Genomic DNA, 130,287 nt, shown 5'->3' on the forward strand with positions numbered 1-130,287 from the left:
ATATGAGAAAAGAAAAAACGTTTTCACTTTACAAGAATAAAGTCATAAATTTAGAGAATAAAAACATATTGTGTGTGTGTCATGCTAGAGGGGAAATATCAGAAGATCAGCCTGACATCTACGTTAAAATGTTATACTTAGTAGATGTTTCACAAATAACAAAATACTTCATCTTTTGGCTTATCAGTACCACATTATTAGGTATCAGGACTTTTCTGTCTACTCTGAAGACAGAAACAAACTCTTTATGGCGGACGTTTGGCAGTGGACAACTGTAAGGTAATCATTGGTTACATCTGAGTGATATTCTAAGGGGTTTTGTAATTTCTCTTTTAACAATGAGACTTTGACTTTGACTTTGAGACTGGATCAAGGTTTTGGATCCAAAAGGAGTGGGAGTCCGACGTGAACAGGTTCTCCTTGCTGCTTCTTTCCAGGAGAATTATAATTTTAATATATTGTGAATTTTCTCCTCATTAAATTAGGATTTCATTCTCGTTATATTGCGACTTTGTTCTCAGAATTGTACAACTTTTCTCGTCTTTATTCTTAAAATCTCAGATATATTTTCCCTTGAAGTGGCCCTAATACTAGTGAAATTGCTAATTGTATCCTCCTGCCATTAACACTATACTAACAGTAGTGCCAATATTAATCCAGTTTTACAATCATACTACGTTAAGTACTACGCTGGTGCCTCGAAATTTTCTCATGTAATGCTGAAGCTCTGGTCAAATATTATTTTTTATTTTTGAATTGTTTGAGTCCACAAAAAGCTTCTGGATTTTCAGGGGTAAACAACATTGCAGCCAAATCCAATACAATTGAAGTAACTGGTGACCCTTTCTTCAAACTGAAAATAATCATTAAACATACTGCTCCTGTTGTTTCATCCAAGTGTCCCTAAGCCCTGACATTCAAATTAGACTGGAGATGGCTTCATTTACACATGAAGCCATGTAATTAGCCCCCATCTGCATAGTGGTGAGTAGATAATGAGTGATTTTTCAATTTTGGGTGAACTATCCTCTAAAATAAGCAAATAATTAAGAGTATGAATGTTATTATATTGAACTTAGAGACACAGCACACACAACTCTGCACAATTCCTTTAAAATGAGTGAAGATAGTGATGAAATACTTTATATTAAAGGAGGCTTGACTGATTTAACACATTACATTCTGTGCTGTGGCCTACTACACAGAAATCCTAAAAACCTCTTCAATACCTGCAGCTCTCATGGATCAGAAACAAACGTATGTGATTCAGTTTGAATACGTTTTATGATTTCACATTTTCACGGAGAATAGAAGAGAGCGTTCCCTTCAGGTGCACGTGTCCGACACGCAGGTGTGACACGACGCAGGTGTGACACCCAGTGAACCCGGTGGCCCGCCGATGTGCGGGGACAGAGCGGGGAACAATAAAAGCCGGAGTGATAAACACTCCCCGACTCTTCTTCCTCTCACTGTGCACGAGGGACCTGAGCCGAGCGGCCGCACTTGTTGAGTTCACAATAGTTCACCGCGTCGCTCTATTTAAAGACATGGCACACGGGCTGGTCAGACGGGAGTCGGTGGACGCGGAGATGCAGAGGTCCGGCGGGAAAACCGTCGTGTACACCCGGAAGAGGGGCTGCGACGTGACCCGGAGCCCCCTGCTCAACAAGGTGAGTGTGGACACCCCGGCACACGCGGTGCGTTCGAGTTCCCACGTTGGTTCTGTCCGAGACGGACAGGTTGGCTGCGGCCTTCAGGGACTGTGGGAAATCACACCACCTGCTTTAAATGTCACTGTGATGATGTGTGTGTGTGTGTGGGGGGGGGAAGGTGGGGGTGCTCAGTGATACCACAGCTCAATACGTGTACTAACTTTTACGTGGTGCTAAGCTAACAGCTACTGTGATGCAGGTCCGGTAGCAACCGTTGGCAACGCTTTGCTAACAAGGTGCTCAAGTGCTACTGTTAAAGATGCTCACTGATCTTAATGAGGTGTTGCATTGAGCATCATACTCGCTTTGCACCTCCTCATCTCACTGTGAAAGAAGCAACAACACGAGTATTTGAGATGTGAAGTATGATTGACACCAAACAACTTTTTATTTGGTTTTCTGGAGCCCCAGGGCGCCTATGAACGCAGCACCAGCCAGCAGGGTTTAGGTCTCAGCTTTACACTGGGTTATATTTAGATTTAAAGAGGCCATTACTGCCCTGTCACGTATCACATGACATTTCCAGCCCATCTTCCTCCTCACCAACAGTGCAACAAGGGATTCGTCTCATTGTTAAAACCTGCCCTGAGACCAGTGTGACAGTGGACATCGATCGCAGTCAGTGCAAGTCACCACTGCCTCTTCGAACTCACACAGACATTTCAGATTGAGGCTTGTTTTCACTTCCTCTCTTGAAGAGGAACAATGGAAGTTGCTTAATCATGCAACTCGTGAGAGAACAGCTGAGTTATAAATAATGATACACAGACCTTTATCAAAATCACAATGTGGCCGAGTGCAAAATCCAAATCACAGATGCAACTGTTTGATAAAGCTGAGTTGTGTCACAATAAACTAATAAAAATGACCAAACACAGATGCCTATAAATCATAGGCTGTTCTCCAGATGTAGGGGACCATGACTAGTACAGACTCCAGCAAAAATGACCCAATCATTATTTTAATTTTTTTTCCCCATGAAAATCAAATGAATCATCGTGACTCATATTGCAATGGTAATGTCTGTCAACCCTCTAATTATAAGTACAAGCTTTTTAAGATAATCCTTTGCTTGTCCCACAACTGGGAAATTTAGTGAGAGGAGAGTTAAAGATAGACATAAGTGAAAGTGATAAATAAGTAAACATGCACTATTAACACGAGCAAATGGACAAAAGAATCAAAACGACCATAGTTTGAAGGAGAAAAAGCTCAAGTGAGCAAGAGCTACAACAGGCTGCCACTAGTTGATGCACCTCTTTTCATTTTAGTGCTGAGTTTTCTCACATGATTATATTGACCACCATTCGCTGTTGTTTATTCCTTTTTTTCCCCATGCTGTAAACGTATCTTTAACAAAAGGGCCCCTGGCAGCCTTTGAGTCCTTCCAGTGTGTTCCTGGTCTGTGTGGTGGGAGTGGGCCCCACAGGTCAGGCCATGGGGACAGGGTCTCTGTCCATGGTGCTGACTGGCCATCAGAACAACTGGCTTGATCAGGGTCACTCTTAACGTCAGGCGTGCCCTGTGAACACTGAGCGTGGTCTGACTGCTCTTTGTCAATGTCAGGCTAATTTTAGAACACTTGTGCAGTCTAATTTTCCCCCCTCGGAGCTGACTTCTGCACACTCCCTGGACAAATCCTCATGCTTCCCTGTTGGCAGCGACAGGAAAACATTGAAATTGCTCTGGTTAATTTCCCTTTGCTTTCATAGATACAAAATCCAAAATATGATGTTGCAAACCACAGAGAGTCTGCTCGTTTTTAGTATGACAGCAGTTCCTGTGTGATAACAGCCCCAGGCAGTTTAATCACCGCTGAAGGAGCTTACAGCCGGAGCGGTGTTGACACCGAGCTGATAAGTGAGACAGTGGAGTTCAAACAGGCCAGTGTGTTTAGGGTGAGGGGTGGTGTTGTGGTGGCTGCACAGAGACCCGTTTGTCGGTCAACTTAATGACTCCACTCCAGACACCGCAGCATACTGCGCATCAACCCTGTGTGTGTTTGTGTTAGTGCGAGAGTGTGCATGGTGTGCAGGGGTGAGTGAGGTGAGGTGTGTGCACAGAGATACATTATGACTAATAGGAACAAATTAGGCCATAGTTTGCAAACATGGTGTTTTACACTAACATGCAAATGCAAGGTTTAAAGGGTAGACCATGTTTGTTTAATCAGGGGAATATGTTTAATAAAATATACACATCCAGATGTCGTTTAGAATTAGGACACCACAATTTAACGATTAAGCTGGAAGTTAGCTGGATTATAATATAGTAGAAAATAGACAGAGATCCGGTTCTTCAACAAAATAGAATAGACACTACAAAAATCTCCCCTGTGTAAAATAAATGATCAGATTCAAGGGAAGCTTAGTGCTAATCTAGACAGAGATGACTCCAATATTTCAAATTTCAAATCGTGTTTTTTATCTCTTCAAATTCTGTGTGACTACATTGATTGTGTGTGTCTAAACACAGATGACCTACACTCAACATGTGCCTGAAAGCATGTAAAGACAGGCCGGCAGGAAGTTGATGCTGCTCTGCAATGAAACCTAAATAGATACAAAGTTTTGTGTGTGTTTGTGTGTACTTCGTACTTCGCTCTGTTTGACATTTTGAACTGCATATTCAATGGATCTCCCCTTCATCATGCATTATATATATTTGTACATCTGTGATAACCTTTTTCTTTTATTGATTTTTTTATTTACTTTACGCTCTTTTAGCTCCCTTCATTTTCTTCGCACTTAGTTCTTGGCTGCACTTAGTTCTTTGCTGTTTGTGTCTACAATTGCTTTTCTCTATGTAACTGGAAAATTTAAGTAACTGCTAGGTTTGGTATTGGTAAGTTATATGCCATTTCTCTCACTGCTGTTGTTTGTGCTCTGTCTATATATTAACTTCATTTGCAGTGGATCATGTGTTGCTAACCACTTGTTGACGATCACTAAATGTTGCTGTGTAATCACAGTCTAGGTACCAAAGCACAGGTCTGGTGGTCAGTCTGTTGTTCATCGACATGTTGTGAAGCTTCAGTGTTCACTGCTGACATGAGCAATCTTTTTGTCTCAACAACCCCTTTTGATATTCTCCTAATAAAACTTGAATTTGTTCAGAGAACATTTTCCTACTGATCGGATTTGAAAACTTTCTTTTTAGTCCATGAGGATGCTTGTTTAGTGTGAGAGGTCAATCTGTAGGCCTTGAGCTTCAGTGTGTAGAAGCTGGCCCAGTAAACGGTTTGTTTACATCCCAATTTACACCTTGGGGCCCTGAATGGACCCAGTGTACAGTGGGGCTCTTAAAGAGGGCTGGAAGGGTTGACCTAAATCCATGTGGATGCATGACTGATCTACAACGTGGGATGTTTCGTCTGTTTTTATTAAAGTTCTTTTGTGATCTGGGGATTTATGACAGACTCACATAAATCATCTGACCTATTATCTGTACTACTTATTCTTTGGGGGGTTGCTGGGGAGCTGGAGCCAATCTCTGCTGATATTGGGCGAGAGGTGGGGTACACCCTGAACAGTTCACCAGTGTATCGCGGGGTCATACAGAAACGAACGACCATTCCCTCTCTCATTCACACAAAACGTATGTACAATTTTTAATGGGGGGAACATGCAAACTCCAAACATACGTATTGAACAGAGAACCGTCTTGCTGTGAGGTGACAGTGCTTATCGCTTCACCAACGTGTGGGGACATTGTAGTTTAAATTTTTCATGATTTTTTTCCAGCTTATGCACAATATCACAGAATTGTCTTATTTTTTTTATTGGTTTAAGAAGGTACCCAAACTGTCATTGCATACAGAATGATTGTTAACCTTGATCCTCTCTTGATTTGGCTTTAATGACTCAAAACACAGGCTCCACCAAACACACACGTTACAGTAATAGCACAAAAAAGGGTTCCTTAAGCAGCCAGGTGAACCATTCCCTGTCAGTCCCGTACATGAACTGGGGTGAGGAAATTGGAGGAGAAGGTAGGAAATGACTGCTAAAGCGCGTTAGCAGGCAGGCACAGACGAGCTTCTGTGGCTCAGGCAGTGGCACATTGTTGCCTTCCCTCTGATTTCAGAGAGCCCTGGGGATGAGGTGTGTTTACCTCCCTCAGCTGGTCCACTTCACCTCTAACAGGAGCCAGTCACAGCACAACCTGCTAATTGATGCTGAGGGTCGCGGCGCTGAAAGCAGCCTGTACTCACCCCGGGCAGGATTCGATTTCCTTTTAATCTCTCTACACATATATGCATGCAGAGCAGATGTATGGGCACACACACATGCTCGCACTCACACAGCTTCACCTTCCTCTTTGGTTAACACTCCTTACTCCCTCCTCCCTCTGCCAGAGGTGGAACCGGATATTATAGGTGTGTGTTCACCATGCAATAAAGAGATGAAGTGGTTTGCATGTTGCAGAAAGGGTTCTCTGTGACGAGGAAGAGAGCGCCGGCCACGCTCCACAGACGTCCTCTGTCTCTCTTGATCACACATTAATGAGGCATCTGTGTGAATCCCGGCCCTCAGTACGTCTCTCTGACGCTGGTTCCGACTGCCGCGGCTTTGAAAAACAACAACAAACTTCTCAAAAACGCTCTTAGCACCCAATCAGGGATGCTGTTTCACCTCAAACACTGAACTGAGCTGTGTGTCGGCAACCAACAGATGCCCATTCACTGGCTCTGTACTGTGGTTGAAGTCAGTAACAAGCATAGACAGTTATAAAGGTTGAGGAGAATAAGACGTGCAGCTTGTCTTTGTTTGTTGATCATTCTTTACAGTTTTACAGCAGCTGTCTTTTACTTGTTCCAACAATTAACTATACTCACAAGACCTGCATTCAAATACATTTGGTCCCTGAGTGAGAAATGGTGCTGTCATTCATGCCGTTTAGCACTAAATCCTATGAGAACACAAATTGATCCCCTTGATTGAAACCGCAACGTTTTGTTTATTGAGGTTTTCTGAATCACAAACATCATGCATCATTTAAGCCTCTGAATGCTGAGTTTCTGTCTGGCTCTCTTCTTTTGGTATATCGTGCTTTGGTTGTTACTGTACAGTGACTAATTTGCTGAGCTTTCCATGGGAGACATAATGTACTCCAGCTGGTCTGTGTCTCTGGTGAGGCTTGATAACGTTTTCATAACAGTCCATGCACTCTGATAGAATTATGTCTCAATTGGTTAAAGGTGCCTGTGAGAAAGCAGCCTGATGATCTGGCACAGACTTAAGCCCGTGGCGTCTGGAACTCTTATTCCCACTGAATCACCATGTCAGCATGACACGAGGGCAAAGTTTGTTTTCTGCACAGTCAACACGCTGACATTGTTGTGTGTTGACGAAGTATTACAGCAATGATTTGTTTGTGCTGCTAGCCAAGGTTCCCATGGACCGTGGTAATCTTTCTAAAATTATTGGTCTCTAGTCTTGGGCCCCTATTCTCCAATTATCTACGTTTCAGGGGAAATTCTGTGATGGATGTCTGTGAAGATAGAACAGTGGTTTTAAGCAAATTATATTTTTTGCCAAAATTAGGAAAAAACAATGCTAATTAGGACACATGTTGAAAAGATTAGATGATAAGGTTGATACCAAAATCAATTGAGCAAGATAAACAGTAAGAAGCTAGAGGCCATCTGTGACTATTTTACAGTAGCTCAGCATAAAGACTGCAAGTAGTGATAGCTAAGTTCCAGGCCTGGTTCAGTCAGCTCACATCTAGGGAGTCCAGGAAGTCATTGTGCGAAGCCAAAATATAGCTCCAGCACGTAGCAACTTGTATTTCTAACATGTAGGATGCTTTTTTGGTTCTTGTACAGGTGAGCTTTTGAGGTGCTAGCCATTCATGGTCCCCAAAAGGTGAAGTCTACCCCTGTGATGATGTGGTTGACATTTTTGGCTTGAGTGAAAAGGATGGCCTGTATGAAATGTGGAGGTTCCTGTTCCCCATGATGAATATAATAGCTGTGCCCGAAATCACTCACTTACATAGTGGACTACATAGTGAGTTCTCCGTTTTGTTGTGGGGTCCAAATGTTTTGTTTTTTATACTCTATATAATGCACTCATTGTTTCCCACAATGCATCATGAAAAGTAGTTTCAACTGATAGTCACGAACCAAGCAATATATACCATCATGCACTGCACTCACGGCCGACCTGTCGTACAAATGTAAATACAGCAGCTCATCACAGCACAAACTGTGGGAAATAAGTTTATTTCTACATTTAAAGATGTTTATTCAACATGTTTTTTACCTGAAAGTTTTAATACTAGTGTAAAATAAATGTTTAAAGTTTACTGTTGGATTTTCCACTGGCCGATTGTTGGTTGTTGTTGTACGTCATAATCCTGCGACAGTGACGTCATTACCAGTGCAGAGAAAATGCACCAAGTAGTGTCCAAAAGCGTTTTTGTCTTCTCCAGATGAGCTCACTCTGTAGTGCCTATAGGAGTCACTACAGAGTGAAGTAGGGAATAGTGAGTGGGTGATTTTCCTCTGGTGCCATGAAAATGACAACAACTTAAATTTGTTCTTTGTTACACTTAATGGTTAATGGTTGAGTACACACTAAACAAATAGCATTCCTATAAGCCTCAGCTTTTGAGTTTACTGTTAGCATGCTAACCAGCTAAATGCCTCCTTAATACGTCTTGAGATATGATGACTTAAACCACATTTAGAGGTGGTCTGGGACAAATGTGGCACAATTATTTTTGCTGTATGAACACAAAGGAGTCCAGGACCTCATATTAAGGACGACCTACTCAATGCCACAATATCAATACTTGTGATCAATGGATACAATCTTATTCCTTTGCACAGCCCATTATTCATTCAGCATCTGACTCCTTACACACTCTCGCTCTCTCTGTCTCGCTCCAACACACACACATACACACTGTCATCGGATGGACACCTCTGTAAACTCAGACTTTGTAAAAATAATGATTATTGGCATATAGAGCTAGACAGATTCAGGATGCATTCTATTGTCATGTGTGAACAGGTATTGTCTGGTACGTTTTTGTGCTATTTGTATTCTTGCTTGTTGTATTTCCGCAAATCTTGGGCTGTACCGTTTGATTTCACAAAACTGCAAGCAACTTTCAAACCCTCAATCAAGACCCTTTAAATACCTTTAATTACAGAAAACTTTCATATCCTGAATGTGTGTTGCTAAATTGCCTAATCTCAACCATATTGCTGTATGGCTACTGCACATGGGTTACTGACATCAATCTGCATCAGTCATCAGTCTGATTCTGAGCAGAAATGATGTTGAAATAACAGTGTGTGTATATATGTTACAGGATGTTTTGAAATGAATGACAGTGGTTATGTGAGGTTGAACACGATGATGCTGGTCATCAGATTACAAGGCTACGTTTAACCGAGCGATGAAAATGGGACAAACCGTTCTCTGTTCAGGCTTCAAACAGAGCAGCTGCACTTGTCAATCCCCCTCCCTAGATGGACCGCAGAGCTCTGTGAATGTGTGCGCGCACTGTTTGAGTGTGTGTGTGTGCGTTAGGGGTGGACGGGTTGTCCCAGGTGTGGCCAGGTGTTTCAGAGCGACCGCACGCATTGCTAGTGACCAGACATTCCTCTGATGGACCGGAGTGGATCGGCCAGACAGAGAAAGTGCATGCTTATTCTCCTCCAGTAACCTGCAAACTCAAGCTTTTTACACACACACACACACACACACACACACACACACACACACACACACACACACACACACATATCTGATGCTGTGTTTATTCAGCAGCAGGTCCCTCTAAATACCCCTATCTCCTCAGATCACCTTTGTGTTTTTTGAAAGATGGTCCTCATTCATGTGAGCTCAATGGAGAAGTCATTAGCTTGTCCCAGACAGAGACGGGGAGACAGTCTGAGCCTCGTCACCTTCCTATGAAGCTCATCTCAAGCATCCCTCCTGTCTTTTTTTCCTCCTCTCCTCCTCAATGCGTCTTTTGTCTGTTATATTGGAATGGTGGAAGAGTGGAGGAGGGCTTGACTGTTGTAACAGTCAAGAATTTAAAGGTAGTATTTTGTTTCAGCATTCTACTACATGGTGGACGCATGACCATTATGTTCAAATGGGTTTCTCAAGGTCTGAGAGAAGACTGACAGTATGACTGATTGTGTTTTGATGTGTTGATTGCCTTTGTGTACTTGCAGCCGCATACAAACAATGAGGAGGTTAGCAATAATGGTATTAAGATAAAGCCCTAAAGTCCCAGTCACACCAACATTTGAAATGGATTATTTCCAATTGAAATGCTTCCATCATGCAGTTATTATTGTTTTTGGTGTCAAGCGTTTGTGAACTTTGACCCACCAATTTCTGCCTTTGACCGAAAGTAATTTGATTGACTGTGCTGACCTTCGAGAGAACTGGAGAAGCCAAAATGCAGGCCGCTATCATGGCTTATTATTGGAGTTGAACCATGTTTTAAACCCCTCTGTTTTATTTTAAGTGTTGTGCAGAGGACTAACTTCCAGACAGTTATGAAACAGGAGTCAATGGTAAAAATGTGCCTGAGCACAGCAGAAAACATCACTTTATAAAGTTCAAGGAGGAAACAAAACTAAATAGAAAAAAGAAACAAGGATCTAACTAATTAGACCAGTTGATCAGCACTTAGATTGCCAGTAGTTTCATCCTTCAGTTGTTTGATTATTCATCTTTTACAGTTTATAAAAGTACAACCCAGCCTATCCTTACTCCAGATACTTTTGTTCATCACCAGCTGATCCAACACAAACAAGGCCCAAACAAACCCCTGGTAAAGCTTTTTCTTGCTCAACTGAAGAGCTGTGCCTGTGACCAAGAGCTCCTGCATTACTAGTGACAGTGTTTTACAGCCTTTTGCTGTGTTTTAAGAGTAGCAATGCTGTTGCTTTGTGAGAGACAAGCTCTGTTTTTTCCATGTTTTTACTGTCTGGGTGCATTTAGAGAACCAGCTGCTATCTATGTGGTTGTTTCTGCCATTAGAGAAAGATGCTTTAATAACAGGGAAATGCATTTAACTGGGGCCCGTACATTAGCTTGACATGTCCCATGTGAATATTGATGTTGTCCTTACTGCTGTCACAGAGGTGAGTGGGAGACTGCTATGACAGAAAAAATGCCTATGCAAAAACAGCTTTATTTCCCCTCTGTGGTGGTGTTGAGATATCCTGGTTCCTTCTTAGTATTGCCTTCAGTAGTAGAGAGTTATTTTGAGACAGCCAGTGAAATAGGATTGGCCCTCTCTGAGACTACAAAGAGATTAATCAAGGATTTCCTGTGCTACTAAGATAGTTCAGCCAGTGGACATTTCACTGTCTTATTACTGGAGCTTAAACATTACTCTACAAATTACATTACATCACACAACATTAGCATTATGAATGAGAGAAATAAACATAAGTCAGTCAGCCAGCCAGCCAGAAAGGGCTAGAAAAGCCCCATACTATCACCTGAACATGACCACTGAAACCGATGCACTATGAGCCAAAAGTGAATATTTGGACCCAAGGACTCACAGAGTTGCAGAATTCTATCTAGGCTAGGACCCTTTCCCAGCAACACTCAGGCTCCTAAGGGACCTGGACTGTTCAGCATGAAAAGGCTGCCTCAAGGGGATTGGCTGCCTTTGAAGAGCGCTACATGTCCGCTACCTCCACCCACTCAAGGCTGCCCTCCCTAAGTCAACAGTGGCTCGGTTTTCAAGGCTGTTTGGCCAACAAGCGTGTCTGTACATTCACAAGTTGACACCTTATGATTTAAGGAGCCCTGCGCTTGCATATTTGCTCTGGATGAGGAATTTAGGACACTTCTTTTGGGCAGTCTCAAAGCTCAGTGTTGCTAGGTGGGGATCATGACTCAGGAAAGTGAGAAGTAATATAGAAGCACATGTACCCTCACAAGAGATGTGTAGTTGTTGTCCATGAAAGCTTTGATAATAATCATATGACAGGCAGGGAAATTATACACATGTTGAAGACTGTGTATTTGTCAATATGCCAAGATCACTTTTCTACCTCTTTTCCCTGGTACTTTTTGCAGTGTTTTTTGAATATAATTAAAAAAACATAAATATAGTCTAAATATATACAAAATCCTACTAAAAATGTGCTCAAGATATGAAAAGAGCAAAGTAAAAGAAATAGCATAATCAACACAAAAAAGTGGCATGTCTACAAAAGGAAAGAAACAGACAATACAAAATGCAGCTTACCAAAATGGTTATAAATCAAATCAAAATGCATCAGTACAAACCACATGAGAGCCTTCACTCTGCTTATTGGTCAGATGTGTCTTGGGCAGGAGCAAATAAATACATGAAGAAGGTCCACAGGAAATATTGCATATTTTGATGCTGTGCAATTTAACCTGGATCCACGTCTACCTCTACATAAAATACTTAAGTCTACATGCTCTGCTGGATCCCAGAAATCACTCCGGTCCAAACTTGATCAAAATTGTGTAGCACACCTTGGAGTAGTGTTGGATTGAGGTCGGATCACATTGCCATCACAAATGAACTGCTCCGGAGTTTGTTCAGGACTGGACTGAAACCACCTACTTCAAACGGTGTTTTACCATCACCTAAGGGTGATTGCTTGGTTCATACATTCCATAACTGACAGGCATATATCAAGAAAGCTAACCAGAGTCACATTTAGCCAGGTTAAGAGGTCCCTGAATGTAACCAATAATTGCTGCTAGATCTCATCACATGGTGTAGAATCCCATGTTAACCAAAGCGTGAGCCTCGTTTACACCCTGGAAACAGCACTTAGCTGACAGTATTTGTTAACCCAGGACTCTTAAGGCTGTCATTACATTTTTTTACACTCCAGTGTGTGATGAAAACCTGTAATTTGGATCAAATAAATAGAAAGATGGGAGATCAAACCACACATATAAATGTATTTCAGCACACAGAGCTCAGCTTCACCTTGATTACTCCTCTTTTTGCTCTCAGCATGCTTCTTACTGCTCTTATCTGACTAACATGTTGATAGAGAAAACAATAGTGATCTTTGTCTAAGTGCACAAAGTTCAAGTGCTTGGCCTGCTAATGACCAAAGTTGTTTAGGAAAGAGAGGGCACATGCAGGTCCTCCACGGCACATTTATTGGGAGGCATTCACTGGGAAAAGCCTAGTCATGCCATAGGATCTGGAGAAGAGATGGATGGGAGTTCATTTGTGTTCTTCCTCCTGAAAGGAAGGGATGAATTTTAAATGGTATTATTTGTAGGGCAATCCTCTTGAACCCTGTGGGGACTGCCATTTTAGCAGCTGCCAGATGGGGCCATTTGGCCTTTGCTAAGATCTTTTGCCACCAAAGAGCAACATGTTAATGTGTGGTTACACACTGAATACAAACATTTTAATAAGTGAGAGCTTACATGGACAAAAGACACTGGCTATATATTTAGTTCCTAGGTTTAATGATAAGTAACATTCCATTTCGTGTTATCGTATTTTTTCTTTTGCTCTATTTAATTTGCCTTCATTGAAGCATTCAGCCTTATGTGACTTTTACTGAACTGTATCTTTTGTTTAGAGGAAGATTGAGATCTAAACTAATACTAATATTTGTAGAACTCATTGACCCATTTTTGAGGCTTTGTACAATCTGTACACATTGAGGCACTGCTTCCGTTCTGCTCTAGAAATTATTAACAGTCTCTTTGTGTGTTTTATGTGACATTCATGCCTGGCACATTCCATGGAGACAACACATAGACATGTACTATAAAATCCAACCTTCTTGACACAATACCAGTCAAAAGACATCTGATATGCCCAAGAAAAATGAACAAATGAATCAATTTGACTTATACTTTACGTTCAGTGATCATCCTCAGACTTCTCTGGCGACGAACATCAGCCTCTGCTCTCATATTGCATTGAATGAACCATTTGTTTGGTACTTCATACAGGTGGTCTGGTGTTTCTCCCTCTGGCAGGTTTATTGGGCTCAGGGTGCAGTCCTGTCCATCACTGAGCACTGATGGTCTACTAACACGAGGAGGAGAAAGACAGGGGATGATGAGCTGTCTCTGATTGCTTGTAAGCCATTGCAGGATACACGCTAATACAGTGCATCATTGTGGAAAAAAGAGGTGAAGTTCAACAAAAGGCAGGTCGCAGAAGGAGAAAGTGCTATGGAAAAATCCAATAATACATGTTATGTATTATCATAGCATTAATGCATCTCTCTTTGAAAATTAATTGAAGAAATGTGTTATAGATGACATTATGGTAAACAGGAATGTTCCATGGGTATTTATTTAATTATCATGGCCTCAAGAGACACTGAAAATATGTTGCCAGAGTTTTGAGACGGTATGGTTTCCCATTTAGTAAATACTCAATTCGAACCAAATCACTTAAATTTGCTACTTTGGGTTCATCTGGGACCCCTATTAATTAATATAAGCAATTTTACCCATGTCCGCAGGAAAAGCCACTGACTGTCAATGACAGAACATCTTTGTTGTGGAAGACAAGTAATGAAATGGGTAAAAACTGGGAATCTGCAGTCAGACTATAGGATAAAAATAGATTAATTTTTTTTTTTAAACGGACTAAATTCCATTTATTTTCTTGGTATTGATTTGATTTTGTGGTCAAGGTCATTGAGACATCATATCCCTTTAAGTTCCTTCCTCCAAATGCACATTTGTACATATGTGCATCTCTCATGTTCATCTCCTGAACTTTTGGACAGAATTTTATTGCATCTGGCTTTAAGTCAAGGATGAGCTGATTTGAATTTGGTGGTCAGAGGTCAAAAGTCAAGCTCACTGTGACCTTTAAAAAAAATGTGTCGGCCATAACTCATGGATTTATACTCTAATTATGATAAAATGGATGTAAACTACAACCTCACTGTTTGGCGGAGTCATTTAACCACAAGGCAGTAATTCAAGTTTGGGAACAGTTTAGGGCTCATTATTGCATTATTTATTGTATACTATATCCCCGAGCTAGATTTCTCATAGGAGCCTGTGGTTGAAATGTGATATTCAACGAAAACAAGCACATGTTGGGTTTGTTCATAGATACTTATACAGGTTGAAGATTTGAAGCAATGGCAGAAACAAAAATGACATCTCTCTCCTTTTCATTTGGTGGCTTTTATTGGCACCAAAGCAAACATGTGTGTCACCATGAATTTGTGACAGGAGATTCATTGTGGCCATTTGTAATGGGATTTCCACATGAGAGGGAACTTCCCGTTTAAGACAGTGCAGACCAGCTCTGGAGTGTTTCAAGGTTTCCCCAGTACAGTGGACACAAACACACCCACCCTCAAACCTTCTTTTACACACGCAGAAATTCATGCATTGAAGAATGCATATAAACCAGGCTGTGTGAGGTTTTCAATTATTTGATACTTCACCCGGACACTCATTTAAATGCTACATTTTCTGCAAAGTGTTGCATTTTTATTGTGTAGGTTGCAGCTCAAAGGTTGTAGTCGTTTCTTGTACCAATGTGGGGGGGGGGTTAGAAAAAGATCACAGGCCTGTCATGGAAAATGAGGAGAATGTCTTCTGAAAAAGTCACCCAGTGTCAGGCTTATACCCACACTCTACATCTGGTGAGTCCAAATAACTTCCATATGGTTCTCTGGCATGTGCACTGTTTTGAAGTGATGTCAGTGGAGATGGTCATTTGCCTTTAGGATGCGTGTCAGTACTTCACCTCCATGGGAAATGAGTGCAGACATGTTTGACCTTCATGCTCACATTACTGTGTTAGACTTTCACCTCTTGTCCTCAGGATGTTGACACTGACACTTTGTGTATTTAGATTCGCTTTTGAATGAGGTAAATTAGAGCAAAGTCTAAGCCAATGGATTTTGCAGACACATTGTGTACATTCTTAGAAATTAGTAGGCGTTTTGTAGCAATATGCTTACATTTGTTTGTGACTTGTTCTGACAGACTTCCAGTGAACATATGTTAACCGGGTGTCACCCTAACTCTTCTGCTTGCTCCATCAAATAATCTGATTTCACTCCTGGCTCGACCTTCAGAGGAATCCCTGATTAAGCTATTTCCAAAGCTAAGCCACACAAATTATTGTACTTCTCACGCTTGTCCCCAACTGAACGTTAGCTAAGACAAACCAGAACTGTAAGCTGAAGATATGTTTTTGTGGTGGAGAGAATTCCGAGAATTTAATGGGGAGGCGATAAGCAGAGACAGCAACCAAAGTTACCACAGGAAATTATTTCACCTCTACCCATCCCAGGGGAGTGCAACCTAACAGCGAAGGGGGGTTTCTCCTTTGGGAAATCAAAGATCCAGTCTGTTAGATGTTAGACTTAAAGGTCCAGTGTGTAAGATTTAGGTGAAAGGGAACTATTGGCAGAAATTTAATGTAGAAAAATTCCCATGATGTTTTCACTAGTTCGTTTCATTTAAATTGTATGAATTGTACTTTTCATTACCCCAGAAAAGGCTCTTTTTATTAAAATATTTGGACAAATACTGGACAAACTAAACACCTTTTGAGTTTTTGTAACAACTGAAGCTGCCACAGTTTCTTTTTCATGTTTGGAAGGAGAGGGTGAGGTGAGGGGTGTTCAGCTGCAACATGCAACTTCACCACTAGATGTCACTAAATTCTACACACTGTACCTTTAGGTACACTGTACCTTTAAGTAATCACAGTTTCATGTATTTACAGCTAATACTACTTCATTTTCTCTGTAAGCGGCCATCAACATAAAATAAAATACAAAGCTTGAAATGTTTGTACCAGCATTAAATTATGCAGTCGACTTCCAATTTTAACTTAAAATATTTGAGAACAAGAAGAAAGCAAAACATTTCCCTTTAAAATATCTAATTTTAATTTTTTATTATATGCTCATTAACTGTCGAGTTGGTTTCTTCCGTACCCTGGAGTTAACACCTACCACCATATTTGGGTGAGCTCACCAACACAAATTCCAATCAACTTTGTTGATTTAGCAATAAATTATTCAGGCTTAATCTTAAAAATATACTTTTTTTTTCTACAGAGATGTGAGATTCTCCTCAACTTCTATTGGGCATTTTATTGTGGGATAATTGTGTCCAACAACACCTACAAAAATCATGCTATTAAAAAAGTAACACTCATAGTTACAGTTTTTCATTTTGTTATTGCCTGTGACAACCATGAAAAGACAGACTATCAACTGAGCATTGCTCCTGTCTGTTCAGGAAAGTGGCCTTCTTATGTTCCTACTGTTTCCACTTGATTGCTGAAGCCTATAGGATTTATATAGAGTAGGATGACTGCGATGGTCATCAGGAACAATGAGTGCAGTGAAGCCATCAGGTTTGCTTCCTTCTAATCAGGAAATGCATTCCTGTGAAGCGTGAGCCAAATATGTTGTTTTTTTTAAAAGACATGGTTTAAGTTTACCATGAAACTCGAAGAATTTGCCTTTGTGAAATCCGAGAACATCTGCGGGCCAGCTCCATATGGCTGTACATTGCACATGACTGACACAGCATGCATGAGAGATATCCCACCATTAACCTGGATGACTGACAGCAGTGATACTCTCAAGCTCTAAGGTCTTTCTAAGTGCAAGGAGAGAGGGGATAGATGGAGGGCTGGAGATAATTAATGAGTGGGGAGGAGAGTGTTAAAGGGGACAAGTCAATAGTTTGAGTGTGAGTGTTTGTATTTGTGTTGGACATAAACCAGTCCAGTCACTTCCATTCAGATTCATGTCCTCTTTAGCTTTACAGATCAAACATAGAGAGTGGGCACAAACACACATACTGGCATGAATAAATGGATTCGCTCTCCCTTTCTCTCTTCCCTTTTAACACTCCTCCAACACACACTTATCCCCTAACCAAATGCAAATATATAAGAGAGCACACAAGAACACGTCATATCTCTAAACTAGATTTGGTTAGCTGCCTCAGTGGAAACTACTAAAGACTGCACTATGGTAACACCTGCATTCTTATTCTTTCCATGTCCTCATGACCACAGACACATTCTGAATATACTAATTGCATATTCAGCTTCTATAAACTTTAACATTTTCCCTAAAATATTTCCCAAAAGAGTCATTGATTTATTCAACGTAACAAAGGAGTCAAACCAGGAAGGTTACATACACGGTACATATGATATAGGACCGCTGAGGTGCAGATGACAGTTTTGTGGAGTAGAAGGAGAAAAATATTTATATCCACACATAATAATAATAATGATAATAATGATAATAATAATAATGGCCTGCATTTATATAGCGCCTTTCACAGGACCCAAGGACGATTTACATATATGTCTGTGAGGACAAGACAGAAGAGAAAAGAAAGAAGTAATAATACAGAATAGAATTTAGCAGCAGGGTGGAGCATTAACTGAGGCCATAGGCCTTAGTGAAGAGGTGGTGCTTGAGGCGTTTTTTGTAGATTTCGAGAGATTCAGCGTTGCGCATTTCGGCAGGGAGAGAGTTCCAGAGGGTGGGGGCCGCGACACAGAAGGCCCTGTCTCCAAAAGTTCGCAGTTTGGTGTTAGGGATGGAGAGCAAACGCGAGTTTGAGGACTACTTGAGCCTACTGAGCAGAGTGTAGGTTTGGAGGAGGTAGATAAAATATAGTGGGGCGAGGGCGTGGAGGGATTTGTAAGTGAGAAGGAGGAGTTTGTAGTTAATCCGGGCCTTTATCGGGAGCCAGTGGAGGTGAATGAGGGTCAGGTTGTTGTGCTGGAAGGGCTTAGTGCGGGTGAGAACCCTGGCAGTGGAGTTATATTGGAGTCGTTTCAGGATGTTGTCAGGTATACCGAACAGGATGCCATTTCAGTAATCCAGGTGGGAGGTGATGAAGGCATGGGGGAGGGTTTCTGCCATGGAATCAGGGAGTGAGGGCCAGAGTCTGGAAATATTTTTACCATATGTTGCATATGGATGAATATGGATAAATGAATGAGTTGTTCAAACAGCACAAATAGTAAGTAAAAAGTACTCGATAAAAAATGAAGGAAAAACTAACTTAACTAAAAGTTCCATCCATCCATTCATCTATCTATCCATGCCTCTTATCCTTCGAGGGTCGCAGGGTAGCTTAAGTGATTGGGCGGGAGGTGGGGTACACCCTGGACAGGTTTAGTTGAAATGAAAGTGATGGATAAATATCTAAGAACGTTAAAAGATATTGGATAAAACACAGTAATGTACTGCAAACAAAAACACTGAGCTTTCTGGAGTGGAATTTATACATGATGTACTGCCTCCTGCGTGCCCCCCCAATGCTCTCAACACCCATCACCTGAATGCTCCAGACAGCTTGGTTTGGTTATAATGATATGGCCAAAGGTAAACGTGTTAAAGACAGATTTCAAGGTAAAGTCACATTTTGTTGCCTGGTCGTCAGATGAAAAGTAAACTTCTGTTGCGGTTTTTAATTATTGTAGCCAGTTAGCTTGCTATATGCATGGATATTATATCTTTGTTAATCCCACCACCTAACCTCTGATCGATTGAAATCACTGACTGAGATTTGGTGGCCAGGAACAAGGCATGGTTCTCCGTTCCAATTTTTTTTTTTCTTTAATTGTTTAAGATATCCACATCTGATTGGAATAATGTGACACTTCACTGAGGTTCATAGCTTGACTGTGTTTTAAATCAGATGTCAGATAAAATACAGTCCAGAAATCAAGCTGCTGAATACATTCAAGATGCAAAATGAGCATCGTTGTCCTAAGCACCAAATTTGTACAGAGAATTTGGGAAATGCTCACCATCATGCTGGTAAATCAGATTCATGATACTGCCACATATCCTGAATGATATATTCTGGCTGTGCAGAGGTGATAGTGTACTCACAAAACCAAAATTAGTTGAGAAACTTGTGCACTTATGTGTTATCGAGGTGCACATTTTCATATGCTTCAGCTCCAATAATTATCACAATGAATGTCACATTATTATTCCTGTTAAAGCTCCACTGTGTAAGATTTAGGTGAAAGGGATCTATGGGGATCTACTGAAATATATTGAACTTTGTTATATCGCTATTCAAGGAAATTATATTGCCAGGATTATTGATACTGTTTTTTGTGCATCCCTAATCACAAGTGTTTTATGAAAACACTGTAAATCTGTGGGAGGTGCTACGTTCACCATCTCTGATGAGTTTACCTTTCAGTGGACAAAGTGCTGTTATTGCTTCAGAGCTTCCTGTGTTCTGGGGAGATTCCCTGCTGGTGACCTCACTTGAAGGCAGATATGTAATTGGATATTTGCTCTCCTCTGTGTAAACCCCACTTTTGGACTTTCACAGCTAAAGCCAGTGTAAGTTTACCAAACAATCTTTTGCTATAGTGCAGCTTTAAATGATTCCTCTGCTTCCAGCTCAGGCCACATTTGAGCATGAAACAGCTTCTGCTGCATGGTAGATCTCTCTTTCTCTACGTGGCAGCACCAGCGAGAGGGTGAGCTGTTTGGTGGTGCGTGGTCTGGACGGTTTGCTGTTATATAACGTGGTCGGCTGATCAGAGCCTAAAAGAGACGTGGATACTGGGCCAGTCCAACCCGTCCATTACGTCCAGTGAACCAGTTACACCACCAGCCAGATGCGTGCAGCCTGATCAGTTTGCTTTCGACCTTCATAAAAGAGTTAACCCACCCCTCCCACTTTCTTTCTTTCTTTTTCCCGCTCCTTTTTTGTTCTTGTCACCCTTCAACCCACCATTTCTCTCATCTGTGTCCTCTAATCCTAACTATGACAACTATGGGATAAATCTGTCATTCCGCTGGCCGATCCACTCTCCTACTCCCACCAGCTGTTTTTACAGAGTCTAGACACACATGCCGCTATTGATAAAACAAAAGGACACCATGGTTTTGCTGCTGGACAATGTGGATGTCATGAGTGTGGGTGCTCTCCTGCAGCACAATTAAATAGACTCTCCATTCTTATTTTATTCACAGCCAGGGTTAAGTTTAGTGTGTGGTGTATTTATAAAGCATCGCAGTCTATGTATCTGTACCTGAATGTAAGACTGGGTCTGTTTAGTAAGATATCACTTCTGCATCAAGGTCACAATTTCTGCGTGTGTGCATGCATGTATACGTGTGTGTTTATAAACACTAGAGCAGAAATAGAGAATGACGGAGGCTTGTGACTCAGTCTTTCCTCCAGCTGTTGGCCAAACCCCCCCCCAACTATGGGTCAAAGCCAACCAAACCAGTGAACTCATCCGGAGGCTTCCTGTGATAGCAAGTTTCTAATTTTCTTTTTTAGGTCTCTGCTGACTCTGAATATTTACTTGTCTCCTTTATGAGCTTCGGTTTCCAAATAGGATTACTGTGCATGTCTGGGGCACATATTGTATTCAGCTCTGAGACCTCAAAGCAGGAAACCTCTTTAATTCCAAGTCTAAATCCCTGTTTTATTGTTTCTCTCTTTTCCTTGGATGACCACTATTCTTTTTCGCTGATTGCAAAAATTCATATGATCAACTGAGATGCTGCAGTATGCTGCACCTCTACTGCAATGCACCATCTTTTCTGTGGGACCAGGGTGCACTGTGGGAGAACATGTGGCATGAATAGTGGGGCAGAATAGATGGCGCTGGTTGTGGTGTTTATGAGAACAACCTCTGCTCTCTGTTTGGTCAGCTGCAGAGAGGTTGCTGGTCTGAGGAGCTCTGACATCACCCCCAGAAGTGAATCCAGATCCACTGGTGTGTGGTGTAAGAACAGCGTGGGCGAAGTCAACCACTGTAGAGGACATTCTCACAGTCACGTTCAATGTTAAGCAAATTTCCGTCCCCCTGCAGTTTCATTTCAGGTTCATTCAAAGTCAACTTTTGTATTGGCAGCAGTTGAAGAAATGCTTCTTTGTGCTGCTAGCACAAAAGTTTTCCGCTCTCTGCCTTCCAAGTGGCAATAATATCACTCACTATAGCTGCTTTCAGACATGCGCTGTATTTTCTCCGGTGGAGGTGGATGGGTGAATGCAAATGTCCGAGTGAGATGCTCCACAGTTTCTGCAGACTTTCTTCGCCTGGCGTCCTGTAAGCAGGGGATCCCCTGCTACATTCACCGTCAGCAAGTGCGGGGGTTGATGACGCCTCTAACGTGCGACAGCCGGAAAATGAAAAAAGAAAACCGATATCTCAAGGTGGAAAAGCGGTGAAACGCACAGAGGTTACCGACAAAGATGTCAGAGGAGTTTGTGATGATAAGAGCTGCGGAGGTTTTGTTGCTGTTGTCAATGCATCTGTCTAGAGAACCTGTGTTGTATATGTGTGAAAGGCAAGCTCTGGGTAAACTCCATAGCCAATTCTCCGGATTTTACCCGCAGGTCATATCTGAAAATGGCTTATGTAAGCAGGCATGAAGCAGGGACACCAACTTCCATGGGGTAAATCCACCCATGAGATTCAGGCTGACAGATTTTAATGAACACGTCAAAGTAAATGTCACAGTGCAATACCAAAAGTAAGTGCCAGAAGAACACAAATGCCCTCCTTATAGTAGTGTGCGTCATTGAATTTGGTAGAGTTAATGATTTTTATTTCGACATAAGACATTTGTAGTCCGTTATAGCTCATTCTGGTGACAGTAGGAATGTTCTAGGTTTGAGTCCCAGTTCAACAGGGGTCTTTCTCTTTGCATGTTCACTATAGCCCCTTTTCCACTGGTTAAAAAAAAAAACTAATAACACCCATTAATATATTTTTTTTTTCTTTAATGGGAATAGATTCAGTCGACATTCACTATTGACACCAGTGACAACGCGATAGCTGGCAAGACAGCGAGGTGAGAGGTGGTGTGTTGGTGACGTGAATGAAAAACAGGAAGGGAAACTCCTCTGCACAGTGGGAAACGAGTCAATTACTTTTTTGTAATGGATTCTAATAAACCTACTTATACCTACAAGTTTTGGTTTAAAAGATGTGTATATGTCTGCGTGAGTTTTCTCAGGGTTAGATTGGGGTTAAATTAAATTACATTTAGGTGACCTGTCCAGGGTCTACCCCACCTCTTGCCCATGTCAGCTGGGATTATGTCCAGACCCCCTGCATCCCTCAAAGGGTAAACGTTATGGAGAATAGATCTATAGATAACGAATTGTAAGACAAAAAAAGACTTGTTGGTCTTGTATTAAGATTTGGGACAAAGCAAAGATGTAAAACTTAATTTTGAATTGCGAAGTGATAACTCTCGACTGTAGATCAGCCTCCTTGAGTATTAGAGTAAAGTTTTAGCCACCAGATTTGGTTTCCTGTCTTTAATGTGAGGTATAAAGATCTACATTAACACATTTTAAACCTCTTTATTGCTTTTACAGCTTTTCAGTGTGACTGATGTGGTTTACCTGTGTTTAATGTCATGTGTTAGCCATTTTAGTCTTTCTTTGATCTACTTACACCAATGAAACACTCTGGAGCACTTTTTTATTTTATACTGATGACTTGAATTCAAAAAAAGCTGCCGTGGCACTAATTCAACATGAATGAAATGAATGGGTAGAAGGCAAGGTTAAGATGGCTATCACCAGACATCACTTTCAGCAAGTGGTTTTACTGATAAACAAGTAACACAAGAAGGCCATCTCTTGTCAAGCCTCGCCTCTCCCTCATGAAAAGAAAGCCCTCCCTCTCCCACACAGGGTTGAATAGAGAAGTGCTCTGTGGCCACACACATCTCTGCCAGACCCATATCGCAGTGCCAAACATTTGAGCCCTCTCCCTGTTAAAGGCCTGTGGGCTTTTGTCTCCGTGTCGGATCCGCAACTGTGGTTGAGAGAGACTCAATGGGGGGAAAGGCCTCCCTTGTCGTGTTAGGCTCAGGTCTCTGTCCACAGGGGCTGTGTCTCCCAGACCAGAGGGCACTTCCATTGAAGCAGCAGCTCAGCAAACACACAGGCAAAGAGGTGGGGCGGAGCGAGGCTACATCCAACAATTTAATGGATTTTTATGTGAAAGTGGGGATTTTTGTGTTGTTGGTCTGTGAGCCAGAAGGTCCGTCTTGTCTTGTCTCTAAATCCTGAGTTAATCATGTCTGTATGTACAATAACACCATTTTCAAGTTTTCCCAGTGAGTGGGAAGGTTTTTGGGGGTTTTTGGTTTCAGTTTTTCTGAGTCAGCACATTGACAAAAATGTCCATCTAAACCAGTTATTTAGTCTAATAGTGAGTCATAAACCCTTATTTTCTTTAAAAATGGAGGGGAAAGTAACTGCTGAAGGAAGAAATGATTGCATGACTTTCATTGAGAGAAGTTTCTCTGCTACAGAGTATAATATGATTTATCTTTCTAATCATAGCAACATTCTAGCAATTGCATTAGAAATAGTGTAGGATATTATGGAGATACAGTACATACACCTTGACATGGTTAGATTTTTCATTAATACACCTTTTTCCCTGCATACCTCTGTTTGCAGTTAACCTGTACTATGTGAGTCTCTTTGGAAACTTGTGCAAGTTAGGCCTGACTTAGACAGGAGTTTAAAACAGCAGCAGATGAAACTGTACAAAATCAGAAAATGGAGAACACAATTGTTAATGATGAAAATAAAACAAAGAGAACAGAGAAAATTGATAAAGGAATAATGTGTTGTTGAAATATCTGTTTCATCATGTTGCTCTTCAGTAGCAAAAAGGTTACACCTCACTTCAAACTATTCTTTATCTATCATTAATTAAAGTAGGCAGCAAATAGAAAAATAAACATTTTTGCCAAATTAAAGTATAATAAGCATGATATAGCATCACCAGACTCATGTTTATTTTCCTATACAAACCAAATGTATTCAGTTTATCTTCACTCCATATGTCCCATGGTTATCCACACCCCGACCCTGCAGGGACTCTATGCCCCCTCAGGGGGGCCTTGCCCTCTAGTTTGAGAACCACTGCATTGAGTATTGCTCATGTTTTTGTTACTCAGCCAATGTTTGTGGGTCTGGTGGACCCACTGCATTATTGAGTTTTTAAATGAATCACAAGAACTATAGATAGCATACGGTTGATATCTGCATCTTTCCACTGTTAGATGACATTTATGAATAAAAGTATTATTTGTCTTTTAGTGATAAAATAGAAAAATGACTTATCAAGATATAAATAAAACAAGGACCTGAACACCACATTTGTAGGGGTGTGTCATTAAAAGTGTGATAAAGTTAAATATAATACAAAAAAGTGTGATATTTTATATGTTCTTCTCTATATGAGTCTGATGTTGAATTAAAAAAGAATTTCTGATCTTGACACACAGTTATCAAACATATCAGGGAATAGCAGAGTGTGAGAAAAGTTTATGAACCATGTCAATATTCTGAGCCAATGGCATAACAGAAGGTAACTCAGTCCAGATCAGGTGAAGCTTTCACTGTAACGGGCCCTGCTGTCGCCTGCAGTTAGACGCAGCCCTGTGTGGTTATGGGGGAGAAAAATTAAAAGGTTGAAGTTGCAGCGTGTTTAACTTTCTCAGTCTTATAACTGAAAAGTTGCAACAAACCCACCCTTTGAAGTCCTCGGGAAGCACAGAAAGGCATTTTATCGCTTTCACTCGAGCCTGTTTATCTCACTTGTTCTGCCCTCTGGTGAACTAATTAGCTGTTTCCTCTCCGCTGACTGCTTTGGGGTGGGCATGGCAGCAGTCCGAGGTTAAGGGGTGGCACTGCCCAGTGGGTAGATTACAGGTTTGGTTTGTTACCACGGCTTCTGGAACATGGCGTTGCGGGCATCACATGTGTTGGCACAGGGTGCGGGCACTTCAGATGTGGTCAGGGACATGTGGAAGCTTTCTAGGGTTTACCCTGCCCAGCCCAGTTTAGTTTAGAGCCACAGCAGAGAGAGAGGGAGAGAGTCAGCATTACAGCAGTCAAACATTTGAAAACCTGTATTCAGGCAAACAAACATAGGGATGGCTTGTGTGTATACAAGAGTCAATGTGTGTCTATGTGCACTTTTTTGTGAGCTTTTCACTTTTGACCTGTGAGTATACTGTATGCTTGTCGCTGTAGTTTAGTTTTGAAGAACATTAACCAAAAAATACAGTTAAAGAAAATGTACATCTGTGTGCATATTTGGCTCATTCACGTTCATACATATTTACAAGCTAACGAGGTGATATATTCAACAAGGCAGAAGTATGGCAGGCTAAAGATATTTGCCTCTAGGGAAGCGGACATGATGGATTACTTTTCAGGGGAATTTTTGTTTGCCATTGTCACGGAGAAAACATGCCACACTTTAAACGCAGTGCTTTAAATATTCTTGGAGTGAAGCCTTCATCACCCCCGCACCATTTTTGTCACTCCTGCAGTATATTTACCCTGGCCGATGTTGAAACAGTGGATGGATTGGATGTCCAAGAAGGTTGACTGATGGACGTGTTGATTGAGTCCAGCAGTCAACCTTGGAATTGAAGATTGGCAGCTCTATTTACATGCTGAGGACAAGGGGGCGTTGAAAGGCCAATATTCATGTCAAAAAACAATGAGATGTAAGAACTGGCATCGCTGGTTCCCACGCTTTGCCAGCCAAAATCTACGAACCGTGCACTGCTAATCTTTAGTGCGCAGCCCTGACACCATCCAGCCGTATCTTCGATCATAAAGTCACTCTATTGGCCACAGTCCCTCCCTCATGTATGGCCACCTCCTTTGTGGGGAATGTTAATTGGTAATTTTGGTCCCAACTGCATGATGGTTTCTATTTCACATGGCAGCCTTTTAGGGCCTGTAGAGCTGTGTGGCTAATTGTTCTTAATGAGGCATGGTGCACATTCATGGGTTCTCTCATTCAAAACTGATTGGCTGCAGATTTGCTGTAATAATCTATTTTTAATCAAAAGGTTTTCTTCCTCTGTCTTTTTCTTCTTCGGACCACTCAACCAACATGAGGTCAATTAGTTGATTGTTTGATCAGTTGTTTCATTCAAACCCAAAGGCACAAAAGGAATAACATGACAGCATGCATGGTGTGAGACACAAATCTCCTCTGGACATTTTGTTGTTACCCTTAATTCAGTCAGGAACACTTTTTCATGATTTACCCTTTTGTTGCACAATGGGGATACAGTTATGATTGGCGCTGAAGGCTCTGTTCTTTGGACGTTCCCTGGATTAGCCGTGCAGCGTGCTAAGATAAAACAGGGAACATGTGCACAGCCCCCCGGTGGGCGTAGCAGGCAAGGTACGTTTATTTAAGATGAATATCATTTACCACTGCCGTGTTTGGACTCGGTGCTAAAAGGTGGAGGCTGGGGTGGTGGAGGCAAGTTGCCGGCAGCAGGCGTGGGTGGCAGTGTAGCTGAGCAGGGATCAGTGAGGATGAGGTCGTATTGAAAGGGACCGCTTTGGTGAGAGAATGGGCTGTGATTGGTGGGTGACTGACGGGCACCCATAAACTGGTAGCTGACAGCTGAGCACATGACTCCGTGTCCTGCATGAACTAACGTAATGCTTCATTTTTCGTTGCACCTTATTTCTGTCAGTGTGGCTCAGATTCACTCTAGGAGTCAGAAATGAGCAGAAGAGTGACTGCCTCTCTCTAAACTGAATCTTTGGACTATATGTTACCTTATGTGACTGTTATATTATTCCTCGATTTGTCTACTTTTATGATTTTCGGTTCTGTCATATGTTTCACTTGTGTCCATCGCTGCCTCTCTTTTGTATTTAGTCTGTGATCTTCCTGTGATCGTGATCAGTTTTCTGTTTGTCTGTTCAGTCTTCCCTTGTGCTTTTGTTCAGCTCTGTGGTGTTCCCTCATATGTTTTGTTCTTTCTCTAATTTTTTTTGTGTTTTATTCTGTTGTATTATTTCATGTACTAGAGTCTGTTTGTCAGACTAGGCAGAGTATTCCTGCAAAGTTTATCCCTGCACCTTCCTTGGTGTGCATGTGCATTTTAAGCCCTTAATTCTGAAAAACCTCAACAGCTGTATGTACAACTCTGTTCAGAGTTTGTCTTCTAACATCTCTATGTAAACATGCCTTATTCATGCAGACATAAACACAAAAACCAAAACTGATCACTACTCACCACTATGCTGATGGAGGGGTCGGTGAAGTGTTTGAGTCCACAAAACATCTCTGGAGTTTCAGGGGTAAACAGCGTTGCAGCCAAATCCAATACAACTGAAGTTAATGGTGACTACTTCTTCAAACTTGAAAAAACAACAGAAAAAAAACATACAAATGCCTCCATACTGCTCCTGTTGTGTCATCCAAGTGTCTGTAAGCCCTGACATTCAAATGTGACTCCAAATAGAGTCATTTTTTAAGACTAAATGTCCTCTATGATTCATTTGCGAACGTGGCTCCAGAGGAGGATATCAGACACAGACACTTGGATGACACCACAGGAGCGGCATGGAGGCAGTTATGCTTTAGCAGGTTTAATTTACCCACCCCAAGAAGCCTGCTGAAGCAAAACATTAGCCAGACTACCAGGCTAATGTTTTGTGACATCAGCAGGCTTGCTTATTGCTGACCAGTCTACATGAATGCAGATATTTTGCAAAACAAGCTCTTCCCTCTGTGTTTGAGCCTCTCGTCCACAAATAAATGATGTTTTAAGTCTCTAAAACTGATATTTTTACAAAATTCTTTCTAAAGTGCAGACCTTCAAAAACTCATGTGGGAAGCGTTTTCATGTGGGTAGTGAAACAATGATGTCACAGCTTACTTCACGCTGGTCAACTGTGCTTAGTGTACTGAGCATGAGCCAGAGCCAACAGCAACCATTTAGTTCACGCTGCAAGTTTTAACTATTAAAATAGTTTCTTTTCAGAAATTATATTCCATGTTTATACAGTGAAAAATATAGTTTAATGATCTTGGTGCTACCTTGTCTTTGTCGTATTTTAGCATAGTTTTCATTAAATTCTTGTTTTTAATCTTTCAGGATTTCAGCTTTCAAGAGTGAGTTGTGAAACGGCCGTCACACAAGTCCAAGAGAATGTTCTGCATGTGCTACAAAGTGCCGCTCTGAGTGTATCTCAGCTAATGAAAGAGCAGTGTGACTCTGTGCTGGAGCTCATTTTACAGCCTCATATTAAGCTCAGTTTGCCTCATGTATTTTAAGACTTTTCCCCATTTACTCCTCATGGTCAGCTGTGGCAGACAGCAGAACACTGGTGCGTCCAGCACACATGGAGCCTGGAGTGAACAGCTGGCTCTCTGAAAAATAGAAAATCTTTTTTGATAATTGGGGAAGGTTATAATTCTGAGCTGCTTCTGCCTATTTGAGGTCCCTTAAATACAGACTGTGTCGGGCCTCTGCGAACGGCAGCCGGATCGGGACTCGTGCTCCAGTGTCTGAAATAACCAATGACCTTTTTGCAGTCATGCTTAGATAATTTAGTACTCTGAACTAAAACTTGTTTGTAAGGATTCATCTTCACACGTTATTTCGTGTTAACCTATGTAAAAGCATACTTTATAAATTCCTGACAGATTGTAAACACAAAACCCATTTCTTTCAGATGGTCTGCCAAAATGGAAATAGTCTGTTTTTTAGTTAGGAGTCATTGTGATTAAATCTAAAGTCAGTCCTTTGTGATCTGCCTGCTTTTTTATTCATTATAATTTAAGTCATATAAGAATTTGGAAGTGTGTCTGTGGTTTGCACTGATGGCTCGTCTGACGTCAAAACCACCAAAGTTTCTTCCCAATGCCTCATTCTGTGTCGTGTGCTTTTCTTCTTCCTTCTAATAGTGCGTCTCGTGTGATCAAGCACATTTTTTAAGACCTCAGGACCGTTTTAACACAGCCAGATACACTGAAAGTGCCAGTGGCTTGGAAAGGCTGTAGGCTATGGCTACGGGGGCCAAGCATCCGTGGATGTGATCCAAAACAGAGACCGTCACAGTGCAGCTCCGCTTCTGTCTCAGCAGTCAGCAACAGTAGCTGGTGTGTTGAGGCTGAGGCTTCACCGGGTCGCTAGTCTTTTATGGATGGAGAAAGGATTAAAGATGCCCTCCAGATCATGCCTGACTTGCAGCGAATAGAAGAGAATGTTGTCCTCATTTAAAATATGGAGTCATTGCGAGGACAGGGTGCTTTGGGGGGAAACCTCATTCATTTTTTATATGCAGATGAGCCTTAGCAGAAGTACATCAATCTCATACTACTTCTTTTAGATGTGACATTAACACAACACCTTGCTTTAGTGACATCGTTGTTTACTCTGTGGAATAACCTCACAGGTTAGATGTCAGACTCCTCATTGTTAAAACTTTGATGCAAAAACTAGTTTGTTTTTAATATTTCCATCCAGAGGTCAAGGGTGAGAAAGCCAAAGTAAAGGTCAAAGCGAAGCAATTTATTTGTCTGGGCCTCATTGTGTGCGTGTGTGTGTGTATCTGTGTGTGTGTGTGTGTTTGTGTGTGTGTGTTTGAGGGTGTGTGGTGAAAGCAGACATCCATCAGTGTATGATGGGTCCTCTCTGAGCACACTGAGCCCCTCTGAGAGCAAACACTGACGGATCAGACACGTTTGACCACCTCCCTCATCTCTCAGGAATGTTTGAACAGGAAAGATTGTTGAATATTTTCCCAAATATCAATTTGTTCAAAGTTCAAACAGAGTTTTCAGAGCATAGCTAAACTAGGGAGATTTGTAAATACCAAGCGAGCAGAAATAATCGTGATTAGGGTTGCTTGACACACAGGAAATAAATGTATCTTATTACCAAGACAATGATACACAGTTTTATACTTTATATTACAGTTTTATTTTATTGTGGTTTACTGAACTTCTTCAAAGTATCAGAAAACCGTGGACGGGTTAGCATTTCTTACATTTTAATGCCTTTAGAACGCATTGCTTAGTGCTTTTCAAATATATATAGATGTGGAGATCCTAACGCATCAGCACAAGCATCAGCCCTATACAGGGTCTAAGATGGCTGATAGTTTGATAGTAATACTCTTTATAAATTTGCTAATAAAGGTGGTTCAAACCAGGATTAATGTATTTCATAAAAGAGCAGTTATATAATTGAGTTTGCACCTCAAAAAATGCATTTAAGTCTGTAGCATCTCTTTTATATATATATATATTTGGTTGAGGTTGGTCGCGTTGGGCCGGTTTTATGAACTTTATTACCATGCTAAACTTGACATCTTTTAAACCTCCAGGATGCACATTTCAGCATGTTTTTGATTTAAATTATCATAACAATGAAATAATTAGGTAAACTAGGCCTAGATACTGTATTTAAATTAAAGTAAATGTACTTTTCAGGTTTCTTCCTTTCCATTGTGGGAACTGAATAAGTCTGTTATCCAGTACCATGGGTTTGTAAATACCAAAACTAAAAGGAAAAGACCTTTTCTATCCAAACAACTTTTAAACTTACCTGAATTTGTCTCAACAAGTCTCTAAAAAAGCTACAGTTTTGTGTTGTGTGTCATACAGGACATAGTTATTGAACCAGACTTGTGCCGTCATGAATTAAAGGCCACTGTTTGAGACTTAAAAATCAACTGGAAAAAACACACTGTTCAGGACAGGACAGGGCAGCATGACTCAAGTCTAACAACTGCTGAAATAATTTAGAGTGGTGTGCCCTTGAGCAAGGCATTCAACAGCCAGTGGTATTAACTGTACCTCCTCTTGATATCCAAAGAAGTGTATTCTTTGTTAGCTTGTGTTAGGATAGTTGAGGATAACCAAGTTGGTTTGTGTGTGTCTGTAGGGCATGGCTTTCTCCCTGGAGGAGCGTCTCCAGCTGGGGATCCACGGCCTGCTGCCTCCCTGCTTCATCAGCCAGGACGTCCAGCTGTTGAGAGTCCTTAAGAACTATGACATGAAGAAAGACGAGTTGGACAGGTAAGATGAGTACAAGCCAAAGTGTCTTCATGGTGTCGTTACTTTGAATTAGTATCTTCTATGAACACCAAATCAGCAGAGTTGAATTTCGGGCTGATTCCCCCAGAGGGATCCCCTGCCTGCGTGCACACTGAGACATCTAACATCTGGAAACTGTCAAAACGTGAGAGGCAGATTAGTGAACAGCCCTTGGAGATCTTCATCCATCCCCATATATTTTACTAAACAAATCTCTGCACTGTTCTCCCCTCATTCTTCCCCCATTTCTCCATCTACTCCCTGTGCCCCTTCATCTGCGTTGATGTTTTTATAACCTCCACAGCGACCAAATGAAAACTTCAGTTCAGTTATGCATGCTTCATTAGGTGCTTAGAAGTTTTAGCTGTTAGCATTATGTAATGAGTTTAACGCATTTCAATCTGGACTCTTTGATCAACAAGGTCAGGCCTCTAATTCCGGTCAGAGCCTGGTTTACTGGTTTGAATTATATGCTGAGTGCTTAATATTATGTCTGTAAAACTGCTTCGTATCCCAGTCTCCATCTCCATCTCATGTCAGGCATGAGTTAGCTGCCTGTGAGACAGGATTGAGGGTGAATAGGAACTCGATTTCTTAACAGCCGCCTCATTTTTTGCCGTAGCAACATGACGCATCAACATCTACAAACAGTCATTATGAGCCATTCCCATGCCCTGTCGATGTCACTGACAAGCTTTGGGCTTTGGTCCAGCGGATTAAAAGCTGCTATTTGCCTGCTGTTGATATAACCTGCTGTGTTTACATGCAGTCTGCTCCCCGACTCTCTACCCTCCTTTGGCATTCACTGCCAGACGCTGTCATTTATTCTTTACAACCATAATTTGGAACTTTCAATACTTCCCGTTCTATTTTAACCGTTTATCTCAATTCCCACGTTTCTTTTCTTTCAGTGGAAATTGTTGTTTCGTATTATTGTGACAAATTGGGGAACAGCGCTGTGTTTAGGATTTGAGATGATGGAATGGTTTGAGTACCAACTTTGACTGTGTCAACAAGTGTCAACAGAGGAAATGGATGTTCAAATGCTTTGCCAGTGAAAATAGTGCAGTGTATAAAATGCAACAGCGAAGGGGAACCTTGTAGTCTGTGAGGTTGTTGGACGGCGGTAACAGGCCAATAATGAGTCTGACAGAGTAGAGCCGGTTGATCGCTCATGCCGCAATAGATGAAGATAGATTATGTCCTGGCTGCCTCAGAAGGTTGACTTTAAAGGAAATGCTGCACTTACTAATGCAGCATGGCTACCGCTCTATTAAGCAGTGTGCACTATAAATATTCCTGTTACCTGGGTGTGGGTTGTGTTTAAAATAGAGAAAAAAATTAATAGGTGCCACTATGAAGTCAAACAGTAGCTTAAAGCAGTAACTCTGTACTCATTTGGAAACTCCAGTAAGTGGACTTCTGGTTAAGAAAGGAACTTTAATGTTTAAGACAAATACTGCACTTGAGTCTATCAGGGAAATTATCACTCAGTGGAAAAATGAATAATTCACATCCATACATTTGGACATACAGAAACCTTTCATTTGACAAATTGCAAGTGGCAGATTCTTATTTCATTTAAACAGTTTTCTTCAAGACCAGCTGTCATCACTGTGCATTGTGCTGCAGCTGCTGTGGCCTAACCTATAGCAGAGAGGGCGTGCAGGCTTTGTAGCCCCTCAACAAGAGGTACCTTGTGCTCCTGGCTTTATGGAAACTTCTCTGATTAGGAATAGAGCCCTCTCTGGCATGCACTGCTTAATTTGGCTCATATGCGAGCCCTCAGTTCTCAGTCATTCTTCAATGAGAACAAAGGACTTGTGTGGGCTATCTGAGGGCCTGATTTTTATTATCTGTGTTTATCCAATCACTGTCATCATAAACAAAAATACCATTAGAGGTAGTTCCTGTACAACAGAGCAAAGTTTTACAGTGTTTTATAGGATGTTTGCGGCCTCATGCTCACAAAATCTCCCATTTCCTTCAATCTTACTGGTACTCTTCATTCACAAACACACAGGATCTAACATCTGACTTTAATAATCCCCTTCTCAGTTCAGCAGGTATGAGTCCTCAGCTGGTGAAGATTAACATGAGGTGTTTTCCTTGCTGTCATTCACAGATATGTGTTCCTGATGGGGCTCCAGGACCGCAGCGAGAAGCTCTTCTATCGGGTGCTAACCTCAGACATTGAAAGGTTTATGCCCGTCATTTACACCCCCACCGTTGGCCTGGCCTGCCAGCAGTACGGCCTGATATTTAGAAGACCGAGGTGAGTCACAATCACAACACTTTCCTAACTCCTGAGCTATGAAACAGTACATTCCCAAACAAACTGACCTAATTTACATTGAGATTTTATTCATCCCATTTCTCACTGCTGGGAACAGGGAGTGGGTGATGCTGTTTTCTCACTCTGTTTCCACCCGGCCAATCTTCCACCACTTCATTATTACGTGTTTTATGGTATTGGTTCTTTTGTTCTTTCTTCTACTGTTGAATTTTGGCTGAATGGCACCAATGTTCCACTGCCTCAGGCTGGTGCTTCACACGCTGCTGAGAACTTCCTGGTCACAGGTTTAGTCCAGTAATATGGACCCTAATGGGGACTTTATGTATTTGTCAACTGAAGAAATACAGACTAAACCAACTTGAGGGAGCAAACTACTATTACTGTAGTGGCCTCTCACTTTTAAACCCACGTTATAACAACAAGTGTGTTTCCATGAGCCTGCCTCTAATGTGTGCCAAAAATACAGCAATAGTTTCTTTTTCACTTGGCTTACACAGTGTTTTAAATGTTTGTATAGATGAATGCAAAATGTGACAGAACGCAACAGAAACTGTGAATAAATGACAAGTGGCAGATTATATCAATATTAGATCTATGTGATCCTCCAGCAAATTGATACAAGAAACAATAACAATTGCAACATTTTCCACATGGCATCATTTGATGATTTGACTGACACCCTTTTGCTCTTTTGGGTGAAAAGAAACATTTTTATGTCTCCAAACGGGCTACAGCTAGTGGGCAGAGACATCATGTTTATGGGTTGTCCATCAGTAGATACGTGTGTCCATCCCATTCTTGTGAACACGATATCTCAAGAACACCTTAAGGGAATTTCTTAAAACTCTGTATAAACATCCACACACAAACACAGTGCAGTGTTTCTAGTTTAGCTGTTTTTGCAAAGAAAAACTAACTCACAATGCTGGTTGTGTTTATTTATTTGCAAAAACCTTTGCATCCAGACTGTGAAGGTCAGACAACAGCCTTAATGTTTTTCCCCCCCTAAAAGAGTAGCAATCGATGAGCTCATTACCCCAATGTCTCTCATTTCACTGTCTGTGAATGTATGCAGCTCATCCTGCCACTGCAATCATGGTGGCATAGCTAAAGAGCGCAAGGCAAATATCAGACAGTGGGTTCATCTACAGGATATACAGATTGAAATATAAATATAAGATAGAAATCTTCCTGCGGGCCTTGCTTCACCCAGGGCTCAACAAACTGGTAAAACTGTGGTAGGTCTTAAAGCTGTGATTTAATGTGTTCAGGCGAAACCAAAAGGCAGAGTCATGAATGTGTATGTTATGTTAGAGTCGGTCTTAGATGCTATAAGATCGGAACCAAATTTGGAGGTTGCGGTGAGCAGCTGGAGTTTGGTTAGACAGCTCAGCTAAGCCGGAGGAGAACCGCTGAAATCAGTTCAGTGTTCGCCTTAAGTGGCTCTAGCTCTAGCAGATGTTTATTTGTTTCCTCCCATTTTCTAATAAAAACACACTCTCTCCCTCCATCCCACACACACACACACACACACACACACACACACACACACACACACACATCCACTAGTGTGTTTTTTCCCTCAAATAGGTTCAACAGGTCCAAGTCTCTCACTATCTGACAGACACTCCCTAAGCAGTTCCTGATAGATATGAGATGGTGATAGTGCTTTTTCCCCAGTGCTGCATTCTGGGCAACATTCTGTTTTTACCTCCCTGCATTTACTCTCACTGAGGTGGTTGCAACTGTTGGTTTTATCCTCATTCTAATAATAAGTCTGATAGGAGAAAGACCACCCTGGTCAACTGTTCAGGAGCATTCAAGTTCACTTCCACCATAATCAGTGACTCTTTAAAGAACTAAAAAGGACTGTTATTAAAAATCAGAAAGAGAGACGTCAGTTGCATTTTCATAATGATGCAGCGAACAACCAAAGTATTTCTTCCCTATCTTACATCATACCTGTAGCATTGCCAGAATTTGCCAAACAGTTCACTCAGCATTGGCTTAGTTTGCCTATTCCCATCATGGATGTGTTTGAGAAGCTGTGAAACCCATGTTTTCCTAATTAGGCCCAAGCAGTTTTATTATGAATTATTACATTGGGCACATTTAAAATCCAAGTTCTCCAATGCTCTGTGTTCCCCTGTCCCTGCACAACTATGTGGAAAATATTCCTAGCATGCTTCCCTTCCTCTCACACTGAGCTGGCTGGAGGAGTCATTTTATACACTCCCCCAGTCTCCCAGCACAGTGGGCCAGGACCTGCTGCCAGAGCCCCCGAGGCTAAGAGCAGGGCCTCAGTGAAATGTGCATCAAGGGGTCAGTCAGCAGAATACGCTGGGGACAAAGCTGACAGTCTCTGCAAATCTCAGGCTGTTTCTTTTTTCTGACCACGACTGAGAAGAAAAAAGAAATACATATATATATATATATATATATGTATATATATGAATCTACTGGATTGATCTAGTTTTAGCCATGCTACCATACCATGGCTCTAGTGATGGCTACGTTGCTCTGTGATTCAGACTGAAATACCTCAACAAATATTGGAAGGATTGCTACATTTACAAACATTCATTGTTTGTAAGGTTGACATTTTTGTTTATGAGTGTGATACCTTAAAATCGGTTGGATAGTCATGAAATGTAGTCCTGTTAGTGAGATCCTAATTTACTATGGTGATCCCCAGTCCCTTCCTCTAGCACCATGAGCAGGTTAAACTTTTCACTTATCCTTGAAATATCACTCCTGATTGGACTACCACAAAATTGTGTAGAGATATTCCTATGAGGTTACCATTTTGTGGGTCTAAGTAAATCTTTCCAAATATTGTTTCGATTGTTACAAAATTTGGTACAAACATCGATTCCTCTCTGAATGTATTTAAATACCTCATCACATAACTTTGTGCCATCATCAACTTAATTTATTTTGTACTTCACAAATACCCAATACATAGAAGCATGCTTTCATATGGTGGTTTATGATGATGTGTTGCATTTTACACCAAAAACACACCCATCATTCGAGGCCTTTCACACCCATCAGATATTCGGACTTTTCAGTTACATCTGAACCAAAATAAGAGGTGTGAGAGGTGCCTCGCATCACGGTCTGGATCAATGGACCAAAAATTACCCTGACCCAAAGAGGTAGTCTCGGTCTTAATCAAATGAACCATGTTTCAGTATGTTTGCAGTGTGAAACACTTTGGACAATAACAAGATTGCAGGAGGCTGAAACAGTTTTAAACAATAGAAGGAGAAAAAGAAGGATAAGTGGCTCACAGGATTGCTTAAGTCAACCAGGATGACATTTTGACATTTTTCTCGTACTAATACCGTAATGATATTACAGTGGCCATGAAATTAACAATGACAAACGGTTCATTCATTTTCTCCATTCAAATGGAAAGCCACATGATAGCATTGCCACTTTGGGCATGTTAGCATGGTGATGTTATCAATTCCAAAGCCTTATATGCCTAGTTACAGCATCATCGAGTTAATAGCCTGGCTGCAAATGTCTCATGTCTCTAATTGTTGCTGTATGTGTCAAGAGTGTGAAATTAAAACATTCTGTTTCTATCGAAGTCTAAGGCACTTTTACTCATTATCCTCCTCTAAAAATGCCTGCGTGTGTGTACATGCGTGTCTTCCAGCAGGACCACCATAGCAGCAGATTAGGTCTCTAATCACTGGCTCTCAGGTATAAAGATGTTCTGTTAGGAAGCAGCAGCCTCGCTTTGTCTTGCCTGACTTTACCAGCTAATCTGCCCCATGGAGACTAAACACTCCGACACCGGGCTCTGTACCTGAGGCCAAAGGTCAAGCGCCATTAAGTGTCAAAACACGGCTGATTCACTGATCTTTACATGGGGCAGACGCAGGAAGGCGAGCCACACAAAGGAACACATTCACTTCATCAGAAGATTAGTGGACATGCTTACTCTTTAATGGTTTGTAAGCTCATGAGTGGACACAGTGTTTCAGCAGAGAAAGTTTGTATGTCTCCATCACATAAAGTTTGTTTCTGTTTTCACCATAACTGTGGGTTGTCCACTTTGTTTGACAACTGAAAGTGCTCAGTTGTGATAAATGATAACGTTTTGTAGCAGAAAAAATATCCTTAGTATTGCATGTATAGCACTAATTAGATTTCATTTCAGCCTTTTCCAGTGCCACTGTGCTACTGTGGTGCACTGTCAAGGAGTGTTTAAATAAACCTGTAATGAGCCCTCTTTAACGTAAGAGACTGCATGTTCAAGGAGCTCTCAGGGTAGATGACATGAACCAATCCATCTCACTGATGGAGATGGATGATCATTGGCAGCCCATTAGAGATTCCTGGTTAAGGGTCAAGGGTTAGTAACTCTGTAGTAACTACAGCTGTCTGTAAGGAGCTGGAAAGTGTAAAACATAAACATTCTTATACTCCCCAGAGTTAGGATTAGGTAAAGACCAGATGTTTTTTTTCTTCCACCACTCCTACAGACATACTGTAGCTTTTACTGCCTATAGATTGATTATATCTGTTTAATATTAACTGCGAATGCCATGTTGTAAACAGGCTGTAACTGAGATTTTCGCTTATCCCTGCACACCCTAACGGAATTTCACAAGCTAAGTTTATATGATAAGTCAGGATAAGTCAGACAGCTTAGGTATATTTACTTAATATGCAGTGTGTATAATTCTGATAAGGATAACAGTGAGCAGCATTGCATGTTAAATTTAAACGGAGTGATTTATCCCAGCCCTCAAACAGTGTAAACAACTACTTGGGTTGATATGATGTATTATTATTTTTTATTGTCAACATATTTCGTGTAGAAAAACCACAAAACCAGCAATGACTTCATTGTACAAACAAGTGTTACACTGACACTGACACTAATGCCCTGTCCTAATTCCTCTCCTTTGGCCCTACCCCTTGATATGAAGTGCCCTTCGCTGGTAGTGTCCCCCTCCAAACGGAGCCACAAGGGAGAGGGTAAAAAAAATGTTCCCCTAGGAATTGGGGACACTTGCTATGTCATCAGCAGCCAACAAACATTATACATTAACAACTGTTATCAACCAACATTATAATAGTGACACATCTGCTGGACAGATGGTACAGATTGATCTAATGATCAATACATAGTCAGTCAGTATGTTTAAATTGGTTATTTGTTTGTAACTTTAGTCCTGTCCGTAGTGCGTTGAACGTTGTTACACGTTGACACACTGAAAACATTATAACATGAGTGGGGACATTTTGTTCAAACTTCATATACAGGACACAAGAGTAATGAACGTTACTCGTTACTCTCACTCAGGCAGTTAACATGTGCCCTGAGTGCATGAATAGCAATTTCTCCTGAAACTCACAGCGATTTAATTACATTTTCATTTTCTACTGGACTAAAATAAGATATTTCACTGGTTGGAACTTTTTCTCATAGATATTTTGGAAGATTTTATATTACTGATTATTTTTCCTGCAGCGGTTGCCATCTTGATTCGCAGCTGTCCATTCATGAAGCATTCGGGATTTGTCTACCCCTTTGTTTTTAGTGGGGTCCTGAATACACTATTGTTGAAGGGGTGTTAAGCTCTGTTGCTAGATGGCCACTACCCAGACATTTCATATAGAAATGGGACAACACTACCCCTTTACAGCTATGCATGGATATAAGGGGTAGGGCTAAGGGGTGAATTGAGACAGGGTATTTCAGTTACACCTGCTAGTGGTCTGTGTCATAGAGCTCCATCGGTAAAAATTAATCAGTGTGCCAAACTGTCGCACCAGGACACATGTTAATTCATTATGATGAGGTTTGTTTGTCAGTAGCATTCATATCATCCTGAAGCTGTTAGTACTTACTCACACACCAGATTTGCTGTGAAACATGTTTTACTTGTCCTGGAGTAATTTGAGAATTTCCTATAAAAAAATTTTTGCCTAAACATCATCTGTGTTCTATTTTATTGTTAGGCAATCTCTGGCAATGTAGTAATTATGCCTGGAGCAAAGAAGGAAGTTAGGTGAGCAACACAGTCCTTGTTCAGAGGATGCACTGCTAGGCTGAAATTAATTAATTGATGACATATTGATGATGCATTGATAACAGTTCTAACACGCATCAGACAAAAACAGACAAAACTGATTATAGGAATAAGAATACAATTATCTCAGGATGAAAAAGAGGTGTCATACACGTAGAAGACGCAGAGTATGATGACAACTTGGTAAGACAAAGAGATTTGAGAGCTTTGTGATTGGGGCCAATTCTGGTGTGATTGTGCTGTAAACAAAAGTATGTGATTTCCACAGTGGAATTCATATATCACGTCCTGCCTCGTGCATGCCCTACCCATGCGCCACCCTTCACCTGAACACGGAGAATGTCCTGTTGTGAAAGCATGTGACCTGGACAATTTCCCACTTGCAATCTTCATATGTGAAAGGCAAACTCTCTGCAAAGTTTTGACCCAATTGTTTCTGGAGTTGATATTTGAAAGTGGCTATAAACTGAGTACAGCTGGTCATTCATCATAATAATGAAAGTAATCTGGGGCTAGAGCTATTGTCTGGGCAAGCAGCACGCTGGGTTTTGGGTTTGTGGAGCGTAACTGGATTTGGATTGGTGATGGTGTAGAGCAGAACTGGTCCTCCTGGATTAAAGGAGGCAACAAACAAGGTCTAGACTACAAAGAGTGTGCACCAATATATGGACCCGCTGCAGGAGACAGATTTTAACTGATTCTTACGATAAAATGATAACCTTGTAAAATATCATAACAGTTTAGAACTGGTACCATTCAATACAGTCATATATGAGTCTTGAGGTCCTGCTGCTTGGTTAAATTAGTGGGTTTAAGGTCATCATCTGAAGTTGTCTCTGCCACCTCTGAAGTGGCACGTGCTGGATGATGAACCTTGCAGATTAGGGGCTTTTGAGCTGTGATCTCACACCCTTCAGGCCCACACACAGTGCTAAACTGCATCTGTGTGAGAGAAACTACTTCATTTGGATTGATGAGCATCAGGGACAATACAAACCTCGCCTCGTGGACCATTAATCAAGGTATGACTATTGAACCATGATGACCTGCTTTAAACTATGAAATAGCTGCTCATTCCACATAACCAGTGTCCAGAATGAATTTGTTCCTGATTATGACTGATTGCCTGACTTACGCTGATGTATTTGTTTACTGCATTTGTAGACTAGGAGAGAAGCTCAGTGTATTCATTGTTAGAATGAGGGAAGTAATGGAGAAGTGGGGAGGAGATAACAGTGACCTCATGAGGAACGTGGCAAACATTTGGGATTAATTCCACCCTGGACTTTGAATATCTTGTATAATAATACAGGGCATGTCTGAGGAGGTTTTCAAGACAGAGCATGCAATGAAACTTGCAGTGGAACTCCAGTTTTCTACCACATCCCATAGCATTATAAATTATTGTATCAGCTAATACCCAACTTTTGCCGTGTAAACATGGGAAGTTTTCAAACTAAATATGTTTTGACTAACTGTTTACTCAAATAAGACGGATTGGATGATTTGTCTGTGACCGGCAGTACCAGAGATCACTGCACATTCAAATAGTCATAACTTTCCATGACTGAAAGTGGAGCCGCATGCCCAGAGTGCAAGGTGCTTGGATTTGGCTCTTTGGGTGAAAATCCAGTGTGTTCCATTAGTGTCTCTAAGAAACAGCCATAAAATCATTACAAATATATTTATTTAGGATTTTGGTTGGGCTAAAGGCTGTCAGCCTAAAAGCCTGCCTGGCAATCTTTGTGATTTCCTCTCCCTTTACCTCAGACATGTCTGGCTTTTGGTCAATCTCCCATTTGGTCTAGATCAAGTCATGGTCCATGAACACAGGGGTCAACTGACCTGCTGTCACTCAAGTTTTTCAAGGATTTTAAATTCAGGAATCTGCTCTGCTACAAAAGATACATAAACCCGAAGAATGACAGATGTGGAACAATAAAGAACAGACTGACTGAAACTGTTTACCTTCTTCAGCAGTACAAGCAGAGCAGCTTGGGGGCTGCACTAAAAATTAGCCGATTGATGCCTCCAGACATTTCCATTGGTTAGGTGACCCTTGCCTTGCAGGTCATAGAGGTCTGTCAAATGTCTTTTGCCAGAACTAAGCCTGTTAGCTCACAGCCAATCAAATAGTCACACTGACACACCCCTTTGGAATGACACAAAAGGAATGTGTCTTTGTCGATTTCTCTTTTTTTTAATAATGTGCTTTCACTTTGACTTTACTCAAGCAATTTTTTTTGGGATGTTTCTTTAGGATGTTCTTTTAGTTCTTTTTGGATGCTATCTGCACACTGTTTTGACAACTCTGTTAAAATATCGGTGAGAGAGTGATATTTTAGAAAACTACACTGGAAATTACAACTTGCTGAACATGCCATCAAGCTTATTTGATACTTTGGGTAAATCCCAAGCCTCCTTTCCACTGGTAAAAAACCCCACAAACACCCACTAACAATTAGCTTTTGTCTGTAATGGGAATGGATACAATTGGCATTCACTCCTGGGTCAATTGACTCTGTAGTAAGAACAGTTTTTTATCGGCTCTCATCTGATCGGATCAGCAGGGATGGAAACGAGCCATCCAGGTCAACGTGCTCTGTTCTCGCCTTTTCAGCCCGTGTACCTGAGTTTTAAAAAAACAGCGCACAAGTTTTGGTGTAAAATGATCAGAGTGGTTTGTTGTTTTTAAGAAAACCCTGAGGTGTCTGAACAGCATGCTGGTAGAAATGTCATAAATATATATATATACTGTATATATGACAACAGTAGCAGCTTCTATCTAATAGCTTTAACATAATTTTCACAGGACATTAGAAATAAGAGGAACATTTATGGAATGACTCTTGATGACAGTGATTTAAGTTTGATACATTAGGATATTCAGATTTAAGTTAAAATGAAACAACTGCCAAAGCTTCTTCTACAGTAATGATCTGAAAGAGTATGTATTTGGTTTCCCTACCTTGTGGTAGAACTATAAAACATGCAGTGGAAGGGGTTGGTGAGTTAAATACGATGCCTTATGGAATAACCTCATGTTTGCAAATGTTGGCCACTTCCACTGCTTTGTACTTATGGGCTCTGTATATTTTTAATGATGTTATCATTCCTCATTTCTTCACAGTTACCACTGCCTGTGGCACAAATTGAAATAGAACCATATAAATTATTTATGACACTCTCAAGGCTGAAATGTGTGTGTATTTTTCGGGTGACAAAGCATGTTGTTGGAGATGGATTTATAAAAGGGTTGCCTGTACCTCAGCAGAGATGTTTCATAGCACCAACCTGCTGTGCCTTGTTCCTGAGTGTGTGAGTTGTAGGAGCCAGTTGTGTATGTATGATGTAATACACTGTATGTTATGTATATGTGTGTATGAGATCCATACATATATATCAGGGATGAATGGGCAGGGTTGTGGCCACAGACCGGACATTTCAAGCAGTGTTACGGTTATTTCCTTCATTGACGTGCTTCCTAGTATAGCCTCTTCTGACACAGCAATAGGAGAATGACCAACAATCAATCCTTCTTGATATCACCATCCATCAATCCATCAATCCATCAATCCATTCATTATCAGTTCCGCTTATCCTTTAAAGGTTGCTTGGGGGGCCTGGAGCCAGTCCCATCTGACATTGGTCAACATGCAGGGTGCACCCTTGGTTGTTAACATATCCCAGGGCCAACATACAGAGACAAACAACCATTCACACTCTCATTCACACCTACATTATGGGCAATTTAGAGTCTTCAATCTGCATGTCTTTGGACTGTTTGAGGAAGCTGGAGTACCTGGGGAAAACCCACATGGTGAGAACATGCAAATACGGCAAGAGCATGCAAACTCCAAACAAAAACACCCAAGCCAAACCAAGATCTGAACCAAGAACATACAGTACTTGCTATGAGGTTACCAAGCCGCCAACTCATAAGACCACTCTCAGCTACCCCCATCCCCTATGAGAGACAGTGCTGTGTGTGCAGATGGAGACTTTGTTTGTGTCTGTGAGCATCCTATAGTTAGTGTTGCATGCTCAGTAAATTGTGAGATCTGCATTTTATTTATAAAAGTGGAACCGTCTGCTACTGCGACTTTTGAATTGGCAGGACCGAGAGCAAAATAGGAGGTGGTCAGAAAAGAGACATGGTCAGAGTTAAACTGGAAATACTGACCAGAATGGCATCGAAAAGAACAGGGGGATTAACAAATTGCTAACAGCACAACACATAAAGGCTGGAAATAAGTGGTGCAGAGCTTACTGAAGACATAAGCTTATTACGATTATAACTGTGACTGTGGAACTGTTGCAAAACAGTTTGTCCAGTCCCTTCCTCCCCAAAAGTGCAAAAAATAAAAATGTGAATGAGTGTGCACATACAAACCACTGCCATAGTGCCTCTCCATGGACTATGGAAGTTTTATGGCCTCACTAGTTTTTTGAAACCAGCTTTGTTTCTCCCAGGATTGCAGGGAAAAATTTAAAGCCAAAATTTCACCAGTCCAGCTTGATTGGCACTTTGTCATCTAAAATCTTTTCCGTTTTCTTTTCCTTTTTGAGTCGGGTGTAAAACTCACATTACGGTCTTAATGGGATGATTTAACTCCAGTAATGACCTGATGTAGGTGTTTGGACCGTGTGGATTGGTGAAGTCCATGGAGCTTGACAGTTTGTGGTCTATGTGCCGAGCTGACCGTCTGATGCCTGTTTTTCCAGGTGTGGCAGTTAAAGCCTCAGCTCCGCATGCAACTTTGTTTTTTGTTCCTGTGTTACCAAGAATTACCATGGCTGTGTGGGAGCCAAACAGAGAATTATAGAGATTCATTAAGCAAGCAAAATGACAATTTTCCTCAAGTCTGATTTGAAGGAGTATTCCACAGATGTATTTGCATTTCACCCCCATCACTCTCATTGTCATGGTTAGAAGAACTACTTGATGGAATAGTTTGAATTTTCTGTATATAATTTGTTTTCTTAGCAAGCATGAGAAAATGGATGCCAGTATTATGTCTGTGTAAATTTTTGTAGCTGGAACCAGAACAGGGAAACATCTTTTAAGCTGAGACCAAACTGGATCAGCCTCATGTTGACATGGAACACTCTTTTGCTGATAAGATATAAGTTAACAAACCCCACATTAACACTAACACGAACATCTCTTAAAGGCTCCCTCTTTTTTTCTCCATTTAAAAACTCCCTCAGCCTTGTTAATGGATGTGGTGAGAAGGCACTAAAAGCTAATTTCTCTTTGTTTTGACAGCTCCATGAGCTCTACGCTCAGCTTTGGCTGCGAACTCATGAAGTCCTGTCATGCGCTTGGCCCGAGGATAGAAACTGAAAACTTGAACATGTCCATCTGCACTCACAGACGCTATGAGTGGTGGAATCCATCAGAAGGCTTCCAATTTAAACACTTTCCACAGCTATAACATCAAGTAAATAAGACACGTGGGAGTAGAGTGGTAATTGATTTAGGTCTTATACTCAAGTTTGATTTTTGGCAAAGAGAGCCAGGGGGGTGTTTATTTGACAAATTTATTGGCATGTTTTAAGCCTGTAAAATGCAACAGTCTGTCAAAACTGTTATTTCCATCAACAGGAGTACATAACCACCCTCTATGACCCTTCCATGGGAAATCAGTCCTACAGAGGAGCCTGCACCTACACCTGCTGGCACCAAGCAAAGAAACTCTGAAATCAGAGACGAAGAGATAATTAAATCTGCTACAATTGTTACAAACTGCTGTAAGTAACAATATATTAACAAGAGCATACTTAGTATAGTACATACACATGGTGTATGACATCTCTGACGTATATTCAGTGACTAATCTGCTGCACGGTTTATTCCATCTGTTACTTTACAGTGACTGAAAACTGCTGAGAACCTCTAAATACAATGGAAACCAAATATAGTGATCACCCATTTATACCGGCTCCATCAGTAATTTACTGCTCCTCTCTGTGTCTCTATCATTTGTGCTGTGCCCTGCCAACCCAATCGAGCCAAATCGAGGGGAATTAGGTTATAGTAATCAAGCACTTACTTGATCATTTTGGCCTGTACAACCCAAATCACTGTGGGACTTCCACTGTATGAAGAATTACTAATCAAATTGCAGATCTCTAAAACCTTCCTGCTGTTTCATGCTATTCATATTTCCCTTTTATGTGGTGCTGTCTGGGGTTTCAGATGTTATGCTTTTACATTTATAAAGATGTTTATGTTATGTAGAATAGCAGTAACAGAAGACTGTTGATCTGGACATGTATTTGACTGTGCAGGGTTTCAGTGTCTCAATGAAAGGGAGAAAATTGACACTGACCTGCTGAACAAAGATGATCTCACTGTGTGATGACTATTTTCTGTGGGCAGACCTCACCAGCGCTCAGTTTTGACCCTAGGTGACTTTTCTTTTCAACTTACTTTGATCGGTTTTCGTTACGTGAGACCTGACCTCTTCCCTGCACCCTGAACATTCGCTCTGATTTAGGTTTCAGCTTTAGAACAGTCAGAGTTTCTGTTTTGAGAGCATTAAAAAATCCCCTTCAGGTCCCACAGGGGACTGCATGCTAACCACACATTCCTCTTGTGTGACAAACTGCTAAAAAGCATCCATTACAAAGGATAGATCAAAAATGCAAAACAATTTTAGAAAAAACAAACACTGTTGATATTTTACATGTAGGCTCTGATCTTATCGCTGCCCATAAGCAAACACCAGCATAGCGGGCAGTGGAATGCAAAGATGAAAACCTTGATTCATAGTGTTATGAAGTTCTCATGAAGTTTTCTCCTTGAAAAAAGTGTGTTATTCTTTACTATATTTTATCTCACCTGTCCTTATGTGACCCTCCATTTGACACATGGATACTTTGCCTTGTATCTTAAATTAATGTGGACATTTTATTTAATAAAAATAAAACAAGCGTATTCTGTCCATTTCCATTTGTAGGTCAGCATTCCTATTAATCCATATTCCTACAAAGCTGCTCAACTCTGGCTGTAGACATGTTTTTTATCCACTTGGACTCAAGGATGAATGGATTCAAATTTTGTGGCCTAAGGTCAATGTCACGATTACCTAATTTAACATAGCCACAACTTTTTACTTTAAAGAGCGCTGTGCTTAACAATCGTTGACAAATGAGCATGTTTTTAGGACAATATTTGTTCTAAAAGGTATTTAGAAAAATAAAAAAATAGTGGCAATACCCTTTTTTGAGGCCTTGGTAGTGTCTGCAGGTAGTCCTCTCAATTTGCATTTAGCCCCAAAACTCACTGATATGACAAGATAGTCTGAGAGGTTGATAAGCCCCTTGTTGCACCACTCACTTGACTCCAGATAATAACAAAACGTCACAACAAATGTGAATGCTTTGCCTTGCAACCTGCATGCAGGTAAAGGGCTTTGCTTTCCTTTGCATGTTTTCTGTGTAGTGCAAGCAACAGCCGATCAAATTGTGTTTAGACAAAAACTGGAGTCAATCAGATCGCTTTAATTCAAATGCAGGTCCCTGTCTGACATCAGAGGTGACAATTAATAAGAGGAGGCAGAGGTAACTGCTGAACTTGGTACATGCTTCATCTGAAGTTTATTTCCTATGTGCTTCTACGTGCATTGCATGGACAGCTAGCATGGCAGGTAATCATGCAATCCAGGCTATGTTTTATTTATTTAGCTGTATATTTCCAAGAGAAAACTGTGGTTGTTGTCATTGTGATCATAATGACTGATCATCAGGCACAGCCGAAATTAAGTATTAAAGCACGATGTGTCTCCACTTCATTCCACAGGCAATTTTATTTATAAAGGCTTTATTTGTGTATTTTATTTTACTATTTTAAAACTAGATACAGGCACAATAACACGTTTCACTGCGCATTGTACCATGTATAATTGTGTACGTGACAAATAAAGCTTATCTTATCTTTATAAATGTTCTTTTGTGGGAGCAAGCTGGTATAAAAAGTAATTGAGCTACGAACACCACTATCTTGAGATTTGCAGCCAGATTCTACACAGCAGTGAGTGGGGAATGGAGCCACGGTAGTTTTATCCTGCAAATACATGTGCTCTACCATTTGTAAGTTAGTCTCAGCTGTCAATCATGACATTTCACCCCATTTTTATAGCATCAAATGAAAAAGTCAAGGCTTCACTTTTGGGGAGCTCAAGTCCTGCATCTTTATAAACAGTCTATAGAAACATGGCATGGCTAATCTAACGAAAATAATGATTCCTTCAGGTGATTATATATTATATGTTAATTAAAACATAATTATGAATAGTATATGCCAATAGATCCCCCTATATTGCTTAACACTGGAGACTTAAATGATCTTGAGAGCATGAAGATGTGCGGTGCACTTTTATTTTCTACCAACTACGTATATAGTAAAACTAAATGGTTTGAACTTCCTCTTTAGTGTCGTATACTACACATTATATATCCTCACCTATAAGTCATGAAGATTAGGAAACTCATAAAGCACTTCTCCATCTGTTTTATAGTGAACTATCCCTGAAATTGATTCCATAGTTTCCTGTAAATGTCAAAGGGAATACATTGGACGATAAATCATAGTCACCCGTGCTCCGTGATTTTGCAGTATTCTGTCTCCCATCACCAGTGAACTGTGTGTCTGTTTTCCATGAAAAGATGACCTACTTGAATTTTGGATGATTTAGGTGTTCCCATATATGCTCGACCACTGTTGCTAACACAAAGCAGCATTTGCAAATAAACATGCTTCAGCTGTTCCTTGGATAGTTACTGACTGAGGCAAAACCAATAGCTTTTGAAAGTGACTTTGCATCCCACGCGAAACATAATTGGCATGCCCCAAATCTCATGTGTGAGAAGGCGACTGAATGGAAAACCTGGTTGCAGATGGATGAAAGTCATCTAATAGCCAGCTGGGTTCATCAGGTCTCTGCCTCTAATTCCTTTAGCAGGGCCTTTGTTCTGGAATCGGCCTTTTCCTGCTATTTCTTACCCCATGAGTTATGTAAGGTTGGCTGAAAAAGAAACTGAACTTCGGCAGCAGTCGTCTGGACACTTGACTGCTGCTCCTTCACCCAGACATCTATAGCAGACGACAGCCTTTGAAACCCTGGAGCCTCACACTGTCTGGTTGCTATTTTCATCACCTGGAGTTTGGCCCGTTTCAGAAATTCTGTCTTTTTCTGTTTTGCCTCAGTATGTCACCAAAGGTGATGAAAGGCTGATCAGATTGGCCGAACTGTGTTCATTTTGGCTTGAAATTCTCCAGTTTCCCCTACTCTCTTAGTCTGGAAAAGCTTCATAGGATTGTTGTTGTGTGGAGGCTCGGGCTGATTTCAGTGGGCTGCAGTGGAATGAGGTGGGGGTGGGTTATGGTTTTCTGAGGCCAGGGACTGGAACTGGTCCTCACTTGTATAAAGAGAGAGCGTGATTCAGGCAACATGTTGAGTATTTGTAATGTGATGGAATCCTGTCAAAGTCTGAGCGTGCCATGGAGGGTGGGAGGCAGAAGAAGAAGAATGCATTGTTTGTGGAGAGTCGCACTGTATGGAGAGAGGAAGGTGTGAAGGAAGAGGAAAAAGAAGAGACTGGAAAAAGAACTCCTGCCTGTCATGTCCCATTTCCCGAGGGATGAGAGCTCTCTGTTGAACAATAATTATTGGGTACTGTTTTCTGCTGCTAAGATAAATTCCTAGAGAGAACACATATAAAAATGTTCCCCTCAGATCTCCTACACAAGTGTATTTTACTGATTGAACAACCACAGAGAACAGAACATGTGTTTAGACAGAAATGGAGACATGGATTATGGGCGGGTTAATTGTGTTTGTTTGTTTTGCTGATCCTAAATTATTCACCCACTATCCGAATCCCTTTGTCGTTTTATATTTAAATCTTCTTCTTTTTGTGTTTACAGAGCACTTTTTCCACTTCCCAGAGCCCTGTTGCTTGTTTAGTTTCTTTAACGATCATCCTTTCCATTGCAATTAGTTATTTTTGAACTGGGCAGAGTTTACATCAGCCCAGGCTGCGGCATGATCGTGGTCATTGATTGGCACTGCCAGACCCCCTTTTGAGTTTTCTTCTTCTCCTCTACTGGTTCAGTCAGTTGCTTGGCTGCTTCATATGTGCTGCAGTGTGACTGTGTTATTTTTAATGCTGACAGCTTCACTACCATACTTGCCTTGGAAATTACAAAAAACAACAACAAGTTGTGAAGCTACAATATTAAAACTACAATAAGATATGATCCCATCTCTGCCGTAAAAAAAATATTCTTCTCTTTTCATGGAAAACCATTGACTTATTAAATACCACTCAAGAAAGGAAGCAAGAAAGTTGAAACCGGTGGTCTCATTGCTTAAATAGTGTGCCGTCAGTTCATTTCTCCAGCTTGTGGTCAGATACCACATCCAGTCATATAAATGTCCCTGTCTCCTTATGAGTGTGCTGTATGTCTGTGTGCTGGGCTTCAGAGGATACTGTGCTCAGCTAATAACCGTAGGATGTCAAACTCACGGTGAGCATGACAACTGGAGAAAATGGATCTTTAATGCGAATTAAAGCACAGAGCAAAATCCACAGCACTGTTTATCCTAATATAATGGCCATGGCTGAAATGTTTGGTTTACCTCGACAGAGACATAACCAAGACCCCACTGTAGCCAATAATCATCCAGTCTGAAATCCCTCCGTGTCATTGTTTGTGCCTGCTTTAGCTGCTGAGTAACCAGGGTGTAATAAAAGCTTGATTTGATCTTTTATACTCATACGTTGAATGTCTCTATGGCGATGTCATTGTATTGGTCTCTGTCTGTCTGCAACTTCGGTCCAGACTGCAATGTCTCAGCAACTATGGATTGATTGCCATGAAGTGTTGTACAGAAATTTGTAGTCCCCAGGGAATGAATCCTACCACCTTTGGTAATCTGCAGTTTTATTATTTTATTTCAGATTGCCACGGAATAAAGTACAGATATTCATTTTCCTGAGGGGAGATAAATAAATATATTATTTTAGCCTTGTAACAAGGACATCCAGTGGCATTGCTGAACTGCTGAACCTGTGTTCGACATTTGTTTGACTCTGTGTCTTGCATTGTCTTCACGTTGTTGCTGATTTATTGGTGAGCCGACTCCTTCTCAACATCACAAACATGGTGAGCATATTAGCATCCTCTCATGCATTTAGTATTTAACTCAAAGCAGAGCTGCTAAGAGTCTTTGTATTGTGTTCTTGAATTTCTTTTCATTTATTCTAATGGAACATAGATCACCCAGCCCACTCCCCCGTGACATTTATTTTGAATTAAGGGCAGATTTTAATAAATGAATGTTTTCAATCAATAGAGACGACTCCCCACATGACCAGAGTAGTACAATATATTCTTGTTTAATTGTTGATCTAATTTGACAAATTGAAGTTGTGAACTGGCAATGATTGAAACAGGATTACTGTTTCTTTAAGGGAGTCAATATCTCCTCTTAGGCTGTTGCTTTATCCAGTATTAAAAAGATAGAGCCAACACATTACTGGTAATAAATACTGGTACTAAGTTTGTGGTTTATTATACAGTAGTTTAACCCTTTCATTTTTGACCATTTGAACGCTGACTAAGAGGTGTTGATGAATCTATTATGAATCTATTAGGAACATGCACATATTAAACTCTTGTTATTAGCATTGGCATGTTTTTGTTTCTGTGGAGACCTGTTTGACTTCCCAGCTTTAATAAAATGATATCTCAAATTTCCCAGCAGCTAGCCTGGCAGGAGGATCCAGTGTGTTCATTTTGGAGTGACGCTCCTGTTTAAACCTGTTTTGAAAAGCCATGGATCTCCACCAGGGAGTCGTCCAATTGAATAAATGTGTTTCTTTCCCTGTGAAAGGCAGACAGTACCTTGGCTATTTCTCAGCCTTTATTTACCACAAGTCACACTGTGCTAGTGGTAACACTTCAATGATTAATCCAGTACATGTTCACAGCAGAGGCCCATTTTGTACATGCACACAACTCAGTGTAGAGCAGGGGTGGGGAATCTTGTATACAGCTCGCAAGACAATTTGATCGAGCCTGCGAGACATTTCAGAAATGCAAAAAAGAAATTGTCAGCAATTTATTTTTCAAGGTAGTCCCCTCTAGCCGTATGTGTAGCGTGCCATTGCTGACAAACATCATGACAACTATCAATGAAAGAAAGTAGGTGCACAGTGCTGAGAAATGGACAAACAATTATTTTTTGGTCAAATCCAGAGGTTGCTTCATTACAGCTGGAAACACTTATCTGTATGAGTTGCAAGGACAAATATGCTTGGACAAAGTTAACAAAGCAGAGTTTGGGCATCCAACAAGCAGCTTTCACAAGACCACATTCTGACTGAGACAGTGTTGTGCAGGCAATTTTTGTGTTGATTGAGCTTGTAGCTTAGAAGCTGAACCATCACTTAGACAGAGAACTGGTGAAGGAATGTTTTGTTGCTGCTGCTGCGGATGAATTCAAATGTTTTCACAGGGCTAGTTTGTCTTGAGGAAGTTTGGAGTTTTTCTCTCTGGCTTGCAATGAAACAACAGACATAACAAATAACAACCAACTAGGCTCTTTGCAGGATTACTGAAGTTTGATTGATGAAATTTGTTTGATGAAGCGTGATTGAATTTGTTTTGGCTAGAAGCAGCTCCAAGTAGCATCATCATCACTGCCATCTGACCTATAAGATATATACCTCATGCAAGTGAAGCAGTTCCAACCATCAGAAACGTTAATCTGATATATGTAATCGATAACTAAGTCTGGTCTGCAATGTTTGGTCTGCATTGTATAACATTTAAATGGCCCTCAATGAGAAAAAGTCCCCCTATCACTGGTGCGAGAGATCTCTGTGTGATGCTTGTCACTGCTAAGTAAAAGCACATGTAGCTCCACCACAATCCAGGAGGTGATATACAGTCTTATATTTCACAGTATGCTAAATGTGTCTCACTGTCTCTCACTTTCTATGCCGCTTTGCGACTTGCATAACTTTTCATGTTGCATAACCATTTAGACAGGGTAAGTCAGCTATGTCAAACAGCTTAGTGTGGATGAGAAAGTAATAGGTCTAACAGTAACAGTTTTGTGAGTCCAATGGCAGCTCCAACTGGCTGACAGCTGGAACAGGTACAGAGGTGTATAAACAAACTCTATGACTCCGAAAGTTTCCTTTATTTCTCTTTAAATAAGAGCACTGCATGGTGTCAGTTATAATAGGTTGGAAATTAACCATAACATTTGACTATATTTAGTGTTTATATGTTTTTATTGAGTAATTTCACATGGTCATGACCAATTATTTGCTCTGTACAAGGAAATCATATCTTTTTGCACTAATCATTAAATATTATCTCTTTGATAGCCACTGTTCGTACGCTGCATAGTTTCCAAGGCAGTGGTCGCCAGACTGAGGTCAGGATCCCCCATGAGTTCCCACGGTAAATTTTAAGGTGTACATGTTAATCACACAGATTCAAAGCCAAAATACATTTGTACTGCACAAAACTCTTAGTCATTTTTCTGACTTTTCATTTTTTATTTTTTAAACTTGACACAAAATGTCCACCGTTGGACTGGGTTTGGATTTATAGCTCAGTGTCAGGTTTCACACACTGTGAGGCTCAACAAAAATCATATATGATTATACTTTTATCATATTCCTATAGTAACCATGGTTCTATTCTTTTATCGGCCTTGTGATACAGGACAGTAGTGGGCTTTGCACAAACTAAAGTGTTATCCAGGTAACCTATTTCCCCATATCATTCCCGAATAGAGAGTATAGAGTCCACAGCTGTGCAATAATTTATTTTATTCACTGTGATCAAGTGATTGTCAGAGAGAAATAAAGCCTTTGCTCGACATGTTTTTTATGTTTTATCTGCAAATCTGTTCATATCCTGTGAATAGTTCCTTCTTTTCTTGTACGTGGAAGGATATCATAAATTCTGGTATTTGAAGACGTATATAAGTTTTATTTGACACATTGTTTTTGAACTGTGGCCTTGCCTCTCAGCAATTACATTTGCTCTCTGTCAAAGTGACATTTCAGAGGCTTTTACAAAATGTCAGGCATTTGTTTTTTGAAAGTGAAAAAGTTCAAGTTACACACAGAAACAATACAGGAATTGTTCGCACTTCGTTGACATTTACCTCCTCCCGCTGGGCACAGTCCCAATCTTAGATGTTGGCTCTGTTCATTTCCAATTAGGGCCCTTTCAAACAAATAAAAAAATAGGAGAAAATTCCCTGTCATATTTTTTCTCGTTGAAAACAAACTGACATATGTGTCTGCTGTGGCAGATTTGGGGCTTAATTATATTGAAAAATCTCGTACTGTGTGACTGTGACCTTTGACAATATTTTCACAGTCTTTACTCAGTGATTTGTGTCCATTGTGTCAGTTGAACATTACGTGGCTCGCTAACTGAGGGCGCCAAGCACAGGGGAGATTAAGGTCATGCCGTTGGGGTGAAGAATGGCGGTTGATGGTGTTTTGTGTGGACGCGGGTCAACGATTGGAGGCTGGTACCCTCACATGGAGAGCAGCTTCTCCTCTTGCTGGCCCCCTGCAGCTTTTCCACAGTCCCCGGGGTGTGTTTTGTGTCGGGCCGCAGGTCAGTAGTGCTGCTGTTTTAGGCCATCAGGTTGTTTTCTTTACCCTCTCTGTTCTCGCCACACTCTCTTACAGAAGGAGCCAGACATAGCAGCTCCGCGCTTTGTGGCACTCCTCTCATCTAGAAAATGAGGCGAATGCTGTTCATTGTGGTTGTTTTAGGAGCAGCATGCTGACATGCATGCACACATACAAACACATGTGCATTTATCTTTCTGGGCATCCCTATAAAGAGAAATGTGTTGTTTGACAATAATTCACAATCAAGGCACTTTCAATCAGAGATCATTTGAAATTACGGGTGTCCCATAATGATAAGCAGCTGATATTTTACATTCTTCAAAGATTTTGACAAGTGACAAGAGTTTGTACGTCTTGCCATCTGTTGCTTTTCTTATCTTGTTTTTGCAGAATGGTTCTGCTGGAGTTTGCAGAGTGTTTTTGTTGCTGGGATATGGTTCTGGCCTGCATGTCGTTGGCAGCTGACATCTAAAGCTTTTCATACTCTAAAACAGTCTGTGTCACAGTTAGTTTTCCAATGGATGTTAGTCATCGATCTGTCATTAACAAACATAGTTTGTGGATGATGGTTTCTTGAGCAACATCCATCCTTTAAAAACCAATTTGATTAAATAACATCTAACAACATATAAATTGAGGCTGGTGGTGTCTGTAATTTGGACTTTAGTCATGCATTTTTAGTCAGCTATGCTTTACTTGTGGTGACCATGCACTCTCAAAGCATATGTGCAGTAATCTTTCCTATAACACATGAATGAGTGGCCTCTCATGACATCTGTTTGATTTTTCAAAGTGAGAGACGTACTACGATGCATACTTAATATCTGCTCTCACATCACTAGATAAGATAACTACAAGTAAATCATGATTGTGGCAGTTGGGACGAAGGGGCAGTTGAGTTTGTTTGAAATGCCTGCAGGCACTCATTGGTCGAAAAAGGTTGGTAACCGAAGAGTAGAAATGATGCAGGACATGTCCTGGTTTTGCTTTCATGTTAACCTAAAAACCATACAAATATCAGAGGGTGGAATTTTCCCTGAACTCTCAAGTGAAATTCTAACCCTAAATTAGCAGACAAAATGACTTCACTTTGCAACTATGTTCTCACGCAAGTTTATAAAACACTATTTTTTTCCCGATTTAATTCCTCTCTCCCACGGTCTAATCACACAGGGATACAGAGCCTGGTACTTTTATGGACTGTCATATCAAACGCATCCACTTGACACCAGTTCGAAATTCTTGGTCTGAAAAGATCATCATTATCTTAACAGGCAGTGATAACAGATTTAAAACGGCAGGAGTTCTGACATCATGAGACACTGGGGATCTGCTCTTGATACACTGCAGAATCTCTGTAAGGAATTGGTTCATGTTTATATGTCTTGCTCGCTCTGCTGGATGGTGTCGCAGATGCTCCTGCAGCTCTACTTTAAAATACTCAACAAGGGCAAAAGGTCATGAGGTCACCACCTCTCTGAAAGCACAGAGAAGCAGAGGATGAGAATTTCAGGAGCAGAGGATTAATGGCAAGCTGGACCCAAATTGTTTTTGGTGATATTCAGGTTGACAGATTAGGATTTATGTCGAGCCTGCCTGTCGGCTCTGATCCATCTTGTAAAGTTGTTTTCCAACAGTCATAATGTGGGGTCAACCTTTCAGCCCCACTGCTGCTCTTTCTCCCAGAATTCCTCATAATGCTGTTGCTGGCAGTGGCTCACACACTCAGCAGGCCACTCCTTTTCTCCGCTCCTATTCCGCTCTCACTCAAATACATTGTGTAAAGACAAACCACATCCAGCTTCCCACAGCTCTTTACAGCTGTACAGACATCACCTAGACGCTTTAGAGGATCTACCCATGGTGCAATTCAAACAGCACACATTCATTTTCATGTGTAGATGTGCTGACATATGCAGATGTGTGTCATTACATTGCCAGACGTCTGTGTCTATGACCTTTGTATGACCTGCAGATCTTTTTGCACAGAGGGGATTGTGTCACTTTTAAAAGCTTTATAGTACGTTTCTCTTAAACACATTGTTTCTGCAGTAGAGCTGCAACTAACTGTTACTGATTATTCATTTAAACATGCAGCCAAATAAATGTCAGAGAATACAAACACTTATGTGTACACCACATCAACACCACATCCAAAACAAATGGCGATTTGCTTTCTTGTTTCCTGGCCAGACTAATTAATTTAACTACCATTTATTTATTGTTTTGTCTATCCCTTGTTGTCGTTTTTCATGTAAAAAAAACAATTGGTCAGTCTGACCTACAGTTCAGGGTTTGAGTTCAACATTACTGATTAGAGATTAGAAAGGAACACTGTTTTTTTTTACCAAAGTCGAGGAAACATGCCCCGCTCTGGGACCACTGATGTTTCTTGCATGAGCTCCTCTAACATTTAACTGTAGTTATTTACTCATTAACTGTCATCCTATCATGAGTGATCAAACAAACACATGAAAAAGGATTGTGCAGTATCCCTCAGTTTTTTTTCCTTACATTTGTTGTGGGTAAAATAGATTGTTGTAACATTTTTGAAGCCACATATTATATCTTAGTGTTTGAGGTTAGGAGTAAGATTTCCACTTGGGAATCTTTCTTTTCTATTTGGTGTGGAAGTGGAAACGGATGTGGACGATTTGTTGTACCTCATGCCCAGTTTGTCAAAGCATTTCTATGTAACATTCTCATGTCTCTTAAGATTTCTATTTTCCATTCTTTCTTTTAACAATGTCTCAAACTGTTTCCAACTGTTTGACATATCCCCAACGTTTCCTTCCAACAGTGTTGACCTGGGATGGGTTTTCTACTTTATGAGCAAATTCTTACAAATAGTGATGTTTTAACTGTTGCTGGCACATGACGGAGGTGTTTCCTCCATATAACCAGATGGATTGGTCAAGGTAAGAAAGACACTGCAGCTGGGCCCCATGCACTGAGATGATCTCTTGATCCTAGGATTGTCACAGAGAGAAGGAAATTGGTGCCAGGGAGCAAGGAAAGGAAGGAGTGAGGGTTGGTTAGAGGGGTGTGGTACTAAAATGAGTGCCTCAAGTGTCCAAAACAAAATCCCTACAGAGCCTGAGGATCAGGGCTAAGCATTAAAAACCCAGGTGCCATCAGTATTCAATAAAGTTCTCGGTTGAATGAAGAACGGCAGAAAATATTTAACAGCTTCAGTTCAAACAGTATCTGAACTAAAATAGCTTAAAGCTGTTTTCCCATGAAATCTTTAATAAGAAGTTTGTAAGTGTTCATGAGTTATTTTAGTTCTTATGTTGCCATTTTAAACAAGGTTATTTCAGTGGCAGAGTATAGCATGACAAGAGCATTGGGTGTGAGAAACAGCACATGACCCTGTGCTGCCTTTTGAATATTAGTCTTAAATCTTCATATTCTTCTTTTTGTTTTTCTGTGTTGCAGGGGGCTGTTCATCACCATTCATGACCATGGACACATCGCTTCACTGCTCCAGAACTGGCCAGAAAAAGACATCAGGGTAAATGACATCGGCTCAAAGTGGCATTAACTCTTTGATAAATAGATTAATTATTGCTACTGTATTTGTCTGAATCTGAAATAGTCCATAAGAAATGTACAATTGTTTGAGTAGATTGATAAAACTACAGTGCCCGAATATGTATTTGTTGCAGTATTGTTGGTTTAGGCCTCAGTGTGACAGGCTTAGAAGAGAAGATACAAAGTGTTGAGACGGATTAACAAATTATTGGTTTTGTTATTTTCATTGAAATGATTCTGGCTATTATCTGGATAATGTCTACATCACTGTGCAGGTATATACATGTCCATTTTCAATATGTCAAATGTGTGTTTTACATGAAATTTAACAAATAATGTTTAAAGCATAACAACATTCAACAGGGTTAAAAATTAAATGTCTGAATAATATTTAATAATATAGGTCAGGCAAAATATCTCTTAGTTGCATTTGATAATTATGCTGACATTTCACAGTTCATAATATATGTATATATATAATTATATTATGTTTAAAAAAAAAACTACAATGTCAGACATTTACATTAGGTTGTTCTCAATAACAGTAAATGTGTATAGATCCACAATGTGCAAGTCATGACCTAGTCATATTTAGAATGACGAAACCAGCAGGCATTTCTGGCATGTCAACTATTCCTGCAGCCTGAGACACCTGTTCACAGCTGTCAACAGCAGGGCATTTACTCCCCAGCTGACATGCCACCTCTCATTGTCAGGGTGGTCTTATCATAAACACATCTAATATGCTTTAGGTTAAACATTTCAACAGAGAGATGGCAAATCAGAGGCAAGGTCCTGCAGATACATATTAAGAAGTGATATGTAAGGGCACAAAGGGTGTGGTCCTCATGCCTTTTTAGTATTCATATGGGAAAAGTAATGACACTCTTTTAACCGGTCAGAATGTGGGAGGAACACGGCTGTTAGTCCTTTGTGCCAAAGATTTGAACGTCACACTGATGGTGGAAAAATAAAAGACTCCGAACGTTAGGAACATTTCAAATTAAACACTTCTGCTGGTGATATTAAGTGTTACACAATTGATTTGTTTCATGCTGTGGAATCTACCCAGAGGAACTTATTTATTGCTTAATTGGTAAAGTGAGTGGAAAGCCAGGAGAGTGAAGCAGGACCTGGCTCACACTGAGGAAAATACTCATGGTTCTGGGTAGCAGGGTGGACTTGGTTTCAGTGAAGAAGGTTGAAATTAAGAAGACAATGTGTTGGACCTGCTGCTCTGTTTATTTTCTCTTTTAACTGTGTATAAGTGTGATTTCAAATATCAGTATGCCTTGCTTGGCCTCACTGACAGATTTTATGCTGATGGGGTACAGTTGGTGTTGCAGGTGCACAATATGGCTGACAGTTATCTTGGTTAACAGGCGGTGTGTGTGACGGATGGAGAGAGGATTCTGGGATTGGGAGACCTTGGCTGCCATGGTATGGGCATCCCAGTGGGCAAGCTGGCTCTCTACACAGCCTGTGGTGGTATGCCTCCACAGCAGTGCCTGCCCGTCATGCTGGACGTGGGCACAGACAATGAGGTAAGAATTGCACTAAAAAAATTACTGTTTACAGAACTTCAAACTACTTGTTTTATACATACAACATATACAACCATCAGTGATGGAAAGTAATTTATTCATGTACTGTACTGTGAGTAGTTCCACTTCATTGTGGATACTTTGATGCATGATACTGCTCAAAAGTATATGTTACAGAATAAATAATGCAACAATATGTATGAATTTGATCAAATGAGTTTCAATTAACCAGGACTGTGAGTCTCTACAGTAATGACTTCTTTCCTCCTGTACAAAATGAACTTAATATAACCAGGATGCAGGTGTTGGCATTTTGTGCTTTTTACGTTATTTGAAGCCAAGACTCACTAAAAAAATGAAAACTTGGAAATAGTGTGATAAGAACTGCCTAAAATGGCACAAACCATCCTTGAGAAAATTGATTTAATGTGTGCTTTGTCTTTTAAGGTTAATCCATGTCCCATCTAATAACATGCTTACTGGGGGGTGGGGTTTATGACTTATTTTGTAGCCAGCCACCAGGGGGAGATCAAGATAATTTGGCTTAATCTTTGGGGAACTATCCTGTCATCCATCTTTATATACAGTCTATGTTCTCTACACCATACTGATGAGTCTGTCAGGCTGCTTAGTAACTGGTGCTTTGAGCTCAATGGTAACCTTAGCAAAACAACATGCTCACAAGGGCAATACCTACTGGTTATGTTTATAATTTTAGTGTTGTGTGTGCATTCTAATATCTGCTAATTAGCATTAGCACAAAATACAGATTAAATATACAGGGTATAATGAGTTATCATTATATTTGCCCCAATTTTTAAGTTTATGCTAAGAACAGCTATATATTTACTGTAGAGAATGGTCATTCTTTAGAAGAAACCATCAATCTATCCATTTTCGTCTGCTTATCCGAGATTGAGTCGCAGAGGCAGCAAGCTAAGCAGCATGTTCCAGGCATCCCTCTCCCACCCTGTACAGCTCGTCCTGGGGGATCTTAAGATATATCCAGTCCAGATGGGATATGTACTGTTGTTCGCACAGCAAGTTCTGGGTCTACCCCTGGGTCTCCTCCCAGCAGCTATACTGGTTTGATGCCAGAACCACCTCAACTGAACATCAACAAGAAACCAAAAGGCCTATTTCCCTTTCACAGTGTGTACTGAATACGTGTACTGTTGTACATGTATGGAATGTGTTTCCATTGTTGTATTGCAAATTCTTCTCCGTGAAGTATCTTGATTTTGGAAACATTTACAGCATAAGAGCAGTTAAACCCTACTTATTTAATAGTGAAAACCAGACTTCAGGTGATTACTGAGGGGAAATCGTTATTCTATTCTCTCTTGCCTACCTTGCTACATACCCCAGTAGTAATCATGTGCTGTTCCTGCTCAACTCTCAACTCTACTGCCCCAGACCCTTAAAATCTAAATATTGCTCCAACAAATTCTAAATGCCACAGAATAATATGCCAATGCTGGCTCTTGAGAGTCCAACGTAGCCAGTTAGGTCCCGCTTCAGAAATAGCCAAGAAAAAGAAAACAATTCTCATACTTTACAACCAGGAAACAGCCTTTACATAAGTGAGGTAAGCAGCTCCATTGACGGTTGCCAGCTGGGAAAGCACCTCTCCCCTGTGAAGCCTGTGAGAGTAGCAGCCAACAGAGTAGTTGCTATCCACCTGGTACAGTGGTCCTTGTTCTCTATGGCATCTCTGAGAGATGATTCAAACCCTGGGCAGGGCAGCATATGAGTGTGTGTAGCCTTAAACAGACCAAAAATAGTCTGTGTGCGCTTCCAAACACAATTATCTGTCTTGGCCAAGGGTGCGGCCGTCTCAGTTGCGTGTGTGCCCAGCACAGCTGAGCTCTACCTGTCAGGAGTTGTCCTTCATTTTCTGATGTCTCCAGATGACTTAAGACTGTGGAGTTCAGTTTCATTCCAAGCAAATGTCTCAGATAGATTAGGGATGAGAGATGTGGCTGAGGTTACATGACTTTCAAAATAAAATTAAACAAGGAGAAATATAAGTAGTTAAATGGAAGAGTAGTCAGAGCTGGTCAGAGACAAAGACAAATAAAAATCTTGAGGTCAGGCAAGTGATGGCCTTTTGAATGGCCTTAGATCTCCCTCTCTCTCTCTGGCAGAACTTAACCAGAAGCTTCATCTACATGTAGTTCCTGGACTCAGAAAAAAAAACAGAAACACATAGTCTCACCATAAACCCCATTAAAGAAATATACATTACTCGTTTTGTGCCTCCATGACTGGATTTAGAGCAAAATCTTTTCATACTCCCAAATCATCCACCTCTTCATTACATTCTCCTCGTCTTCATCTTTACGGCCTACTTCTTATGGCTCTACCTTTTGATCACAAGTTCCTTTACCAGAATCTCAGCTTAAAGTTTTTAGCTATTTGATTCCCACTTTCCTGTGTCCTCAATCAGCCCACTTGCTCATTGATGATGAGTCTGTTGCAGTTAAGGTAGCGCTGTTGGACTTCAACCGTAATAACTTCAAATAGCCTTTGACGACATTTTCAAGGAATAGTTTTTGGCATTTTCGACGAAAAACTTATAATGTAACATTCGGAAAGAAAGTAAATAAGATTGATACCATTCTAATGTCGGTGTATTAAAATGGAGCCAAGTGAGGATTAGCTTATCCTAGCATAAGACTGAAAGCATGGGTTAACAGCTAGCCTGGTTCTTTCCAAAGTTAACGAAAATGGTTGCCGAGACCTCCGAGGCACAGGAAGACATGGTATTTAATTTGTTTAATCTGCACGAATTCAGAAATGTATATACAACATTTTCTGGTTTAAGGATAAATTATGTGCTGTCCTGTTTGCTAGACAAATCTGGCAAAACTGCACCACAGCAGAGATGCTGTACAAAAGTGAAATAGTTGTTGCACATTAACTTGCTACAAAACTTCAAATTGTGGTTTTAACAACATATTCACATTTAGAGGAGTTCAATCCCACCAAAATTGGCTTTTTTGAACTCTTTTTGAAAGGCTTGCCTAAATTAGGCACCTGGTTTTGTTTAAAGCTGGAGGGTGTGTGAAACTCCTGTCTTTACTTAGAAGTGCTGCTGTGTGTGGTCAAAGCAAATGATAAGCTAGCTGTTGGTGGTCAGTAAATACAGAACAATATAGAATAAAGTGTTTTCTATTTAAAATGTTTTAAATATATGTGGGTTTTGGAGACTCGGGTGTTGAAAGGCATCTTAGATGAAGCTGGAGTTAAAAAAATAAAAGACAAAAACAAGTAATGCAACTAACCACATTTTCTGTACCAAATGAAATTCATTACATTATTGAAATTTTACTTATTACACCGAGACTAACTACAATCAAATCTTTCTAACTCTTGGAAAGAAAGACATAAGATAATTTTGCATGCAATTCTTTAATATTATATCATCTACAGGGCTGGTACTGTAAGAAAAATGTGCCTGCAAGAACACACATACACAAACATAGTTTTGCTCCTTACTGTAGTCTGTCTGGCCCGTGACCGACTTTTTGATTTTTCTATTACTCTGAAGAGATGACAAGCTAAATGAGATGTAATGGGGTAAATGGATGGGCTGTATTGTGCACATAGTTTTTCTGGACTGGCTTCATTTGAGAGGCAAGCTTGTCTGTTGCCCCTCAATGCTCCGCCTCACGCTGAAGCCCTGACTGTAAATGCCCTAATGGAAGCAGATGATGGTGGGAGGGGCTATGAGGCAATAGTAGCTCCAGCTAATTATTAAAATGACCACTATTATGGGATTAAATTTGTCCTTGAGTGGATATGGGAGTAGGTATAGAGGCAAGCAGGCAGACATCCAAACAATCAAACAGGCAAATTCCCAGACCAAGATTGACTTTGTTTTATTACTGTAAATTGATAATTCAACATTTTGCAACTTTACAGGTTTACTATTTTGATTAATGAATTTGATGAGAATATCAATACCATTATTGCGTTGATCTCTTATCAGATCATGAGTACACTTTCTAATGCTGATATTTTGCAAAACAAACTTTTTCCTTTTCAATTGGGCCTCTTTTCTGAATGCAATCAGTGTTTTAATCACTAAAATTGAGATTTGGAAAAACTCCAGTTTCCGTGTACCAGTCTGTGCATGTAAAACAGAGTGTTAAGGAAACAATGATGTCCCAGCTGTCATTTTGACTTTTGAAGAAGTCTGAAAGACTGTTTTGGTTCTGGTTTTGGACGCCTTGGTTCATGGACATTTATCTGGGTTTTCTTTGTGTGTTCATTCTGAGTTCTGTTTTATTTTGAAATTATGCTCCTTGTGTGTCTACAACTTGATTTTCTGCCTTAGTCCTGTTTCCCTCTCTTGTGATCGTCTGCACCTGTTCCTAATGTGTTTAACCTGTGTTCAATGCATCATCCCTGCCTCCCTTGTGAGTCACTGTGCTTCCCTTTATCTTTGTCAGTTCGTCTTGCTTCCCCCCTTCCCTTTGTTCCTATCTGTTGTGTGTGCCAAATCCTTTCCTGATGTTTCTCTGTATATTGATTGTTTGGGTTTAGATTTTTGGACCGTGCTTTTTATTTGCAAGAGCCTTTGCTTGACGTTTTAGTTTTTTCACCTAAATTTGGCTCCTGCATTTGGCTCCTGCTCACCACAATATAACACCAGGTTACTTTTCATTCCCACTGTTGCTTGGAGAAGAGATTCAGAAGTGGAGCCACTGCAGAGTTGTTGTTTTTCTTCTGTAGAGGAAAGGCAGCTGTGTGAGAACCAGCAATACAATCTCACTACCTACAGCCATATCTGCAGGGGGAGACACAAAGAAACACACGCATGCATGCATGCACAAACAGCATGGAGGAATGTATGTTTTCTGGGAGCCCAGATTTTACTGTTTCATTCCCATATCTCCCTGGACTGTCTGTGTATCCCTGTCTGATGTCATCTGGAGTAACTTCACACTTACTCAGGCTAAAATGAGAGTCAGTGATGTCACCCTGGACAATCTGCTATTTGTGGTCATGTGGGGAGGGTTCATATTCAGGTGTCCAGGTCCAGGTACAGGTCCAGGCTGTTCTTGATGTCTGGTTGTCTTCTTTAAAAAACATTTTTATAAAAGCTTAAATTAAAGTCCCTCTTCAAGAGTCACTTTTTTACTTCAAAGCAGTGGAATCTGGCTTCATTTTACTTTACTGAAATCTGACAATCAACAGTTCAGAAAGTGAAAGTAAGGGGCTCCTGTGTCTTTAGCTGGTAGAGACTGTAAAACCAAACACGAGGATTAATCCCTCTTGACAGAAAAGGCGCCGCACAACACAAAGGACAGCTTAGCCAGATGGCTTGTGTCAACACATTGCCAATGAGGTCAGCCCTCCTGAAACCCACTACCTGTGTCACTTACATCTGAAAGTGAAGCTGCAGAGCTGAACAACTCTACATAAAATCTTTCTTCTTGCATGCTGTTGCATCATCTTGTGAAATTACTACCAAAATCTCCCTCTGATATCAATCCACTTCTCTGTGGGATCACATGAAAATGTTTTTGCTTGTTTTGGTAACAGTTGAACTTGGCCACCCCCAGCCTATTACAGCCCATTAAAACCTTGCCAGGAAATGAGTTGTCAACTTCAAATAAATATTGCCCGAAATAAACTTTCTGAGCTGCTCTCGAACATGACCCTGCCCTGGAAAGGTGGCTGCTGCGTTGTCCAAGACTCGCTCATCGCAGCAGCAGCCTCTAATTATCCATCTCCACAAGTAAAGGTCGCCTGTCCCAATGTGGCATGAAAACTCTCCGGATCAGTTCTTCACTCTATGATGTTGTGTGGCACATTTAAATATATGAGTCTATCCTCTAAAATCTGATTCTGTGGGAATTTGCCCGTTGTACACTGACACACACACACGGCCAAGTTATTTCAGGCAGGTGCAGCATGTCAGGGATCTGATAAAATACAGGCAGATACCTTAAAGTCTGTTAGCAATCTAACACAGCTAAATGGCATCTACCCCATTCATCACTTTCACTTTCTCTCTACATTCTTCTCTCTGTAACACACACACCTTCACATTCACCTCTGCTCTAAATGTGTACACATCATGCATCCCTCTCCTTCAAGTACTGTGTGCCAAGGTCAAAGGTCACTCCTTATATATATATATATATATATATTGTTAGTTCAAGGGACTGTTAAGTTGAATAGATTTTTTAAAAACAGTGCCTGCAGACCTGTTTCCTACTGTCAAGAGACTACAGTGACATCTATACATTTATTATTTTCATTCATACTCCTGTATAACTTCTGCCTTGTCATTCTTAATCTTGCTCCAGGAGAGTTCTTATTTCATCATAGTACAACTAGACACTTCCTGAGTAATATCACAATACAAATTTAGAAAATTTCCACAAGGTTTTGGTTTGCTGGAGATGGATTTGCAGATTGTGTGTGAATCAACATGACAGGAGCTGTTGCTGTGTGTTGCTGTGTAGGATCACACACATGGTTCACGTTATAGCCCAGGTCTAAGGTCTACAGAGAAACCGGTGTGTGTACATGTGTATGGATGTGCTCACATTATATGCAGGATATATCTCTCTTCTCTCTCTGAATTTCACATCCACCAAAGGTCAAGACATAATAAAAATCGCACACATCATCTCTTCAATTTCATACATTCTCATACAAAAGAGTTCCTGTGTTGTTCCTGGTGAAATGGGGTTTATATTCTCTATTAAAATGCAGGAGATGTACAAGTACTAACTTACACCCACATATATTTTTATTTAGGGATCTAAATATACAAACCTACCTACCTATAATTTTTTTATTCGCCAGATGTAATTGTCACGTAAATATTAATTTTGCAGTGCAGTAAAGAGTAACCAGTTAAAGCCAGGGTTGGTAATCCTAGAAAAGCTAGCAGAAATAAATATACTAAACTAATATATCCCTTCTGGACTTAGGCTATTGTCTCTATTTCAGCAGTGTATGTCTATGTGTGAAGACTCTAGTAATGTGTAGTTAGAGCTCAGGCAGGGTGCACAGAGGCAGGCAGGTCGGTTAGTGAATGGATTATTTTTGTTGCATCTGATTTTCGTTCTTTGAACTGGGTTGAACTGAGCTGTGTGAGAGACACATGCACACACCACCCTTTCCTATTCTTTGGTTATTGTTTTTTATGTAGCTTAATGTGAAGTCAAGTCCAACGTGTTCTCTAGTGTTCTTCTCTTTACTGTTCTAAATGTTGGTGTTTTGATAAAACCCAGAAATGTTCCCCTTGTTTTCCTTACACACCCACAAAAAGTCTTAAAGTCTCTAAAGGTCTTGTATTATAACCTTAAATTAAAATGTCATATTCAGATATATTTACTTTTGTGAGCGTATTTTGTATTGTCCTTATTGTCATCATATTACAATATTTGAAACAGTTTCTCTGTTAAAATATGTGTTTTGGTCCTTTCTCTGTCCTTCACTTTTATCATTCCCTCATCTGTTGCTCTGATCTCTGCCTCCATGTGTTTTTGTAGGAACTGCTGAAGGACCCTCTCTACATCGGGCTGAGGCATAAGAGAGTCCGAGGCCAGGCCTACGATGACCTGCTGGATGAATTTATGACGGCTGTCTCCAACAGGTATGATAATATCAGCCATCCTTTCATTTGCTCCGCTTCTCTCATGTGGTCTGCAATTGTCATCATAAGACAGACAGCTCACGGTGCTCTTAAAAGAAATATGTTGAGCAGTTTAGCATGGTCAGTGTGTGCATGGAGATGCAGCCAAACCTTTGGAGATTCAAGGGTCTGGAATCTAAGTCACCAGTGATTCAACTTTAGCCTCTTTCTCTCGAAGTCTTAGTTGCTAAGCAATATCAGTCAAAAGTCTAATCACTGTCTGAATGGCATTAGCCTATTGAAAAGTGATCAGAGAACTTCAGTAACTATTGGAGCTATTGATTTTATTGGAATGATTTGCCCCAGTCAAGATGGCTGTGGACAGCTAACCAGCTATGTGGAGGACAACTGAACTGTCAGAAGGCAACATCCATTTTAAAATTATACACAATAATCTGATCGAAATGTAGTATTTTCAATACATTATTCTGAATCTTATGTTATCTTAATCCTCTTCATCTCTTGAGGGGTGTAAGGCATCAGCGATCTGCCTCTGTCTAGGCCTGTCCTGGGCTACGTGTTTGGCTTCTCCCATCATGTCAGACCTTGTTTGTGTTTTATATGAGGTGTCAATCTTAGGTATCTTTGGTATGCAGTTCTGTTACATTCTGAGGACATGTCCAAGTCTTTGCATCTGCCAACATCTGATCTCTTGCACCACACTTAGGCTCTTGTAAAGTTCTTAATTTGAGCTGCTTTTTGCCAGAAGATGCGGCATATCTTCCTGACACATCCATTGTGAAATCGTTGATATTGTTGATGTCACCTTATACGCATTCTGAGCCATAAAGGAAAACAGACTGTTCCCAGGCTATAGCTTACTTCTCTGACCTCCAGATGCCCTGGAGTCTTGCTAATGCACCACATGCTTTCTCAATCCTTGATCTGATGTAATTTTGTGCTGCATTGTCTTTGTTGACAAAGTAGGTGAAGACCTCGACATAGTCACTGATGACTGTGATGGGTGCATCTGGGTTGGCATTTGTGGACATCACTTTGATTTTGAAGTTACTCATGTTTAGACCCATTTCTTGGGGAAGGTGTTCAGCTTGTCAGATTCCTCCTGCACGTGTTGTGTTATTGAGGAGAGAGCAGCCAGGTCGTCAGCAACATCCAGGTCTTCAAGTTCAGGTTATTATTATTATTCTGAATGGTTAGGGGACATGGTGGAGCATGTGTTCAGAGAAGCTTTCATAAACAGTGGGTGACCACTGGTTTGTGGAAAAATCTGTTTTGTCTGTGGTGAGTCCATTTATCCTGTCCTGGTTATATCTTCCCTTAGCACACAAGATGCATACTGACAATCAGCAGTGGGTCACAGAGTGGTTCATTCTTACTTCTTGGATGTGTTTGCTGTTCCATGTTGTCACTCACTTAGTACGCATGCACCAATATATTAATTAGTTAAACTGGCATTTGTAGATTCCTGCACTGTGATTCCCCTTAGAACTTCTCCCCAATATGTTTACTGCATTCCTGTCCTTAACAAGACTCTTGTAGCTAATTGCTTTGTATCTCGGTGCCCCTGTGTGCTGCAGAGCCACAGCAACCACACACAAACGCACACATGGTTAAGCTTTGTCCTAACCCAGAGAGACCAGAGTCCAGAGGGAGAAGCCTGGGTCTGGGCCCCCTCCAGCTGGCAACAGGAAGCCATGACTCTAATAACTGGGTGGCTTCTCAACTACAGGGAACAGCGATGCTTTTTTCCCCATAGGAGCCAGATTGGCGGAAAATGAATAATTATGGGCTCAGAGATTGAATGAATGATTACAGCTCTGCACTCTTTTAAGTAATATTCATGCTTAGTTTTCTTAGAAACTAAACATGAACTAAAATACTCCAGATTGACTCATCATCAATAAGCCGAAGTCTGGAGAGATTTATTTGATCCACTATTTAAAAAATGCTTTAAACGATGAGCGGTTGATGCAACCATGAGTGTTTGATTTCAGACCAGACCCTCGGTTCTCCAGAGATCTGCTCCTGTTGAACAATTACCTATGTGTTGACTAGTTTTGTCTACAGGCAGAAATGAATGATCTCATAATCTCATTGCTCCTGGACACACCCACAACACTTTAAAGGGGATGAAAGGGGCTCAGCCATGGTTTTGAAACTGTGAACTTAGTATTTTCTCTCTGGGCAACAACTCACCATTTTGTCACATTTCATCACACCTCAGATTTTGTTGGTGTGTGTGCAGAATTGTTCTGTATAAAGGTGTTGAGGGATGGGCTCAGAATGAAAACTTGACACATAGTAATTAACAAAACAGTGGCTTTAGTCACACAGCAATAACACTTCTGACTCTATGTTGTTAGACAGTCAGACAAAACGTCTCTACATCTTCTTCCAAGGTGTAGTGATGTGTCAGAAAATGATACATCAAAAAAATGATAATCAATCTTACTGTCTAACTCTAGGCAAGAAAGCAAATAGGCACATTCGCTGAAGTGAAAAGCCATTCCTATAAAAGGTAAGGTCTTTACATATTTAATCAATTGTAAAAACAATAATGTGTTTGTCTGCCTCTAACTCTCGTCTCTCTCTTAAACTTTCTTACCCTGTCTGTTGCAGTCAAGGTCCAAGCCCATTATTTCCTGTGTAAACTTTAAAAAAATGTACCCAGTAATTTTCTAAAACATCAGGGCAATATCACTTTCAGCAAACATTGCTCGAACAGGAATAAATGGTGCATATGTTTGGGACAATTCTTTTGGCAGCAGAATAGTTTGTATGAGACAAAATGTAAACTATAAAGTGAAAAAAAAAAGAAATCACAACCCAGTGTGATGGTCTGGTTCACTGATGAATTTCGAATAACATTTTTTTAGCTCTACGACACAGGATAAAGTCAAGAGTGAAATTAGATCTGTTGATGTTTAGAAAAACATCACCAGCTTTATTCTTTAAAAAAGTATTTGTAGACTAAAGATAAGATTGATTAAATGTTTATCTTAGGGAGCCAAAGCATGTTGTGAATTCACTGGCACAGTTTAGTCAGGAATATTTTTTGCCATGACTTCTGAGCTGTTCATGTCACAAGCGGTTTTTATACACTCTGCAGGTGTTCTACATGCAAATCTTAGTAGCATGCAAAGACGACAGGAATGTCACTAACCATTTTAAACTCTTGACACTGAGGAAATAAGGAATAGACAGACAAATGGAGGGATGAATGGATGAAAGGAGCAAGAGAGGAGAGGAGAAAGAATGCAGAATGCGTCTTTGTCATTAATGATGGCTCAGGGATTTAGAAATAATGCGTGCTGAGAGATGCTAGCTCTCTGGAGAGTTAGAAGGGACTGGGGATTTATTAAGGCCTCAGCCACAAACCCCCTAAGGGATGAAGGTAACAGACAGCCTGTGTGTGTACACGAACACACATGTATGCACACAGGTTTAACAGCTGTGTTTGTACAGAGCAGCCTTGTCTTTGTCCTTCTTTGCAGAGTCCTCACCGACTCTACAGTGGTCATGAATGCGCTCCAACTGAAAGTATCAATTTATACCTTTACCTCTGCGTCTAGTCTCCCCCTAAGGAACTGGAAGTACATTGTAGGTGATATACTTCCTGTTCGCAAGAGATTCAGATGAGGCCAGATTGTGTTTCCTAAAGAAGCTGGGTGCCTTGTTAAAACGCTCATCCTCCAGATTGTCCAGACATAACACCAAACGTCTGAATGATTCGCCACATGCAAATGCCGGTTGTCTCATACTTCATTCTTTTTTTCATATTATCAAGCATTATAACAATACCACAAGATTTATGCTCCATATATTGGAGTGTATTGTCAGTGCCCAGAAGCCCTACAAGTACTGCTCCAACCAACAATTACTAAATGTTTTTTCTTTTACTCAAATCCCCAAATTATTGTGATGAAGTTACAAGTCACAGTCAAAAGTTGTGAGCACAAAAGAGCTCTGTGTTATTCTGGTAGTGTGGCTCAGATAGTTTAAACAGCCTCATGAAAGGAAAGGTTGGACTTCTGTATCGTCTGCCTTTTTTTTTTTTGTCTGGAAGTTTGCACTGTCCAAATTGATCAATAGAAGTATCAGAGAACATCTTACTAGACTGAAGAAATATTTATTCAAGCTCACATATGAAACTTAACAAAGTTACCACGATAAAAAATAACTGTATTAGGATACATAATGTTTATTTCAAATGTGAAAATAAAATCCAAAACTTATTTCATTGTTTCTGCTCTACCTTTAATTTAATTGATTTATTTTTAACAATGTGTATGGTTTATATAATAGAATTTGATATTATTATCTATTTCTTTTATAGAAAGACTACACTTTTTGGCAAACCCTCTTTACCTAGCAGAGAAGGCTGGAGTCAGGGTGTGGGAGCTCATGGCTGTCAGTCAATATATGAACACGTTTTTGGCTGACTACCTCTCAATTAAAATGAAAAAATCAAAACTAATATTAGTTGCTGAAAAATGTTGCTTTAGCTGATTCACAGCCACAAAGGCTAGCAAGCTCCCAAATCCTGCTTTAACTGAGACGGCGAACAAGACAATGTAGCCAATAGAAAGGGTCATTTTCAAGTTTCATGTTAGCACTAGCTTGATATATTATACATGCATATTGAAAATTTTGATACTAACTCAATTGCCCTGTCACTGCTCACAAGAAAGGCAATTTGCAACTGGGGCACAATAAACTCCCTGTGAGAGGAGGCAACCTTGAGAGGAACCTTTGCTCTCTGAAGGGCCCATCCTCCTGAGGGCTGGGGGACATTGTCCTTCTCCAGGCCATGGTACATACTCATCATCCTTCACCCCCTCTGGACAGGGTTTTGGATATGGACACGCACTTATCTAAATGTGCACCCAGATCGGCTACAAAAACAGAGAACAGAGAAGCTTGGATCATAGCACACACACACGATTGTGTGATGTATATATATATATCCTCTACCCTCATTCTTCATTTCTCTCCTTGTGTGTTTTTGGTCCCTCTGAAACCTGAGCAGCCATATCAGAACCAAGGCTGTTTTTGCTGTCACATTTTAAATTCTTGCCCAGCAGGTGTAGAGAGGCATTTTCTTGCCCGTTCTCTCATCCCATTGACAGATATGAGAACTTTCCCACCAGCTCCTTTTTAATCTCCAAGTTCACTGAGCAGACTGGTGTTGACAAAGCAGTGGAAAGACATGTAAAGTGATCAGTCTTTCTAACAGCCATGACACATTCCAGCATGTCCTTTAAACTGATCATATGCTAGTTGCCAAATAATGCCACCTCTCAACCTTAGTAATTGTAATACAGACATATAAATGAATGAAGTATTTTACCATCATTTTGAAAGCGTGCACTATTTCTTAGCTATGTATTTTATCCACTAATGTCACAAACTACTTTCTGTCTGTGGCTTGCATATTGGGAACCGTTCATCTAATCGGCTTCGACTTGGCATGTGTATTGTCCAGGGACAGAGGAAGCGCAGTGTTGAATTTTGTGCAATTTGGGCTTGAAATACATTTAATAATAAACCAAAGCAATAAAGCAATTAGTTGTGCCAAAACTGGCCTGCTTGCAACATTAATAAGATCACTTAAATTTGAGCAATTTTTCTCCAAAGTAAAAGCACACTGTTCATTTTCTTGCTGCGGTGCTTAATGATGAACTGAATTACAGAGCTTTTATTTTGAAAAGTTGTGAACTTGAGTATGATTGTGTCAATTGCTTAACAGACCGCATTGTTGGTGTAAATGTCATTTCCATCATCAGTGAATAAAATAAATATAATTATAAAGTAAATTATATTATAACTACTTAATATCGGCACTATAACAATTTTTCTCACTTTTCTTGTGTTCTTTCCTTCATTCATCCCCTTACATATGTAAACCTCGATCCATCATCTGTCAATGCAAAACAGCCTAAAGCTAAGGATCCATAGCAGAACTTCCCAGGTTTTTGTAGTTGTGGTACATTCTGTATTCAATCTCTTTCCCATGCCTTCCATCTTACTCCTTTGCTCCTGAGAGATAGATTGATTTAATGGATCCAGCACAGGCAGGAAAATGGCCTGTGTTCATCTTTTTGGGTGTGCCCTGGCTTGGGTACTGCCCTTGAAACTTAGACACTTGGACACAAAGCATTCTTTGTCCAGGGAATTTTTGTTATTCAGACCGTGGTCAAGAAAAGACAAGGAAAGACTTCCAAAGAGCATATTGAGCGATGGATACAAATGGCCTCCAACACACACACATACACACACAGGAAAAACTGGCTTACTGCATTCCCTAGACCCTTACCTAAACCTTAACCATCACAACTAAGGACCTGTAACAGTTCCTCTCCCTTGGCCCTACCCCTAGGTATGAAGTGTCCCCCTCCAAACAAAGACACAAGGGAGAGGGCTAAAAAATCTTCCCCTAGGAATATTGGACACAACTCGCTACATGATCAGCAGCCAACTAACATTATTACATTAACGACTGTTATCAAACATTATAATAGTGACACATCTGATAACTGCAGGACAGACGGGACAGATTGATCTAATGTTCTATAAATGGTCAGTGTGTTTACTTCGGTTATTTCAATGTAACTTTAGTCCTGTCCATAGAAACATCTGCCCTGCACTGAAAACATTATGAGCAGGGACATTTTTTTTCCAACTTCATGTTCAGGACATGAGAAAAACAAACATTACTTGTCTCTCTCACTCAGAATGTTTAAATGCTTGTTTTGACTGCGTGAATAGTCATATTCCTGAAATGCTTGTAATGGCGATTCAATTACAATTTCATTTGCTGCAGGATTAATATAAGATGTTCCGCTGGATTTAAAAACATTTAATGATTATTTTGCAAGATTTAGATACTTACATTTTACCTGCAGTGGTTGCTGTGTTGATTCACTTCGTCTTCTCGTAAAACATTCAGGAATGTCGCCATAGAGAAATGGTAGTGCTTAGGGATGAATTGGGGCAGGGCATAAATCCTTTGGTCCTTCCCTACCTGAAGCAGCCTGGACCCATGGGAACCTCAATTTTGTCCCCATCAGTTTGTTTGCATTCGATTTAAATCCTCACCAGGATCTGAAAACAAATACACACACACACACACACACACACACATACACGCACACACACACACACACAGTGCCATAAACACTCCTCCTATCTTTATTGGCTCAGATCAAGGACCAAAGATCTTTCTTCCTGCATTGGGAAGATGTTTCTTTCTTTCTGAAGTCCCTAAACCACACTGTGTCCTACTGTGGACATTTTATGGTCAGTGAAAGCCCATAAAAGTGCACATGTTCACGGCTCAGTCATTTTCAAACCCATGTCAAATGTTTCTTTTTTCACTCGATAAAACAAGACAAAAAAATCTATGAATTCAGTGTTTGGCAGGCCGCATGATCCTCTGTCTTACCGTATGATTAGAATAGTTACAGGAAATTCAACATGTAGTTTGACTTCTGCAGAGGATACACCCTCAAGTCCTGTTCTTTAGACTCCACAGCGTGAGCAGTTTGGTTCTGTGTGAACTGCCCTGACCTCTCACGTAGTGACATGCGCCATGTTATCCCAGAAGGAGCTGTGCTGGCATTGGGGACAGGCCACATCTATCCTGTCGCTTGTCGCCTGTCTCTGTCTCCTTAAGCCCAAACACAATAAAACGTTTATAGCTCCCTTCTTGGCGTCATTATTCCTTCTCTTCACACAGGCTCTCTGTGCTTTAGTGCTGCTCTCAGCTTGATAGAAAACACATTTTTCTCTTTGACGCTACTGCCGTGTTGGCAGTAAGTCAGCAGAGCTGTCAGAATCTGTATTAGGCGTCAGTGTCTTGCAGTGTGGCAGAGGAAAGGATAAACACTGACCCTCCAATAGCAGTCTCTGATCAGGACATTAAGTTTTATTACAGCTGAACTCAGGTCGCTTCTCATGCTGCATTTCTTTCTCTCTGTGCTTCCGCTCATCCTCCTCCAGCTGAAAATAAGCAGTTTAGCAGCCACTGTAACAAGTGGGAAACAGCTTTATTGGGCTGTACGTTACTTTTTCCTGAGTAGGTGTTAGGTGGGGTTTCATGAAGAGGCTGAAATAGAGCAGGAAGAAAGAGAAAGTGGGAGGACAGTAAAGGCAAAGAGAAACCAGAGTGAGAAACCTTAACTGCAGAAGGCGACTGTGTGAGGAGAGAATAAAAACATTCATCCCCTGTCACCTCCCTGTTGTTCAGTTAGCTCAGTGGGCTGCAGGTGTTTCAGATGGTTTCGTCTGTTTGCTCAGCCTGTTCTAAATTTCCTCTTTCACTCACTGACTGAAGCATGAGCGCTGGTGTTTTTAACAGGTTTAAGACAACCTAACCATTGTTTCTATCTGTGAAATTGACTCAAGTATTACACTGCTTATCTTTACTTTGAGTCTCAACACATAGTTATCCCATATTTCCTGCTTTTGTAATGTGTATTGCTAAATATTAGACAGTTGTTTGGTGTAATGCAAAGTCTGAGCTGCAATTATAGCTTGTGTAAGATTTTTCCTCAAACAGAACAACTTGTAATTGTCTCGTCCTGCATGCCATTTGAGTCGTGAGGTGGGAGTGGACTCTGCTTCTTGGAGTGTTTGAAGTGTGTTCTCTGTAAAACATTTTATATCAACAGTATTCTAAACACAGAAGCACAGATCTCTCCTGGTTAATGTAATGATCTTGTAGGTCTGTTAAATATGTGGTCCACATTTTCAACAATTTTAACTACTGTCCGGGAAACCATGCTCTGTCTGTCATTTGGCATGGTGGGCAGGTCTGAACTCTACAATACAATGAGCTCTGGGCACCGTTGATATGGCATTATAGCTGCATTCAAAATGAATGTTTGAGCTCATTGTTGTGAGATGGGATGTCGTGTACACAGTGTGTTTGAGTGGAGAAGTTGTGAGAACACAACATGGATGCTGCCACAGAGGCTTATATTGTAGTAAGCTAGCAGGCAGCTGTAATGACAGAGGAAAATGATGAGGTCACTGAGAATATCAACATTTTGCCTTCAATGTATTATGCATTTAAAAAGAAAAGAAAGAAACAAGATAATAACTTACAATTCCCATTCAAAGTAGACCTGGGCCTCTGCCATTTCTGAAATCACCTCACAACTCTGAGGTCTTCAGAAAACCCTGAGGTCCAAGGTCACGAATAGCTACCACAAGAGGGGGCCGTTCATGTGGACTCTATTCATTAAAACAACCCCATTTGAAGGCAGCAAGAATCTAGAGGAGTCATGAACAGTTGGTCCTCATTCTAAAAGCCATTCTCTGCACTGGAAAAAAGTGCAAGAATAACAATGTCTGTGCAGCCTGTTCAAATGAGTGAGCCAAACAGCCAAACAGTGTTAACGCTAGATTGAAACGAAAGACATCTGACCTTTGTATAATACAAGGACTAACTAGTGCCACCTTATTCATCAACAGCACTGTTTATTCATAGATCTTTTACATACACCATCAGGATTGAGTCCATCATCACTTTTATATGACCTTTAACAAAGGCCTAGACCTTTTAAACACAACAAAATCATATTGGCAACATAAGCCTTATTAGCTTGTTATCTAACTATCTAAATGGGCAGTTGCCAGCCAGAAAAAACATAAATTTTGATGGGGCTTTAAACTGAATTTTAATACAGAGTACGACAAAATGACAAAAAAGCCTTTTGCAGTTCGAGCCACCAAAAATATTTTGATAAATGCATTATTTTCTTCTGCACTTCTGCAATTTTCCTACTTTGTATTCTTTCCTTTTCGTACACATATGACTGTTAATCATCGTAGAGCCTGAGCAGCAGCAATCACTCTGCAAATATCCAATAAATTCCTGATCCATTTGTTGAAAGACTTGGGAACTTGGGATTCTTTTTTGCTGTTGCTAAATCCAATTTACAGACTCATAACTCTGGTTTTACGGCTTATTTTGTTATGTTATTTTAGGGGCTTATTGACACAGGCTCCTGTGTATGTGTGTGTGTGTGTGCGTGTGCATTGACTACATTTGATAGGTGGTCTGAGCAGCATGGTGTTAAATTGAAACTGCTGTTTTACTGGGGGACTGGGTGGGCTCTGTGCTCTTTTCTTTCAAATCTCATGTTAATGGAATTCAGCTCCTTTTGTGGGGGTTTGACCTTCTCTTGAAAACTCATTGTGAGGTGCTGTCAAACAGCTGGGGAAACAGGTGTCAGCCCGTTAAATGTCCATCAAACAATCCGCAGCACAAAGGTCTGTGGCTTAAACTCACCACTTTATACATAACTAACAAAAGAGATTCCTCCTTTTTTCATTTGAAACATGCTCCTTTAGCTGTCACTCAGAATATTGTGATTACAATTCTTTAACTTAGTGGCACTGAGAGGTCAACTTCCTCCCTCTTCATTTGTCACCCTGTGCTTTGTTGTATAGTGGAAGAGCGCCTCCTTCTGGACTGGACTGTGTTCAGAAAATGACCCCTCACATTACTTTAGTGACTTCCTGTATCTCTTCTGTTGGTTCACTCAAAATAAAAGCCGCTCTCTTTCCACAGGTATGGGATGGACTGTCTGATCCAGTTTGAGGACTTTGCAAATGTTAACGCTTTCCGTCTACTGAGCAAGTACCGCAACAAGTACTGCACATTCAACGACGACATCCAAGGTAACCACACGATCAGTGTAAAAAATATGAATACTATTGGTACAAATATCCTTTGTTTTTCAAGATAGCTTAAGTTTCATTTTTCACCAGAAAAATGAAGGAAACACCAAAGCTGTACCTCTCTCATATCATTTTTTATTAGCTCCTATAAACAATGTTCTTGTAAATCTAACTGAACCCTGATGTGAATACCTTAACAAAACTGGGTCATTAATTCTTCTCATTTATCCATCATTGTTTTCCTAAAAAACACTGTTCATTTCAGATATTCACTGACCTCTCCCCTGAAGTCTTTACAATGAATGCTAACATTACAGTTGCAGATAGTAATTATGTGTCATCCCGTAACACAGCAATTTAGGAAAACAACCCAAACTCTTTCATAAGCTAACATCTCACCGAAAAGCATGAAATCCCTCACCACACAAACATCTGAGGAGAAAGCATCAGGATAACTCTCTTATCCAAGTGATGACTCAAAAGTTTCCTCTTTTTGTAATAACACACTCGTCTTTTACACTCACACACATTTGTCAAGACACTTGTCTTGTGAATGTTACATAGAGTTGAAAGTCATTGTCTCTAATCAAACATTGGCTCTCTGGGCAGTACAGCCTTTAGAGTTTAAAGTGCCCTGTGAAGATTTCTTTACAAACATGCATATTGGTTGTTATTCACCAAAACACACGTGTGCAGCCATCAGTACTAATAGACATGATTTATGCACTTCCTTCCCCATACAACAATTGTCAAACTCATTTTTTTAAACATCCACATTTGGTTGATTGCAGTTTGTTCCTTCCCTTGCCCGTTAGTATCGATCAGTGTCATACTGTGAAAGAGCCAGTGTGATGACAGGGTCAGGGACCCACTTGAAAAACATCTGTAGGAGATTAGTAGTTGATATGAAACAGGAAATACTTTTAACAAATGTATTGACTCACACTCCGCTATCAGACCTCTAAAGTCAAAAACAGTAGCATCATGTTTTTCATCCTATGAAAAACATCTTTAAGAGTAGGTTGAACTCCTAAGTGATGCTAAGGATGTATTCTTCAGGTACTGCTGCTGTGGCAGTAGCTGGACTCCTGGCCGCCCTCCGCATCACCAAGACCAAAATGTGTGACCACACCATTGTTTTCCAAGGTGCAGGGGAGGTAGGTGCTTTAAGTTAGACCGACTTTGTATACTTGTATTTATATTATCTTGAGAGTTGTGCATTGTGTGTCAAACTAAAGTTCCTCTTTCATTCCTCCCTTGTGTCTTGCTACCAGGCAGCCATGGGGATTGCTGAGCTCATCACCATGGCCATGGAGAAGGAGGGACTCAAACAGGAAGAGTGCTTGAAAAAGATCTGGATGGTTGATTCCAAGGGTCTCATTGTCAAGGTGTCAAAATCCAACAAATATAACACGTCTAAACACAAGCATCCTACACACAGCCTACACATGCATCTAACCACTGTAGCTGACCTGAATGAATGGGCCTGAATTATTCTATTTGCTTTAATGTCTATAGATGGTTAAAAAAAAAGCCAGGAAGTATGAAAGATGAGGCAGATAGAAAGAGAGAAGAAAATCACATACATTATTTCTGAAATCGATAAAAACATGAGAGACTGACATTAAACGACAGGTTGAGAACATGTGGGGGTGGATCTTCCTGAGCAGTTTGTCATCGCTGCTTCCTCCGCAATCCAGAAAAGCACATTTCCTGTGGTTTGTTGATTTCTATGACAGAGGTCTTTCCTTGGAATCACCGCAAAAGAGCTCTCCACGGGGTTATACATCTGTTTTCTCCACAATATCTGTGTTATTTATTATTCCTCCCCCATTCCTTCACCTCCTCTTCACTGTCTTTTCTCATCCCTCTACCTTTCATTCCTCCTCCTCCCATCCTCATGCACATCTCCTCTTATCTTCGCTTGTCACTGTCTTGATCCCAACTTGTGATCCTCACAAGAAATCCCTAATTTTGTTGAGTATTAAACCTAAATCTGTTAGAGACTAAATCCTGACTGAATTTAATGCAGCCATATTTGTTTTTACAGTGTTTAGTGTTTCCACAGATGGTTTTATGTTTTTAACGCCCTCTTCTTCATCTGGTATTTCCAAACCCTCAGGGTCGGGACCACCTGACTCATGAGAAGGAGAGGTTTGCTCATGAGCACCCACAGATGAATAAACTGGAGGATGTAGTTCGGAAACTCAAACCCACAGCAATTATTGGTAAAGCAACATGCATGTTGTTTGTTTCTACCGTCATGATACCATAGATACAGAAAAAGTTCACTGTCATGGTTACAACAATACACAGTTATTGTTATAAAAATGTGATTGGTGACAAAAACAACAAATAGGACAACTATTCAATTCACCTAAAAGAGATAGTTCACAGAAAAATGAAAATTCACTCATTAACTACTCACCACTATGCTGATGGAGGGGTGGGGGAAGTGTTTGAGTCCACAAAACACTTCTGGAGTCTCAGGGGTAAACAACGTTGCAGCCAAATCCAATCGATTGAAGTAACTGGCAACCACTTCTTTAAATGTAAACACCTTCCATCGGCATTGTGATGTTGTAGATTTTCACTTTTCAGTGAACTATCCCTTTGAGTCCTCTTTGCAACTGTAATAATGACTACAGCCACAGCAGAACATGGTTAAACAACACTTATACATTCAGGTAACCATTTTCACACTGTTGTTCAACAGTCATATTAACATAATGACTCAAGAGACTGTTGGAAGTGAGGAGTGATGATGATTATTATTATTATTATTTACAGAATGCTGAATATGATTCATATTTGATCAAGTTGAAAAACCAGAAAAGTTCTAAAGCGTAATGTTGCACATTGATGGCTTTGTGTGTCAGGTGTGGCAGCTGTTGCCGGAGCGTTCTCCGAACAGATCATCAGGGACATGGCGTCTTTCAATGAACACCCTATCATCTTTGCCCTCAGCAACCCGACCAGCAAAGCTGAATGCACTGCTGAGCAGTGTTACACACTGACACAGGTCCTCACTCAACACCCTCTACATAGCTAGGAATTATTTCTGTCTCTTAGCTCTAATAAAACAATGGTTGAATATTGACTCCTCTGTATTGCAGGGGCAGGGCATCTTTGCCAGTGGCAGTCCGTTTGACCCTGTCACGCTGCCTGATGGGAGGACATTCTATCCTGGTCAGGGAAACAACGCCTACATCTTCCCTGGTGTGGGCCTGGGCGTCACGGCATGTGCCATCCCCTGTATTACAGAGGAAATCTTCCTTACTGCAGCAGAGGTAACACATGGATATATACACACACTTGTATTTCACTTTAAAATGAATGCATGAATTTGTATAGTTTTGTAAGTCGTGTCTTCACTGAACCTCCACTAACCCTCCTGAGGTCTCATTCAGGCCACATCTTGAGAATCTACTGAATGTTTTGAACATTTCATCAATGACAACTTTTTATCTTCATATTGAGGCTGTGAAAAAGTCATAACTTGTAGAAGGCATTCACTAAAATCTAGAAAAAGTACACAGGAAACTTCAAGTTCAAGTATTCAGAGCATGCAAATATCCATTGTGAGTTTTTTATTTTATATTATAACCCTGCATCATTTTATCTGATGGGTAAGTAGCATTTTAAAGTTGTAATTATTTGCCATTTTTTGTCACTTCAAATACTGTTAAACAAAAGTGAGCTCATGACAATGCTTCATATTCTAATAGATTAATAATAAACCATGTTGTCAAACATCACTCCTTCTACATCCCATTTAAAACTTTATTCATTATCACACTTTTCACTTATGTTCTATATGAACCTAGTTATCACTAGATTGTTCATTTACTTAAAGGTTCAGAGTGTAGAATTTTGTGATATCTAGTGTTGATATTGCATGTTGCAGTTGAACACCCCTCACCTCATCCTCTCCTTCCAAACATGAAAAAGAAACTGTGGTAGCCTTTAATTGTCATAAAAACTCAAAAGGTGTTTAGTTTGTCCAGTCTGGACTAATGTAAAAAACATGGCGGCCTCCATAGAGAAGGTACCCTCCATGTAAATATGAAGTATTTAAATATAAAGAGCCTTTTCTGAGGTAAAGAAAACTACAATTCATACAGTTTAGATGAAACAAACTAGTGAAAACATCATGAGGATTATTCTACATTAAAGTTCTGCCAATAGATCCCTTTCACCTAAATCTTACACACTGGACCTTTAACCATAACTGTGTTCACTGAATGAAAACGGAAAGTAGCAGCTGAAATTGTGGCTCATGTAGCACGTTAGCATGCTATTTCATTTCTCCCTGTGATAACAGCAGCGATGTGTTTGCTGTTTAACAGGCTCTCGCTCACCTGGTGACAGAGAAGGACCTGTCAGAGGGACGACTGTATCCTCCTCTCTGCTCCATCAGGGACGTCTCTGTCAAGCTGGCTGTGAAGGTGAGAGCTCGGTTTACACACAACGTATCAGCACATGTAGCTCGCCACATCTGTATGACTCCAGTTGTATGGGGTGGGTGTCGTGTGAAACTGCAGAAACTTCAACCTCCTGTGCATTACAGATCATGGAGTATGCCTACGAACACAACATGGCCTCACTTCGCCCAGAGCCGTCCGACAAAGAAGCGTACGTGCGCTCGCTGACTTACAGCACTGACTATGACGAGTTTGTGGCGGACTCTTACCGCTGGCCGGACGACAGTATGACCGTGCAGTCATGCAAACTTTAATAGACTGGACAGAGAGACAGAATGAGCCCTGCAGGGACAAGGTAACAACTGACGTGCAATATCATCACAAGTCATGTTTGATATGAAGAGGATTTGTGCAGAAGTTTTTCATTCATATATTACTGTGAAATGAATGATGACTAAACAAGAGCCAGTACTTTTACCAGTGATGTTTCATACCTATGGTGGGTCTACTTTAGAGCTTTATTTCTCCCCTGCAATAATACAATGGTAGTTTACACAGGTTCATAAAATAGTTCATATTTTATTAAGGAAGCTGGTGAAATGTGAAACAGATGGTGTTTTATTAAATTGATGAAAGATTGCAAACATTTGACAATAATATATTTAGGGAGAATCTTTCACAGGGTACTTTTAATTGTACTGTATTAGGCAGTTACTTTATGACTGTGTAAGCTAAAACTCTTTGTCGAATAAAAATGTTTCAAATAATGTTTTCCATGTTTGATTATTCCATCTGTGCCCACAAAGGAAAAGGATTCACTAAATTGGAAATATGTGCCTGGGTACAAAGAGGATTTGTAAAAAAATATGAGTAGCCATATTTAGGTTTGTCTCCCTGGAAGTCCAGGTCCTAACTTCCTCTCTCTGACATCTCTGGTGTCTTTTTATTCAGTCCCAGTGGCAACACTTACCTCATAGTTCATAATGCCTACATACCCAAACTCTTATTTACAGGATTGAGCAGATATGGTATTATAGCCCCCTCCAGAGGTCAATGGGTATCATTACAACATAATTAGCAAATTAGCAAAAAGTTATTTTTATTGATTGTTGACATATTGTGATAGAAGTAATGGTTCACTTTAAACCAACTCTTAAATATGTAACAGTTATAAAACACTTCTCTTTTCTAAGTTTCCACATCAGAACAGTTTCAGTGTGGTTTGAAAAGATGTGACTGACAGTAACATAACAGCATACTATCTGTCCAAATATACATGTAAATAAATAAAAAATAATTCAATATATAACGATAATTTTTTTAATGCTTGCTGATCTGATCAATGCACAGAAGAATGAAACATCTGTTTTATTCCCTGAGCTCCACCAACCTGGAGAAGTGAACAGTGACACGCATGCGTGAGATTGATCAGTGTGTACCATCAAACAATGAAAAGTTTCTATAAATTTCCCTTTACATGTAGTTGTAGAATAAAATGGCTTTGGAATAACCCACATATATTACACACACACACACACACACACATTTCTGTGGTATGTTCAGGTAACCACAATAAAAGCAGCAGGTGAATCAAAATTAAATTGGTTTATGGACCGACAGTGTTTGTTGTGTTTGTCTGGTGCTGTCTGAATTAAAGTGCGGATGATTTAATGTTATCTAATCGATCACGGGCCAGACAGGGGCCACTGCACATCCCAGTCTGTAATCAATAGAGAAGTAACCAGACCAGTCAGTGTGCAGTGCTGAGCGTCTGTCCCGGGGCAACACTCAGAGACAAACATTTGTTTTCCTCACTTTTTGGCCCCACCCTCACTTTGAATCTCTAATCAGCCCAGGGCAGCCAACGCTCTGACATGACAATGTGTCTCAATGTCAACACTATCCAGTAGTCAGTTAGCTGTCTAGACGGTGAATGCTCCATCAATATTCACATACACAACTTATCCAATACTGTGTGTGCACATATCAGAATAAACATTTGGTGTTTCTGTTTCCCAGGATGCTCAGGGGACCAATTACATCAGTGTAAATGTCACCAGTATAATACTGATCTACAACAGGAGTTCTTTTTAGTCAAACATAAACAGGTGTCACATGGAAGGAAACAACATGTTCCAAAAATAGTCAACTAACTTAAAGTTCTTTCTCTTCCAGCTCTATATGTGATAATTCTCTGAATGATTTTCTATCTTATTTCTTCTAGTCCGTCTCATGTAGCAAAGTATTCATAACTTGAAGCTATAACTGTCTACACTTTACACTTTTCAAGTTGCTTTTTCAAAAAAAAAATCCAATCATGATTCATGGTTTCATTTAAATGTTTCCACGCTGCCTACCCTATAGCAGCTGCAGATCTACCCCCTCCAGTAACAGTAGCCCTGTTTGAAATCAGTGTTGTACAGTTTGCTCCTTTGCTCAGATGTGTAAAGTGTGTAAAATAATGTCCATCACTTTCTCCTTCTCATCTCTGGCTCTGTCCAGTAGCAGGCCTCTGAGGTGCCTTGCTGGTCACAAACTGGCCAGCGACTGGCAGCTGTACCCCGACATCCCTTTGACCTTGTTTACGGTCTCACAGTAAATGGAACCTTGTTAAGACCTTGTGATCGGTGCCTATCAGTGAAGCGCCCGAGGGAATGTCGCCTGTGTGAGTCTGTCTGCCCATCCTCCAGTGGCCTGTGTGACATTAAGCCCCAGAACCCTCACCCATCTGCCCAGCCACCAATGCACACACACACACACACACACACACACACACACACACACACACACAGCTTGTCTGCCATCACTTCATTTTCTCTCAGGACCCACAGTTTGTCCGTTTTGCCTTATTTTGCATTCACAATTGATTTGACTGTTCATGCTCCTTGAGTGATTATTGCAGATACACTGTTGTAGGATCTGTTCTGGAGCCACAGTGGATAGAGGCTGAAACTTGCAGCTTTGTGAAGGACTTAAAATATAAGACCAGCAGATGGCGCTCTAACATACTGTCTGAGATTATTTCAACAAAAGGGCTTAATCACTATAGTGCAACATTAGTGACAGTAATGATTTCAGGGTGCACTTGTCTATTATCATCTCTCCTCTCCAGCACATTTTCTATAATCATCTTTTCATATAAGTCTAATGCAGCTTTAGTTTCTAGTGAATCAATGTAATGACACGAGGTAATGACTAATATAAATGCACCCCAACCTATAAATCCTCTCATTTACTCAGAGCTCATTTCACCAGCTATATTTTCCTATATGTATTGTTCCTGCTCTTGTATGACAGGGCTAGTGGTTGGCATTATAGCCTGTTCTATAAATAACAAAATGGAATGAATTACATTATGTTCACATATTACCTAATGCTGGTCTGTTCACTTGTTAAAAAAAAAGCCAATTATAATTAATATATGCTGCAATTTTACACATAAAGAAATTCAGGCTCAAGAGTGAATAAAATAGCTAATTGAATGAACTCAGCGATTTTAAATTATATTTAATACTTTCAAAAAGAGATCTTTCTCAAAGTCTTCTTCTCAGTCAGCTGATCAGTAGCCTGGTTGTCTGGAGAATGTTAAAACAGCTTTCTCATAGGTTACATTTGTTTATTGATTTGATCAGGACATTGCTCCTGAATCAACAGACAAAATACTGTAAGTGAGCCAGTTAGCTATATATGCTATTTTTCATCTGCTGTACCAGTAGCCAGTTTTTACAAGGCAACCTGAAATAAGATAAAATGATCTAACTACACGAACAGTATCTATTGATAATTAATGTGCTTAATATATATCATCCAAACTAACTGTATGACAAACCAATCATAAAAACACTATGGCTGGTAAAAAAAAAAACTAAAGATAAACCACGATTAAACACGACACCTGATAAATACAAGCAAATTACCCCCTGAAGTTTGTATTCAAAGGTTAAAAACTCACTAGTGTTTCTGAAATCTGCAGGTAAACTATTCCAATAAAGAGAAGACCTACTGTGTGATTTTATTCTTTTCCAGTGCCCTCATATTTAGGTCCAAATAAAAATATACTGTGACAAGTGACTTAACAATTCAGACAAAGTGCTTGTTCCAGCAGTTTAACATCTGCTCCTTGAATTGTGAATAAATCAGTGTGGTCATCTGCTGGACAACAGTTTACACTTCAAGGATTTCATTACACTGCTCTTTATTGTCACTAACAAAGAGCGATATATTACATGCACTGAAGATGGCTGCATGAGGTGTTGAGTACGAGCAGTAAATATGACTATAATACGACCATGCCCTTTTGAAATAAATGTATTCACGATGGCATCACGGTATAAATGCTCCCTGAAAAAAAAAAAAAAAAAAAAAGAGTATCCTTTGCCTCCTCTTTTTATCAAGATTTCATTTATTTTTTATATTTGCTTTTGTCTACTGAACAGTTGCACAGCACCACCTTGTCAGAAAAGCAGGATGCTAAACAGACCCGATCGACTTCCTGTGATTCCTCTTCATCTTACTGGTTCGGTATGCAGTCAGCAGAGACCTGCATCACAGTAGCTGTGTGTTTTTGTTCGCTCTGTGATGATTTGAGGATGAGCTCAATGTCTGAGTTACAAATGAATAAATGACGCTGAAACAAAGGTGGAAAGTTAAGAAGCGTTGGCTGAAGGTCAGCATATGTGACAATTTTAGTCCCTATGCTGTCCAGTTTTAGTTTGACCTGCTATTTATATTCATTTTTATTTGTCTGTTTATTGTTTAATCAGAAATGGAATTGGTAGTATGATGTAAAGCACTTTTGGTTGCACTCCGTGCATGAATTGTGCTCAAGCTACTGTGTTTGTATATTACTTTTCTTATCATTTATCCAATAATATCCAACAAGGCATACATAGAACAGGTCATGGGGAATGTGAAATCCTGCATTCTCAAGGTTATTTTTTTCACTATGCATTTAGGCTTAAATGTTATTGTGAAAACTGTGGAGGTAGGGTGGTCATTTAAGGTGGCGTGGTGTGGACACTGTTTGACACAAGCCCATTCTCAGCTTCAACCCTGACCTCTGACCTCCCTTTATGAGGAATCGATAACACTGAAAATCATTTGAATTACCACAAAACTGCACATGAGGATATACGGTATCCTTTGGGATCCTTTGAGTCTGGGAAAAACCTATTCAATTTATATTTATCTTGCTGAAAAACTCAGGCATGTTTAGTGTACTGATATTTATAAGAGTGTAATTTGGTGCAGATCCAAATAAAAATCTGGATCTAGTAATTTTAGATATGATTTTATAAGGTCTTGGCAGAGGTAAGGTAAATGGTTTGTATTTATATAACACTTTTCTCGTCTTGATGACCACTCAAAGTGCTTTACACTACAGTTTGCTATTCGCCCATTCACACACACATTCATACAGTGCATCTATTACTAGCACTTTTTGTTGTTCTATGGGGCAATTTGGGGTTCAGCATCTTGTCCATGGACACTTTGGCATGCAGATGGGAAGACTGGGAATCAAACTTCCGACCTTCTGGTTGGAGGATGACCGCTCTACCCCTCAGCCACAGCCACCCCGGTATGCACTCTACTGAGTGCTATTTTTGTCCTTTATTTGATCTTCTTCAGTAGTGCAGGACCTACTGTAAATTAAATAACCTAAAGTGAGTCTTAGTGGTGAAAACAGCTCCCCTCTGCCCTTCTATGCATGGTGCTCTGTCGAGGTACCAATGGAAATGGTACCATAGCTCAAAGGAGGTCAGCATCGCCTGGTGTCCCTCAGTGAAAAGAAGCAACATTTGAACCTGGCTTCTCACCAGTCATATCAATATTGTCAGTTGGGAAACTAGCAGAGTGGATGGAGATGGAGACCTCGTTCAAAGAAGTGACTTTACTGAGCTCCAACTACAGATTGAACAGAACAGCAGGCCTTCCCCTGAAGCTGGATCTGACTCGGGAGAGAACTGAAAGAAAGGGTCTATTTCTGACGTGGGAACTGAAATGCTAATGCTTTTTCTGGAGCCTTATTTGCCTCTTTAACTGTTCAACAACCGGTCGAGCAACAGGATTAATAGATCTGCAGGGCAAACCTCCTCAGGGCTTTAAAAAGGCGTTCAAAGTCCTCAAGTACTCAATAATATATCTCAAAAGAAATTCATATGATGAGATGGAACTGGCATGTGGATGAGAGTTGAGCTAGTTTGTAGAGATTGATATTTATTCTGTATCTCGGCAGAAACAAATTGGATGGCAGCTCTGGCAACGAGGGGAAATTTGTGGAACTGGTTCAAGCCTTTACCGAGTTTGACATAATGTTAACACAACACCACCTTCTACATTTAGTGGTACATATTAAATTGAGAATGACCGACAGCACTACTGTTATTCAGGAAATAATGTGGCAGTCTAAGCATTATAGCAACATATCGTGTTAGCACTGTGTTTTTTAAGTCCGATTAAGTGTGATATCTTTAAATAAAAAAGGGAACTCATTCTGTTTGTTTTGGGAAAGCAAGTAACTATGATATCTCGATGTTATCATCACCATCAAATCCCGACCTGATCTTCACATCCAGCAGTCAGCCTACTCCCTTATATTTGCCACACACCACCTCTGACTGAATGAGGACTACGAGACCACCTATGGTCAGCGGCCTCGTACCACTCTGTCGTTCCAGTGAAGGATTCTGGGAGTGATTCATAGAGACATCTCTGTTTTGCAGAGTCTTTGTGAGGCCGGGCCGTCACACAGGTTTTATCCTGAGAGGCAGTGGTGGTCGCAGGTTTCCGACAGCCTGTTGTTTCCCAGGCGGGTACCACGCGCAGATACCAAGCAGGAGCGCCAACGCCTTGACAACTTTTCCATAATTAGATGAGGCCTTGCACTTAGCGTGGGGATTCTTGCACTGAAATCTAACATGACATGCGTGATCACGACCCATAGTCGTGTTTAATTAATTTGTGTTGAAACACAGGCAGCACAGACATCGTTCCCTGCAGCTCTCTGCACTGACTGAACCAACCAATGTTCTACTAAAATAGGCCACTTGGTCGGATTTGTGAGTATTTAGATTTATGTTTTCAGACCTGTATTTCTTCAACAAGTGATAAGAGCAGGTTTCTCCTCATTTGGACAAAGACTCTGTTCATCTACCCAATAATTCAGGAGTGGAGAAATGAACATGTTCACTTTAGCTACGCAGCACATTGCCTTTAGCTGTTCAGCATGTCTTTCCCGCCTTTTGAATGTCGGCACATGCTAGCCAGGCTTGTGCTTATTATTCTGCTGCAAGCTCCAGATGGATCAACACATGCTGAAAATATTACAAGCAAGACATTTGCATGTGACCTAAATCCCTCACTTCTGCTTCACCATGCAAACGAGACAGTCAAAAGACATTATTTAATGATCCTGGATTGGGACATTTCTACTGCACAATTCATTTTCCCCAAATAATGGGAAAACACGTTAAAATCAGCTCATTGTGGCTGATTAGTTCAAATAAATGTTACAGCCAAGGAATCCCTTTAAAATTGTGGCTTTTTTCATGTCTTGATCCATTTGGAAAGTAGAATGGCACTATAGGGCACATATCTCCACCAGGGTCCAACAGTAGGCTTATGAAATAACATTTAAATTCACTAGATCTAGATTTTCCTTTTTGTTTATTTTATATTATTTATATTTATTTGGATCAGTCCACTAAACATGTCTTTATTTTATCAAAGTCCATGAATTACTCTCTGTGAAATCAACTGATCTACTGTCCAACTCAGATCTGAATTTGTTTATTTGTACTGTCACATTCACCAGATACAACAGCTATTTGGCTTCTTGGCCAAATTGTGGTTAGGTTAAAGTTCAGGTGTTGGTCATGGTTTTCTCTGCTCACCCCAACCGGCCGAGGCAGATGTCCGCCCACATTGAGTCTGGGTTTTTCCAGTTAATGAGTTTATTTTCTTCACAGTCGCCAAAGTGCTGCTCATTGTTGGAACTATTGGGGTTCGCTAAAATTTCCAAGTTCTTGACCTTCAATGTAAAGTGCCTTGAGATAATATATATTATGATTTGGCGCTCCACAAGTAAAACTGAATTGAATTGAATGAAGGATGAGGTTTTGCTGTCCATGGAAGTCAATGCAAAGTCCTAATATGAATAGCTGCACAAACCTGTGTGTGTGATCCTAAAGGTGCCATATAAAGGGATGATAGGTGTATAATTATTGCATTGTTTAATTGTGTTATTCTATGTCACATGTTTTGCATTATTTGTGTACTTTGTGTGAATGTTTTCAACTTTGAATCGTGTCTTTAATGAATGAGGGCCACAGTCCAGAATACATTGACTGACTGACAAAGAAAGGTAAGCCCACCAACGCACTTGATGCACTCAGGACCTGTAAGAGAGCACTGATGATAAGCCTGAGGCGCACTATTGGCTGAAATCACATTTAACATGCATGTGCCTTCGCATATTAACATGCATGCATTTGCAACAATAGCCTGTGCTGTTGTTTTCTGGACCTTCATTAATTCTGTAATTGTTTGCTGCCAGTGATTTACTGCCAGATTTTGTGAACATCAAAGCACGATCTCTTTTATTCTGAAACCAGACATAATCCATTAAATTAACATGCATATTGAATCTTGAGCTCAACAAGTTGCCTAATTAATTGTGAGAAGCAACAACGGCTTGTGGTTGTTGTGGGTATAGAAAGTAGTTTGTCCTCTTAGCTTGTGCGGTTATAGTGCGTGTCCATCCTGCTGAATGTATGTTCGATGTGTGTGTTGCTGATTATAAATGAGGACAGCGTGGCGTATGTGATGGTAATGCAGCCTCCAGTGCTCTCCTTGGCCATTAATAACCAGGTTCCCTTTGAACGGGCCGTGATGAGCAAGGTGGCCCCTTTTTTCTGCATCAGTTGCAGCATGTAAATCTGCCTGCTGTGTTATCTCCTTAACTGCTCAAGGGTCCATCTGAGTTTGTCCACCTGATGGATAATTTAAAGAAGAAAGAACCTACAAAGGCTGTATCTTGTCTTTTCATCAGTATGTCACAGTGTTGTTTGCTATTACTATTGGACACTGAACAATGCGAAGCTCTGTGACCACACGATAAAGGCGAATACACGAGGCGTCCAGTTTGCTTTCAGCTAGAAATCGTAAAGGTCACGGTGAAGTATCGACAGCATCAGGGTTATTTGTTCAAAGTATGAATACTTAGCATTCAACTAAATGTGTAGAATCATTGGAGATTACTGCTCACTGTTACATTGACAGTGGAATAAATGACTGAATCATGTTAAAGGGGTTGGTAGTGGTCACCAACCCACAGAATTATTGCAGATCCAGATAAAGTTAACATCGTTTAGCTAATTGTTTTGGTTTTGTGCATTAACTTTATAGTTTCAGTTCTCTATTAACAATCAAATCAGTGGGTATTTCCAGGTACAGTAGACAGAGAGCAGCTCTGATTACATATGTCTGCTTCCAACCCAGAGTTATGTTGTTAGCAGTTAGCATAGAGCATTTAATTAGAAAACAGTGTGAAGCTTACCTCAGGAGTTGGTGAAGACCAAGTCTGAGCTAAAATAGAGGGTATGAATAGATTTATTTATCAGGTGGCCAGGAACAGAACTTGACAGAACTTTGTATCTGCTGGATGTGAGATTAGATACAGTTAGAAATTTGGCGACTTTAAACAAGAATTAATCATAATAATCAGATTTTTAAACTCTCAATAATAGAGGAATGTTTTGGCTGCATCTTGTCTTTATCTTTATCTATCTTGTCAAATATTTACAATCACCACTGGTTTTCACACACACAGGCCTGTACAGATCACCTGCTCACACTCTTGACCTTGGGGTGAATGCTCCCTGTGCTTCCCTCCATTCCAAACCCAAAATCTCACAAAAATTAAATCTATAAAAGTTGAATTGATCAACTGGCTGTTGGTGTCCCAGCCTTGGTATCAAATCATACTGTGTGTGTGGGGGGGGTGTCTGTGTGTGTGTGTGTGTGTGTGGGTGTGTGTAGGTGTGTCCATCTTCTGCCGGCTGCATATGGGAGGATAGCTCATCATCTATTGTCAGCAGGCACAATGATGCTACCCCCCCCACCCAGCACAATACCTGTAAACATAGAGCGACCTAATTGAAAACCCAGACTTGTTGTTGTTGTCTCACATTGACAGCGTTGATGAATAGGGAGGTGGGCTCTTAAACAGGCGAGCTTTATGTGTTGAAAGGTGGGAGTGTGTTCTTATAACAAAAGGCTGCAGCAGAGAAAAGTGTAACCTCAAACATGTGTGGTTTATCTCTTTTTCTATTTTTTGACTGGTTGTGAAATTGCAGGTGCTCTCGTGGCTTCTTTTTCAAAGTGGACGTTGTTTGGATGCACTAAAATGTAAAGAATATCGACGCCACTAACTCTGGATAGCTGTACAGTCATTATTAGATGTTGAAATACACAATCAGATGACGCACAGCATCGATTTGCTCGAGTAGCTTTTAAAATGTTGTGCATCAGCTCACTCATGCATTTAACGCTCATGTTGATCGGTGCAAATGTGCCCCCTATATGAGCCTGCAGGCGCTGAAATCAGAGATATAATAGTCCTGTTTGCTCTGAATGAGGCCAATATGTGCCTTAAATGACGTACATGGAGATGTCATTCATGTAGGTCACTGAGTCTACATCCATCCATCACCTCCACAGCCCAGGATCTTGAACACATCAACAGAGAGAGGGAGTCAATCCAAGAAAAGAGCTTTGTGTTACTTGTGCTTGACTCTCTGTCGTCTAAGTAACAGTAATCCAATCAGATGTAAGACGACTCGCATTCAAGTTTTGCCAGATATTTCAGCCGCTGCGTGCCCACCACAGATTCACTAGTTCCCTGTCGACTTGTTGGCTTCCATTACACTGAGCGCTGATATCATGGCCCTAATTGTTTTGACGCTGTTCTTTAAGTGGGTTTTGCGATTAGAATCACATATCGGCCTTTGTTTACCCTCATGTGCGATAAAGAGCCTCAGCCACGTCTCTCTCTCTCTCAGACTTTAACTCTATTAATATGCAGTATCTTTATCTCCATCAAGTGGCTCCTCTGCTTGTACTGATATGTCATTGTATTTACAATGAAGCTGTTTTTCAAAGGCATGGACTGGTTATTGTAGTAGTACGTTTCACAGATGCTGTTGAACAGATGAATGTCTTTTTACCTCACTGAGTCTCCATGTAAGAACACTACCAGTGAAACACATTATTTTTCTGTCCTGTTCTACAAGGACGCTAGCAAGCAGTAGCACTGTGCTCTGACACCTGAACACCATGGTATCTAAAGATGAGCAATGCCACTGCTCCTGAAAAGTGAAGCCAAAACATCTGGATCGCCACCTACTGGTCGGCTGCAGTACATGTAGGTCAGAAATCCTGCCTCTATGTTAATTAGATACGACCTCGACCAAACAAAACATTCTAAGTACAGGTCACAGTTTTATTTTTTCAAAGATGTTTTTCTGTTTTAGGTAGTTATTATCACACTGATGTATATTCATGTGTTCATTTTGTGTCATGATTGACAGCTGACGTGCCGTGGCTCCATCCCCCAATCGCTGCTGTGCAGGCTCTGGCTCCAAATGTGCAAGATGGCAGCGATGATATTTTAGCTTCATTTGTGGATATTGGGAGGAAGCTGAGATGAGTCGTCCATCTTAATTTACAGTCTGTGCACCTGACCTAGAAACTCAGTTTTTTTTCACAATATTGTAACTCTGCAGTAGTGAATTCTACAGCTGTTAATATAAAATTCATGAAAAAATAATGGTTTGTCTGTGCGTTGATATAAAAAAAGCATTGGTGTCAATCTAAAGGCTTTGGAAACAGTTAGGATGGAATTATTGAAGAAAAGGCACAGAACTCACTAATGGCAGGTCACCAAGGTCATTTGGGTGGAAATTAGTGCTAAACTAATCTTATTTTAGGACTGAATACCATTTTACCTGAAGCCTGATGTTAGCAGCACAGATGATGTTTTACATTGATGTAAGGGTCATTTGTTCCCCCCCCTACAAAGCAGCAGGGGACGTGTAGCACACCTAAGTTCCTGGATGTGCTTTCTGATTCTCTCAGGTTCGATCTTTGGCCTTGTTGGATTATTTTAATTTGCTTTGCTCATCTCACAACTAAATGGAAGTAAAATATGAAATCTATGAAATATCATTTGAATGTGGATACTTCTCTCTCCATATTCTTCTTTTCTATTTAACTGCATCTTTATTTAGCAAGGGAGAATGCAAATTAGATTAACAATCTCTTTTTCTGGAGATAGATTTGCGAAAAAACAATACATACAATACATTTCAGATTCACTCAGCGGATATGCTTGAGCATATCCTGCAGCAAGTAAGAGGCAGCAAGCTACGACAAAATATGTTCACAACAGCTGTCAATTCAGCTGCGGACTCCACAGCTGTCATCCAGAACTGAGACGATGATCTTATCTGAAATCAAGGAGCCACTCAATATTCCTAAGGATTTGAGTGTTAAATCTGCCACTGTTCGAGTACAACATAAAGGCAAGTCATACAAATTGTTGGACAAAACAAAAAAGAAACATTTAAAAAGAAATGAAAAGAGTTCAATACATAATAAAAAAATAAATAAACTTGCCGTGTAAGAAAGCAAACAGGAAGGTCTTCAGTATTACCACTGGTACTCAAAATAACTGAGAGCTGCAGCGGACCACACGTCTCTGGGAGCTTGTTCCACAAATGTGGTGCATAAGAACTGAACGCTGTGTTCTGTTTTGACTCTGGGGACAGAAAGCAGACCAGTGTCTGACAACCTGAGGGTCTGGATGGTTCATAACGTGGCAGATCAGGAATACATTTTGGTCTTAAACCATTTAGTGCTTTATAAACCAGCAGCATGGACTTTACGTCAATTATTTGACAGACAGGGAGCCAGTGCAAAGATTCAGAACTGGAGAGATCGATCCACTTTCTTGGTGTTAGTGAGAGTCCGAGAAGCAGCATTTTGAATTAACTGCAGCTCTCTAAACATTTTTTGAGAGACCTATGAACACACCATTACAGTAGTCAGGTTGGTTTTTCTAAATCGTCCTGAGACGTAGTCCTTTTATCCCTGATCTGTTCTTAAGGTGATAATAAGATGACATTGTGGTTGTATTGATGTGGCTGCTAAAGTTAAGGTCTGAGTTGATAACTACACCAAGATTTCTGGCTTGGTTTGTGCTTTTTAAATTGTCACATTCAACCTGAGCACTGACTTTTAATCAGCCTTCCCTGCCTCCTAAAATAATTACTTCAGTTATATCTTTGTTGAACTGTAGAAAATTCGAATTCATCCAATCAATGATTTGTTCAATGCACATCGCTAGTTTGGGATTATAATCCAGTGGTGGTATGGTTGTAAATGTTGAGGATTTCTTAACAGGTCAAGGTCTCCATATATGTGTAGAAATGTTTCCATGTACGATTCCCTAAATTGTAACATTACAAGAACCACATCACCTTGTTGACAGTGCCCCACTTCAACCAGAGACACACCTCGTGCTGCTCGCGACAACAACCTCCAGATGTTTTCTAGTCCAGATCTTTGCCCACAGAAAACAGGGGAGGGGTCATCCTTTGACCATCATGTGTCTGACCATGCTGGTCTTTCTGGGTCGGTCGGCCTCCCACTCCCTCGCTGCTGCTGCTTTTTCAGTTGCCTGAGGCCAGCGAGGCTGGTCAGTGAGCCAACGTGACCCGAGGCAATGGGTAAACTCAGGCAGGTCTCGAACCCAGAGATGCCGCCTTAAATTTGCAGTTTGTCGGTCTGAGGAGCCGCTGTGACTGGCCTGGATGTGATCGGATCCGAGTAGCACTAATCCACTGGGCTGGTTGGGGCGGGTTGGGACTCTGGTGTCCCATTAAGTTTAGCCTGGAGGATCATAAGGTTACAATTTGAAGAGTCTGCACTGGCCTAGGGTAACGCAGTCTGAAGGTCCGCAGCGCAAAGGTCCTTGTAAGACTACAAGAGAAGAGAAGAGCCATTAGTCTATCAGAGTGACAGACAGAGAGAGATAGAGAGAGGTGAAAGGCTAAGACTTCTGAACAAAGAGAAGAGTCTTCAGGCCTGGAAACAGCTGAAAAATAATTTATCTTCAACCTGTAAACTGAACAGAACCCAGTGACAAACACACCTGCACCACCACAACCCCAGCAGCATGCATGAGATTCTGTGTTCTATTGATCTGCACAGGGGTCTTACCTTTAATCCAATCAGCACTTGTGTCAGATATAGATAATCATATTAGTGCTGAAAGTTGAAATGAACGAGTTTTAGTAACAATATTAGCATAATAATATGTAATAATGTGTAAAAACAATAGTACAGTTGAAAAAAAGCCCTTCTCATCTGCAGCGGCTGGTATCCAGCCATTCACATGTTTCAGTTTTGTTAATCAAGTTTTCAGATATTTATTTAGATATTATTTACTTCTGCCTCCACAACAAGTCAGTGGAGGTAATGTTGCCTGTGATCACAGCATTAAAAATATTGCATGTTAAAAATAAAAATTCTACAGAAAGTCTTAATGAATTAAAACACATTTTAACCCTAAAGGGTTTAAATTAACACGCTTTCTAACATTCCAGAATTTTTATTGGGAAGTTGAATACCATCAACTGTCTGTAACATAAAGTTTCCTGTATTTGAGAAGCCTACTGGTTTTACACTGTACTGCATCTCCAAATGGTGACCTGGTTTAATGAACACCACCTCTAAAAACATGCAATAAAGGATCAGAGCTGTGTAGAGATTTAGGATTTTTTTTTATACAATACAAGACAAACGTAAAGCCTGTGGGCATTATTGCTTAAGTGAAAGCTGATTGAATCACATTCAATTATATCCTGGGGATATGTCCCTTTTAGATCTTCTTCTCTGTTGCCGATTTCAGCTCATGATATTAATTGGGTCCCATCCCAGGCCTTTATTTAACATGACAGTCCAACCAGGCCATGTCTTTACATCTAACAACACGGAGGAAAGAGGGATGAGAAGAGGAAAACCTGAATAATTAAAATCAAATCACTGACCAGTTGATTTCGGGGATGATGGTTAATTAGCCAGCACATGGGCAAGTGTGAAAATTTTAGCAGGACTGATTTTCAAATGAGCATTTTGACACTGTGACCTGTTTGAGCCTGCAGGGGCAAAACAGATGTTCAGGAGCAGTGTGTGCTGTGGGGACACATTTCACAGCAACACACATACCACGTGTTTATTACTACACTGATCCTTTTATTTCCCTGCATCGATCAAACATTTAAGAAAATCATTAAATATCCAATTAATCCAAACATTTTAACTCTTTATTTAACCAATATTTCTATATTAGTACTACAGCATACATCCCTCATCACATACCTATTGCCTGGTAATGTTTGGTATGTTGATGTGAATCGATCTGTCCATCTATCCTGGATAATGATTATTTAGGAGAGTTGATCGTTATTCAGTCACTCTACAATAACAAATAGAGCTAGGAACCTTGGAAACATTTGCGATGTAAATTCCAGTTTCAGTTTTTGATTTTCAAGTTAGAGATTTTGAGATCTCAATACAATATTGAAATATGGTCAATTAACCTCGGCAGTGGTATGTGTTCTCGGAATTTTCTTGACAACGACTGGATGTCATGAAATCATGTGCAGATCCATAGTCTCTGGGGGATCAAACAACCTTGATCACCGGCAGGTCCAATTTTTTACTTAAACCTAAATTTCTTAATATCTATGAGGTGGACTGTGACAAAATGATGTGCAGACATTCAAGGTTCCTAGAAGATGAAAAGAATGAATTGTCTTAACTTTAGCGATTCCTCCAGCGCCATCCTCAGCTCAAAATTATAATTTAGTGCATCAATCAAATGCTTCCGAACCATTTAATGTGTGTTGGAATGACCTTGAAATCATAATTAATAATTACCTGGCTCCATACTCCAGCCAACGTGAACACTTCTACAGAAAATGGTTTTCTTCTTCTGCTGGAGAGGCGGAGTAGAACAACCTGCCATGAGAAAGCATAGTGGCGCTCGTGCTGCGCTCTGTTCCAAACATAACTGCTTTCGTATGGCTCAGAGGTTAGTGAAGGAATGAATGTTACATGCTTCAGTTCCCCACAGTAATAAGCTATAGTATTCGCAGACAGGCCGATGATCCAAGTGGAAATCTGCATCAAAGTATTAATTCCTGCTGGTGATTCTGCTTTTCTTTGCCTGCATGTTTATTTCTCACATGTCTAGTGAACAACCAGACTGATAAAATGCTGTGTCTCCCTGTCACATTTGAAGCTTTCTCCATGAAGAGATGTCTTCTTCCTCTTATACAACACAGTGAGGAGACCTGGGAGGAGCCGGAGTCATCAGTCATTGTAAGACAGTGTTATCTCCTCAGCAGCAGATTCCTCTCTCAACACCAGTTTACCAGTTTCCTTCAAATTCGAAGGTTTTTTGGTGGCACAGTTAAAGGGCTTGTTCTGTTATGGTTTTGAGTTGCTCTCTGTTCATTCATTCTTTCTCTCATTCATTCAGCTCTGTCATTTGTCTTGTCCTGGATCAGCCCTTACTCATGCTGCTATATGGTTACACTGCTGGACGACAAAGCACCCAGCTCATCTTTTGTCGTCTCTATATCTGTGCGCATTCATATCCCATCATTTCATGTGACTAAAGGTCTTAACATACCAAGTCTGTATTTAAAGTCCAAAATTGTTGCATGCTTAAAAAAAGCAACCTCCAATGTGTTAATCATGTTTAGTGAGTCAGAAACTATTGTACGTTATTTCACCACAAGGTCTTCCAGAGAGTTCATTGAGCTGTTTAGGATCAAATGGATCACAACAATGTTATCTCATCTTTAATAATGATAAATAATACTAATACTAATACTAGTACTACTACTTGAATTCATATAGCGCCTTTCAAGAGACCCAAGGACACTTTACATGTGTCATTGGGGACAGAAAAGAAAAAAGAAAAGAAAGTAATTAACAAAAAACAGGATAGAAAGAGACTGAGGGTGCTAATATGAGATTTTGATGGACCTGGACCACTGACTTTGTGAAATAGACTTGGAAGCGATTGGGAAAATTTTGCAGCTCCTTGATCAGCAGTGGATTTTTTCTTTGTCCTAGACTTCCTGACTGAGTTTCTCAGGATTGGATGGATCCAATGTGAGGAGACCACAAAATCAAAAACTCTAATACTGCAAATATTTGGAAGGAATAGCAAAATAAAACTAATCTGATTCAGTGTGCACGGTTCATTTTATTGACTAAAACTAAAGACCTTGAATTGGAATCTTCTCTGTCTCGTAGTTTTGTGCTTTCTCTTCCTCCCTGCTGGTATTTCTCCCTCCAGAGCTGTGGAGTCTGGATCTGTGGCCGCAAACCACCTACTGTCCCGGTGATCCTGCTCAACACTCACAGCTTCAATTATTATAGGTATTCCTATTAAACTTCTTCACATCTCTGTATCTGCTTCCAGAAGGGAAATCTCTTAAAACTATCCAGAGGTGATGTGTGATCGCAGATGTCCGAGTCAGTCACACATAGAAGACAAAGACAAATGTGTCAAATTGGAAAGACAAAGCGATTGAGAAGCTTTTGATGATGTTTTCTGTAGCAGAATTAATGTCATGTCATGTCCTGCCTCCTGCTGTGCCACTCCTCACCTGACCACACATATGTTTTATGCTGAGATGAATGTTTGTGACCACAGAGTCTCCTGCTGCGTTCTTCATATGTGAAATAGAAACTCTGGACAAAGTCCAGACCAAATTCTCAGGTTCATGTTCTGAGTTCATGTCTGAAAGCAGCTGATGTGAACCTTGTATAATGCTAAGTTCTTTCTCCATCCTCCAAACCCCACAAAGCCTTTTACCATCTCGTCTTCTCTCAACCCAACCAGACGATCACTCGGTTTTTCCTCACAAAGTGCTTGCTCATGGTATTGTGTGCCCCATGTAAATAATGTTTTAAAGACTATGGACTAGGCCTGCTATATGAAAGGTCCCTCTGTAATAACTTGGCCTTATACCTGCCTGCTTTCCTTTCCAGGAGAATCACCTGACCTGCTCCTCCTCCCCATTCACCTGTGTGTGTTTTGGATTTTGCCTCCCTTTAAAATCTTCGTACCTTGGCTGCTTGCTCTCCTCGAAGAAAAGACTCTTTATTTTTACATCTGCCTCCTGAGTCGTGCTCCCGGGTCTTTTTCCTGAGAACCGTGACATTGTTCTGTCTCCTGAGGGGATGTTTACCTTTATGACACCAACAAAACTAAATTTGTTGGAAGTGCTGCCAGGTTAATTGCTAGAATCTTTTGCTGTGGTCAAAACTATCAGAATGTGCCCTTGTTGCAGATTTTTCCACTAGAAATATTGTTGTAACGCAGACCTTGAAGCAGTGGTGCACTTTATTTGCAGTTAAATAAAGGAAGACTTGTATCCCAAGACCACAGTGTGACCTCATTCTCAGCTCATGAATTGATTTTTATTCAGAAGTGGAGAAATGGCAAGGCCAGTGTCTTACAATTGTTGCAAAAGTTCTTTGAGAGAGAGCAGAAAAATAATAATTTGCCTTACAATTTCTTAATTCTTGCAGCAATTTGTCCATACCACTATACAGTTCCCTCCACTTCAATAGGGACGGATGTGTTTACATGATTCGGAGTGCTCCTGAGGTCATTTGCATTACTTGGAGCCATTGCTTTCAGTTTTCAGTTCAGGAAGATGCAGTATTTCTTTGGACATGTCACTTGATATCCCTGCAGTCAAGTGATTGCTGATGGTGAGCCGTCAGGTTCGTCCTTATACGAGGTGTAAATAAGAGCGGGGACAAAGTGACAGACGCTCCTCACAGGGTCATTATTAGAGTGAGCAACTCTCTGTCGCCTGGGTGTCCTGACCTCCGCGACCTCTCATCTGCTCTGCAGCATTCAGCAGCCCTGAGGCAATACAGAAAACTGTTTTCACTTTGAAGTGTTAACACGCCACACAAACACACATCTATATTTTTCAAAAGATATTACTTTTTAATATTACTTGACTTTATGATGCTAGTTGGAAATGAAATCAGTGTGAATGATATTAAGATGGTGGTCATCTTTATTAATGAAATGAAAAAAACTTCAAAAAATAGGGTGCGCATAAAGTAAATAGGTGTAAAATGATGTCAATGTGGTGCAACAAGATTATAATGATTTTCAGTCAATCACTATTTGTTGAGCTTTGCAGACTTTTGATGGCCCTTCATTAAAATAAATACAAAAAACCTTATTGTAATGATGCAAATATCACACAAACCACACCATAAACTTGAATGATACTCAGTTGAGATCGTACCTTCAGAAAACCACGTTTAAAGTCACGAGATCCAGATTTATGTTTGGATCAGTCCCTTAAACATGCCAGATTCATTCATCAGGAGCCATGAATTATTCTCTGAGAAATAATTGAAACTCTACTTTCTCACAATGTTAAAGAAAAAAAAGAAATCTTCCCCCTCATCAAGATCCATACTAAAATTGTATAGGTTCTTTCCTGGCCTGTACCACATCCTTCCAGCAGGTTTCATTGGAATCTGTCCAGTATTTTTTCTGTAATCCTGCTAACAGACAGAAAATTAATACATATTCTCCCTTGGTGGAGGTAAAAAGTATTTTATTTCCATGAAACTGCATCAGGACCAATAAGAAAACTGTCAAACCTGGGATCATTATATGTTCTATAAGAAACAGGAATTCACCGAAATGTAATTTGGTGTCTGTGGACGTTGCTACGCACAGTCTTCCATGTTTTGTTGTCAGTCCATCACTGTCATTCCATCAGATCAGCTAAAGAGCCAATTATAGTGACGACACACAGGTTGCAAAGCTGGTTAAAGTTCGTTTGAATCACAAAGCGTGTTTTACCATTCCTGCCGAGGGTAAAGACTGAGGACCCAATTATGATAACAAGAATGCTTCCTCTGGAAGGCAATGGAAATAACGAAAGACAGGCTTCCTGTGGCTTTATTCTGCTTGATTTGGTTGGTTTGCTGAGGCCAAGATTTTCAAAAACAGCACTTATAGCCTTGGGCAGCATTGTTAATTCCTAATAAAAGAGAGTGAGAGAGAGAGAGCTAGGGAGAGAGCGAGAGAGAGAGTGGGAGAACAGTGTGCACGGCAGTAGGAAGATGTTTTCTTGAACATGCACTTGAATCCAGTCCGATGCGCTTTTGCACAGCGCAGTATGCCTGTCTGAGTTCACAAGCCAATCCTCCCTCCAGGTTTGAAAACTGCTCCGGCCTCTCACAGACCCCAGGGCAAGACATTCATATGGCAGGCGAGCTGCATATTAGACACATATGGTGCCGAAACAGATTTAAGAAATAAGCTGTCATCAAATAATCAAATCATTCATGTTTCAGAGAGCAATAACGGAGGTATGTGAGCAGATATGTCTGGGACCTTTCCTAGTGGGACGCCTTTGTGTTTGCTTGGTGTGCCTGTGGACAAAGGCTTGTTACTGTCTCTTCTTCTCTCTTCTTCATGGTCACACACACAAAAAGCATGCAAAGGAGAGAGGAACGCGACAGATTACAGCAAACATGCTTGATTCTAATAAGGAGGTGGATTGGCCAGCTGATTTAAAATTGATCTATTTTAGATCCATTTCTAAGTGCAGCTGATCAGAGGACAGTTATCTGTCCAGCTGCAAAGGAAAATTTATAGAGATGCAATTAAGTAAATATCATCGGTATTAGACATAATAGTCCCTGGTGGATTTATTCCTTTTAATCCCCGTTGTATTTGCTGCTTTTATATTGTGTTTTATATTGAATTTTCTGATTTGTTTTTATCTTTTATTGTGAAGTTCTGGTCGGAATTCTGATATATAAATCTAGTGTGCAATAAACTTTACAACCTTTATCACCAAATTAGTCTTAAACTCTCATTAATTGCAATTCTTAACAATCTTTTTGGGTATGGATACAAAATGATTCATGACAATCAAGCAACTTCAAATTCATTTAGAAAACTCATTTTACAAATGACTGCTGCTTTGGATCTGTTTCCACAAACAGCGTTGGAGGAATGCACTAGCTGAAAATCAGAGACCACGTTTTAGTTGGGACTGTTTTCCTCTTAGTGGAAAGTAGCAGCTAACGCTCTTGTTGCTGATGAGTTGACTGCTGATCAATCCCCGCATGGTCCACATAAGCACTTCAATTAATTCATTAGAGCCTTAGTGGAGCAGTGGCTGGATATGATGCACACTATGCACGCACTAGAAAAGACAAGCCGTGCTCCCTGTACCCTGTCTGCACTCATCCCATCAACGTCAACAGATCGCAGCGTCCTCACTGAGAGAAACAAGCCAGCACAGTGGAAAAGAGCAGGAAAAAAAATACTCCGCCCACCAAACCCCAGGCTCTGCTTTTTTTAACCCACGCCTCAGCCCTGTGCCCCGCCTGCTTGCCTGCTATACAAATGCACCCCCCCCACCCACCCCCCACCACCACCCAGCTCCAGCTCTACCCCCCCCCACCCCACCACCACCCACCCTCCACTTGCAACCCAAGGCCATGCGTCCATGCTGTGCATGACAGCTCACAACATCTTCTGCCACAAATGTTTTCTCAAAGCATCCACTTCCGTGACCCCATCAGCACATAAAACATCCCCACAACCCCTGATGGAGTGCGCCTCTCACTTTTTTGAATGTGTCAACAATTTCTGGCTGGCTGGCCAGACACTGCGTCCTGGCGATGTCTGCTCTGTGTGTGAGTGTGCGCGGCCGCAGTGTGCCTCTGTGTGTACGTGTTTTCTGAACTTGCTTATTTACAGTATGCTTGAACATATTTACGTCTTTGTGCTTTTTCTGTCTTTTTCTACATGAGGAAGGGAAAAAGGGCCATGTCATTCTTCCACATCTTAATCAGGAGCTACACACAGGAGAGGGCTGCTGCAGCGTGGACCTCTCTGATCATGTTAATGAGGTCCCCTGGCTATGCAGTCATTGAAGTATAATTGACTTGTTCGTCTCTTATCTTCCTAATAGACACTCTGACCCAGAGCACGTTTATTTCGCTATGAGAAATGTCAAGAAGAATTGGAAGTTTCCTCAGTGTGCCCATTAAAACTGAAGGCATGCCACCCTGTCTCCAGCCAGCCAGCACCGCCATTGGCTCCCTGCCTCATTATGCAGATGCCAAACGTAAATAAATGATTTGCAGATCACTGCTGCCTCCACCATTCTCCCCCTGCGCTCACCCTGTCCCTCTTCCTAAAATGTTTCTCTTTCTATTCTCTGCCAGGACTGAAAAGGAGGACAGGAAGGAGGGAGCAGAGGAAACTGTCCGAGGAGCACCATGACGATTTGTCTCTCTGGAGCAAAAATAAATAGCATAGGTAGTAATTATAATAAGACATGTCCCTGATTTGAAAACCTGGCGAAGCGTATTGATGTTGTTACAGCCACGTATGTCTCCTGGCTTTCAGAACCCATCAGAATCAAACAGGGCTGTGTGTTTATTGGGGAAGGACTAAGAGTCAAGCGGCAAAAACAGGCGCCAGGCGAGGGCGAACCAGTGCCTGTGGTCACACGCTTGTGGATATGAGGGGGAACATCTGTGCACATCAGCAGCCAACCGTCCCTGCATGTCCACCACATCCTCTCGGGCCAGTCACACAGTCACACAGAAATTCTGCTGGTCACAGGAACCATCTTCCTTAAGCATAGTACCCACATGTTACATCCTCCATTTCTCCTCCATTCATTTTTATTTCGTTTTTTCCTATTTAGGTAATGCAGAAGATTTCAAAAACTCAACAAAGAAAAACAGGTTATTGGTAAAAGAACAATGATACAAAAGTGTACAGATACCGGTGATTAGAATGATAATCAAAATTGAATAACAATAATAAATGTTTAGTTAATAATAAGTCAATTCCTAACCTGCTATGACAAATAATAATTATTATAGAGGTGTTGATGCAGGAAAATACTTTTTGCTGTGGAAAATTTGAGACAAACAAGATGCACGGAAAAACATTCATTGACTGATGATACATTTTGTCAGAATGTGACTAACTGAGCTATGAGTTTTCTCTGCTTTATATATTTATACACATAATTATTAACCAAATCTATTCAGCCATTTGAGTAGCACTGTGTGAAGCTAACTATTCATAAATGAATGACCACTGTGGTAACCAGCTACACTTACTCATAGCTAATGTGAACTAAATACATTTTAGAGGGGAGACATTGTGGAGTTATTCCTGTAGGTCAATAAAACCTTATTCTCTCATGCATTTACTTCATTTAAAATATATTATTGTTATAACCGTGCAGACAAGAATCCATCTTATCAGACTCCACATGCAAGCTAGCGAAACCACAGTGGTTCAGACCAATCAGCTTCTTGTGAAGGTGGAACTGTAGCTACTGACTTCAACCACTCACACCTGAACAGTTTTTGGAAGCACTCGCTCTTTTCCAGTTTCCAATGAGCTCTCCACTGATAGCTCTGTGCATCACATCAGGTTACTAATGTTTTTAAAAAAAAACTTTAGATACAATAGCTAATTGGCTTAATAACACTTTATAAACATCAGACTGACATAACACAGCAAGTTGTCATCAAGCTCAAGACACATTTTGGGGGGTATACAGCCAAACTTTTCCTAAGAGTTGTAAAATTGATTATTTCATGTTAATTGTTTTTATATATGATTTGATTTGATATTGATTTATTTATTATTTTTAAGTGTGAAAAAATGTACCACATCCCCAGACAGCCAAGTGGTAGCAAAGGATTTCAGAAATACTAAGGTCATGAGACAAAAACTAAATAAAAATGTATTCATTTAACTGAATTTAAATTTAAATTCTGATATGACAAAATGTATGCTGTGTCACATGTCCTGGCCTATGTTACTAATAACAAAAAAATCAAAGCCCTATCACTTCATGTTTTTTTTAAATCAATTAATGACTTGAATACCTTGAATGACTTGAAATGTGCATAACTGTAAATTAAAATATCCTCAACTCATCAAAACTCCCAAAGAAAACACAGAAAAATCTGCAGTGTGTCCTGAATGGACCTGCTGTGGTGATTTCATTTGTTGGAGTCATAAAAATTTTATTATTTTCAGTACACAACAACCTACAAACCACAATATCATTCATAAGAATACAATAAGAATACAGCTGTCCACCTCACTTCATATCTGTACAGGGCCCAGAAGAATCTTTCCGTCTGTCATTTCTCCTGATTTAGCGTGCGTTAATGAGATGACTGCGGCTGCCTTGTGTGCCCCCTGAAATTTTTATTTTTTCTGATCAGCTTCAGTGTGATCGTGGCACTGGCTCTGCCTTGACTTGGAGACATCATTATAGTAATTACCACAAGCTCTAGTAGTTGCAGGCAAATAATTCTGCCGGGTCCACACCCCCACCCCCTCTTTGCCGCAGCTCCACAGAAGAGGGGAAATTACATTTTTCACCAAGCCTTTCTGTTGTCGGTATTGTGACAGCGGTCATCCTCCATCACATAGCCCCTCTCTCGGCTACGAGTATCCCACAATCGGAGTAATGGTGAAAATAAAATCTGTGCAGAGGAGGCAGCCTATTTACCTCACAGTCCCATACCACCTTTAGCTTTGAATAGAAGAATAGGTTTAGTTTATCATTTGCATTCATTTCAGTGGCGGTTCAAAGATGCACTGAAATGAATCTGGATTGAGAACCCCATTAATCTTTTGCAGCGTTGGCGTCGCCACAAGATAATAATATCTTTCTCGACTCATCCTGTCAAGACAAAGTCTGAGTCTTTTATTCAATAGCTTATATTTACTGATGTAATGAAGTAAGCTTTAAGCAGCCAGGCTTTCAGTAATACAATTATTTTAAAAATATTTTTCTTTAAATTATGTGTGTGGAAACAAATTGCAAAAAAAATGTACTCTGCCCTGCACTGAAGCATCTCTGCAGCTGCAGACCTCCTGACCTGCAGAGCTGTGCCACTTCAGAGATGCCTGAATGGTGTGAGGGGCTGCAGGTTTCGGAGGAGTTTGGAAAAGGTTTATATTGTATTTCTTGACGATACAACCCAGTGGCTCACTCACACACATCCTTCACCACAACCTCAAAGATTCATAGTGTCTCCTGAAATATGAAAACCAGAGAACTGAAGTGAACCAAACTGCTGTCACCGCTGCTGCCCACAGAGAATTAAAATATTCATTTTTCTTCTGTTTCACATTAGCTCTTGCTCGCCTGCTCTGTTGTTTTCCCTCCATTGACCAGCATGTCTGCACCAATTGTTTAGTTTGCAATAACAAACATAATTAGCATATCTTTTCTTTGTAAAATGATTTTTGATTAAGCGCTAAAAACTGCACTTTGTCACCGCGCTGAAGTGTGCTAGAGTGTTAGCTTGTGTGCGGTGTGCCTGAAGTGTCATTGTTGGGCCTCGCTCGTTGTGCACCATGCTACCGCTCTATTTAACAGCAGAACAATTAAGAGAGATGCAATTAATGCAAAATAGATAAAGGAGAACTGGTGAAAAGAAAAGCGTAAAGAAAACCCAAACAAAAGTGGTATGATATTGGCTGAGAAACACATAACATGGACCTGAATATAAGCAACCACTTCACACACACACACAGATTTATGAGCATGTGAGGGACTGAAGTGTGGGCTTTATATCAGCAGCAGAAAATATATAAATTGATAGTCCGTCCACTCAGACGAGCAGGGTGAGGCTCTGTTTGTTAAGCCTGACTGTAATTTCGGAATGAGGGCCAGATAATTTTTCCACTCTGTAATGAGGTATTCAAGCCAAGGCCACTCTGGTCACTGTATACTTCTTTTCTTCTAATTAGCCCAAATTGAACAATTTGTTTCTCCTTTTAAAACCTGATCCATCCCCTCATCTAATCGTCATTTGAATCCAGAGCAGTGTCAGCAAGTGACACTGATTCACCTTCCGCTGCGGCTCCTCTTGACACAAGCTCATCAACATGAATGTTCAGAGTAACTGACATCATCAGTGGCAGTGCTACGTGCAGCAGCTTGTGTTTTATAGTTTACCATAAACACACTACACACTAACCCTTATGCCAATGTGTCCCTTAGTCCTCATACTATTATGTACTGTACTGTATACTTCAATGTATTATGAAACAAGGTGTATACCACTGGATATAAATAATACTCTGCTTTAAATGCTGTAATTCCAGTTTTCAAAACTTTGTTTTGTGTTTTGTATCATTTTTCATCATTGCTCACTGTTTGTTTTGATTTGGTTTTCCAAACTCTGACTCATCCCTATATTCATATGGTGCATTTCATTATCCACCAACAACATTTTAAATAAATAAAATGTATTGAATATATATATATATATAATATAATTAAATTTTTATACAAGTTATTGTCATTTTTCTTCTATAAATTTGCAACATGCTCAAAATGTACATTGAAGGGAACTGGGTCCAAGCATATTTTTCCTTTTTTCATAAATTAAAAATTAAACTTGTACATGAGGTAAAAATAATAATAATAATAATGATAATTGTAAAAACATTCAGCATACACACTTCACAATCAAATATAACAATCTGTCACAATCACTTGTCATGTTTGTGGGCTTCTGCAGCCATATTCTCTTAAAAAGTTCATCCCCTGAAATGCCAACCAGGAGCCTTAAGAGACAACAACAGCATCGCACAGAACAATGGTTTTTCACAGGTTTTGCATTTTGAAAATGTAATACATGTTCCTGTCCCTTGAAGAACTGCCTGTGCACAAATACTGAACAATAGAATAAAAAGAGAAATATTAGAAAAAAAGAGTTATATTACCTCCAAGCTTTCTTCCCCTCCAACAATTACTTAGATATTGTGAGCTCATGTGATGTTGAAAGCATACATGCGGTTGCTATGAAGAAAAACGAGAGATGGAAAATCAGATTTTTGAATTTCACACTGAATTAATTAAAAAAACGTAGAGAGCGAGAAATAGATTATGTAGGAAGACAAGCAGCTCAGAGAAAAACCTCTTCTCCAGCACATGGATGCCATTCTGGACCAGATTTGAATCATGGGTGGACCAGCAAGTGTTTAAACACATTAAGTAATTGTTGCAGCCAGTGTCGCTGGGATCGGGGTTTGAAATGCTCCTATCAGACCGGATTAAAATCACCATCTCCTGCAAAGACGTGATTCCAGGAGGGGACTTGAGTTTCAGTTTGCTAAGGCAGTGAAAACAAAACAATAAGAGTCCAGAACCAGAATCCAGATTCCTGGAGAAGTTATTCTGATCTCATCCTGTATTTCATATGTGAGCAGGCTGTAATCATAAATAACTATTGTATGAAATGGGACTGATCCAAAAAAACATGTGTGTGAGCCGTAACCTTTGCACTTTCATTAATAACTAAAGAATATTATCGCTGGTGTGGGTAATCACAGTCTGGACCCTCTGCAAGTGTCTCTGTCTTAAGTGTCTGTTTCTTTTTGTGCATCTGTGTTAGTGTGTTTTCATTTGTGTATGAATAGGTTATGACTGTGGGGGTGCATGTGTCCTTGAGGGTGTGTGTGTGTATGGGCTGTTTGGCCGTGTGTGAGTAGCAAAGTGCATGTTGAACATGTGCCGGCGTTCTCAGTGGAACAGCAGGGCTCTAATAAGGACTAGTCCTGGATGGCAGCTGGTAAACTCTGTCCTCAGAATAGGTGTCCTTTATTCACACACAAAGGAATGCAAATTAGTCCCAGTGCCGAGTGGACACTGAGAACGGATCCACATGGCACACACCCTCACTCTGAAATGCACATTGAGAGTTGCACTGCAATGCAACTTACCTCAATCAAAAGAAAAACAAGCAGGACTAATGACAAGGGCATTTGTTTGTGTGTTTTTTGTTCGTGTGTGTGTGTGTGTATCTGAGCACATGCAGCCACCAAGTGTTTTTTTTCACTAGGAAAACAAAAAATCTAAAAGTCTCAAGAACCACACACACGCACACACAAACACACAAACACACACACACACATACACACACACACAAGCACACACACACACACACACACACACACACACACACATACACACACGCACACACATCCAGGCATACGACCAAAGAACTTAATTTTAAAGCCTGAGAGCAAATTATGGAGTACCTCCTGGTGACCTCATCACAGCAGGACTAAGATATCTTTTATTGAGTTAAACAATAAATCTTTAGTCCTTCAACTTGATTTTCCAGTTCATATAAATATCAAGTGCTGCAGGGGGGCTACTAGAAACTCTGGGCCGTATGAAAGAACATTATACTAGACAACATTTTTTAAAGGGTAGTTAGATAAACCTGCTACTTAAGGTATCTCAATTTCTATTGGGTTTTATTTCATTTAAATAGATCTTTTAAAGATCAGTTAAGTTACTTAGTGTTCATCTTCTTCACATCTTTTCTCCCAGCTGTTGTGCAAGTCTTAAATTTCAAAAGCAAAACATAAATGTTTACAACACTTCCATTTCAAAATAAAGAATTGTACTTGTTGCTGGAACACAAGAATTCCACCTCGGGGATGAATAAAGTATGTCTATCTATCTATCTAAAATCAAAGCTCTCCAGTATTTCTGTTCACTGAATCCATTCATTTGTTTTTGAAAAGCTTTTATTATGAAATATTTGCAGGAGAGGCACAGCTTCAAACTGTATTTATTTGAGTATAAGGGACTTGTTTTATACAACGATATTCATTAGTCAGAGCAGAAGCCTCACAAAAGCTGTAGTTGTAGGTTATTAAAAGTTGATGGAGACAACTTTAGGTGATGTCTCTCTCTCTCTCACTCTCACAGACACAGATGATGCACAACAGGTAAGAAACTCTTCCCATTTCGGACCACTCGTCGAGGATTGATGACACAAAATGTATTGTGGAGACTGAAAACCACCCAGAGTTCTATGACCCACACTGCCATTGTGCCCAGTGATAGATCATCTTCTGTTCTGCTTGAAGCACCTACTGGAAAGACTGAACCATGCAGTGAACACAGAGAGAGGGGTGAATTACAGTATTAAGGCCACCCTGATCACTCCAATAATGGAGAAACAGACCATAAGTTTAACTTGTTAATAGATTAAAACTGTAATTGGATTAACTAACTAATAATAACAATAATAGTGTTCTCTGAGGGCCGCTGTCTGTGCTGGGCCCTAAATAGGAATCATCCTAATTTTCCCCTGCTTTACATAGCCCCTGCAGTGTGGGTCTTTCCTGGTAGGTCAAATGATGCCATTCTCATTCAAACTGTGCCGCATTGATTTAATAACGGCATCATAGGTCTATGTTAAGAACACAAGGCCTTGAAAGAAAGTTGAAGGGGTTAAAAGAGAATAAATGCTGTAGCTTTTTGTGACATATACAGTATGTTTTTATGCGTGTATGTTGTTCACTTCAGGGCTCTTTATGAAAATATAATGTCTTTATATCCAGATTCAGTGAGCTGCGAGTTAGTGATCTTGAAATACTATTCAGCCATTGCACAGAATGTTATATGTCATTGAGATGTTCTTTATATCACTTGCACTACTTGAATATTATTTATAAATAATAAATTCTGCAACTAAGGGTTAAGTGTACGCATGTTCACTCTTAAGGCCAATTCATGCTTTTGTGTCGAAGCTACGCCGTAGGTACGCACATATCCTCTGCACAGGGCTGAGCATTCATAGTCGCACTGCAATTACACCCCCGAAACGCTAGTGGTGGTAGGGTTTCTATGCTAATGTTGAGTGTCTTCTGGTTTCTGGTGTAGTTACATTTTTTGGGAGGTGCACGTCAGGGTAAGCTGTAGGCCTCTGTGTAGGGTACACATCTATGCGTAGGCTATGGCGTAGCTTTAAAGGTTCAGTGTGTCAAATTTAGTGACATATAGAGGCAACCTCCACAGGGAGGACCCCTCTCCGTGTAAATATCAAGCTTTTAGATGTAAAGAGCCCATTCTATGATAAAGAAAACAACAATTCATACAATTTAGATGAAACACACCAGTGAAAACATCACTAGGATTATTTCATATAAAATTTCTGCCAAAAATCCCTTTCACCTAAATCTTACACACTGGACCTTTAACACAGAAGCATGAATTGGACTTTAGTTAACAACCCAACTCCCAGCTCATTGTTTCTCATTGGTTTGGTAGCATACAGCAGATACACACATGGTTCACTACAGGTTTGGGACCAGGAGTGATCAGTTTACACAATGGGGCATTTTTTTTAGCTAAACTGCCCTTTGTCTACCTCCTGTGTTCGTGGAGACCAAAACAGAGCAAAAAATAAAACAGTGAATGATTCACTTAAATTCACCAGGTGATCAGAAACCTTTGAATCACCTTTCACAGCCCTGAAAAACTTCAAATAGCTGTAAACAATAATTTAAGACAGCACAAGAAACAAAGGCAGTCAGATGATAAGCCCATGTTGGCCAAATTTATTTGGAATAAGAGGCAATTGTTCAAATTATTCTATAATTCAACATAGTGTACAGACCTACCAGTTATATTTTGACCCACTATACTTCCTGTAGTTGCACTTGCACAGTTTTAAAGAGATTACTGACATTTCAGGTACTATCCTAAGTTCTTCTTCCACATAAAGTCTCAACCTATTGTGATTTATAACAGATTTGATGGTGGTTGTGGGATATGATAACACACAAGCTGCTTTCAGACATGAACTCCAGAAAATGTCTGCACAATGGGGTACAGATTTTGTCTAGAGTTTTCCTTTCACATATGGAGAATGCAGCAGGAGATTCTCCGCCCAGATGCATTCACAACAACATAGAAATATCCGGAAAACATTTAGGTGACGGTGCTGCAGCATGGAATACGCAACCGAAATTCTGCTGCGGAGATCACATGTTCCAGCTCTTACCACCAAACGCTCTCAAATCACGTTGTCTTTAGAAGTTGGCATCTCAAAGAGGTGACATGTATGACACCTCTTTTTCATGTGGGGATATTTGCATTCTTTTAGTTTTTCAAATTTGCTTCGGTTGCATATTGGACGTCATCAACGCCCCACTTGCTCACAATGGATCCTCTGGATAAACCTTTTTTTTTAAATCTCTTTTTGTAGGGAAAGGGAGCTGGTAGGACTAACTCCAGAGAATGACCGGAGCAACTGATACTTGACATTTGTCTTCTCACATACAGCCCCTCTGGATCATTTCGAGAGATTGTCTGAAGTTCAGTGCATGTTTGAAGCCAACAAAGATTAAATTATTACTATTCAGGATATTTCTAATCATACTGTTTACTGTTGGCATGTTATAAGCCAGTAAGTCAGAAATTTCTCCTGGCAATGTACAGACTATTTTTGATTGATGCTTTTATGCCCACAAAGGATCAGTGGATTATTCTGGCAGAAACAGAAAAAGTTATTTATCGTGCCAAATAGTCAAAGCTTTTTTGTAGTTTGTCACAAAGCAGCACAGGAAGCTCATGGCAGGTATTTGCAGGATGGTGCCATATGGAAAAGGATTTCAGTGTCCTGAATAGATACCCTGTCAGATGCAGCAGTAAAGGTGACCCAGTACGAGGCCAGTCAGACATCAAAGGGTGCCAGCTGTTTCCTGAAACTGTGGGGGGGGGGGGGGGGGGGGGGGGGGTAGGGGGGGGGGAGAGAGGAACGAGTGGGGCTGAAGAGGAAGATTGAGATGACACGTCGGATCTCCAGGAGTGTCACTTTGTGTAATAGGTGAGCGGCGGGTATTCATCTGCCTGGAGAGAGAGAGAGGGAGAATGCTCTACATGGACTTCAATGAGTCTTCAGTAATTACTTATTACTGCACATATGGATGAGATGGGCTACGAGAGGACTTGAGGCGTTCGCAGCTCTCCCTCCATCTGAAAACCACCTTCGGGGTGACTTCAAGAACATCTCTATAATGCTTCAAGACAAAAGTCTCATTACAGGTAATTATGGACTGCCTATATCGCCCCCTCCCCTTCTCTGCAAAAGCCCTCACTACTTTTATCCCCTTATTCAACAGGAGAAGCAAGCGGAGAGGGATGGATCATGTGGGGGGGGCAGGGGTGGGGGGCTATTACCTGGGAGCAGACACTGATCATGGCCGCTGACGCTTTACTGCACTTCCATTCATGTGGAGTGGCTCACTTGTGGGCAGCAATTACCGACCAAATGATCCAAACTGGGCCTTGTGATGAAGTAGTAAGTGGACTGACTGAGTGACTAGCTGCACTATTCTTCTTCTTTGCTTGTGTGCATGCAATTGTCCTACATTCTTTTTAACAGAGTAGAGCCACTGGATAGGACTATGTGTATGTGAATGCACTTTGTATGAGTGTATGTTTTGCATGTACCTCTGCAACAGAAAACCAGTTCTCTGTACTACACTCAATGTTCATTTTGTGTATCTTTGTACAGTTTATAGTTTTTTACACAACAACTTCATAGAACTAGCAACTACTTTTAAGCTAAAGAAAGTAAATTCTGCACAAAAACCTGTTAAACACAGTAATAAGAATATTCATGAAAACGTTGCATTATATTTGCATTTAGCCTAATGTCAATGCTGCAAGCCATTTATCTGTTTGCCTCTTTCTTTTTTATGTGTTCAAATATGCAGTAGTTTTTTTATTTTTCACAGACGAAATCGTCAGAAATATTTAGTGACAAGTGGTAAATAAAAATGAATGGCAAAGAAAATAAATCAAGAGCCAGGGAAAAGACAAAAAAACATATACACATCCATACATCCAAGAAAAAAAAAACTAATCTAAATCAATATGCCCACATTAAAACACATGTTTTAACACATCCAAACTTCCTAGTAAAGCTGTTCTTATTTACTGTTCCTGATCTCAAAACAAGTATTAAACATTCAGTGAAACACAGCTAATTACATAAATGTTAAAATGTTAATATTGTGTGCAACTGGATTCACATTATAGGCTGGACTGCATGTGATACTATAGAGGATTATGAGTTCAAGTAAAGTCTTAAGTAACCTACATCTATCTTTGTAATAGGATCCACCTATTATTTTTTTGTTGAGTAAAATCTGTAACCTTTGTTCATACACCAACCCCCAAAACTCTTTGAAAAATGCCATGAAATTGTATATGTTCAAATTCCCACTTATTCTAAGCACTTTAAGGACATAACTATGAGTAATGAAGATCATTTAATAAGATCAAATGCTCCAGAAGGGTTAGGATGAAATCATTTGGTAATTTAATTGTAAAGTTGTAAACATAGAAAGATCTATTTTCATTATCTTTTATTCTCATTCAGTTACAAGAAATTAAACATGATTGCAAAGTTGTTTGGGATAACTTTTACTGAAGGTGGTGCATGCGTCACATCTGATTGACTGCAAATAAAATAAATCTGAATTCAATTCGAATGCCTCTCTAGAGCTTTTTTGTTAGTATTTTCTTCATCAAAGGGGGAAAAAGCCAACGTTTCCCTAACAATTAAAAGGTAAATTATGTCATCTGGCTTTCAAAAGCTGCTCAGCTTAAAATAATTTGATCAGGGTCACCCACCAACAAACGAATAAAGACAAAAATTAAGAAGTTGGCTTGCTTGGCTTTGCTCTTTCCACTCCAGTCCACACATCGACCTGATATGCAGTACCTCCAGGAACGGTGCACCAACACAGTAGATGGCGGTAATGCACCTTGATGTTGGTTTCCACCCGCTAATAAATCGTAAAAGAAGAAGACAATTTGGTCAGCCTTAGTTTCAGGTGAGATCTCGATAAAACCCTGATGCTGTTTCAAAGATGTCTCCCTACTCACAATTCAGCAGGTAATCACTTACATTTCTCATACGGGAACAAAACACTGGTAATGACTAGACTCAATTCAAATATCCTGGTGTTGTCATTTCACTTTGAAAGCCTCATATTGGTCACACTTGGCATGCACTGTACACGTCCCTGCACGCACACGCCCTGCTCCCCTCTCAGTATGAGATCGCAAGTGTGGAGCTGGTGCAACAGGCAGGGTTGTCATCCACAGATCACAGGCAACAATGGCGCCTTCCTCAGCTTCCTTTGAATATGTCACTGTGGGAACAGCATAATCAACCTCATGTCACCACCAGCTGCTTCATCCGGAGCGCATTAGAATAAACAACAGCATGGCAGAGGCAGAGGTATAAAGAGACAAGTGGGCAGGAAAGACAGCAATACACTTATATAATCCTGCGCCCCATCTGTGGCCGCTGGTGAATGAGGAGGCATGAAGCACAATTTGAGCCAATAACTGAAGGGTGGAGAGGCATGAAGAACGTCCTCTGTTCATGTCTGTGCTGCACCACAGCCGTTAAGAGAAGAGTCTGCTCCCCCGCTTTGTTCAGGGACAAGGGCCCGAGTCTATAGCATCTCATGCTAGCGAGGGTTTGTCGTCACACAGCTGACCTTACTTTTGGATGTACTTTTTTCAAGCGAACAATTATGTGCAAACTGTGTGGTCAATACAGTGCCAAAGTCTTACCAGTATATCCTTGGAAGATAGATAATGGAGAAGGCAAGAGCAACGGGAATGAAAACAGAGGTAGTGCAAGCACTGTGACCACAACAGCAGCCATTGTTCATTATAATGAAAGATTTCAGGCTAGGATATGTTAGATGACAATGGGGTGTCCTTGGAAAAATCGGACAGATTATGAATAGAGGTTTTGTCAAATCTTTGACAAAGGACTAGTAGGGTACTACCTGTACAGAAGAGGACACGCTTCCAATTTCTCTGAGTTCAAACACAGGCCAACCTCAAACTGGGCAAAATGCAACATTTTGTGGTGAGCACGGCTCCAGAAACTCCAGATGTCAAACTGTGTTGAAGTCCCCCTTGAATAAACACTAAAGGAGTAAAATTTCCCACCAACGTCTCCCATATGTAGAAAATTACATTAAATATAGGCTATGTAATGCATGTACCACTCCCTATTCATCCTGTTTGAAGTACCCTCTCACTAGCCAAGATCTCGTCTCATCTCCAGTACCTGTGAATTATACAAAATGATGCATTCGCCATTGATTTCATCAGTCCACTGTAGTCGCTAGTAATCCCATTATGACATGTCTGTTAGTACAATAGTCAGATATGGTCTGAATAAAGGAAGCCTTTCTTTGCCTTGTCAAAGGTAGGCTGTCTCACAAATTACTTCTTCAGAAGTTAAAAGGCCCACTGCCTAATCAGTCTATTATACCAGACTAATAGATGACCAGTAATTGCAACTAATAACTTATTACTCATCTACACAAATATTCTAATAGCTTGTATTTAGAAGCCAATTTTTTCAATGGACATAGTGAGAGGGAGGGGGGATCCTATTCACAAGCCAGACAGACAGCAACACAAAGAAATACTCCCACAAAGGAAGCCTAGAAAGCAACCTGTAGCATGTTTTTTCTTCTCTTCGCTGGATTAATATCTAACCTTATTCATGGGACTGTGAAACCTCTGCTTCGTCTTCATCTCCAGAGCTGTCTAGCAGCAGGGCTTTGTTTGGTGCCCCAGGCCCTTTTGAGAGAGAGATGGCGTGGGGAATTATAGATAATGTCCTCCATCCTCTCCCTCTGCTAGCCTGCAAGGCCTCAGACACAGAGCTCAGCAGGGACCAGAGAGGTGGACACACTGTACATGATGTGAGCCGCGGCAGTCATTGTCATCCCAACAGGGCTCACAGGTGGAAATACATTAAGTCACAGCCAGGCAACAAAGAATAACCTAGAGATGGAGTAATAAAATCTTGTGTGCAGTACGCGACGCTCATATCTGTCATGATATCTGCTTTGATGCACATACTGATGATCAGCAATGTTGGGAGCATGTAATCAGTTACTTATAACTGATGATTACTTCATGAAAAAATGATTACAGTACTAATAGCTTATTATCAAAAGCTAGTGACAAAGTACTATCATAAACATGTTGCAATTTCTGTATTTAAAACATTAAAAAACTATATGGGACATTCGTAGTTTTGCCAGCAGCCTGCTTGAGATGTACAGTTATTTACCAACTCACTGGTGAAGGAGCAAGTTATATGTTGGGCCATGCAACACAGCAGAAGTTCTGTTGTCACAGCACTCACCTTGCATCTCGTGGTCAAGAGTCTCCCAGTGGTCACATCACCACACCCCCAGTCCCTGTGCCAAGCAAATATGTACCAGAACACACAGAGAGACCAAACTAAATCTTCGATCAAACTCCCAGAGAGACAGCAAAAAAGGTGACTTTCAAAGCAATGTTATTGAGATTTGCAATGTTAGCTGGTGATATTTCTTTTAATCCTTTACTTAATACAAAAAAACACTGGTACATTGCATGTAAACATCCATTTGACTCAATCTACTCTTGGAGGGGGAGGCATCATTAACAAATATGTTTATTGACCACAGTGCATTGAGGATTGAATGGGCAGGGTACAATGAGGTAGTTAAAGGGGCAGGACACACAAAAAACCACTGGGACTATACAGCCCCTGCTGATCAATGACCTCATCCAGAGTCAGTTTCTCTTTCAAAGGCGGCAAGACCAAAGAGCAGTGCGGCCTTTTCAGCCCCGCAGATAACAAACCAACACCAGACATCCAATAAAGAGACTTCCACTTCATTTAAAAGCAATTAATATTCTTGGCCGGCCGGCGTGAGCTCTTTGGTGTGGCAGGTCTGTACACGCCCCCTGCACTGTAATGGAGTTGACTGGTTAACTCTGAGTCTGTGGCCACAGTGTTGGCTGCCTGGGTGAGAGCGCTGATGCGCAGTGGGACAGGGTGTTTAGATCAGTGTGAATGGACCTGTCTCACAGCCCACTGCACCCCAAAAGAGCCTCCTCTTCTCAATCTCTTTCTCTATACGTGTCTCGCTCTTTCCATCTCTCCCTCTCTCTGTCTTTACCGTCCTCTTTCTCTCCTCCACGTTCTCTCAGAGTCTATCTCGGCTTTTGTCTCCTCTTTTTTTAAGTTCTCTTCCTCAGTCAGTGTGAATTGGCTTTGAATAGAAGCAAGGGTTTAAATAGTTACCCTTTGTAATGTTTGATAATGATTGTCCCCAGAGGATGTGAAAGGCAGGCTGGAGGGAAAAATATTTTGGCCCTTTAAGCACACACACCCTCCCCAAGAGGTTTTTAGGGAAGATAAATAATTGGGTTGAGTGGTAGAGATCACATATTTTACATTAAATACATACATTGTATGATGATGGAAGCAGCATGGGATCATGGGAGTTGTCTTCACCACTATTGCCAAAGAAAATCTACCTAATGTGACTCAGGAGCAAATCACATTCACGGATGAGTTAATGTCTTGGTTTTATTCATGGTCCATTAGAGATGATTAATACAAACAGTGGAAGGACAAATGAGATGAGGGGCTAACCAGCTAATAATGTTTTTCCTTCCTTATACCTCATTTGACCCGGAAGTTATAGCTGAGACGGGCAAAGTAGGATATAAGAATATGATGCAAAAAAAAGTTTGGGTCTCTCTGAACAAACTTCTACAACATGTATGCTCGGACTAGTTTGACCTTACAAAAGGGGAAAGAACATTTTTACTACCTTCAAAATAATTACCTTGATATAGATTAGTGTTCAATTCAGACATAACGGCTGTTCCATGAATGTTTGCTTTAAATTAAAAAAATTTAACATTTCCATCCTCCAATGTTCAGCACACACAGTGTATACAGTAACACAGCGGTGGATGTCCTCGGGGGAATTTAGAGAATGTTATGGCTTCAGAGACCTTGTCCAGCATGTTGAATGGTAATGACTAGTGCATTAGCAGTTGCCGGGTTGTTTAGTAGGCTGAGGGTAATGAGGAAATCAATGTAGTACATTCAACACATCTTTAGCCACACACAAGAGAAACATTAAGGGATTTTCCTACAGCAGAGTTCATTCATTCTCAGCGCTACGATTATCTTTAGAGCAGGCAAACAGCAAAAAACGTAAGACAGAATAAGAAAAGTCTGACGCTTACAACGATAAGTTGACCAATTAATTGTTACCCTGTTATAATCTGGCATAAGCAGCCTGTCGATAGGAGCTTGTAGCAGCCTGTGGGCTTCAATTGAATCCAACTTTTAACCCGCCAGTTAGTCGATGAGAGCTAGACCTGCAATTTTCATTGCCACTCACTTGTTTCTAGTAATAGTATCTAGACCCTCCGACTTTTCAGTTTAGTCCAAAATAACAGGTGTGAAAGGTGCCTCAGACAACAGTGCAGACAGAGGAATGGTTTGTATTCATATAGAGCTTTTCTAGTCTTGATGACCACTCAAAGCGCTTTACAGTACAGTTTGCCTTTCACCCATTCACACACACATTCATACAGTGCATCTATTAGCAGCACTTTTTTGTTCTGTGAGGCCCAAATCAAAAACTTTGGTCAGACCAAAAGAGTTGGACATTTTTTTTGTATAATGTGGCCTTTGGACCAACTACAGGAAGAATATTTGAATTACAGTGAACTTTATTAAAAGTCAACAGCAATACGCCATTATCAGACGCACGCCTGTCTACAAACCAGTCCATGTCCTGTATAGGTGATGTGCAGCCCTGATGACAACAGGGTTTACACACATACCTCAATTGGTCCTATTGTTGGAAGTGTGATATCTCAAGAATGCCTTCAGGGAATTTCTCTAAATTTGGTTCAAACGTTCAGCTGGATTTAGAATGAATTGAAGAGAAGTTTGTGGTAAAAGGTCAAAGGTCCCCTTGTGAACATGTTATCTTAACAATGCCTAGAGACAAATCCTTTAATAGTTGGAACAAGTTTTCACTCAGACTCATAAGTGATTAGATTTGAGTGGGCAAAAGTCAAGACTATATGTAGACTGAAATTGCACTGTTTGGTGGAGACCTATGGCCACAGGATGGTTATTCTACTTTAAACTATAATTTAGTTACTTAAATTGCCTGTGGATATAGTCAAAGACAGTGTTGATTAACGTTGGAGCTGTCTCGTCATCGTTTTAGCCATAGGGGAAAAAAGGTTATTTAATTAGTTATAGTTTTCGTTAACAAAGTTATTACTTGTCCTACTTGTTTCACCCACTCTACCTCACCTCGTCACATCTTTACACCGAAGAAATGAGAATTGAGATATATTAAATGACACAATTCATCCTGATGAAACACGTTTCTTTTTATTAATCTGGGTATCTCTTGACTGAGAGGTTAAATTATGACCCCAAAAATAATGCTATGTGTAATTATTCTTACTTTTTAGTGAAACTGCTGTTATGGAGATACCTTAATGATCTGAATTAAACAGTTCACCTTTTTGGGTAAAGTGCCTTTTATATTTGTTGTCTAAAGGAATGGGATCATCAATATCTGTCTGGAAGGTGCATCCAAGAGACAGTTTGCTTAGTTATGCAATGACCAGCACCTCTAAAGATACACGCTGTTATGTTTTCATTGCTGTTTGTCTATTTCTTTGTCTGTCTGTCAGCAGGATTATGCAAAAAAAAATATTGAACTGATTTCCATGAAACTTGGTGGAAGGGTGGGGTATCAGCCAAGGAAGAAATCATTACTTCTGTTACTTTCTTAAACACTGCAAGCTCAACAAGATACATTTTTGTGTGAATTTATCAAGAACTATTGGAGCGATCTTGATGAAAATAATCAGGCTTACTTAGAAGAGCAATTTCTTCTAGTTTGTGCAGTTAGGGGCAGCTTGATTGAATTTAAAGGAACTGTTTGGCCTTGACAGAGGTATGTGCTCTACTGAATGCCATCCTACTGTTGTGTTAAATATCATATATCTGTTAAACTGGCCACCTCACAGTAAAGGCTCCAATAAGTCATAGAGCCCAACCAATAAATTCTGGTTAGAATCCGGTGAGAATCCGGTGTCTGCCTCAGATGGATTTCTCATACATTAACTTTTACTCAGTGCTCTGATCCATACAGAGCTACGACTCGAGGCTATTTACTGGGCTTGGTGATATATTTATATATTTCAACCTCGAGGTGTGGGTTGAATCTATATATTTGTTAGTCTGACATGAATAGACTCTTGAGCCCACATGCCTGATTGCTTGATGTGAGGGACCTAAACAATGGGCATTTAAGTTTTCAGAAACCTGCGCAAATGAAAATTCATCCTCATTATTCATGACATCAAACAGGGCTGGGGCCCAGAGCAGCCTCATTTGCAGCTGAATGTGGGAGGCAGAGGAGACAGTGGCCTGTTTAGCATGTGTTTGTGTTGCAGAGGTGGTGGTGGGACGGAGGAGGAAGGGGTACCAGTGGGCCACAGCTGGTGTGCCACAGTCTCAGCCCTCTACCTGCTGCTATCACAACTGACAGGCTGGGCCAGGACCAGGGACCAATGTTCTCTCTCTGAGTGAAGCTCAGGCTGTGGATTCTACCCACACTCTGACCTCATTACCTTCATGTCTGCTTGGTTTATCTGATGTCAACTTGTTTCTTCTGACACTGTCTTCTCTGTCAACCTGTTTGCTGACATGTTTGCTTCTGTTAGGGAAAAATACAAAAGATTCCAGTACATTGAACTCCCCAGCATAATGCAGCATGTCCACTTAAATCTTTCCCACTTCCTTTGACCTTCACAAGCAGCAGAGGTAGTGTCTATCTTTCTGATTACACCTTGTGTCCCTTCCTTTACCTCCTTATATAACTCCCTTCAGTCGTGTGTGTGCATGTCAACATGCATCAGTTTCCTTTCATGCTCCTCTGTGCGTTACTTCCTGTATGTGTGTATTTCATCCTTCTCTGCTGCCCTCTGAAACCAGCTGTGTGTGTTTACTCTACCTGGTTTACCTGCTCCAGGAGAGCAGGCTGTAAGCCACTGCCCCGTCACTTCACATCCACTCTGTCAGACCCACATCATTGCCAGGAGGACAACATGTCTTCCTCATGATTTATGGTCACTGCATGTACAGCTAAGTCGCTGTTAGTTGCCGATGGTGGGTATGTATTCGTCTGCATGTGGAGCCATTTGTTCCATCTCCTTCAGCTCAATCTGACCAGTTGTGTGTGTTGACTCTACCTGTGTTCATGTCCTGGTCTACCTGCTCCAGGAGAGCAGGCTGCCAGCAGCAGAGCAGTCACTAGGCATCAGGTCTGTCAGACCTGGAACAGGCTGAGAAACTGAGACAAGCGCGCGTTGCCTCACTCTCTGAAGCATGTTTATTTTACCAACCACACTTCATCTGAAAAATACAGAAATATTCAGCTGTGTAGCAAATCCAGATTTTGCTGCATGCTAAAAAACAGATGTAGTTTTTTTTCCTGTACTGGTTAGTGAACACAGAACATGTTCTATATTATGTCTACTGGTTCATCCTTTCCCTTTGTCTGTGTTGTTTGATTACTCAAACAAGAGGCTCAGTCCTCATGGTAAACAACCATCTCATTACTAGCTTGCAACTAGTTGCACAGCTCAAATTACCAAGTAAATGGCTAAAACAAGAAACAGGTAGGCTTATCTGACAAAACCCAGAGTTCTTAGTAATTGTAGTTTGGATTTATTCTGCTGTAACTATTTGATATTATTATTGGTACGATCACAACGATAGATCCAGATCTACAAACACCAATGTGCTTTGACTGACTGAATGAGCAAGTGAGTGACAAAGTTACACGACTAGTCTGCTGGTAAATTTGAACTTTCCCAACAGGCCATTGCACTTTCAAAATATTTGATGCAAACAGATTCTATTACATCATCACGGACTTTGAGTCATTTCTGTTGGCCCCTCCAATACTCTCAGCTCCAATGTCAAGTGTTTGCCCAATTCAGGAACACACAAAGCTAAAGCAGAAACACTGTGATAACACTGTCAGCAGCCTGACAGGAGGAACCCACCATGGTGCTGTAGGATTCCATGGTTTAAGATGCCAACTTTATGTTCATGTGAAAAAGAGCAACAGTCAAATCTTCAATTTAAATCTATTTCCAGCCTTGTTTGCCATGTCTTCCTATTTATAATCATTCCCACTCTGTACCTTCTGGTTAGAGAATTCTACTCCCTCAGTGACAGCCACTCAAGATCTAAGTATGGCTACATTGACTTATAAAGAGGAAATCAAATTTTCATAAAATCTCGTATCATAAAATCCCATCAAGTTAAATCCTAATCCTGGATAACAACAAAAAGACCGACCCCAGATGTATTTTACGACACATAAAAAATACTTATACAAGATTTTCTGCTTTGAATATTGTATTTTCGCCACAAAAAGTTAAATTATCCCGTTGAAATGTTTTGTCCAAACATTTGGATTGTGAGAAACACACATAAACACAGGCATTTTTTTATTTTAAAAGTTTTGATCAGTGTAAAATTTGTTTGTGCCTTACTTTTTTTTCTTTTTTGAATCCTAGGTTCACTGGAATTACAAAAACAACTCATCTGTGTTATTGGTTTTCTTCACCTTGGTTTTGAGATATCTGTCATCCAGATTTCTGCCTCCAGTCATATACAATGGATGTGAATGAAACAGTTGATGTTTGCAACACTAAAAAAAAAATTATTTTTTAAATTAATAGCTGTTTGTCCTTCCAGTAAGAGTTTCTATGCTATCGCTAACATAGGGTCTATTTCTTCGGTTGAGAGTTCAGTAGATCAGCGATCACAGCGAAGACTGTGAATCATCCAAACTAGCAAGGACACTAATTCTATGAAGCTATGCAGTTACGAATTGTGTTCTCGCCGATGCCTCCATTGTATCAGGGTGGCAGCAGACATCTCACAAACAAACATTTCAAAACAGAATGACCAACTGACAGAAGTGTTCTGAAGCTCTGCACATCCAGCAGCAGGGATGAAGACCCGAACCACACTGAAGATCCCATGAACTCGTGGGTTCAGTGCGTCTTTGTATCAGCGCGCTTGTGACTTAAAGAAAAGAGTTCCAGCTAACTTCGCTGTTCGACATAAAAGAGGAAGCCTTGAGATTTTAAGTTACATTCTTTTGTTGTTTATAGTGACAGAGATTCAAGCACTCTTCAACATCCTCTGAGTGGTTTCAACATGGTAACTGCGACAAATGCGGCAATAGCTAAATAACATTTCTTTTATCTTCCTCTTTATATTTTGGCATATTATAGCATAAGAACCCTGACAGAGCATTTGTATGCATTCTGTTAAACCTGTTGACTGTTTAAACTGTGTTTATTCCTATTTCTTATTTATACTTACTTACCACAAGAAACTAGGAGGAAAAACATGTGTTCTAGATGTGTTAGAATCCGCCTATTTGAGGCAAATGTCAACATCTCTGCATGATCTTTGGTACAGTTTACTGTGTTTAAAAGGGATTTAATTTGTGTAAAGCCCATACCTCCACCAAGGCCCAACAGTCCCTTTACATTCAATCAAGCAGCACCAAATTTCACACAAACACAGATATTAGTCCTCTAAATGTTTCCGATTTTTTTATTGATACTGATGATTTATTCCCTGAAGAATGACCAAAACATTCCCTTGCACTATCTCGTATTGTTAAAGAAAGTGATAAAAAAAATGTGTCTTAATCTGCCCCAAAATTTAATGAATTCTGTCTTTTGTGGAAGGTTTTGTGTAAATCTTGCAGCCAAACAAACAGACAGGGGTGAAAACATAACATTGTTTATGAGTTCTTGTTGAATTAAAATTGTGTTTTCTGTTGTGTGAAAGGTATTTATATAGCGGTTTTTAAGATGATTAACTTTTGAGTTTTAATCAAAACTTTATCTCAGCATGACTTTTTCTGAACACTTTCCTTTTCAGCTTAACAGAATCAGCCTTTACAATCCACATTGCATTGCATTCAATATGCATCTGTTGAGTTTTACCTAAAAAGGGGCAGATTAAATGGCCTGATGCAGCTGACCTGCAGTTCTTTGTCCCTGTCCCTGTCCCTGTCCCTCCTAAATACAACATATCCAGTCCAACATCACCTTTTATCTCTTGTGATTTCAGCTTTTGTGTGTGTGATGTAGTTCTACTATTTTTCTTGTGCTCATGCTAAGAACTATTTGTTGGGTTATTTATGACGATTGGCCCTCAGTTTAATGTAGTTTCATATTCAGCCTTTTGCACTGAAAGAACAATTTATCAATGTCTTCAAAAGAAGACTTTCTTTTGAACTGATTAAACACCATTTCAAATTGATTTCTTAAAAAAATGTTCGGATGACCTCATGGTAGCCTCGACGATGCAGCATGCTTAAAATATTCATTAGTTTAAAGCCTTGACATGAAGCTGAAGTGTGCGCTATCTTTATCGTGACTCATCCACTGGTTGGTCAGTTAGGACAAGTGGATGAAAAGAATTCCTATGATCAAGGATACCCGCTCCCGGCTTTAGGAGAAACTATATCGTAGCCTGGAAACAAGTCGTCCTGGATGTGGTGGTTGGCCTGCCCGTGAAGTCTGGTTTTGGATCAAATTCTAGGCTGGAAGTCAAACTCTCTCAATCAACTCTTTTTTCCCCAATGTTCCCACTAATGAACGTCACTAATTGATTGAAAACGCTGGTGGGAGGGGATGAGCGAGCAGGGTGTTATAGTGTGAGAGAGGGAAGAGGGATTTTGAACACAAACAGTGTCTGGATCCGGTCCAGACTGATGCGGGGGCCCACAGCGGAGAGCCCTGAGTATTGTACGCAGAGGAGACAATATAATGCAGGGGAGCAGACACATAAAGGGACAGTCAGCTCCGACCCTCTGAAGCTGCTCCCCTGCAGAGAGTGAAAACACTCTGTGGTTAATTACAATAATTCCTGTGGGTTGAATCATAGTGTGCATTTGTGGCCAATTATAGCGAGGATGCATGTATAGTATAAATCCTGGTGACAGATTTCATGTGCATCACACTGGCCTTTTCTTCTTGTTGTCTCAAATTCACTATAAGTGAGGGAATAAATTAAATCCAAGCCACAAATCCATCACATCACATTCAACTAGAGAACCTCGTCTTTTTTTCTTGATGTTTCTTTGCAGCCAGACTAACCTGGGTAGCAAGCATTAAACTCATGTGTTGGCAAGACTGGGGTCAACATCCTCTTGGAAAAAGCTAAGATCGTCACTTGTATCTCCAAACACGTTCTTTCCATCACAATCCCATGCCTGGGACCAGCAGGTGAACAAAGATCAACCAGCAAATCAAAAGCTCTGCTTTGTTGCTCGGTTCTGTCTTTAGCACCTTGGCCAACTGACACACACTCAACCCCACCATCAATTTTCTCTGCTCATAGAAAAACCTCAACATATCTGCACTGCTCCCGTCTGCCTGCGTGTTCACTGGGTGGAAAAGGCCACGTGCTTCTGAGACAGAGTCGGAGCTTCCACTCAGGTCTATTGAGGCGTATTGAGATGGTGCTTGAACTGGGGTAGCGCTTGCGGTTGTCAGTATGTTAGACATGTGTCCAATGTTTGTCAGTATGAATTTTCCTACATGCTGTCTTGGTTATTCTCTCAAACAAAATAATCCACAAAAAGGCAATAGATGTGTAGTTATAATATATGTATGATGAAAATTAAATAAGATTCAAAACATAATCTATAACTGGATAACTGAGCTCAGCAGATGTGATGGAACATTTTTTGGTAATTTGTGTACATAGATTGTCACATTACTGCGTTTTTAAGAAATATGTCACAGGGAGGGATTACAATTACTTACCATGTCCACTGATTTTTTAGCATCATAGTTGGCTTGTCTGTTGCCTGGTGCAGCAGCTAAAAGTATAGTAAATATTTGTTTGTATCCACCAAACTGTCAAAATGTGGATTTATAGGTTGTGTTTTCAAAAATGGTCACATTCAGCAATCACCTGATTTAACGGGCCAGTGTGTAAGATTTAGGTGAAAGGGAACTATTGGCAGAAATGTAATGTAGAATAATCCTCATGATGTTTTCACTAGTTCGTTTCATCTAAATTGTATGAATTGTAGTTTTCTTTACCCCAGAAAAGACCCTTTATATTTAAATACTTTATATTTACGTCGAGGGGACCCTCTCTACAGAAGCCGCCATGTTTTTTACATTAGTCCAGACTGGACAAACTAAACACCTTTTGAGTTTTTATAACAACTGAAGGCTACCACAGGTTCTTTTTCATGTTTGCAACATGCAATTTCAACACTAGATATCACAAAATTCTACACACTGTACCTTTAAGGTCGGAGGGTATGTCAACTAAGTGCCCTGCGTCTCTCTCTTTGACGTAGCTGACAACTGAGGAGCAAAAGTAGTTAAATGAGTAATGTAACAGATTACTTTTGCTGTTTAAGTAGGGCAGTTAGTCAGTCAATCAGTTAGTTAGAATCCTTGTTGCACTTCAGGTACTCCATGTTATTTGGCTCTGAATAGAATGTGCCACCCTGGACATACAGTATGCGATGGAGATCAGTCGATATCCCATTAGATAATTATTAAAGGAACAACTGAGTTAGTGCAATCTGGCCTTCACGTATTGTGACTGCACTTTTAAACCAGGTGTGATGCAGCTTTGCATCCTCTACATGAATGCTCACATTAAAATGGATTTCCCTCATCTTTATCTACGCCAAGGAGGTTATGTTTTCACCCCTCTGTTGGTTGATTTGTATGTAAAATAGATTACACAGAAACGACCAAATGGATTACTACAAAACTTGGAAGAATGAGACTTATAGGCCAAGGAAGAATCCATACTATTTTGTTAACATTGTAAAACACAGCGGTTTTCATCATTTCAACTAATTTCCCAGAAAATGTTTCATGAATGTCAATGGAAAACTTTTAAGGCCAAATTTTATGAACTGATTTCTATTAGCATTTTGATGCAGCTTGATTGAATTCAAGGGAACTGTTGGTTCTTTGTGGAATATTGAGAGACATTACATCATGTTTTTGCTTTATATCTTATACATTTTCAATTTGTCATTCTATGTCTTAGAAAATCAATGTATGATTGATGGTTACTAATCAACAGCAGTTCTGACTCACTTAAAGGTTCAGTGTGTAGAATTTTATGATATCTAGTGTTGAAATCACATGTTGCAGCTGAAGACCCCTCACCTCACCCTCTCCTTCCAAACATGAAAAAGAACCTGCTGCAGCCTTTAATTGTCATAAAAACTCAAAAGGTGTTTAGTTTGTCCAGTCTGGACTAATGTAAAAAACATGGCTGCCTCCATAGAGAGGGTCCCCTCCATGTAAATATAAAGTATTTAAATATAAAGGGTCTTTTCTGGGTAAAGAAAACTACAATTCATACAATTTAGATGAAACAAACTAGTGAAAACATCATGAGGATTATTCTACATTCAATTTCTGCCATTTCTGAATAGTTCCCTTTCACCTAAATCTTACAAAATGGGCCTTTAATGCAAGTCAGTCACATTTGACACACAACATGATGTGTGGAAACTGTTAGAAATGTCAGATTTATAAGATTGTTTGACCAGAAAGCCAGAACACTATGAAAACATATAGCTGCGTGTGTGCGTGTGTGTGCGTGTGTGTGCGTGTGTGTGTGCTTGTGCCTCCTGCTATACCTGTATTTTATTTGAAATGTTTTTCCAGTTTCCCCACCTTGACAATACGTTCAACACAAGTGGCAGGGACAGAGGAGATTGAATATGGTGGCACACTATAGCGTCTTTAAGATTAACACAAATGTTTTCACTCTGTCACATCAAGGTCACACTTATTTTCACCGCCTTTACAGCTCGTAGAGCTTAGGCGGTCATTCACCAGTGGGCAGTTTAAAGCATTGAATTGATGGCA

The 130,287-nt window shown here is 40.4% G+C and overlaps 1 protein-coding gene across 1 annotated transcript; it reads left to right on the forward strand.

The window, feature by feature from the left end:
• Nucleotides 1–1,182: 1,182 nt before the first annotated feature.
• Nucleotides 1,183–83,202, forward strand: me1 (malic enzyme 1, NADP(+)-dependent, cytosolic). The gene is made up of 14 exons (XM_020091047.2): nucleotides 1,183–1,670; nucleotides 31,432–31,565; nucleotides 33,709–33,858; nucleotides 58,059–58,134; nucleotides 59,537–59,698; nucleotides 67,219–67,322; nucleotides 77,902–78,011; nucleotides 79,071–79,168; nucleotides 79,286–79,399; nucleotides 80,134–80,239; nucleotides 80,891–81,033; nucleotides 81,128–81,301; nucleotides 82,361–82,459; nucleotides 82,582–83,202. The coding sequence occupies exons 1-14, from the start codon at nucleotides 1,548–1,550 to the stop codon at nucleotides 82,747–82,749; spliced, it is 1,761 nt and encodes a 586-aa protein (XP_019946606.1). The 5' UTR covers nucleotides 1,183–1,547; the 3' UTR covers nucleotides 82,750–83,202.
• The last annotated feature ends 47,085 nt before the right edge of the window (nucleotides 83,203–130,287 follow it).

The sequence above is a fragment of the Paralichthys olivaceus genome, chromosome 13, assembly GCF_024713975.1.
Source record: "Paralichthys olivaceus isolate ysfri-2021 chromosome 13, ASM2471397v2, whole genome shotgun sequence".
Taxonomy (NCBI): domain Eukaryota; kingdom Metazoa; phylum Chordata; class Actinopteri; order Pleuronectiformes; family Paralichthyidae; genus Paralichthys; species Paralichthys olivaceus.

Bases quoted from the DNA above. Each gene is read 5' to 3' on its own strand.
- me1 (XM_020091047.2), top strand. From the start codon at position 1,548: ATGGCACACGGGCTGGTCAGACGGGAGTCGGTGGACGCGGAGATGCAG. The intron at 31,566-33,708 runs GTAAGATGAGTA...TGTCATTCACAG, and splicing joins AAGAAAGACGAGTTGGACAG to ATATGTGTTCCTGATGGGGC. The intron at 33,859-58,058 runs GTGAGTCACAAT...TCTGTGTTGCAG, and splicing joins CTGATATTTAGAAGACCGAG to GGGGCTGTTCATCACCATTC.